Here is a 137623-nt window from a genome sequence, read left to right on the forward strand (position 1 = left end):
AGTTCTTTGCTTGATCTCTTACCACCCATCTCCCCCTTCCTCTGAGATTTGACAGTCTGTTCCATACTTTTCTATGTCTCTGAATCTATTTTGTTCATCAGTTTATTTTGTTCATTGGATTCCACATATGAGTGAGAAAGAGAGAAAGAAAAGGAGTAGAATTTTGACAGATGGAAAAGAAATATATGATTTTTGGTTGTTCACTAAGGTTTTAAACTGTAAGGAAAACCAGTTTATTTTAGTGTCATTAATTACTGTTACAGTATCACCACCCAATGGCTCTATTTACAGACCAGGATAATAACTTCCCTTTCAAAAAAGTCTGCTTACTTGATTGCCAACAATGTGCTTCGACATAGGTTTTGATTGACTTAAAATAGTGGTTTTCTTTTTTTTTCTTAGAGACTTTTGTTCAAATCAAACTCTATTTGAAACGGCAGAGCCCCTTCCCCAGCTTCTTCCTCATACCCCATCCCTCCCCACTTTAGCTCCCAGCACAATTTGAAAACCAGAAATATAAATAAAAACTCACTGCACAGCTAGCTGCTCAGGCACAAACACTCACATTGCCTTAGATGTAGATAGACACATTCCCCAGAGCTCATACCCTAATGCATATCTAAAAACAGCATGTGTTACAGAAGGTGGCACACAGGTGGTGGGTGTTACTTGTCTCAGTAAAAATGAGCTCTTCCTTGAATGTGCATCTTGCATTCTGAGTAGGAGTTCTTACTTGGCCCAGGGGACTGAATTTTGAGATAATTAGGGTCCTGGTGTTGTAGCCCTCCCAAGTTGATCAGCCAGGGTTGGCTGACATTCAACACAGGCAGCCCTTCCCTTTGAGGCTGTCCTATCAGAGCGAAGGTCCTAGTTAGTTCTGACAGTGCAATTATTGAAAGCTCCAGTAAACACGGAAAAGAATACAGCCACTGGCAGCCATTATAAGGAAGTATCAAAGCACGCTATCAGAAGTAGAGGGAATGGCAAAAAGGTTAAGCATGTTCTTGCCTACAAAGATACCTTGCTAAAGTAAATACTTGGGCTGCCTCCTAGGCCTTTGCAAGTGAGCAGAAGCCTGAGGAAATGCAAACCAGCCTCTTTGCTTGCCCAGAGCCCTACAGGGGTCCCTTGTGCCACTGTGGAAAACAGCGGGGCTGCGCCCATCCTCAGTGGCTCAGTGGTTGAGCATGGAACTATGAACCAGGAGGTCACAACTCGGATTCCCAGTCAGGGCATAGTATACCCGGGTTGCAGGCTTGATCCCAAATTAATCCTGCAGGAGGCAGCCAATCAATGACTCTCTCATCATTGATGTTCCTATCTCTCTCTCCCTCTCCTTTCCCCTCTGAAATCAACAAAGGTACATTAAAAAACAACAACAGTGGTCTGCAAGTAACAGTTCAGTCTTTCTTTCTCCTCTAAAAACATTTCACTTCACATTTACTGAGAATTTACTATGCATGTATGAATACCACAATAGTTACTACTTCTATCACATCCATTCTTAACAGCCCTTCTCCAAATTTGATGACCACAGTGGCCCTTTCATGGCTTCTTAGTCCATCTTTCTCTTCTCATTCCTGCTTCCTTTATTCTTTCTTTTCCTTAGTTTCATTTCCTTTTGCCATTTCTGGAAATTTCTCCATTAAATTGCTCTATGTTGCATCTATGACCTTTCCCCGAGGCATAAGAGAATTATGCCTCTGTCTTCTTCTTTTAAAAGTTTCTTTTAACCCTAGCTGGTTTGGCTCAGTGGATAGGGCGTCAGCCTGTGGACTGAAAGGTCCCAGGTTCAATTCCCATTAAGGGCACATACCTGAGTTGCGGGCTTGACCTCCAGTAGGGGGCATGCAGGAGGCAGACAATCAGTGATCCTCTCTCATCATTGATGTTTCTTTCTTCCTCGCCTTTCCTCTCTGAAGTCAATAAAAGTATTTTTTTAAATGTCTCATTTTCTGTAGAAGTGTCTACACAGGCAGGTATTTGCTTGCTCTCCACATCTTTTTATTTTCTTTTTTAGAAAGAAGTGTGCTGGCATTTCTCATTAATCAGCTGCAATTGTTCTGAAGAATTCACTCACTATATTTACAAGTTTGCAGCTGCAGCAAAACTTGCATGCTTTGGGATTTTTCAGATTGCTTCCCATACTTAATTATTGTGCAAGATATAAAGGCTGCACCTGGTTTTAGAGTTGTAAATATCTTAGTGAATGTGATTTTATAAACAAGGAGAAAATATATTTGGGCTTAATGGAGGTCCCTAGATGATATCATTACCTTCAATAAAATTGTCCTCAGTAGAGCAGTCATAATTTCTCTAGGGTTCAAAGACCCTATAAAGCTCTCTGTGCCAGGAAAGGGTTTTCTGTGCCACTCTACAGTGTCATCTTTATATATAAAAAGCCAGCGACTGGAACACCAAAACGACCTGAACAACCAGTCGCTATGATGCCCACTGTGGCCAGCGAACTGGCCCGATCGGGGAGTGGAGCCGGCCAACCTCTCCTGTGGCCCTTCCCCCAGTCAGCCCCACCCCTGATCGCCCCCCCTACCCCAATAGGGGGCGGGGCCTGCCGCCAACCTCCTGCAGCCCTTCCCCCTGGCCAGCCCTGCCCCTGATGGGCCCCCACCACCTGATTGGCCCGCAGCCCCTCCCCCCAGCTGGCCCCACCCATGATTGCCCCCCTTACCCAGTAGGGGGCGGAGCCAGCTGGCCAACCTCCTGCAGCCCCTCCCCCTGCCCGGCCCCACCTCAGATCAGCCCCCCCTACCCCAATCAGGGGCAGGGCTGGCCAGGCAACCACCTGTGGCCCCTCCCCCTGGCCAGCCCCACCCCCAATGGGCCCCCACCACCCCGATCAGCCTGCGGCCCCCTCCCCACAGCCAGCTCTGACCCTGACTGGCCCCATCCCATTTGGGGGGCTGGGCCGGCTGGCCCACTGCCCACAGCCCCTACCCATGGCCAGCCCCCCCCCATTTGGCCCCCCCACTCCAATCAGGGGTGAGGCTTACCAGCCAATCGCCCTCAGCCCCTTCCCCCAGCTGGCCCGGCCCTGATCAGGCCCGATCAGGATGGACCAGCCAGCCAACCTCCCGCCGTCTCCTACTCCCCCTGACAGGCCTGGCCCCAATCACCCAACTGGGGCCGGTTGTCCAGACCCCACCCATGCACAAATTCGTGCACTGGGCCTCCTGTATCACTATAATTGTTGTATTTTATTATTAGTTGTTGTTAATCTCTTACTGTGCTGCCTAACTTATAAATTCAACTTTATCATAGGTCTGTATGTATAGGAGAAAACATAGTATATATAGGATTCAGTACTATCTGCAGTTTCAGGCATCCACTGGGGGTCTTAGGACACATTTCCCATGGGTAAAGGGGGACTAATGTATTGAATTTAATCATTAAGGTTGGGAGGTAAAGGGATTAAAACTTGAATACATTTATAAGTGCATTTCCTTATTTATTCACTAAGAGATTTGAAATGTATGACTGAAAAAGACTTGCCCTTTATTTTAATATTATAAACAATGTTGCTGTTGCTGCAGAAATTTCTTCATATTTGTTCAATCTTGTTTCACTTACAAATGTTTGGTAGAGGTTAAATTTTGGAAGGGCCATATTTAGTTGAGGTAAAGGCCTTGACTGTTTCTTTAATAGTTTCACTGACTTTGTCCTTTGGAGACTTATCCAGCTGACAGTGACCATGAAAATGTTATAATAGCAGGGGCTGGGCAGGTCATTTTTCCTGTGGGAGGTCTATGGCAGTGAGGACAGCTATTTTTGTCACTAAATGTGTTAAAGTTACAATTAAGTAGGGAGTTGACGGGCTTACTTCGACCTTAGGTGATAGAATGACCAGTAATGATGATGAATCTACAACCTTCCACTACAGAAAATCATTCCTTAATAGGCATTTAATTCACCTTTGGTTGTATTATTACATTTTCTTGAGAAATTTTCTCCAGATTCTAGGACTATTACAAGACCATTTCTATCTCTTATGATAATACACTACAAGAAACTTGTATGAAACAAAGGTATTGTTAAGTATCCTTAGTGAAATTCTGAAATTAAAATTAATTATTCAAATGCCTTTGATCTAATTAGCTATGGATAACCTAAGATTAGGAGATCAAAAGAAAAATGTATATCTATCTGCTTTGGATATTTTCTACACATTTTCTTTGTTGTTGTTAATTCACACCTGAGAATATTTTTCCATTGATTTTTTAGACAGAGTGGAAGGGAGAGGAAGACAGAGAGAGAGAGAGAGAGAGAGAGAGAGAGAGAGAGAGAGAGAGGCATTGATGTGAGAAAGATACATCAATGAGTTGCCTCCCACACATACCCTGATCAGGCCAAGGACCTAACTTTCACTAGACTCGAACCCCAGACCCTTCAGTCCGTGGTTCAATACTCTAAACACTGAGCCAAACGGAATGAGGCTTTCCTTTACATTTTCACTCCTCTTCCTGCATGTCTCAGGTGACACAACTGCATTTGTACACTCCTTGGGTGACAGACCCAGACCTGGATACATACAGTGAGGAAGAGCCAAATGGACTGGAAGGAGCCATGGCAAATGAACAAAACTGTCCTTTCAGGGAAGATTCTTAGCATTATTATGGAGTCATTATGAAACACTTCTGAGAGGACTCTCAGCACTGAACAGTAAGAGTCTCAGCAGATTTTCTGAAGTCAGATTATCTGTGTTCAAATCCTGGCTCTATCATTTCTTCTCTGCAACTTTCAGCAAGTTATTTAACATCTCTGGCTCCTAGATGTTATTCTTTCATCATCAGTTAATGGGAAGGTTAATAATCCTGACCTCACAGGGTGTTTGGGCTGAATTCTGTACCCCAAAATTTATATTTTGCAATCTTAACCCCCAGTGCTTCAGAATCTCTCTGACTATTTGGAGATAGGGCCTTCAACGAGGTGATAATTTAAAACGCAGCTATTAGTGTGAGCCCTAATCCAATCTGACTGGTATCCTCATCAGTAAAGGAAATGTGGACACACTGAGGGACACCAGCGATGAGCACACAGAGGAAAGGCCATTTGAGGACATTACAAGAAGGCAATCGTCTGCAAGCCCAGGAGAGAGGCCTCAAAGACACCAACCCTGCTACCACCATGACCTTGACTGCTAGCCTCTAGAACTGTGAGTAAATAAATCTCTGTTGTTTAAGTCACCTTGTTATGATAGCTCTAGCAAACTAATATACAAGGTATATTGAGGTATCATGAGGACTAATAAAGGTTCATGAATTTCACTATTATTATTCGGTTTATAAGATTTATATTTTTACTTCTTGCTTCTATGTTCTCAATCTGTCATAAACATGAGGTAAAATTCTGCTAATTAAATCATTCTACTCCACCAATGCTCATGTGTTCTCTGCAAGCCATTTACCATCTCTGAGTTTCAGTTTCCATATCCTTAAAAGAAGGAGACAGCATTCTTTAATCTCTAAGAAAATCACGTTCATCTAAAATTAGTGATTTGAATGAATTCAGGTTTGAGGAAAGAAGCTGCTCTAAGGAGTATGATTTGGCTCCAGCAACAAGCAGTTAGGCCTCGGCTAGGAGAGGAACAGAAAGAGCGGTTGTCCCCCTGATGGGCCAGCTCAGGGAGGGGCCTCTGACACTCCCCTCAGAGCCTCCAGCTCCCCCGGGTCTAAGGAAGACAAATACAACATATTCTACTCAGCCAGAGAAAGAACAAAAACAATTTGGGGTTGAGCAGAGTGAATGACATTTCATTAGACAGTCCCCGAATGACACCAAATATCAAAAAGAAACCGTAGCCTAAATAAATAAACAAATAAAAAGACTTGAAAATTAATTTAGGAGTCATAGCTAGCATTTTAGGGACAGAAGGACATAGAATAAGAGACAAGAGAATGTGGAGAACAGATGACAAAAACAGAGCATGCCCTGACTGGTTTGGCTCAGTAGATAGAGCATCGGCCTGCAGACTGAAAGGTCCCAGGTTCGATTCCAGTCAAGGGCATGTACCTTGGTTGCGGGCACATCCCCACTGGGGGGTGTGTAGGAGGCAGCTGATCGATGTTTCTTTCTCATCGATGTTTCTAACTCTCTATCCCTCTCCCTTCCTCTCTGTAAAAAATCAATAAAATATATTTTTTTAAAAACAAAAAAAAAAAACAGAGCATTTAATAAATAGCCTTGATGTGCAGAGCACGGACTTAATATCCAATATACTTAACTCTGGCCACATATCTCGACTTCTTCCTGGAATAAAATGAATTATTGGAAAATGGGGCATAAAAAATGGCTCAAATGAAAGAAAGATATATGCATTTGGTTTACATTTCAGCACATTTTAAACTGCCTTTCACATAAATAAAAATAATTAGCACAGATACATATCACCCAAGTAATGAGGATTATTTGCTGATTATATGAGGATTAATTTTTTTATTCAAATTTAACCCTGGAAGAGCATCATGGGCCCTTTTAGAAGCTGCTATCTCCTCCTAGCTGTCTGTAAATATCATTCTAATTTTTCCTGTACAGTGAGTATGCATTTGGGAAATCTTGTTCCCCAAGCAAACTCTCAGAGGGGTCCACTTGCAAACTTCTGCTCCATCACTGTAGAGAAAAATATAACATTATCGCAAGGCCTAGCAGTCATTAGCTGGGGAATCAATTACTCCAGAGACATCTCATTCTCCTTCCCTCACTGCCCAGAGCACAATTGCTGCTAAACGGAAATGAAGCCAAGCTCCAGCTCTCTCCAGATGGGTTAGGATATTTTATCAATGGGGAAAATGAAAAGTAGGGATAAAAATGTGTGTAACTCATATAAAACGTATGCGTCACCTTTCCTAATTCGGGTAAAGAAAAAACATTCTAGAGTGCCATTTTTATGCTTCAACTCTTGCTAACTTACTAAGTAGGCTTTAAATGAAGAGGAAATCTCACAGAATTTCCTATCTGGTACATTTTCTTTTAGCAATTCTTTTTAATATGTTTTTATTGATTTCAGTAAGAGGAAGGGAGAGGAAGAGGGATAGAGAGATAGTAACATCAATGATGAAAGAGAATCACTGATCGGCTGCCTCCTGCACTCCCCACACTAGGAATCGAGCCCACAACCCAGGCATGTGACCTGACCAGGAATCGAACTGTGACCTCCTGGTTCCTAGGTCAATGCTCAACCACTGAGCCACACCGGCCAGGCACATTTTTCTTTAATATGAGCCTTTTGTGGAAACCTTAAAGGGGAGGGACTGATGTCTCCCCACTCTTATTTCAAAAACAAAAACACCTCCTAATGATTCTGGAGGCAGTGACACATTATGGAATAGAACAAAGATTCAACTGAGGAACAGAAGACGAGGGCTTTCATCCTGATTTGCTACCAATTGTCTGATTTTAGCCGAGTCACTTAAATTCCAAAAACATTCAGTTTCCTCAACTATCAAGTGACAAGTTAGTCTCTAGGAGCCCTTCTGACTCTAATATTCTCGATTCTCGAGCACCTGTATATTGCTCTCTAACTATATTTATCTCCCTCCAAGTTTCCCCTTGGAAACTGAATCAGGTGCCCCGTTAACCAGGTGCCCTGAGCTCTGCACCAGACAGTGCAAAGCACAGCATCTTCTCTACCTACAAGCAAATTGGAGCTTAAAGGCAGCTCTTGAATCCTTGGATCCAGAAATCCCAGTGGAGTTATCAATGCATTTAATGTGCACTCATGTATATCATCTGTGTGAAGTTCACTTTTAGGAAAGAATTGCAGGATAAATGTACAAAAATAAGGATAATTCTGAAAATGAGAACAGTAGGGCGATCTAGCCCTCCAACAAGTTATTAGTGGTACAAATAACTAACAGAACAGTACTGGGGTATGGGTGGACAGGGAGACTGACACAGAAGATTGAGTCCAGAAATAAATCCCTATAGAGATGAGCATTTAGCTAGAACAAGAGAGGCTCTGCATATTAGTATGGGTGTGTGGAGGGAGACAAGATGGACATCTCCATCAACAAGTAGCCATTGGGGGGGGGGAAATAATTCAGATCTCTAACTCTCCCTTGACAGCAAAATAAACTCCAGATGTCCAACAGATTTCAACTTTTTTTTTAAATGAAACCTTTATAAGAGGATTAGAAGGAATCTTGGGAGACCGTTTTATTATTGCAAAGTAGAAAAAGCCTTTGGAATAAAGACTCAAAATTTCAGAAGCCATTTAAAAAGTGGAGAAGGGGCCCTCACCAGTTTAGCTCAGTGGATAGAGCGTCGGCCTGAGGACTGAAGGGTCCCAGGTTTGATTCCAGTCAAGGGCATGTGCCTTGGTTGCAGGCATATCCCCTGTGGGGATGTGCAGGAGGCAGCTGATCGATGTTTCTCTCTCATCGATGTTTCTAACTCTCTAACCCTCTCCCTTCCTCTCTGTAAAAAATCAATAAAAAATATTTTAAAAAAATAAAAATAAGGGGAGAAGGGATTTGGCCACATTATTTTTTTCAAATGTCTATACTGAAAAAAAAAACCACCCTAAAGTTAAAAATATGTATTTCTAGGTCTACTACCCTTGAGTGAGACAAAAATCATCCTTGTTTTGTAATAGAACTGTGGCTCATGGAATTTAGCTCAAGAGGTAGATCTAGGACTCTGGTACCTCTGTGAGAAGGGGATGACAGTGGACCTCCTTCCGAGGTTGTTGTTGGGATAACATGCAATCATGCATGACACAGAGTGTTCATGGCTGTGTGAAGTAACTAGTAGGAGCTCAGTACCCACAGCTTGTCTTTGCTCCACCTGCCAATGTCGATACAGCACAAGGAGAGGTGCTTTGAGGGTGGAGAAAAGAAGAAATAACACTCGGCTAGGAAATCAAGAAAGGCTCCTGAGCACAAAGCATGGGACCGACAATGAGAGAAGGAAACCACAGGGCACAGGCCCACTGGAAAGCACATCACATCTGCAGACAGGTGCCACGGGGCCCAGTGGGAGCCACGGCGGGTTAGCTGTCAGGACAGCCCAGACCCAGCCATTCGTCCTGCATCGGCCTGTCTCCCTCTGTAAGGGGGAAGTCTTTGCCTTTGCAGTGTATATTTGGTTTCTAAATTGTGCAAATGTGTGGGCTCATCACAGTAAAATCTGTGCCAACCGAATGTGAGCTATGCAATTAGTCAGTTTTATGTAATTCCAGGATATTAGAGCTGAAATACTAAAAAATAATCACTACCATTTATTCAGCACCTATTCTCTGTCAGGCACTATACCTGGCATTTTATATCCATCTTCAATCAAATATTTATGGTGTATCCCTATGGCCCATTGGTATCACAAGCGCTGGGGATAGTCCCTGACTCTGTAGCTCTCAGAGCTCAGTGCGGTATGTGGACCAGTAAACAACTATAACACAATGTGATGGGTGCTGAGTTGGGGACATCCCTTGGGCTCAGAGAACACTTCCAACTGGAGGTGCTCCATGCTGAGGGCTGACAGAGGAAGAGCACCACGAGGAGGGCAATCAGGTGCCCTCAGCAGAGCAAGATTGCAGCTGAAAGGGAGCCCAGGAGACCTGAGAAGTCAAAGAGCCTTCAGCTGGCAGGAACAGCGAGTTCAGGGTGGGGAGGAGAGAATGAGGCTGGAGAGGGCATAAAGGCCTAGGGCGTCCAGGTTTCATCTCAAGAGCAGTGGGAAGCTACCAAAACAGTGTTTAGAAAAATATTCCAAGTTGTGTTTTTGAAAGATCACTCTGGCTGCAGAGTAAACAATGGGGTGTGTGTGGTGGGGGGCGGGGGGGGGAGTAGTCACGAGGTCTGGGAGAAATGAGTCACTGAGACTGGTTAGGATGGGGTTAGGAATGGGGTTTGTGAGGAAGCGGAAAGAGCCAAGGATAAAGCCCCCGCCTCTGGCTTGAGCAAGTAGGTGTATGTAAGGACAGGATACACCAGGTGGGCAAGATTCCGTGAATCCTTGCCGTTACATTACAAAGTAAAAATGTTATTCCCATCTTACCCGTGGAAAAAAACCCAAGGCTCCGAGAGGTTAAGCTAAAAGTTCAAGGTCACACAGCAGACAGAGTTAACATCCTCTCTGCTTCACCCTGCTGAAAATACCATTCCAGGCTCCCTGGCTCAACCTCTTCCTCTGATTGGGAGGTAAGAGGCATGGGGGGAGAGGGCGTGCATATCACTCATCCAACTTTGCACTAAGCTGCTGGAAAGCAGACCTCCCTGGAGCCTGAGTCTCCCAGCTCCCAGAAGTACCACAACATCCCTGAGATACCGTTTGTCACTGGTGCTTTCCCCTGAAACAGGAGAGATGGGGCAGCCGTGGGCAGCCTGGAGAGTCAAGGGCGTTCCCTGGAATGAGTCATCGTTACAGGTGCAGCATGAGGGATGTCAGGATTCCCCACCCACATCTCTCTAGGCTCCCTCATATTCGAACATCCAATCAGTCACTGAGATGTACTGAGTATCTCTACTAAATGCCTGGTGCTGATTCCAGTCTCCTGGACCACCAGGACACAGTCACTCCAGCCAGGTTTCCTCTGAACTTGCTTCTTTGCTGCATCACGCTAACAGCTAACCACAGGTCTGAGACCTAGTCTCCCCTGGGCTGTGAGGCAAATGACGTGTACCCTTCCACTTACCCTTGACCATGAGGAGGGGTACGATTTAAGAACTAGAAGCTTTGGAAATGGACAGACCATGCTCATTTCCTGGTTTTGCCACCCCTCACCCAGTGCCCTTAGTTTAGGCAAGTTCTTAAAATTAGGCAAGTTCCTAAAATGGAGTAATATTTTATATAATTTTTAAAATGTCTCATAGTGCTTTTCACATAGCAAACATTAACAAATGGGGGCTACTATAGTTATTAATCTACACTAAGTACATTTAAATACTCCAAATATTTACATCCCATCATTTTATATCATTACATGCATTACGACTTGTATTAATCAAGATGGAATTGACACCTTTGAACGGAAAAAGGCAGTCACAAAGCGCCTGAGAGAAGAGGTGTGCCCCTCCCTTCCCCTGGCCTTGGTGTGGTGGGTGGAGAGGCTGAGGTTTGTTGTGAGGAAGGTCTAGTTGTTCTCCAGGCTATGACCTTCCAGAAACCTCTTCTGCTTCTGTTCCCACCTCCCAGGACTCACGACCCAGTGTTCTTCCCAATTGCACCCCCCCAGCCAGTCACTCTGTGGGTAGATGCCTCCTCAGTCTTGCCTCTCCCTGGTAGAACTGAGTCCTGGGACTATAGAAACTCAGTTCTTGTCCTTTAGCTCTCTCTCTGCAGGAAAGGTTAAGCAGTGGGCTACACAGACAAGCTCAGTAGGCAATCCCATGAACTTGTCAAGTTTCTACACTCTTTAAGCCTCTGTTTACTGATCTGTAAAAGGGGCTCATAATGAACTCACAAGATGGTGCTGAGTACTAAACACAAAAAATCCTAAGGCTGTTCTCCAGACCTAATGTGTATTCCTTGAACGTTAACTAGTCTTATTAGCGTATCTAATCTCCTTTAGCAGGTTTGTGTTGCAGAAGAGCGGGAGGCAGTAAGGTTTTATTATGCATTTTTAAAAAGAAGAGAACTACTTAAAGCTGATATTCTTTTTCTACTAAATGAAGCCAAGGAACTTTCACTCCATATTCCTGGAACTTTCCACTTCTCGTAAAGCCTAACCAATGGAGCCTCCCCTTTGTGGGCTGTAGCAGTGCAGGGTACAAAAGCCATGCCAGGTCATCCAGCCCTCGCACATAATGTGGGCTTCATAAAGACTTCCTGAATAAGGAAACAAACCAATGCATACATTTAAAACAGTGAGACACAGAGAAATGAAACGATTCAGCCAAGATCAAGGACCTCTCCTGTAACAAGGCCAGGACTAAAATTCATGATCTACTATATTTAGTTTGATATTTCGCCCTGTCTCTAAGTAGCTCATCAATTCTTGGCTCCAAAACCTACAGTCAGAAGAAAATGGAAATGGGACAATGCATTTCCTTTAGCATCAATTACTTTGTTATCTCTAAGCACTATTTAGTTGTTTCCATAGCTCCTGGAGAACATTGACTTTTTGATCTGAAGTAGATCTTAATTCTCTCTGTCCTTTTTCTAAAACAAATGTAAGTAACCATTTCCTTGTTCTAGTATTTCTCTTACAATCAGAAATAAGCCCTTGAAAATCACTTAGGTGAACACATGCTGTCATTTATCTGTGTTTTGTTCAGCGGTTTGAGAACTCCTTATGAAGACAGTCTTTGTAATATTCATTTTTTATTTCTTTGAGCTCTAACTTATTGCCTCCTCTGCCTCTGATCATTTTCATAACTGTCTCCGGCCTCCTTCATCAGTTCTTTTGTATTTTGCAAGCATCCCATGTGTGTCCTCATCCCATGTGTGTCCCCGTCGCCGCCAGATGGGTTTCTACAGTTCCCTTATACCATTGTTTTAAATATTAGTTTTATTTCTATAGTCAGTCTTTCTAACTCCTTTTGTATGTTTAGACAGATGTGGTTTCGCTCTGTCGCCCTGAAATGATGAATGGGCCAGGATGAGTTGATATTTCCCTAACAAGACAACTTACTCTTTTTGTGGGATTAATTTGGAAATCCTTGAACCGCATCCATGAAACAATGAGCAAAATTGAATTAAGCAGTTCCACTGTTTTAGCAATTTTTCCCCCTCATTTATTCTCATCTTCAGAAAGTTAAAAATGAGGTATTTACCTGTTACTGAAACTAAATTATTTTCTTGATTATACCAGATTCTTCTTCATTGAATTATTTTGTTTTAAATCCTTGGGATCTCTCTGGAAATAAAAAGGTAGTGAGGTCCAAGCCTTGAAGCTGCAACTGCAAACATGATGAACCAGTGGCTTCCGCTCCCCTCGCCACCTGGGCTCTCTACCAGGACTGAATGCTGCAAGAACTGGGTGTGGCCCAGGTTCATGGAGTTGTGATGGAGGCCAACAGCCTCTCTGAGAGACCAACCCGAGAGGAGTGGATTTGTCAAGAGTGGTCCCTAGTTTTTTAAGATGAGGAAAAACAAAAGAACTAGCAACTTTGGTTTGGCACATATTGAGATTGAGAGCTTGTGGGAAAGCCGAGTGTGGGAAATTGGACATAGGTGTGAAGCTCGGGATAGAGATGTGGTGGACATTTAGAATGCCAATCAATTATGACATAGAGAATGATTGAAACCAAAGAAGAGATGGAGAGAGAGAGAGAGAGAGAGAGAGAGAGAGAGAGAGAGAGAGAAAGATAGAGAGAGAGAGAGAAAGAGAGAGAGACGGCCTATAAAAGCCCTCTGAGGACCATCAATATTTCTTTAAGGAATGTATGTTCCAATGGAAATAAAAAAGGAACAATATGAAAAGTAGAGGTAAAATCAGAAGAATGTGCTATCACAGAGAAAAAGAGAAGAAAATGAATCAAGAAAGAGAGCATTGCTAAACCATGACAAAAGGAAGACAAAGTAAGATAAGGACCAAAAAAGTATCCATTGGATTTTTATTAATGTATTTCACATGTCAAAAACCTCACCATTTTAAAGTTTACAATTCGGTGGTGTTTACTATATTCACAAGGTTGTGCAACCATCACCACACTCTAATTCCAAAACATTTTCATTGGGATGATCAGGCAACCCGGACCTGTTAGCATTCAGTTCCCGTTCCCCCGTCTCCTCAGTCCCTGGCATCTGCTTTCTATCTTGATGACTTGTCTTATTCTGGTTGTTTTGTATAAATAGAATCATACTCTATGTGGCCTTTTGTGTCAGGTTTTATCTACTGTATTTGGCATATTTTTAGGATTCATCCATGTAGCAATATATATCAGTACTTCACTTCTTTTTATGGCTGAATAATATTCCATTGTACACCAACTGACTATTAAAGCAAGGTTGTTCCCTTGCTCTCAAAAATATGTGAAAACACTTCGGAGGGGTGGAAAAGAGAGAAGTAAGGCAATGCCCTCCTCTTCCACGGACTCTATTTCAGCTAACTGTTGTGGGGAGCCCTGCCCTCTACTGCCTGTTAAAGTGGGGTCCACGAAGCCATGTTTATCGCCAGCCACATAAATAACAAAGATAGAAGACCATAAGAGGAATCGGAGACTTCAAGGGCATATATAATATGTAGACATATTGTTTATGTTTTTATATATTGTACATTATCCTGTGGACAGATTTGTTTGGTTGCTTCTAATTTGGAGTTATTATGAATAAAACTGCTACTACAATGCAGATATAAGTCTTTTCATGAACATATGTTCTCATTTCCCTTGATTAATACCTAGCAGTAGAATCGTTACATCATAGATAGTGGTACATTTAATTTTGAAAGAAATTGGCACAAGGTTTTCTAAAGTATTTGCATGAAGGCATCCTCCCACAGCAAAGTAAGATAGTTCTAGTTGTTCCACCTCTTTATTAACACAGAATGTGGCTTCTACCCACCCCACCCCACCCCACCAAACAAAGCCTGTTGAATTTTTTTTACTGGGACACAATGCATGCTTATTACAATATTATTGACTATATCCCCTATGCTGAACTATATATATCCTGTGACTATTTTTTAACTACAAATTTGTACTTCTTAATGTACAAATTTGCCTTCACCTTTTCACCCATCCTCCCAACCTCCCGACCTTCTGGCAACCATCAGTCTGTTCTCTGCATCTATGAGTCTGTTTCTGTTTTGTTTGTTTGTTCTTTAGATTCCTCATATAAGTGAAATCGTATGGTATTTGTCTTTCTCTGTCTGACTTATTTCACTTAACATAATACCCTCTGGGTCCATCCATGTTTGTTTGTTTTTGGTGTTGATTTGTATGAGTTCTTTATAAATTTTGGATATTAACCCCTTATGAGACGTATCATTGGTGAATATCTTCTTCCATTCAGTAGGTTGTCTTTTAGTTTTGCTGATGGTTCCCTTTGCTGTGCAAAAACTTTTTAATTTGATGTAGTCTCGGTTTTTTTCACTTTTTTTTCTTTTTTTTCTCTTGCCTCAGGAGACATATCAGAAAAAAAAGTATTGTCAAGAGAAATATCAAAAAGTGTACTGCCTATTCTTTCTTCTGAAAGTTTTATGGTTTCAAGTCCTACATTTAAGTTTTAATCCATTTTGAGTTTATTCTTGTATATGTTGTAGGGAGGTGGTCTAGTTTCATTTTTTGCATATATCTGTCTGATTTTTCCAACACCATTTATTAAAAAGACTAAGCACACCAACTGAAGAAATATTACAGTATTGTGGAAGGTCATGTTCTGTCTACTAATAGCATCAGGCTAGAAGATTCCCTGATGAGGGTAAAAGGAAAATAAATAAAGATGAGAGGTTTGTGAATTGTCTCTCTTCTGGGATGTGAGTACAATTGTCACTTAGTGATGAACTTGACTCCTCTGCTGCTGGGATGCTCCAAACAAAAAGTGATTATTGCATGTCACTTGGCACTAAGTTTAAAGCAGAAACATAAACCCTTCTGAATTTTTTATAACTTATGACCTTGGGGGAAAACATGGATCATAAGAAAAGCAGATTATTTTAAGATTTATTTTTAAAAGAACTGTGCCGGTCATGCCCTGGGTTCAGTGCAGACTTGGCTGTATTTCCCATGGATTTTCCGGAAGAAACCGGGGCAGGGTCTGGATGTTATGGTGGCCTGAGGCACTGCAATAGCTTCAACCTTCAAAGAAACTTCCAGTTTTGTTCAGAGTATTTCACTTAGTAAGTTGCCAAAGTAGAGAAGTTGAAATATACATTTTGGACAGACTTTATAGCAACAAAGAGAGTGTGTAGGATAATCCAGTAACTGAGATCATTTCACCAAAACATCTCGGTTCTTCTACCTTCTGCCCATTATTTTTAAGCAGAGGAAAGTAAAATGTCTACATGGAGGAAAGATGGACAATCCTAAGTTGTGGTCCTTATTTCATTGAGGACAGGCTCTGCTGAGCAAGGTTCTCTCCTCCTCCAGGTGTCACAGGGCATCGCGCTCTGCTACGATTACTGATGTGTAGCCAACATTTCCAATATAGCTTTGGTAGATTTATTATTTATTATATATCATACATTTACTTATTCACTTACAGCAAACACCTTCTGAGCAGGCACTCTGGGGATAGCTAAATGAGCAAAACACAGAGGGGCACACAGTCCAAGTGAGGCCCTAGGTTCACAGTCAGAAACACTTCAGTTCGCAGGGATGGGCAACTACAAAGATCTGTGGGTGCCCAGAGTCTGTGCAAACTAAAGGTGCCCCTCAGGGCTGTGAATGAGGCGTCATGAGGCAAAATGTCACCGAATGTTATTTGGGTTGGGTCTTGAACAACATCGGCAGTTCTTCAGGTTTACGGGAAAGGAGCGCCCGCCCATTCCCACCAGGAAAAGTCCTCCCATCTTTGTGTTCTTCTGTTTCTCCTGGGCAGATCTTTGTGTTCTTCTGCTTCTCCTGGGCAGATGGTGACAGGCTGTCCACATGCCTTGTCCGCTTAGTGCTCATTTCACCTCTTCTCAATGGCAACACCCTCTTGGAAAAGGGAGGGTGGTGATGACAACCACTGTGAGAGAGATGGCTGTGGCTCCTCACAGCCATGGGGATGCCTTTAGCGTCCAGCCTTTTGTGCAGAACCCTGTAACCTGAACAGAATGCAAGGGGCTAGCAACATTTCAGAGACCTCCCAGTAGGGCACAAACCAGGCAAAATAGCAACTCCTCCTCTTTGTATGTAACTTATGTGATTTAGGGAGACTTCCCAGGATGTTAGAACAGGGCATGTCTTCAGAAGTCTGCAAGTTTCTCTAATAAAACACAGACCCTGCCCCCATGAAGGTATCTTCTAGAAGAGCATATATATTCTTATTTTTCATGTACCCAAATGTTAGTTCACATAATTTGTTAAGATCCCCATCTTCTGGGTATTCGGGATAGCCGGCTCCTTGGGTCACTCAAACCCTTTTGGCTCACTGAGAATGTCTAGCTGATAGGATCTTTGGTCAGTTTTATTTATTTCTTTTTTAATGTATCTTTATTGATTTCAGAGAGGAAGGGAGAGGGAGATAGAAGCATGATTGATGAGAGAGAATCATTGATCGGCTGCCTCCTGCACACCCCACATTGGGATTGAGCCCACAACCTGGGCATATGCCCTGACTGGGAATTGAACCGTGATCTCCTGGTTCATAGGTCGATGCTCAACCACTGAGTCATGAATAGGACACAAAGCCCTGGGAGCTGTGGTGGCAGACAGGGAAGAGGGGATGGGTGGAGGGACAGAAATTAGCATTACTCAGTCCTCAGGGTCCTTGCACTTACGGTTCCCTCTGTCTGTGCTGCTCTTCCCTGCATCTCTTCAAAGCTGGCTCATTTTCACCCTTGGTTTCATCTTCAGGAAAGCCTTCCCTGACCACCAGCACTCCCACTGTGCCCCCAAATTAGTCCTTTTCCCTAACCCTGTTTCAACCATAGCATCATTTTATAATGATCTTGGTTTTTATAGGTTAAACTACTTTCAGTCTGTGTCTCCCATTAGATTATAAATTCCTAGGGGCAGAAAAATTGTCTTCTTCACTGCTAAACATGGAGTTTCTAGGAAAGTGTCTGGCACATAGTAGGGGTACAGTTGATGCTTGATACACAGTGCAACTCAATGAAACAGGCAGGAGCCTGGGGAGGAGGAACATCAGCCTCCCCCCGCCACCACCACCACCACCACCACGCATGGTGAAGCTGGCCTTGCAGGGGAGGAAAATTTCTATAAATGAATTTTTATTCCCAAAGTAACTCACAGCCTCTATGCTCTGATATCAAAATTACATAAATATTAACCAAGAAAAGTAACTGGAGGAAGAAGAGAAGCCTGTTCTTTATAACACTTCCCATCTCCGCAGGGTGGTTCCTGCTCTGTGGACATACCAGCTAACGTTTTATTTTCGTAGAACATTTGAAGATAACCTGAGTCTGCCAAGTACAATATAATATGAAGTTAATCTAAGGGAGGGAGGATTACTATACTTTTAAGAACCAGGATAATATAACATGAGCATGGCATTAAGGTACCTTCACAGAAGTTTTTTGGAGAGAACACCACGGGGACTAATGAAGGTTAAACTTGAATTCTGATACAAGCACAACTTTTGATACCCTGAAGCAAATACTAATCTGTTAATGCACACATTGCCGAAGGGAATGAAATGTGAGTTAAAGGGGCCTGGCTCTAGGAAAATGCAAGTTTCACCCTCCTCTTGGAAATAAGAGCTTCTAAAGAGTTTCCTCTGATCAGCCTCCTCTCTGGTGTGAGCACTCAGCTCCTTCTTAGATAAACGAGAGTAATATACATTCATCGGAGGATGTCTGTGTCTCTGGGCATCACCATTCCAGACAGCCTGCTTTGAAGTTGCCTTTTCTGAATGTTCGCTTGTGGATGAAATTTGGCATGTTTAGAGGAGGGGAAGCATTATAATATATTCAGCTGCTTCTTCAGCTTGGAAGTGATTAAGTGAACTGAAACTAATTCAGGGCTCCTATTTTACATTTTTGGCAAACGAGCAAATATGCAGATTCACCCCCAAACAGATGTGCCTGCCAGTTACCCCAGCAGAAATTCCAGAAGCTGAGGTTCATTGAGCTAGTGCTCCAATTAGTGAGAACAGCGTAACAAGTATATAATTATTCTGAAACCTGTTGAGCTTTCATCTGCTATCAATTTTAGTTCATTTACACCCAATTCAGGCTGAACTTGAAGTGAACTCTATTATTTTAAAAGGAGTTCTGAGATTGGCACAACTTTGGTGCCTCACGCGTGCTTCGAGGTTGTCGTCAGGAAATTGAAATGGCCACGATTTGTAATCAGATGGCCCCTCTGTAAATTTCCCAATGAAAAATGTGAGTCCCAACGAAGAGGTGGGAGGTAGCTTGATAAATACTTTGTATTGTCATTCAGCCCATTCGCACAGGTAACTGGTCCTTCACAGTGTGCTGGCCACTGTACTGGGGATGGAGGTGCTAAAGTGTGGTTTCTGTGGTGGTGAAACTCAGACTGATAGAGGAAGCAGAGTAATCCAGACATTACAGCACAGTGCCCCTAGGTGCGCAGTAGAGGGGAAAGGAACTGGATATTGCGAGAGCTCTGAAGATCCAGCAACCAGTTATACCTGGAGAGGCCCACGAATGCTTACCGGAGGAAGGGATATCTGATCAGAGTCTTGAGGGGTAAAAGAAATTCTCCAGGGGAAAGAATGCTGAGAAAGGGAGAACTCCAAGTCCAAGAGACACATGCAAGGACAAGGCCCGTGAGTGGGCAGGACAGGTTTCAGAGATAATGAGAATTCAATGGAAAAAAGATTAAAAACTTAGGAGAGAAAAAAAAGACTAGAACAACAGTCCCCAAACTTCTTGGTTTATTGCAACCTCTGTATCGCAGTAATTTTTTTCATGCACCTATGAGCCCAAAAGAAATAACCAAAAAGGAAACCAAACAAAACGTGTTTTTATTTCATTCTTAAATAACTTTAATTACTTATTTGGGGAATGTGTATGTCAGCTGGGTATCACACAACTTCTCAAACCTTTAAATCCGATTGAACAAGGCCACCCTCACTTCCTGTTCCACATTGATTTTCATGTAGTACTTGCTTTTTATCAGAGCTACTGCCAAAATCTCAGCTTCACAAAGATATTATTTTAACAGAATGTATCACTACCTTATGCTGAAACTGTAACCTGTCCTTAACTAGTACTACCTAGTTTTGAGTACCTTGAACTTGAATTATAAAATATTCCTGCAGCGCCCTCTGATTTTCTTACCATACCCAACAGCACCTCAGAGCTCAATTTAAAAATCACTGGGCTAGTGATTAGGTTGAAATCAAACCACAAATGACCTTAGGAAACATTTCTGAAATACAATTGTGATATGGCCATGACAATGAATAATCAACTGGCAATGCCTTTAACTAAATTTCTAAAGGTGATTTGAAAATATGTAGATGAGACAAGCAAACACTTTCTCTTCACATCCTGATGCATAATAAAGTCAATAGAGATTCTTTTTATTTTTTTATATAATTTTTTATTGATTTCAGAGAGGAAAGGAGAGGGAGAGAGAGATAGAAACATCAATGTTGCGGGAGACTCATTGATTGGCTATCTCCTGCACATCCCCTCACTGGGGATCGAGCCTGCAACCAGGGCATGTGCTCTGACCAGGAATCAAAGCGTAACCTCCTGGTTCATAGGTCAACGCTCAACCACTGAGCCATGCCAGTCGGGGTAGAGATTCTTTTATTTCTTACTCCCAAGCCTCAGTGGCTTCTGGACTAGCCAGAAAAATGTTAAGGTCCAGCATAATTGGATCTTGACTAGCCTAGCCATCAGCATTTGGTCAACTAAAATGAACTCTCAATAACATGCACTTAAAAAAATAGCCATCTTGCCCTAGCTGGTTTGACTCAGTGGACAGAGCATTGGCCTACAGACTAAAAGGTCCCAGGTTCAATTCTGGTCAAGGGCATGTACCTTGGTTGCAGGCTCCAGCCCCAGCCCCAGCCCCAGCCCCAAGGCTGCGTATGGGAGGCAACCAATTGTTGGGTCTCTCTCACATAGATTTTCTCTCTCTCTCTCTCTCTGTTTCTATCCTTCCCTTCCACTCTCTCTAAAAAAAAAATCAATGAAAAGAAAATATCCTCGGGTTAGGATTAACAAATTTATAACTTGTTCACTAGCAGCATTGTTCATGATAGCCAAAAAGTGAAAACAGCTCAAATGTCTAGCAACTGATGAGTGGATAAACAAAATATGACATAAAGGTACAGTGGGATATTATTTAGCAATTAAACGGAATTAAATACATTCTACCACATGGAAGAACCTTTAAAACATTTATGTTGAGTGAAAGAATCCAGACACAAAGGGCCACATGTTGTAGGATTCCATTCACATAAAAGGTCTGTAATAGACAAATTAGGTTAATCCATAGAGACAGAAATGATTATCAGGGGCTGAAAGGCAGAGGAATGGGAGTGACTGCTAGTGAGCATAAGGTTTCTTTTTAAGGTGATAAAGATATTCTGGCCTGCCTGTGGTTGCTCAGTGGTTGAGCATTTACCTATGAACCAGGAGGTCACAGTTCGATTCCCAGTCAGAGCACATAAGCAGGTTTCAGGCTCAATCCCCAGTGGGAGGCATGCAGGAGGCAGCCAATTGATGATTCTCTCTCATCATTGATGTTTCTATGTCTCTTTCCCTCTCCCTTCCTTTCTGAAATCAATAAAAAAAATACATTTTAAAAAAGATATTCTGGAATTATATAGTGGTAATAGTTGACTGACTCTGAGATATACTTTAAAAAACCTCTGATTGTATATTTCAAAGAGTCACTTTATGGCATGTGATTATATCTCTAGAGCAGTGTCTCATCTGCTGCACATTAGATCACTGGATCTTTCAAAATCCTGATTTCTGGGCCTCATTCTGGATGAATCAGGATTTTAAAAAGATTCCCAGGTGATTCTAATGTGCAGCCAAGGTTGAGACCCTTGTGCTCTAGAGGGAAAATCAGAGTGGCATCAGTTGCCCCCATTCTCCACTCCAACCTTCTCAAAGTCAAGGATTCACTCCTGTCTCTATAGGGCAGTGGTTCTCAACCTTCCTAATGCCGAGATCCTTTAATACAGTTCTTCATGTTGGGGTGACCCCCAACCATAAAATCATTTTCGTTGCAACTTCATAACTGTAATTTTGCTACTGTTATGAATCGTAATGTAAATATCTGATATGCAGGATATATTTTCATTGTTACAAATTGAACATAATTAAAGCATAGTGATTAATCACAAAAACAATATGTAATTATATATTCAATATGTGTTTTCCGATGGTCTTAGGCGACCCCTGTGGAAGGGCCGTTCGACCCCCAAAGGGGTCGCAACCCACAGGTTGAGAACCACTGCTATAGGGCCACAGTGAAGGTGTTGTTAATTGTTCCTCTTGGACAGGACAGCTACTGACCCCTAAATTTACAGGTGATTATATTCTGGCAGACAATAAGGGGCTATAGACAGGATTAAGGCCTTATCTGAATCAGCAACCCGTGTCCACCATCACACTGCTCCCCCTTCCTGCCACACCCCCTGCAGTTTCCCTGACTTTCTCTGTTGTGTGGGCAAGCTCACCTCACTTGAGCTCCATGCAGTAGGGAGTAACCAACACAACTGATTAAAATCTCTATTTTTTAGGCATGTGCCCCTGTCAGAATCCTGACTTCAATATTCTTCTATAGTCTGTACCCTGTTACCATGGAGGGAATGGTGAGACCTAGCAAGGGTAAATTTCACCGGGCCTGTTTCAAAATGTCAAAAGAAAGAGCTTGTTATTCAGCAGGACTGTTATAACAAGTGACACTAACCCATAACGCTAAAATCTTCACCTCGCACCTTTAGTCACAAATTACAACCTAATAACCCATAATGAGGACTCAAGGACCCTATTCCTCTTTCTTCCAATTACTTTTAATATTTCAGAAAAGTTCCTTGATATTTTTAGACCTTTATTGCACCATCTGGGAAGAAGAGATAACATTGTTTTTATTGGTTAGTATTCATAAAGCATTTTCATTTTTCACTGAAGAGTAACTATATTGAAAAAAGAAAAACTAAGTAATAACTACAAGGTCAACGTACATGAAACACCCAGGCCGTGGCATTACTTGTGCAGGATTCTGATCATGTATCATCCTCACTTCATCCCTTCCTCTAGCACACAGAGGAGATGCACCTTCCCACTGAATTATGGCAGGACCCTCCAAAGGGACTTGGGTACATTTGCACTAGGGGGCAAGGTGATCTCTTGAGGTGCATCAGGAAAATGCTAGAACATCATTTCTTGTGATACTTACCTTTATCTTATCCTTTGTTAATGTTTATATTTTATCCTTAAACTTATATTTCCATTCTATTTCTGCCATCAGATTTTATTCGAATTTAATGTATATTTTATGTTTGAAAGCTTTTTTATTGATTACCCTAAATGAATGAAAATTAAAATTTCAAGCTGGTTATTTCCTCAAATCAAAAAACCTACAATTTTTTAAAAACTGTGTAATTGAATTATCATTACAATTGTTAGTAGCACACCACTGAGAAAAATGAACAAATCCTATATAATAAAAGCCTAATATACTAAGTGCCCAGTCGTCTGGTCAGCCATTCAACCAACCAAAGTGTAATATGCTAATGATATGCTAAGGTTGCTCAACCGCTCGCTATGATGTGCACTGACCACCAGAGGGCAGATGCTCCGACCAGTAGGTTAGCTTGCTGCTAGGATCCAGCCGATCAGGACAGAGTGAGATGGTCTGGACATGCTTGAGTCCTCCCATGGTCCCTCCCTGGTTGGCCAACCTCCTGCGTCCCTCCCTGGCCCTGATCGTGCACTGGTGGTGTCCCTTGGCCTGGCTTGCACCCTCTCGCAATCCAGGCTGAGGGACCCCCCCAGTGCACCAATAAAAAACTAAAAGAGAAATTGGAAATGTTCCTCTTAAAAGATATTGCAGTTCTTTTTCTGATGAGTTTCTATATCTTTATTTTTTTCTAACATATTTTTATTGATTTCAGAGAGGAAGGAAGAGGGAGAGAGAGAGATAGAAACATCAATGATGAAAGAGACTCATTTATCAGCTGCCTCCTGCACACTCCTTACTGGGAATCGAGCCCACAACCAGGGCATGTGCCCTTGACTGGAATCGAACCTGGGACCTTCCAGTCTGCAGGACAATGCTCTATCCACTGAGCCAAACCAGCTAGGGCAGAGTTTCTATATCTTTAGATGACTATAACTTATTGATAAAATGACACAGGGCACACCATTAATTCTATCCTGATTTTTCTTTTTAATAGATGAAAATCTGAAAGCCTTACCTAAATAAGTAGATGGGAATAAAGGCATTTTAGTATAGCATCATCACTCAACTGCTGGATTCTCTCTGCATTACATTTACCAAAATAGAGCATGGTTATGAATTCTCAAAATTTATTTTTAAATGACAACTCAATCACATCCTCCTTCAATTTTTTTGTAAGCCATGAATTAGAAGCCACCCAGCTTAAAATGAGATAGCTACATAATCACTAGAGTTTATCACTTAGACCCATATCAGTATTTCAAATGATCCCTTTGCATGAAGGTTTTAACACACCTGAGCAATATACTACACTAAAATTTAGGATGAGGGAGAGATGCCACTTATCTGGGATGGTGGGAAAGAAGAGCAGAAAATCGCCTCCATAGGCAGATCAATTGGTCTGCAAGTTGAGGTTTACCTTTAAATTTAAACTCTCTATACTCACATAACATGAAATGCCTTCTGCACTCCCATACCTCCAACTCCCCCAACACTCTGGCTCATGTAGCCACTGGCTGGGGAGAAGAGAGAGGTGCTGAGCCACTACCTGACAACTGTTGGAGAGAGTGGCCCATGAACAATATCCGGTGGCAAGATAGCCAAAGGTCATTTAAGTACAGGTGTGTCTGGTGATCACCGTTAAGTGGTTTGGCATTCGGCCTGTAAATACTCCCTGTCTCCCCCAACTCTTCCTAAAATCTGCCACACACAGTGCATCCCAAGAGAGAACTTGTAGAAATCAGCTCCCCTTGGGTCAGCACAAAGCAGAGAGAAGAGACCAGCTGAAGAAGAGAGACAGGGAGAAGTTCAAGAACCACATGAAGGAGAAACTTCAAACCAAAATTGACTGTGGGAGCAAACGCCTCCAAGAATCTGCAGAGACCTTGGGGAAAACATTGTTTTTCACCCAGGGTGTAAAACAAGAGCTTGAATTAATCTGGTCTTTATCACAGAGAACAGGACACCTTCGGCTAAAAGCTTAGTTAGTCGGGGTAAATTAACACCTGGAACAAAGAGTGCAGAAGCCAACCAAAGTCCCATAGCCACTGGGATCTTACCAATGCCTGAACCAAGGGTTTGGTTATGAGACGTGTACCCAAAGCTTCTTACTCTGCACCTACCCTCTGATGACCTGGTGAAGTCATTGCCATCTCTATGGCTCAGTGTCCTTGACTGTAAGTGTACACCTTGCTCATTCATTCCTTGTGAAGATTAAGTAAGATCATGTCTGCAGCACATTGTTCACAATCGCTGCCAGCTATCATTACTATTGGTTCTGTTCTTGTATTCTCTGTTTAAAGAGTGTATGTCCAGATTTTCTTTATACACCTTCTAGAATTCACCACTCATTCATTCAGCAAATATTTATCAGGTGCCTTTTACATGCAGAGCACAAGGAAAAGAATTAACTTTATGTATTATTGCTTTATTTATTCGTTATTGAATTTATAAATTCACTCCTAAAGTATTTAAAGAATCTGAAGTGTATGTTGAATACTTTAAATGTTTTACCCCAAAAGCTAAAAAAATGATGGCAAAGGGAGAGTTGGTGTCATATAAGGAGATTAAAACAAGGAAAGGTAACATCTAGAAATATATGCCATAATTACATGCACAGTTAGTTATTAAAAGTGGACCACGCCGCCCTGACCAGTGTGGTTCAGTTGGTTGGCCATCCTCCCATGTACTGGGGGGTTGCTGCTGGTTGGATCCCAGTCAGGGGGCCTAGGCCCAGGTACGGCTGGATCCCCAGTAGGGGGCGTGAGGAGGCAGCCAATCGATGTTTTGCTCTTGGACGGATGTTTCTCTCTCTCTTCCTCTCCCTTCCTCTCTCTTTAAAAATAAATTTTAAAAAAATTTTTTTTAAAAAAGGGCCACGCATTTAATGCTGAATTGCCAAGTTACCAAAGCAAAGCCAAAAACATACTCAGTTACAGCATTTGCATTGCCCATATGGAACAATGTTTACTTCCTTGAGAGGCTACGGCTGTCAGTAGCAGCAAGCAGAACTAAGGAACAGTATCCCAGGTGACACTGAATGATGCACTATGAATTGAGTGACACAGTGGATGACATCTCAAGGAGTAATTCTACAATAGCTACAACAATATAGCATTTCTATTTTTTAATTTTATTTTTTATCACCTTTTACCTCCTCTATGCCCTCTTCCACCTTCACCCATCCCCTCCACCTCTGCAATCACCACACCATTGTCTATGTCCATGAGTTCTCTCTTTTTAAAAAAAGATATCTTTTATTGATTTTTTAAGAAAGAGAGGAAAAGAGAGAGAGAGAGAGAGAAACATCGATGTGAGAGCAAATATTGATCAGCTGCCTACTGCACGCCCCTTACTGGGGAGCAAGCCTGAAACCCGGGCATGTTCCCCGAATGGGAATCCAACCAGCGACCTCTTGGTGCACGGGCCGATGCCTAACCAACTGAGCCCCACCGGCCAGGACTCTTTCTTTTTCTTTTTTGCTCAATCCCTTCCGCCTTTCCCTCCCCCGCCCTCCTCCCCCAATCATAAAGCTGTGTGTGTCTATTTTTATAGCATTTCTATTTAAAGATTAAAATAAATGTTAAAGTCAAAATGTAACTGGAAACTTCTTCTGCAACACAATGGAGAATAAAAGGGGGGTCCGTCCTGGCCTAAGAGGGGAGTTAAGAATTCCTGTTGCTCCCGCTCCAGGCAGGGAGCATCCACAGTGAGAGTGGAGAGCAACCACACTGCTCCGTCCACCAGCATTGCAATGATGATGGAGAACAGATGGGGGCTGTACAACAGCTGTGACTCCTCAGAAAATTTGATGATTTCTCTGCACATCTGTTTCTTCCAAGGTCTCTGAAGGCTTCGCGCCAGAACACAATTTAGTAAAAATGACTCTGCGATCTGGCTTGGCCCCAGGTAGATCCACAATGTAGAGAGCATGGCATCTCAGTTCAGAGAGTAACACTGCTCATTTAATTGCAGGCTTCTTTGCCCCATTCCAGAGATTCCGATTTCAGAGTTGCACTGTAGGGCCAGGGCCTTGGCATTTTTAGGGAACTCCTCAGTGATTCCATGCTGATGGCCCGGGGGCCATATTTTGTGAAACACAAATCTAGGAAGGATGGATGAACTATACATCCTTCAGTGAAACCGAGCTCTACAGACAAGCAGGTTATGTTCAAGGTTATATTTGCTGACAAGAGCCAGAGTACATAGTCTTGCTGCAGGTTTTTAATAGATTTGAATCATCTCATAAAAGTCGAGAACAGCGGTTCTCAACCTGTGGGTCACGACTCTTTCACAGGGGTGGCCTAAGACCATCCTGCATATCAGATATTTACATTACGATTCATAACAGTAGCAACATTACAGTTATGAAGTAGCAACAAAAATAATTTTATGGTTGGGCCACAACATGAGGAACTGTATTTAAAGGGCCAGAAGGTTGAGAACCGCTGGACTAGAAGATGGATAAGGAGGAATATTTCTAAGTTAAAGTCAACATTCCTTCAAAGCAGAGTTCTGTGTGTACTTCAAAGCTGGGTCCCCAAAGTCCACACTGGAAGACACCATTGATAGCATTTTGGCCTGGAAAAAAATAAAAGGCACTTATAAATGCCTCACCTTTGCCTTAAATAATAAAAATCTCAATAATAAAACTTTCATGAAACAATTCATTTTAGGCAGTGTTCTGGTAAAACTTCCAGGCCACAATTCATTGGAAAATGTGCCCCTGAGTATATAAATGAGTTAATACAACTGCACATAACTGTTGACTATCAGCCAATTGAACATTGAAGGGCATTTCCCGTAAATGTTGCTCTAAAATATGTTAAAGTAGTTGGCTTTAAACCATTGTTTCTGACAGTATTCACAAAGCCCAAGCACTCCGGTGACTACTTCTACTGGTGACTATAAACCTGCATCTTTAGCAAACAGAGCCATAGGAGGTGATCCTAATTCGCCTAAAAGCAGTTTAAATCACGAATGCCCATTTTTTATGGGAGGTATGAAAGGAAAGCAAAATATATTCTTCTTTGAAAATATTTATACTTAGCTCATCTCTCAGCAGACTGTCTTTCCTGCTGCTTTTGAACCTCACAGTAGTATTGATTTACAAGTTTTGTGTACACATGAGAACTGGGATGTATACTCAGTTCATGTGACTTAATTCTGACAAGTGTTTAGCCAAAATTAAAGGCGACAAAGACTGTGAGCGATCTCACACCTCACCGACTTCTCCATAACAATTAACAGTGGAATGAACAAAGCCCACCTATTAGCCTGAGAAACACAACTGGCAATTTGTCAAGGAACAACTGCTATATTTAGATGGAATGCCTCACATGGGCCAGTAATTTAGGGGAAGAAAGAATTTTCCTGTTTAAATATGGGACAGACCAGTGTGTTCATAAGTCAAATCAGATGAAAGAAAAGGGCCAGAACATTGGGGTCCAGAACTCCCCCACTGCTCTAGTGACAATAGTTCTTATTTTATCTGTTTTCTTTGGCTGTTCTTCCAGGGAAGAGACCATCTAGGAAAAAAGTTTTCTTATCAAGAGTTTAAACATAACTTAGAAGAATTATCCTGTGTTCAAGCAGAGAGGACACTCCAACAGAGTTGGTATGAATATACAAATTAACCATCTATATATATAAAAGGCTAAGCGACTATCTGACCATCCGACCACTGCTATGATGTGCAGTGACCACCAGGAGGCAGATGCTCAATGCAGGAGCTGCTGAGCTGCAGTGACTTGGCAGCAGTGGTTCTCGGGCGATGCACTCTGGAACCATAGAGAAGGGAGCCCGATTCCAGGGTGCGTCACCCAAGAACCGCCCTGTCACCCAAGAACCGCCCTCTCGCAATCCAGGACCCCTCGGGGGATGTCAGAGAGCTGGTTTTGGCCCGATCCCCGCAGGCCAGGCCAAGGGACCCCACCTGCCAAAGGGACCCCGCTCACTCCGCAGACACCCTTCAAGCCCCAGCGCTGCCCCAGGTGCGGCTGGCCTGGGAAGGACCTCGGGAGGTTGGCTCCAGGGCATGTCTGGCCTGTCTCGCCCAGTCCTGCCCTGCCAGCCACCTTCTAATTAATTTCCTTTCAATGTGCACGAACCCATGCACCAGGGCACTAGTCCATTATAACAGACCATGAGGAATGTGGGTGGCTGGAAGTATTCTTCAGCTGTTTTAATTACTTTTAGTGTCTAAATATATTAACGAGGAAGCATTATCAGACCAAATAAAGGAGGTGTGTGCAAAAGTCCGGGGCACTTCATTCCCTGGGTTATAAAACTGCTCGGAACCCCTGCTGAGACGCCAGTTTCTCTTCCCACGGACCCTTTCAGCTGTGTGGACGTCTCTGCAAAAACACAGCCACTGGCAATAAAGAATGGAGCTCAGATTGTCTGAGTAAATCCCCTAAAATCTGGGAAAACAGAAAACAATAGCCAGAATCAACACCATGAGCATCCCCATTTGAAAGCTTCCTTTATTTAGACCCACCCCGTGGTTTCCTGGCCACTGGCAGAGAGGCAGGCAGAGCTGGACAGTGGTACAGTATGGCTTCTGGGACAGCCTTGTTGGTGTTTCCTGCCTCCCTCACCTCCCACCTAAAATTCTGGTGGCATGGAGGCTCCCTGTAATATGCTGCCAGTGTTTATTTTTTTCTTCATAAACTCATAAACCTAGGGGTCGGGTGAGGGATGCTCACTGGACAGTCCTCATGAGACTCCCCTGCCCTCTCTGCTACCCCAAGTCCATGGAGCCAAATTGGGAGCAGGGTGCTTCAAATTGCAAAAGGTATTGAAATGTGTCCCATGGTTTGGGGAAGGGGTGGGGTGGGGGAGATAAAAGGTATAAGTGTATTTATTTACTAAATCAACTCCTTTGCTTCCTCAGAGCCAGGTAAGCAGCACACCAGGAAACCATCACATCTTTGCCTGGCAGCTAAGCTCTAGCTTTGAACTCGGACAGGCTGAGTTCAAATTCCACCTGATCAACTAGTTGTGTGACCTTGGGCAAGTTACTCGTCTCTCTCTTTTTATTTATTTTTTATTTTTAGATATATTTTTATTGATTTCAGAGAGGAAGGGAGAGGGAGAGAGAGATAGAAGCATCACTGATGAGAGAGAATCATCGATCGGCTGCCTCCTGCGCACCCCACACTGGGGATCGAGCCCGCAACCTGGAACAGAACCATGACCTCCTGGTTCATAGGCAACACTCAACCACTGGTCACCCCGGCGGGACTCTCTTTATTTTCAATCATTTCTTTTTTTATTGAATTCATTGGAGTGACATTGGTGAATAAATCTCTTGATATCTACATTTTCACATCCAAGGAGCTGGAGCAAATATAACAGCCACCTCAGAGGGTGAGTGTGAAGGGCTCCATGACAGTAGGTGTCTTAATGCACTTAGCCAAGTGTCTGGCACACACATGGTCCTCTCATCTCAGATGGGACAAAGGAGACCTCCATGGCCTGCCCTGTGGAAAGCGGGGGCAGGGCACCCCGCCCTCTCTGCCATCTCTCTTTCATGCACTCATCCTACAAAAAACCTTGTGAAAATATTGGAGATGAATCTGCAGTAAGAGAAACCAAGAGGTGTGTGCCCAGCAGCTCCGCTGCATGAGAGCAGGTGCCTTGCCTTTCGTTCCAACAATGCCACCCAGTGTTTCGGTGTAGGAGATGCTGTTCGTCACTAGTCATGAGCCTGACTCTGTGCTAGTGCTTTGAGCGTGGCTTTTATTTGCTGTATTCTGATGCTTTGACATCTGGCATATTCCGGAATCTAGAAGGACTGCCCCTCCCAACTCACCTGCCAGTGCACTTTTCAAATGCAAACCAACCAATTTAGAGCCCTGTACCAGCTGCCTCCTTAGTCATGTTCTCACACTCTGAGCCATTCTCTGTGAGCCCTAATCACCCCAGGCCCAGATACCAGGCAACCAAGAACAGCCCCGAGGCCCCCGAGCACCCTGAAATTATCAACCCAGCCAGTCCTAGGCCTGTTTTCCCTGCATAACCTATTCCCCTCTTTGGAAACCATATTAAAGGCTCTTGTCCGCTGTTCCCTTCCTGCTCCCTCTGCCCCCTGGCTGAGCCCATTGCTTCCTGTGCTCCCCGCGTGGCCCTGCATGGCATGGAGTGCTCCCTCCTCATGGGAACTGTGAGTGACAAATTATCTTTTCAATGGTGACCATCTCCAGGTCTGTTGGCCTCACCATACCTAAGTAATAATAAAACCTGTATGAAGACAGCTGGGCACTGGGATTTTTTTTTAAAATATATTTTATTGAGTTTTTACAGAGAGGAAGGGACAGGGATAGAGAGTTAGAAACATCGATGAGAGAGAAACATCAATCAGCTGCCTCCTGCACACTCCCCACTGGGTATGTGCCTGCAACCAAGGTTCATGCCCTTGACAGGAATCGAACCCGGGACCCTTGAGTCCGTAGGCCGACGCTCTATCCACTGAGCCAAACCGGTCAGGGCAGGGCACTGGGAATTTAAATGAGAAAAAGACAGCTCCTCGGGACATTCCGTACCCAGCCAGCCCATCAGCTACCCTGAGCTGGTTCCCAGAGGGCACAACAGCATCGATAGACTGACTCTCAAGTGTACTGTGGGTCATCTGGGGATTCCCTACCTGGCAGAATATAAACCTGCCCCACTTCTTACAGTGGAGATGAGAGCTAGTTCACACTCACTGAGGCTCCTTGCCAGGTGCACATGCTCACTACACAGGCATCATGGTTGTGAGGAGACCCTGAGGCTGGCCTCCTGAGAGAGGCCAAAGGTCAGCAAAGACTCAGAAAATGCTAATCAATCACGCATGGCCTGGTGCTTTCTACTCGGACTTCATTTTTATCTAATACTAGAGGACCGATGCACAAAATTCGTGCAAGAGTAGGCCTTCCTGCCCTAGCCGGTTTGGCTCAGTGGATAGAGCGTTGGCCTGCGGACTGAAGGGTCCTGGGTTCGATTCCAGTCAAGGGCATGTACCTTGGTTGCTGGTACATCCCCAGTAGGGGGCGTGCAGGCGGCAGCTGATTGATGTTTCTCTCTCATTGATGTTTCTAACTCTCTATCCCTCTCCCTTCCTCTCTGTAAAAAATCAATAAAATATTTTTTTTTGAAAAAAAAAAAAGAGTAGGTCTTCTTTCCCCCAGCTGCCGGCACCGGCTTCCCTCTGGTACCCAGGACCCAGGCTTCCCTTCCAGCCCCGGCTTTATCCAGAAGGTCATCCGGAAGGACCTCCGTTCTAATTAGCATGTTATGCTTTTATTATTATAGATTTAAGCCTTTAATATGATGATTAATAAGTCTTCTGATTCAGAGAAATTGCAGAATGAGGAGAGAGTCAAAGAGAGACAGAGAGAGGAGGAGGAGGAAAAGGGAGAGAGTGAAGCAAGGAGGGAGGAAAGGTAAAGGAAAAAAGAAGGGAGGAAAGACAGCTAAAAGAATTATAAAAATGTAGGAAATAGTTTGATAGGGGAGAGAATTTTTAAGGCTTACTTTGGCACCTGACCGGTTTGGCTCGGTGGATAGAGCGTCGGCCTGCGGACTGAAGGGTCCCAGGTTCAATTCCGGTCAAGGGCAGGTACCTTGGTTGCGGGCACATCCCCAGTAGGGGGTGTGCAGGAGGCAGCCGATCGATGTTTCTCTCTCATCGATGTTTCTAACTCTCTGTCCCTCTCCCTTCCTCTCTGTAAAAAATCAATAAAAATATATTTACAAAAAAATAAATAAATAAATAAGGCTTACTTTGAAGAAAATTAATGTGTTAGTTTGGCAGGGCTGCCAGAACAAAATACCACACACTTGGTGGCTTAAACAACAGAAATGCATTTTCTCCCAACTCTAGAGGCTAGAAGTCCCAGATGAAGGTGTCGCAGCTTTGGTTTCTCCTGAGGCCTCCCTCTTTGTGCAGATAGCCTCGTTCTCGCTGCTGTGTCCTCAATGCTCTTCTCTCAGCGGGTGCGCATCCCTGGTGACTCTCCTACAGGAAGAGGAAATGTTCGTGTCCAGATCTCCTCTTCTTATAAGGCAGCAGTTACATTGGATTAAGGCCCACCTTAATGTCTCATTTTAACATAATCAACTCTTCAAAGACCCTACTCCAAATATGGTAACATTCTGATGTACTGGGGGTTAGAGCTTCAAGACATGAATTTTGAGGGGACACAATTTAGCCCATAGCAATTAGTAACTTTAACCACGAGGCAGGTCAGTATATTGACAGATGGCCTGGGTTCAGTTCCAGCTTCAGCCATTTACAAGTTGTGTGAACTTTTGGCAAATGTCTTACCTTCTCAGTGCCTCATTTTCCTCATCCGTAAAAATGGAGATAATAGTATCTACCTTATAGAGACTTTTATGAGGATAAAAAAGGCATGTAGAGCTCTGGCTGGTATGGGTCCATTGGTGATTGTCATCTGTGTACCAAAGCGCTGCCAGTTAGATTCCTGGTCAGGGCACATGCCTGGGTTTCAGGTTTGATCCCCAGTAGGGGGCATGCAGGAGACAGGTGATCGGTGTTTTGCTCTCACATTGATGTTCCTCCCTCTCTCTCCCTCTCCCTTCCGCTCTCTCTAAAAACCATTTTTTTAAAATATTTTAAAACAAAGGCATGTAAAGCAGAGACAGGCACTTGTTCAGATCAGAAAATGTTACTATCATTATAAGAATTATGTCAATGGAATTCACTCTGCACTCAGTGAGTCGAATCACTTACACTGTGCAGCTGAGTAAAAGCAACATTGTGAAATAAAAGAAAACTCCAAATAAGCTAAAATGTCAATTTATATCAGAAATACATTTATCTTATTTGGGATATACAGAAAGGTACAATTTTAAGTAATAAAAATCATTTTGTCTTGCATTCATTTAATAAATGTTGAACAACAGCCCAGCCAGCGTGGCTCAGTGGTTGAACATCAACCTATGAACCAGGAGGTCACGGTACAATTCCCGGTTCGGGTCCATGCCCAGGTTGTGGACTCGATCCCCAGTAGGGGGCATGCAGGAGGCAGCCAATCAATGATTCTCTCTCATCATTGATGTTTCTATCTCATTCTCTTTCTCTCTCCTCCTCTCTGAAATCAACAAAAATATATTTTTTAAAAATAAAATAAATGTTGAACAACATGTAAAGATTATCAACTTGGAGGAAGCAATGTTATTAGCCCTTAGCAGGGTCTCTGTCTCACCCCAGTAAATGTATGTGATTGTTTTTCCCAAAAGCCTTGGGGACATTCCCTAATCCAACCAAGCAAGGTGTTTGGCATAATATCAAGGAGGCTGGACTAGAATATATGTGTAACTAACAAGTTAAGTGTGCTGGGCATAATTATGAATGCACTGGAATCCAGAAGGCGGCAGTTAGCATGGAGCCTAGATAATGAGGCATTTGAGAAAGAGAATTTGCGGGCCTTTATCCGGCACCATCAAATGTGCAGACATTGCATCTGTGGACAGAAGTCTCCCTGTCACTAGAGAGCTCTGCCAAGACGTGCTCATCTGATCTCACTCCAGCCCGAAAAGTGGCTCCAGTGTTTCCGGGATTTATAAATCTTCAAAAAGATATTTAAATTCTCTGTGTTTTCAATTTCTTCAGCTGTCAAACAGAAATGATAATATCTTCTTTGCAAGGCCGTTGTGAAAATTAACAAAAATAGAAATCACTCAGCAATGGCAGGTCTTTTTACTGTTATTGTAATTATTATTCATCTCTCTCTGCCCTGTTTCCATATCAGGAAACAACTTGTGGATTATGAAGTTAGCTTGCAGAGACACAGACTCCATGACCATCAGACACAAATATTCTGGTCTCTGTTGCAAACTAGTAAATTAGCTTACTGGTGTACATGCTAGACTATTGTGGGTTTGGTTAGGTCAGTGAGTCTGATCAGTCTGAAACAGTAGTAAAACTAAAGCATATGTAAAATGGAGGATCCCACTCTAGAACGTCATCTTATGGTACCGCCATCACCCTAAGGCCGGCCACCAGATGCCCTGATGGTACTGCCCTATCCCGGTCCTCAACTTGCAACATATGAAGGCTGGAAAGTCAAGGGTTTGAGGTAAAGCCATTCATTTTCCATAAAACTCAAACTATTTGGTGAGACCAGGAAAGGGAAACTGTTATAATGCTTTTATTTTAAAATACTTTTAAGTGTAACATATAATTTGATTCTGATATCAACTTCATGGATGGAGAGAGGACAGTGAACCACTGTCTTGTTTATTAAAATAAAAACTAAAATTTTGAGAAGTTAAAAAGTCTTGCCCCAAAAGATACAGACTTCCAGTAATAAAATAAATTAAGTCGTGAGGATATAAAGTACAGACAGCATGGTGAATATAGTTAATAATACTGTATTGCAAAATAAAGTTGCTAAGAGAGATCTTAAAAGTTCTCATTACAAGGAAAAAATTTATAACTATGTGTGGTGATGGATGTTAACTAGACTTATCATGGTGATCAGTTTGCAACGTATACAAATATCGAATCATTGAACACCTGAAACTAATATAAAGTTATATTTTATTTATAACCTCAATATAAAATAAATAAATAAAAGTCTTGCCCCCAATTATGCAGTTGTTATCAGGTGGAGTCAGAATTTACACAAATCACTCCACTAGAACCTCCTGCAAAATAATTCAGGATTACATTCATACAAGACTTAGCCAACTTTTACTTCTTTAAAAGATATTTATCAGAAACTATTTCTTTTTTTTTTAAAAGCTTTTATTGATTTCAGAGAGAGGAAAAGAGAAGGGGAGAGAGATAGAAACATTAATGATGGGAGAGAGTCATTGATGGGCTGCTTCCTGCACGGCCCACACTGGGGATTGAGCCAGCAATGTGAGCATGTGCCCTGATTGTGAATCAACCATGACCTTCTGGTTCATAGGTCACCACTCAACCACTGAGCCACACTAGCTAGGCAGCCAACTTTTTTAATTCTCCCTTTTTAGAGGAAATCTTTCCCTTGCAATCATTTTTTAATAATGCAGTAAAACGTGTTAATGGCCGATGGGACGTTATAATGAAAAAAAGAGTAGGGAGGGCAACATATATTATGGTAATTTTTTATGTTTTATTTCATTTTCAAGTCTTATTGGCTTAAAGAATTTGAGAACTGGAATTGGGCAGAACTAGTAACTGAAAAATGAGGAGAAACATCGCAGAAAAGAGAGCCAGAGAATCAAGTTCTGTGTTATAAACATGGCCCAAGACTCTTCGACAACCTCTGAATCATACTTGCACAGCCAATCCAGGCGGGAGTGAAACAAGGAAGAAAGACTCTGTAATTGAGGTTCAACAAGTTAATGGCCAGCCAAAACAAAGTGTCAATGCTTTTTGTAGTAACATAGCAGAATGCACAATCTGTATAATATCTTACTCATAATATGCAGGACACATTCCAAAATTACTTGACATAAAAAAAGCAGAAAACCATTTAAACTTTAAAATACGTTGCATACTGAAAAGACCATCAGCAAATACTAACTCTGAGATGACCCAGAGGTTAGAATTTATAGATAAAGATTTTAAAGCAACTGTGATGACTGTGCTCTAGGACATAAAAAATAAAAATACAAGAAACTCATAATTAATGCAAAGAGAGAAAATTTAGGCAGAGCAATAGAAACCATAAAAAGAAAAAAGAACCAAATGGAAATTCTATGACTGAAAAGGATCATACTTGAAATTCTCTGGGTAAGTGTAAGAGCAGGTTAAGGTTTATTCTGACAAGAATAAAAATAAAAGATAAAATAGAAATTATTCAATATGAAAAAGAGAAAAAATAGTTTCAAAAGTCAACAGAACCTCAGGGAACTGTAAGATTCCTAGAAGAAAGCAGGAGTTAGCAAGTCATCAATACTAGTGTTCACACATAATTGTCTCGAGATGATCTATTAACCAAATGTCCTAAAGATGGAATTATCCCTTATTCATGTTAGAAGAAAACTCTGAATGACCGTATTCAATATAATGCACACAACCCCCACAACTTCCAGTAATACTAAGAAATCAGGTCATAACGGCAAGATAAGCTTGATAAAGCAGGCCCAGTGAAAGTAACATATATAATTTCTTGGAAATACATGAAGCTTCAAGAACTAAAAGCCCCCTGAAAGGCGTGGACTGGAAAGTCTCATTGATGTAGAAGAAACTCTTAATTATGAAAAGAGGCTCAGCCTTTTCATAGAGGCTCAGATTTAAAACTTTGGATGGCACAATAGAGAACCGCTTTCTTGACAACCAGGCTCTGCAACCTCGGCTGGTCTGAGGAGGTATTCTTTCCCTGTCGGGTCTTGTGAAACTGCAGCTCTAGAAAGACAATCCTAGAAAAATATAAGAAATCAATCAACCTACAGCTTTGGCTCATTTGTAATCAGTCCTGAAATCATTGCTGTGCTCTGCGCACGTCTTCTGCTTTATATATATATATTTTATTGATATTTTTACAGAGAGGGAGGGAGAGGGATAGAGAGCTAGAAACATCGATGAGAGAGAAACATCAGCTGCCTCCTGCACACCTCCCACTGGGGGTGTGCCCACAACCAAGGTACATGCCCTTGACCGGAATCAAACCTGGGACCCTTCAGTCCGCAGGCCAACGCTCTATCCACTGAGCCAAACCGGCTAGAGCACGTCTTCTGCTTTTTAAGGTGTTTGAACCATTAGATGAATGAGATTTGTGATTGTATTTAATGTTTAAAAGAGTTTGATTAAATAAGTTTGCAATTGATGCTTAAGCATTGGAGTCATTTAATTTGTTGAATGTGTAAGTTTTGATTTATTGATCTAAGTAGCATGTAAATACTTATAGGAATATTAATCATTTATGCTTAATGTTTGAAGGAATTTTAATCATTTAAATAAATTACAATATTAACAAAATGAACATTAAACAAAATAGTTGCTAGTGTTATTTACTGTTTGAGGTACTTTTATTCATGGAGAAGAAACCAGCCAACAATTTTTTATAAAGTTCTATAGCAATTGTGGACAAAACCTAGAAGGAAATTGATATTTTTTATGCTCATTTCCATAATATCACATTGTATATTTCTCAAATTCTAACTAAAGAGAGTTCTGACTTTAGTGTTCTAACTTCCATTTTCAAAAGATCTGATTTAATCTAGTTCTGACCAAAAAATAATATATTGTCTCAACAACTAGAGCTACAGAATCAGGAAAAAGATCATTTTTGCATTCCTGGCTGTGACTCATATCCCACAAGAAATATGCTTGATATTCTATCTTTTATTTTTTAATGTCCATATCTAAGCTCATCTGTCAGACTGGCAAGGGGCCCACACACAAAGTAATCACTAAGTTTTAGCGAAAATAGATACCAAAACAAGAGTCCAAAAAGACAAATCCTTCAAACTGGCTGCAAATGTTATTTCTCCCTGCACCAACCATTTTTTTTCACAATTCTTTTATATATATTTATCCATTTTAAGAATACTGTAATTAATTAATTGATGCCCTATCAGTATCCAAAAGTGACTGATAAGTGAGAAATTCTTTTAGCATTAGAAAATTATAAATATTAAGATGACTTATTTACATATATGAATTTACTAGGATCATTATTCCTTTTTATGGTCAAATTGCCCTCTGTAGATGCTTCCTGTGTTTTTTTGCAGATTGACAATGTTTTCAATTGTGGTAAAATATACAGAGCATGAAATGTACCCTTTTAGCCATTTTTAAGTGTACAGTTCAGAGGCATTTAGCACACTCATGTTGTTGTGCAAGCATCACCACCCTCTGTCTCCAGAACCCTTTTCAACTTCCCAAACGGAAACTCTACACCCATTAAACACGAACTCCCAACTCTCTACCCCCACCCCAACCCATGCCCAGCTCCTTGCAACCACCATTCTACTTTCTGTTGCTGAATTTGACACTCTGGTACCTCACATAAGTAAAATTATAGAGTATTTGTTTTTTTGGGTTTTTTTTGTGTTTTTTTTAAATATTTTATTGACTTTTTATAGAGAAGGAGGGAGAGGGATAGAGAGTTAGAAACATCGATGAGAGAGAAACATCGACCAGCTGCCTCCTGCACACCTCCTACTGGGGATGTGCCCGCAACCAAGGTACATGCCCTTGACCGGAATCGAACCTGGGATCCTTCAGTCCACAGGCCGATGCTCTATCCACTGAGCCAAACCGGTTTGGCTAGAGTATTTGTTTTTTGGGGACTGGGTTATTTTACTTGACATAATGTCTTCAAAGTTATGTTGCAGCATATATCAGAATTTCATTGCTTTTTGAGGACAAATAATGTTTCATTTGTAGTATACACCACATTTTTTTAATCCATTCATTCATCAATGGACACTTGGGTTGCTTCCACCTTTTAGTGGTTGTGAATGATGCTGCTATGAATATGAGTGTGCTGATATCTATAATATTGACTGTCAAAAAACACCACCAACTTTAAGTCCTTACATCCAATTCTTCTAAGTATAGATTCAGAAATGGGGTTGCTGAATCATACAGTAATTCTGTTTATTTTTCAAGGAACCATCATACTGTTTTCCATAGCAGCTGCACCATTTTACATTCACACTGAGGTGAGAGAGATAGAAAGGGATAAATAACTCTTCAAGATCCCTCCAAATTTCTCTCAATCTAACTTTAGATATTTGGGACTAAAAGGGAAACCAAAAATCAAAACAGCCAGTAACTTAACTGTATACACCCAAAAGCAAAGTGTTAAAAAATAATAATTATCAGCAGGATGTCATTGTAGCTTTATCAGATCCAGGTCACTTGTTTTGTGGGACTGAAGCCTAGTGGCTTTCATGGCTTAAATAAAATTTTCTCACTCAGAATTCAATCAGTGCTTCCCCTATCAAGGAATCAAAGTGATTAAACAACAATAAGTATCATTTTTGCCTACCAGTTTGGCAAAATGTTAAGATTACTAATAGCTGGCATTGGTAATGTGTGAAGCAGCATCCTCTCATGCTGAGATGGTAGTTGTACAAATAAGATACAAATATCTAGGGAGTAATCTGGCAATATGTAATCAAGTTTTTAATAGGCATGCCGTTTACCCAGCAATCTGACTTCTGTGAATTTATCCTAAGGAAATACCTGGAAAGGCATACAAAGTTACATGTACAAATATGTTCATTATGGTGTTATTCATAATAGTGAAAGAGTGGAAAGTGTATTTTTTCAATTTTCAGTAGAGAATTCATTAAATAAATTACAGCACAGCCACGCACTAGATTGCTGCTATACAGATTTAAAAATAATCATGAAGATCAATATTCATTATAAGGAAAAATATTCATATATCCATATGTTCCATTTAATAAAAGAGATTACAAGACAGCATTTTTTAATATATACATAAAAAAACATAGCAAGGCATCCATCGAAATGTTAATAAGATTTCTCTCTGGGTGGGGGCAATTTTCATTTTTACTTTACACCTTTTTATATTGTCTGGATTTATTTCTATTAATGTGTTATTTTTATTACAATAAAAAATAACGTTATGAAAAAAAGACCTATGTAAAACTTTAGACAATAATAAAATAAATAAGTAAATATAATCATAAAAATATAAAGTTATGTATATTTTGAGAAGCAGTCTAGGAAAGAAAATATATGAGTGAAAAATGATTTTTAACAACATAAAAAACCTTCCAGGACAAAGACACTGGTGGGCTTGGCTTGGGTTGGATGTACAAGCTGAACCAATGGGTCCTGGCCACTGGATGCCTCTACTGTCAATCAAGACTCCTCTCAAACATGGAGGCTTACTCATCATGAGCCAGGTAGCCACCCCAATTTTTGTCTATTGTGCAACTTCAGCAAGTTTATCAACACCCTGAAGGCAATTCTTAGACCTCTAGGTTTAGACAAGGAACTCTAATTTAGGATACACATTAAAAATACTTAGAAGTGCCCTGGTTGGTGTTGCTAAGTGGTTAGAGCGTCGGCATGCACACCGAAGGGTCATGGGTTCAATTCCCAGTCAAGGGCAGGCATCTGAGTTTCAGGTTCAATCCTGGCCCAGCTGGGGCATATGCTGGAGGCAACCAATATATGTGTCTCTCTCACATTGATGTTTCCCTCTCTCTTTCACCCCCTCTCTCCCTCCCTTCTACTCTCTATAAAAATCAATGGGAAAAAAAAACATCCTTGGATGAAGATTAACAAAAACAAAACAGAAAACACTCACAAGCTAAAAAAGAAAATCCTACTGCCACCAAAACCCCAACATTCTGATTTAATTAGTTGAGGGTAAGGCCCAGGAATAAGCACTTCAGGTGATTCTAATATGCAACCAGCACTGAGAAACAATGGTTAGGCCCAGAGTGAGAAATTTTTGCTCTGGAATTAGCCTCTCTATAATCTAGAACAAAGATTCTCAAACATGGGGGAGAAGTTAGAAATGCAAATTCCCTGGCATCGACCCAGATACTCTGATTTAGTAGGTTTGGGGTGGGGCCCAGGAATTTGAATTTCTAACAAGCACAATGCAGGTGATTCTGACTTTGGAGTGGAAAAAGCAGGCAGACCACCTTAACCAAGTGACTAAGTTGGCCTCACCAGTATTAGGAGGAAGGGACCTCGGTTGCTCCTGCTAGCTGCACCGAGAAAAATGAAGCAGCACTTCACTTTAGCAGAACTCCTGCCATAAATGCATTGCCTAAATTAATTACGAGGAAATATCAAGATAAAGCAAATCACATTTTACGAATGAAAAAGAAAATTCCAATTCAACAGGCTCTCAACAAAGGAAGATCCCTTTAACCGTAAGGTCGGACAGGTTCCGGTTTATCCAATTTACCATTTCATCATCTGTTTCTGTTTCTGCACATTTTCATTCAGCCGCCCTGAGCCTGTCAGTTTAGCTTCCCTGTGGTTGTGAGACAGTGGCCATGACTCCTGTTTTATGTTCCAGATACAACAATGGGCAAGGGAGACAAGGAGCTATTTCTTCTGCTATTTATCACTCTTCAGCAGTGAGGAGAGTGTTTTAACTAAAAGGCCCCATAGAGTTAGCCTCCAGGGTTTTGGGCCCAAACTGGGTCACACGCCAACTCCTAAACAAATCTCTGACAAGGAGAAGGGAATGTCCCAAACTATTCAGCAACTCTCTGGGTGCCATGTGGTCACCCAACCAAAATGTGACTCTTCAGCCAAAAAAGAAACAGGAATAGATGTTTCAAGATAGTCAGTGGACCTCCAAGGTCAAGGCCAGAAGGTTAGATGCAACTTGGAAGGTTAGATGATTCATTTAAGGGACACTGTAGGGGAACTAGGATCACCATGGGGGAAGTTTGGGGCATGAGATTATAAATTGTGCATCTGGAAGTCAGTAGACAGCAGCAGTTAAGACATGTGAATGATGCTATACGCACAAGAAAGGAGCCTGAAAATAAGCTTTTGTTTGGTTAAAATGGAAAGATAATGTCCTTGAAGTGGTAACAGGCATGGCAATGTGAAGTGCATAAAAAACCTTCTAACCCATCTTTTTCAGAAAAGCTAACAACATCCTCAATGGTAGTAAGTAGGAAAGGGAGATGAGAGAATACATGCTTAAATAATGTAGATGAGGGAAAATGAAGTTTTTCTGGGAGAAAATGGATGGAATGTATCTTTTATGTAGTATTACCTTTTTTTTTTTAAACACTCTCTGGATTCACATCATCCCTGTTAGTCTATTACAGTGCTTTGTCACCTTGAAGATCAAGAAACTTAGTCAATACCATGCTCACCTAATTTAAGGCCAATTATTCTTTTCAGTCCTAAACACACATGAAATACAATTGTTCATCTCCAAACGTTATTCTGCACAGATTTCATAAAATCTATTTAATTGTATCCTGGAACATTTAAAAGACACCTCTTTATAGCATTTCATAATGGCAGTATCAATCAATAAAAGTAAACAATTCCTGGATTCGATTTGCAGAGTGCTCGGTACGATAATTTTTACAGAAAATCTCTTCGTTTTGTCTACATTCCAGGCTGTGTGGTCCTGAGCATCAGTTTTTAGGGAAATCAAGTTCTTTTGATTTATCAATAAAGAAAAACATTTTAGAACTGATGCTGATTTTTTAGCTAGTAGAACATGTTGCTTGGGATTCAAATACGTTGGTGCATTTTTAAGCACAACCTTCTTGGGCTTCCTAGATGCTGGTGCCCACATTGGACTGTCTGTCCCTCTTCCAGCCAGTGAACAGTCACTTATATAATTTTTTATCTAGTGTGCACCCTCAACCACCTCATCTATTTAGCTCTCACACTCAGGGCCACCATCCACCTGCCTTAATCACCAGACCCGGGTGCTAAGCACTATGAATGTCCCCTATGCCCCAAAGACCCCAAAGCTATTCAAACCTGCTTACCCTGCCTTGTCTGTTCCTTCCCAAAGAAACCACAGTAAAAACAAACAAACAAAAAACTCTTGCCCAAATTTCCTCCCCTCTCTTCCCCCAAACCTTGACTGATCCTGGTGCTTCCCCTGGTAGCCCTGCCTGGTGTGGTGTCCTCTTCCCCTTGAGATCTGTGAGTTACAACCTATCTTTTCGATGGCAATTGTCTTCTGATCTCTTCTGGTTGGCCTCACCATACCTGAATAATAATAAAGCTACAAGCTAATAAAAGTTAACCTCATTGACATATATATAACACTTCATTCAAGACTGAGTTAAAATTCTTTACGAGTGTTCATGGAATGTTTAGCCAATATTGACCATATTCTGGACCATAAAGCAAATTTCAAATGATTGAGATCATTCAAGTATGTTCACTGACCATGGTGAAATTAAGCTTAGGAATCAACTAAAAAGAACAAAAAAGAGAAAATCCTTAAATGTTGGGAAAGTAAACACTATATATTTAACCTACCAAGCAATATATTTCTAAGTTATCCTAGTATCAGAGAAGAAAGCATATACAATTAAATATATTTTAATTGAATGATAAAAGAATGACATTAAAATATATGAGATGCACTTAGAAAGTAGCACTTAGTAAGACATTTATGACTTTTTATTGAGGTATAATTGGCAGGTGATATTTTATTAGTTTCAGGTATACAATATAATGATTTGATATTTGTATACAATTCAAAATGATTACCACAAAAAGTCTAGTTACTATTCATCATTATACAAAATTACAAATTTTTTATTGTGATAAGAACTTTATTTTTTGTGATAAGAACTTTTAAGATTTATTCTTAGCAACATTCAAATATAAATACATAAGGTAGAAAATAAAAAAGGCCAAAAAATCAACAATTTAGGTATCCAGTTCAAGAAGTTATAAAAACAATAAGTTAAACCTTAAAAAGTAGAAAAAAGGAAATAACATTTGAGCAGAAAATGTTGAAAAAGGTAAACATAAAAGAAGAAAATCAACAACAAAAAGAAGCCTGCAGGTGTTGGCAAACTACAGCTCTCCGGCCCAATCCAGCCAACACCTCTTTAAATGTGGGCCATGAACTAAAAATTGTTTTCACATTTTTAAATATTTGGAGGGGAAAAAATCAAAAGAAAAATTCTATTTTGTGACACATGAAATTCAAATTGTAGTGCCCATAAATATAGTTTTACCTGAACATAGCAATGCTCATATATTTACATGTCGCTTATGGCTGCTTTCAGAATACAATGGTAGAGTTGAGTAGCAGCAGCAGAGACTGTATAGCCTGCACAGCCTAAAGTATTTTCGATCTGGCTCTTTACAGAAAAAGTTTTCTGACCCCTGGCATATAACAATGCATGGGCATGTAATAGGTACTTAAAATATACCTGCTGATTAAAAACTTGTCAAATGAATGAACAAGCAACCAATCAATTTGAAAACTTTGAAACTTCATTGTATTAGTGAAGGCAGTCTGTAGTCTACAACATCAAAATTAGCTATTGTAAAAGGGCCACCCTTACACAAAAATCTTGATAAGCCTATTCTATAATACCAAGTCAAAAGAGAGAAACAGAAAGATTAGGGAGACAAAGAGATTTAGAGACACAAAAAGAGAGTGAAAAAGTACAAACTATCAATAGCAAGTGTGAAAAGGAGGAAAATCCTACACATCTTACAAGATATTATGAACAACTTCATGACAATAATTTGAAATTTTAGAGAAATGGAAAATTTTCTATAAAAACATAACATCAAAATTTACCAAGAAGAAATAGAAAATCTCACCAGGAAGAGAAACCATATCTCTTACAGTAAATAAATTTATAAGTAAAAACCTTTTCACAAAGAAAACTCTAAGACCAGATGGCCTAATTGGTAGGTTTTTCCATTTGCTTCAGAAATAACAACAATATAGAAATTCTTGCAGAGTCTAAAAAAGCTCATTTTTATAAGTTTTATGAGTCAGTACTTAATGAGCCCTTGATATGAACATCTGACTAAAACATTACAAGAAAGAAAAAAACTACAGAAAAATTTATATATACATTTGTTACTTTTGGATAAATGATATACTTTACAATTAAAATTTAAAAGACCTGAAGACAAAAACAGAAAAATAATTTCTGTTGATGTTAATCCTCACTGAGGACACTTTTTCATTGATTTTTAGAGAGAGTGTAAGGGAGGGGACAAAGAGAGAAACATCGATGTGAGAGAGACACATTGATTGGTTGTCTCCTGCACGTAACCCAACCAGGGCCAGAAATCAAACCTGCAACCTAGGTACGTGCCCTTGACCAGAATGGAACTCGGGACTCTTCAGTCTGCAAGCCTGAGCCAAACTGGCCAGGGCAGAAAAATAATTTCTTAAAAATAAAATACATAAATTTTCAAATTAAAATAATCCATCAAACACCTAGCTCAAAGAATAAAAAACTAAACAAGTATCAAAAATATTTCAGGAGATGGGTAAAATGACACTACCAAAGAGAACAACTGATGCATGTAAAGCACTCAGAACCAAAATGCCATCAACTATCTTATATGAGAAAAATAAGTACTAGAAGATAATATAATATGATTTAAAAATTCTGAGAATGATCTTCATTATCGAATTCCATGTCCAGGTAATTTACTAAACAAGTATGAAGCTGCTCGAAAGCTTAAGCATGTACCTCTCATGCAACCTTTCCCAGGAAACTACTAGAGGACCTGTCTCACCAAAAGTGGGCAAAAGCCAAGAAAAAGGAAGAATGGAATCCAGGAAGCAGGGATCCAAAGAAGAAAAGTAAAAGGAATTCCTAAGAATTCCGAAGAGACACAGCAGGGTTAGAGAAACTATGCCAGATTGCAACAGATGTACAGAAGGCTCCAGAGAGTTAACACAAGGATAAGAGTGGAGCAAATAAAAACTGGCTGATGTGCTCGACTATAAACGCTGTCCTGGCTGGTTTTACCGCTTTGTAGAAAATTTTGAAGAATTATTAGGACCCAAATAAAAGTAACCAAATGAAAAATTACCCGGGACAGGGGAATGGCGAAGTCTGTTCAGGAAAGGAAATGTAATCATAGTACACTAAATGGCTCAGCTGCAAGCATATTTGCATAGTTGTAATAACACTGAATACTAATTTAACCCCAAATGGTGATGAATCATTGGGAAGAATAGGGATAGAGAGGTATGGGGAATAGTGGATGTAAATGAGCTAAATGGCTAGCTTTCTTAGTAGGAAATCAGTAGATAAATCTGGAAGTAGTGGTATATAAGCATGTTATTTAGAGTTAAATGCCAGAAGCAGCTAGAATGAAAAGTTTGTCTGGAGTGGGCGGTATGGTGTGGGGAGGACAGAGGACTGCTACTTTTTATTATAAGCTTTATTCAGCACAGGTTCTACTTTGATTTTTATGAAAATTAGATTTAAAAAAGAATGAGTGTACTTTTACTTCCACAAGTTAATAGATACCCAATTTCAAAGGCAAAGAATTATGGAGTTTATACTAGTATATATACTAGAGGCCTGATGCACGAAATTTATGCAAGAGTAGGCCTTCCTTTCCCCAGCTGCTGGCACCAGCTTCCCTCTGGCACCCGGGACCCGGGCTTCCTTCACAGCCCTGGCTTCGTCCAGAAGGTCGTCTGGTCTAATTAGCATATTATGCTTTTATTATTATAGATATTGTTGAGAATCCTTTTTCTTCCCTTATTGAACAAGAAGCCAAAGACAGCTTTGTGATAGAGAACTTTTTTGAGGAGAGACAGAGTAACATGTAGCTTTTTGAAATGCTGAGATACGATAAGTAAATAGCTGCTGTCAGGTAAATTAAATGAAATGACCAAACAGAAAAATGTTTCACAAATACTGATTTATGATTTAAAACAGTACCACAAAGCCACCCATAATGCCAAATAACCCTACTACCACAAACCCAATGTGTAGAAGTCAACATGTGCAACATGGAAGAGATGTGTAAATTCACATCTATTCTCTTGGTTACATTCACATAAACAGGCAACATCTCTGAACATGAAAAATAATACAAACAACGGACACTTGCCACGTCCATTTACATAGTGTCAGAAGATCTACCCACGGATCAAGGATAGAAATTGATATACAGGACATTATTGAAACAACGGAAATTTGAATCCAGTCTTTGGATCAGATGATACTATTATATGAAAGATAAATTTCCTGATTTTGGCCATTGTTCTGTGGTGCTATTAATGAATGGCCTATAGTTTAGGAGCACGTTGTCTGCAATTTACTAATAGATGATTCAGAAGAAAAAGATTATAGAAATGTATGTGGAGAGAGATAAGACAAGGGAAATGAGAAGAGAATAAAACAAATGTGAGGTAACAATTGCTGAAACTGGGTGCAGAATATATGGGAGTAGTATGCAACTTTTCTGTAAACCTGAAATTGTTTCAAAATGAAATATTTTTAAAAAGAGTATGAAAGATTTCCCATAAAAGTGTGCCATGTTCATGCTTCTGGAGAGAGTCCTGGGTTTCATCAGATTCTAACTTGTAAACACTCCCTTCAAAAAGGGTCAAGAACACCCCTTTCCCATTATTATTTATATTTCTATATTTAGTCACATTCCCTCATTCTTCTAACTAGGGTATAAATTCAAATAGCCATGAAAAATCTTATATTAGTCTGAGTACCAGAGAACAAAGTAAGGTTTTAAATAAGCAATAAAACTTAACTAGTGTAAAAACAAACAAAAAGCGTTTGCTGCATTATCAATGAATGTTGTTCATTCTTGTTAAAACCCAATAGTTACCCAAAAACAGTATCTCATTCATTTTATGATCATTTATTCTGGAAATGTGTACCAATTTTAAACAAACACTGTTCACTGTTACAAGAAAAAAAACACTTCAAAGAATCATTAATTGATTTTTTTCACTGAAAATGAAATTAAAATATATTTTTACATTAAAAGTAAGGTTTATTCATTCTTGCTGAGATACATCAATTTGATTGTGGGTGAGAAATAAATCAGTTTAAAATAAGAAAATGTCACATATACAATTTCATAAGGAAATGAATTGCAATTCAACTTTATATTTTTATGTTGCTTAATTTTATATATATTACACATATCATACATACATACTTGTTATACAAAAATATACACAAAAATTCAAGTATATAGTTTAATATCTAAAAAAAGGGAAAGGGAGATATTGCATTGAATTTCTAGTACTATTTTGTTTAAATACTTTTATAATTCAGATTTCAAGGGAACAACAAATCAAAAGCCATTAATTTTTCAGAAAGCTTTGTGTTCACATAAATTCATCATTCAAGTATATTTTTATTGAAACAATAAACTATTTGACTGGTTGCAAAGTCAAATGAATAAGTCATATTAAGCAAAAGCAGAGCTTTCTCTAACTCTGCTTTCATCAGCCTAGCATCCTTCTGACATATAAAATGCAGAGCATCACAGTGACTTTTAACCTGCAAGCAATTTTAAGCTGGACACTATTAATGCCATATTATAGGGCTGACAATGTTATAGATTCTTATTAAAAACAATTAGAAATTTTACTTTTACTTTTTTATTCAATTTGAAAAACAGTACATCTTTTTCACTGTGGTTGGCAACTTGACATTATACCTGAAGGAATAATTTAAACATCCTATAACAAAATATATACATAAACTTCTGAAAGATCTTGGTTTTAATTCAATTATAATTTCAATTCTACAGTTATCAAGCAAATAAACGAATTTTTTATTAACCATAGCATTAACATGTTTTTTAAAAAGTAAATTATTTTTTTGTGTTTAATTTTTTTAAATGTTGACACTACTGCAGATGTCCCCCATTTTGCCCCCCTTTGCCCACTTTCCCCCCCCACCCCCCACCCCCCACTTTTCACCACACTATTGTCTGTGTCCTGGGGTATGCATAAATGTTCTTTAGCTAACATCTTCACCTTCTTCATCCAGTCATCCTCCCCTTCCCCTCTAGCATTGTTGAGGCACAAAAACATTATGTGACTTGCCCAAGGTCATGAAAGGAATGAAAGGCAGATAAAAGCATTATTTTTCTAGCTTAAGCATCTGCACTAACCTTAGGTTATACCATCTTGCAAAATTAGCTCAGTACAACAGATACAGAAATTAGATACATTATTTAGGAATGTTTGTTTAACCTAAATTGCTGTTAATAAACTTAATTCTAATAATCTATATGTTTATCATACATTATTAGGAATTTATAAGAAACAAGATCATTTTCTTAATTTTATGCATGTAATGAGTTATTGTTTAAATATGACACACTGAATAAAACAAAATGTATGTTACAATTTTAAACAAGTTCAACAAAAGATGCTTTTAACATGATTTTTACAAAAATACTAATTATGAAACCTACAAAATTTAAAAGACAGTACCATAGACACAAACATAATAATATAAATATATTAAATCGTCTTCTAGTGGCTGTTTTGACTTTTATGAAAACGTTCTAACAAAGCACTCATAATGTTTCCCGGTATTCTTTGGTGCTTATCAATCAAAGCTTGAACAGCATTCTTTGTCTATTAAGAAAACAAAAGAAAAGCCATTATTCTTTTAGTTCTCAATATAGATCATCTATTTTGTAAAGATTTTAATGTACTACTACTTTCAAGAAGTCCTCCCTAATTTAGCACCCATCTCTCTTCAGAATTAATGGTTTCCGTCTCAGTACAACCATAGTATATTTCTTATACTTATTATGTTTGAATTATACTATTGTCCAAATGGATATTTTCTACACAGCATTTCCCCAGCATTGAGCACAGCAATGCCTTGCACTCAACACTTTTTTAAATAACTAAGGGGAAAAAAATCAGAAAAAAAAGTAGCAAGAAATTTTCTAATAGCCAAATGAAGTTTCACTCCTTTCTATCCATTAATAAACTGTTGTACATTTTTTCTTTATTACCATACACACCAAAAAATTATATCAGGCACTGAAAAATGAAAAAGTGAGGAAAACTTTTGAATGAATGAGCTGATATACTTTGGTTCATTACCTAAATTTCTAGACAATTTAACAGGAATTTAAATTAAGTCATAACAATTGAAAAGTCAATTAGGATATAAGAAGAAATCTAAAACTATTTGTTTCCCATTCGTGACAAATTTCAACAATTTTCACTTTCAAATTAGTTATGGCTATCTAAAAAATTGTTTTATGCACACTCACACCTTTCAATGAGCCTTTATACAAATTCTGAAACTTCCTCTTTTCTTAACTATAACTAATACACCCTATCCCAAAGATGTATTTTAAAAATATGCCTCTCTAAACCAAAATTTTTCATAACTCAGTAAAATGAGAACTATTTCATACAATTATTATAAGGATGAAATGAAATTGAAACTATGTCTTCAGGTATTTGGAAGTGACTAACACAGATTATGTTCTGTGAAGTATATTTTAAATTTTTATACACTTATTCAAAAAATATTAGGTGCTTTGGAAGCTATAACATCAATGAAACAAGTCTCACATCTCAAGGAGCTCATACGTTAACAAGCATAATCAAATACCAAGTAATTAAAATGTAAGATCATTTGTGACATGTGTCATCTGAAATGCGAAGAAAAAGTATTTGTTTGGGTTTTTTTTAAATGTTTTTATTGATTTTAGAGAGAGAAGAAGGGAGATTGGCTGCCTACTGCATGCCCCCTACTGGGGATCGAGCACACAACCTGAGTGGGAACGGAACCCGCAACCTCTCAGTGCAAGGGATGACACCCAACCCACTGAGCCACACCGGCCAGGGCGAAGGAAAGTATTTGGAAGTTAAGACTTGTGAGCCCGTTTGGTGGGCAACAACCAGAAAAAGACGCACTAACGAGGTACTGTTTGGTCTGAGTTTCCAAGGACCAGTAACATTTCAATAACAGTGAAGGGAAAAGCATGAGGAAAAGGACCACAGGAAAGCATTTGCTGAAGGAATGACGAGTTAGTGGGTTTGGCTAGAATTCTGCAAGAGGGAAAGGTTCTAGAGATCAGTTGCACAACAATGTAAGTATATTTAACTCTACTGAACCATACACTTAAATTAAAAATGCTTAAGTTGATAAATTTTATGTTATGTATTTACCACAAATTTAAAAACTTAAAAAATCAAGCTATGTATACAATAGGTTGATATAAAAGTCATAACACATTCATCCCATTTTCTAGGTGATTCAATAATATGACATTTATTGCTTATGATATGTCATACTCTCTGAAAAGTATAATAGCAAGCTGAGTGGTCTTATCTCATCTTCCTTGATCTCTCTGCAGGAATGGGTGTGACTGATCTTTCCTGTTTTTTTAAAAAGCCACCTGCTGACTTCTCTCACACAAATGTACTTGTTCTACCTCTCTGCTACTTCTCTTTCAGCCAGCTTTGGTTGTTTTCCACGACCTGTTCCTTAAATGTTACATCATCCTCTACAGTCTGTCCTCAGTCCTCTTCTTTCTCTCTCTAAACTATTCTGTAAAGCTCAGTAATTATCTCAGTGCAAATGACTTCTAAATCTTCATCACCAATTCTGACTTCTTTCCCAAACCTCAGTAAAATAGTTACAAAAACCTACATATGTAAAAATATGCACAGATATCCGGCAAGTAACTACACAGAATTAGCTTTCAGGCCTGATGCATTCTATCTCTGTAAAATCCCTCAAATCTGTATCTTGCTCTACCTTCCAAGTAGGTAAGATCTTTATCTAACTCATTCATTCATCAAACTTTTATTGAGATCAATTAAATACCTACCACTGTACTAAGAACTAGAGACACAAAAATTCATAGCATAACCTCTGCTCTTAAAAAGGGCCCTTTAATTTTTATACATCTAAGTCATCACAATTGCTAGCATCATCACAAACCATTGGTGAGGAAGAGATTACATATCTGCTTGCTTTGGCCAAAAACAATTTAAGTGGAACTGATATGAACCACTTCCAAGCAGAGGCCTATTCCAATTGAAATGTTTTTAATAGACAAATCCTCTAGTCTGTATTTAAGGGCCTAAAAATGCAGCTCCTACTTGCTTTTCCAGTTTCATTGATCAAACTGTATCCACTAAGCTGGTGACCCCAAGTCTATTCCACAGCTGTTATTAAGTGCTCTTCAAGGAAAAACAGGGATAGGGTTTTGATAGAATGAGAGCTCAAAATGATCTTTGAAACAAAGCTAAATAGACCACTTATTGCAAGCCTTCTTAAAATCTCTAATATGTTAATGTGCTTTGCAAAATTCCTAGAAGGGAACTAGGCAGTCACTCCCCACCTGCTGTTCTAATCACATTGGACGTTGGACACTGTTGTACATGCAGTCAGCTTAGCTCCTACCACTGCCGCTTTGTTCATACTCTGCCTCCTGCCCCATGTCTGCATGTCTAGGACATGCCCACTTTCACGACCCACTTCAAATGCCCTCATTCTAGAAAGTTTTCCCATTTTTTTCCCTCACAAAGCAGTCTCTTTACCCTTTGAGCTTCATACTGGTATCACTGAAATTTAGCCTCCATATTGCTTCTAGGAATCTTTCTAAATGCAAACCTATTATAACACTCATCTGCCTTAAATAGCTCTCTGGCTTTCTGTGAACAAATCAATGATAAGCCATCATAGCCCAGAAGCTTCCTAAATTTCTAGCCTCATCTCCTACAATATTCCTTCTAGCTATACCAGACTACCTTCAACTCCCCAGAGAGTTCAGGCTATTTCATGTTGTCATCCTTTTATACATTCCATTTCCTCTACCTCATTACTCCTTGTCCAGTTAATCCCTTCATGTCTTTCCAAATAGAATTCAAGCATCATCTCCGTTGTCCTGATCTCATTCAGATACTTTTCCTTTGTGCTTCCATAATACCTTAGCACAGTACTTATCAACCAGGGTCGATTTTATGCCCCAGGCGACATATGGCAATGTCTATAGACCTTTTCTTAATTGTCACATTTTAGAATAGAAAGCTCTTTGTAGTGGGGGACTGTCCCGGGAAGTGCAGGATGGTCATCACCATCCTTGACCTCTACTCACTAGATGCCAGTAGCACCACCACTTCCCAAGTCTGGCCCGTTGTGACAATGAAAAATGTCTCCAGATTGGCAAATGCGCCCTGGGGAGGAAATCACCACTGATCTAGAGCAACTTGTAAAATAAATTAATGAATTAATTTTAATATAATAATTGAAAGTCAAAAAAATCTATACAAGGACTAAGAAAGAATAATTTACCTTTTCGGCTAATTCTTCTGCTGTTAACTTTGGATCATATGGAATGGGATCACCTAAGTAGGTACGAAACTTCACTGGAAAACCTCCATATATTGGAGCAAATGGATAGCGGAATTTTTCATAAAGCCACCTAAATAACCCTGTTTTAAAGTAAACAAAATCATTTTAATTGGTTACAAATTCTGAGCATGTAACTGCAAACTCTCAATTATGTAAGGTTTAGAGGAAAGTGGCAAATAGTATCATCTCTTGGCAATTAATATTTTTTTAAAGACGAGCTTTTCATCAGTTGTAACAAATGTGCAAGATGTTAATAGAAAAATCTGGATGAGGGGGTTTATTGGTACACTCTGTACTTTCTGTTCGATTTTTCTGTAAACTTAAAAATTCTCAAAAAAACAAGGTCTATTAATATTTTTAAATGAGCTTTTAAAAATATGAGGATTTTAAAGGCAAACCAAGTACTATTATTGCAAAATAAAGGGTAAAGACTGAACCCAAAACTAGAAGCTAAAAAGTCTAGAGACTCAAAATATGTGATTTAAATGAAAAAAGAAGAAAAAATGGAAGCATAAAATAAATTCACATAAACATGAGACTAAAAATGCATCAATAAACTAGGTAAAGACTAAAACATTATTGTAAATTAGGAAAAAATGTAACAAAGCAAAGAATTACTAATGGAAATGACCAATATAAAATTTAGCAAGATAAAAGTGGCAATAATGCAAAATAAACTGACAAAATTTAAGGTGAAGTTTAAAGATAAATAAATCCAAGAAAGTCAAGCGACATGTAATACATAATCATAAGTTGTACTGGAATTTGAAAACCCTGTTTATATATATAAAAAAAACAGAATACACCATAAGATGCAAAGTAATACTTAAAATAAAATCACTAGACACTAATGTTTGAGATATTCAACTATTAAAGTAAAAAACGTTAAAAAGTAGTAAGAAAGAATTTTAAAACCACTTTGCATTTAAAGAAGTAAAATTAGGGATAATTTCTGCTATGCAACTTAAATTCTGAAGAAATGATCTGAGAGAAAATTAGAAGAAATAATTCCACAACAAAAATTAAACATCTTATCAACCTGCCTTTCCACTTTAAATTTGGAAAGAAAAAAAAAAAGACCTATAAAATGTAATGGAATACCAACAATACGTCAATATTGGACATAAAAGAAACAACAGAAGTTTAAAGTTCTTCAGGAGGGGATTTGTATGTGGATATAAACACTAACAATATAGTGCTAGGGATTTAAAATAACAATCAACCAAATTTAATACATAAAACATAGGGTATAAAAACAAACTGAAATTTTCAAAATAAAAAGAAAACGAGACACTGCAGGAAAAAGCATATCTAATTATCACTCCTATAACTAGATTCAGAGCTTATTTTGCTACCAATAAGTTGAAGGTGGGCAAAAAGAAGTAAATGTATCGTGGTTCAAAATATTTTAAAAACAAACAAATTTAAAAAGTAACAGAAAAGTAACAACTGGTGTGGCTTAGTGATTGAGTGTCGACCCATGAACCAAGAGGTCACTGGTTCAATCCCCCGGTCAGGGCACATGCCTGGGTTGTGAGCTCGATCCCCAGTGGGGGAGGCAGCCAATAGATGACTCACATCGATGCTTCTATCTCTCTATCCCTCTCCCTTTCTCTCTCTCTAAAAATCAATAAAAACATATTTTTAAAAAAGTAACAGAAATAAACCAAGGCAAATTATATCTTCTTTGGTTGTTCATCTTACTTCAATGTTATTGTCTTTCATTTTTAAAGCTATAACTTCTTCAGGGGTGAGGTAAGAAGATAGTCTAAGTTATATGTAAATTTCTCCTAACCTTAACCAACATGTTTTAACAAAAGTAAATAGGTAATTTACTGGGTAATTTTAAAAAGTCAATGACAAATAAGCATCAGTATGTACATAAGACAAAAACCTAACATCTAAGAGCTGCCATTACTTAGAACTTTATCATTTAGTCTTTAAATAGAAAAACATCTAAATAGAAAAAAATCTAAATTTTGAAACTACATAGAGTTCAAAGCTCAAATATTTAAAATATTATATTATAAAAGTAAAAAACAAAAAATAAAATATTATGTTATAAATATTGTTATATTATGTCATTAGAAAAACCAAATGAACCAGAACTTACTTGTTCCTCCAAGTGATCTAAATCCTTCTCGAATATTTTGTGTAAACATAGGAATAATGGGCTAAAGAGAAAATTTGGATTAAAAAGTAAATATATTAATCTATTCAATGTCTCCATTGAGTAACTAATGAAAACTTTTGAGGACCTGCTTAAGATTATTAAAATAAGGTACTTTTAAAATAAAGGTTTACTTTTATCACTAGTGTGATTTATCAGACTAAACTTGGTCATTTGTAGAAATATAAATTAGAAACACTACCCTCTAGTGGTAATATATAATATTTAGTTTACCAACTTTCCTATTCATTCCACATAAATCCTTAATACTCAAAGATTATAATAATCATTAATTTAATTAAATAAAATAAATGTGGGAGATCAAATTGATTCCAGGTGGCTACTGAATAGTATGTTCGCTGAGGAAAGTTACAAGACAGAGATTACCTCTACCGGAAAATTTATATAAATTTAAATGACAGAAATTAGTAAAACACCATTTATTTTTTTTGAGCGTATTAAATATAAAAATGTTCAACATCAATGAAAAGTAAGTATAATACCACAAAAAAAGGAAAAGCATATATGTGAAAGAATTCTTCACATCATTAATTTTAGAGAACTTCTTACAAGTTCAAGGTTTTCATTTTTCTATGAATATCAATAATTAAGTATAATTTTTAAAATGAAGACCTTAACTAAATGTCATAAAACAATGGGTGAAGTAGCAAAGGAGCATATGAGAAGGGTATGCCACCTTAGAACTAAAGTAGATAAAAAATTGAACACTTTTAAACAAACACAAAATATAGCAAGTTAAAGGTTTTTAGAATAGATAAAACTAGGGGAAGGAGGGAGTGATACTTCACCTACAGTCTACCATCAGTATTTGCTTAATACAGAAACACCTGTCGTGGTGAGCAGGATTTGAGATATTTAAATAAGCTGACATTTAAAAAGCCATTCCTGCCGAAACCGGTTTGGCTCAGTGGATAGAGCGTCGGCCTGCGGACTGAAAGGTCCCAGGTTCGATTCCGGTCAAGGGCATGTACCTGGGTTGCGGGCACATCCCCAGTAGGAGATGTGCAGGAGGCAGCTGATCGATGTTTCTCTCTCATCGATGTTTCTAACTCTCTATCTCTCTCCCTTCCTCTCTGTAAAAAATCAATAAAATATATTTAAAAAACAAAAAACAAAAACCAAAAAAAAAAAAGCCATTCCTATTCAGCTTTGGAAAGTGGTGAAATATGGTGGACTGCAGGAAAGAGACTAGGTATAGCTTTCTTCATAGAACTTATTGCCTCACATATAACTAACTGATCTTTTATTTACTATATCTCTTCCCTCTCCCAGAACTCCTAATAGCACAGGCATTGTTTTGTTCATTCCTGTATCCCCAGCACCTAGAACATAAAGGTCAGATAAAGGCAGCAGGAATATTAAAAGTTAGGAAAGAGTGAAGTCAGGTAAAGAAAAGAAGTCAGGTGAAGGTTTTAAAATTCAATGGAGTTAATTCACAAAGCAAGCACATAAGACAAAGTACATTGATGCTTTTGTAAAAAATTCAGATTTCAATCTAGGAAACCATCACTAGTGTAAAATAAAATGATAGCTGAAATCTTGATGTTTTAAATAGCTATGACTCTAGAATTGGGAACTTAAAATGCCCAAGGAACAGAAAACTTTAAGCCCATATATTCACCACTGTGCCTTGTCTGCTGAATTCATGTCTACTGACTGACATGAACCCCAAAGTTTGTATTGAAGTATGCATTATTTAAACACACTTCAGGGGACACATCATCCTTTAAATACCTAACTCTCCAGAAGCTGAACATTTCCAGAACTTACTGGACAGAGAAAGCTTGCCTAGAAGGCTCAGTATTCCAAGCTATATTTTGGACACGCTGTTCCTAAATTTGCCTGCAAGCTAAAGCCTTTAAGCTACAGACATCACTTTATTACAACCTGATGTTGTAGTAGTTATTCATTCCTTTTCTTGTGCACACTTTATATACAACATAGTTGCAAAAGTAACCCAGCATAACATTCTGTTTACATGTATACATGTGTCTCTGTATGTATGTGTATGCATACATGTGCAAGAGAAAGAGAATGTGTATTTTGTTAAAACTATTCTTGAAGAATCAGTTTTACATTGTCTTGGAGTCCTAACTTTGCCACTAAAAAAGTGGGAACCACTGAACAAGTTACTTACCATGTCAAAGTCTGTTTTTTCATGTTAAAATGGGGCTAATTATTATCATATTTCAAAGATTTTTTAGTAGGTTGAAATAATACATATAAATAATTTTACTAGAACAAATGCTATTTTCTTTTATATGTTATTTGTCTTCCAACTAAAGTAAATGGGCTAATTTTTCCCAACTTATTTAGATATGAAGTTACCTAAAAATTCTTACCAAAGTCATAATTCTCAGGAATCCACAAAATAAGAGTGATTTATATTACATAAAAAAGCTGCAACTTTCAGATGAACCTTAAATATTTTCTAACCAGTATTTTGTGAGCTTGCATTGATGATCTAACTTTTTAACTTTAATTTCTGTTACTATGTCACAATTGAAATGTATTTAATTCTGCACCAACAGTCTTAAATCTTTGGTCACAGTTTATGATAAATCTGTGAAGCTATGAAGGGGTTTTCCAGAAGGGATACTTGAAACATTTACAATGATATGACTGAAAGGTTTTCCTCAGGTATGGGGAAGTGCCCTCTAATCTCAAGGTCAGAAGGCTCACGGTGAAATGCCATCAGTAATGGCAACAGCACCAGTTGCCTGCAGTCCAGAACTGTGTGCTCTGCTCTGCTTTGCCCTGCTGTGTGACCCGGTCCCTCCATCCCAGCGGTTCTCAACCTGTGGGTCGAGACCCCTTTGGGGGTCGAAAGACCCTTTCACAGGGGTCGCCTAAGACCATCGGAAAACACATATATAATTACATATTGTTTTTGTGATTAATCACCATGCTTTAATTATGTTCAATTTGTAACAATGAAATTGGGGGTCACCACAACATGAGGAACTGTATTAAAGGGTCGCGGCATTAGGAAGGTTGAGAACCACTGCTCCATCCCTTCATCTCTGTGCCTGAGTTTCCTCAGCTGCAACACTGGAATAATCACACGTGTCACTTACTTACTATAGAGGAGTGCCACCATAAAGCCTTTAAAAGCACTGCAAAAGGCTGGGGTGGTACAAGATTTATCAAACCTATAATGCTCTTTTGTAAATCAGCAACGTTAAAGATTTTTGTTTATTTATAAACTTGTAAAAGGCTGTTTATTAAATTTTCTCAAATTTCATATAAAATCCTTAACTAAATTATCTAGACTATCTTAATTAATTATTTAGAAACTCTTTCAAGGATTGGAATCCGAGTTCCTTTCGCTATATAATTTCTTTCTTTTGGGCCTTCTTCCAGGCAATGTCCTTTAAAACTGTAAACTTAAGGATGAGAAATTAGAATCCCATGATCAATGTCATTTTTACCTTAAACCTTAGAAGAAATAATTCTTTTAGAATATAAACTTAAAAATTAAACTGTTTGATTAGATTTTAGCTTGTATAATTGCTTAAAAATATACTATATATCCTTAAATTTTGTACAACTGTACATGTTTCTTTTGTATTCTATATTATTCATATGGTCTAAGGTTTTGTTTTCTACGTCAGTACTTAAGACTTTTTGGAAAATAAAATTGCTATAAATTAATTTTCTACATTACTAATACAATTAATATAAAATAAAATTCAAAAGGCTCCTTTCGAGTGTTGATTAACAATATTTTAAAAATCAATTTAACAAATACAAGTAGCCTACTAAGTGCCTGTCAGTGTACTAGGAACTCAGAATATAAAAAGATGGCCTTGTCCTCAGAGAGCTTATAATCTACTGTAGGACAACAGTATTTAAATTTGTACGTTGTGTATTATTAAACACTTGGGCAAGTACATTAACTGTTATACTGGGACCACATTATTAAAGTACTATACAGCAATAACTTATTTCTAGAAGTTATATATACATACGTACAAGAGAGAATAGAGCTCAATGCACTGTATTTATTACAATCCTGATATTAAAAAATATAGAGAAAATTTCCACTCTTTTTCAAATACTGGTCTTGGGCTAGAATTAATTATCCATTAGCTTTTTCTTTTTATTCAGTAGTCCTTATTTGCAAGATGAATAGGCAAGCTAAAGGTGTACACTGGTCTTGGATGTGGCAAAATGGGTACACAAAAAACTAAAATGTGAAGTACTGGCAGCTGTCTCTAGCTAATCGATTGGCCTAAAAAGAGCACACCTTGTCCAAGATACTACTACTTGTTTTTCTCATAGACAATCTAAAATTAAAACAAACAGAAAACAAAGAAGAAACCATTCCATGAGTAATAAATGTTTCATAGGACAAAGTATAATATGGAGACCAAAAGACTGAGAAATATTTCCCAAGGCAAAAGAAAAAAATAAAATGGTATTCACATTCTTCAGTCTATTAAGTAGAATAATTACAGCGAATCCCAGAACATCTAACTTTGACAAATTCATTTGTAAAGTCTTTTAAAAAGATCTAAATATCACCAACACCTATTTGTCATTTTTATTCATACTACTAGATAGCTGATCACATTTCTTGATAAAAAATGATTAGTCATTTATTATTTGTGTCCTTTTGTAATAAAAATTGATCACAGATAAAAGAATTGCAATAAAACCAACCAACAACCATCACTGACATGTGCCAACTCAATCGTACAAAAGGATTAAAATACATAGAAGTGGACTGATTATTACTTATGAAAATAAGTATAACTAAAGAAATAAAAGAATTTTACAATCTGATTAAAAGATGCTGGATTTTGAAATGTAAAATAAAATTTTGCTGAATATTTGCCAAATTTCCAGATTGAATTTTTCAGATAATTTCCCATCCACAGGAACATTTCTCTACTGTTACACTTTAAGAGTTATATACACGAACTTAAAGTACTGCAATGACAGTATCTAAATTCTTATATACTTTGGCTCACTATTTAAGCATCTATTATAAATACAACCTAGCTTTGCTTTAATAATTAGCTTTATACAACTCACCACTTCTGCATCAATTGCAACCTGAGCGAAGCCTTTACGATTACCCCATATGATGTTGTAGGTTTCATCACTAATTAGGGCTTCTCGAACTCCACCTGGTGAAATAGCTAACAAGTGACCACTCCTCAGAATTTCAACACATTTTTCTCTTGGTCCATGTAGAGCACAAAATACATCAAGTAATAAACTAAACCCTGTAAGAAACATTAGCATGAATATGTATCTTAAGTATTTCTTGTCCAATTCTTCAAGAGCAAATATCTTCACAACCTATAAAATGTGCTATCTATACTTAAATCAGTAAATTCTTTTTAACTTTTTAAAAATCAACAAGAACTCTCAAGGTTAACATAAGGTTACTATTGCTGATAAAATAATAGCTTCATCTTATACATCACCTACTATTGATGACCTCTTAGTGATCACCTTCTACTCTGGCTACTTTACATATTCAAATTTTTAATTAAAACTCACAAAAACCTTGGAAAACAGGGATTCTTATCCTTATTTTAAAGTTGGCTCAGAGTGTAAGTGGATTGCTCAACGTCACACACCAAGCAAGTGGCAGGGCAGGGATTCTGGTCCAGGTATATCCAGGTATATCTAACCCAAAGTTCCTTCCACTAGCATCTCATAGCTAAACACTGTCTACAGCATTTATTATATCAGCAGTCACAAATCTAACCTTCCATTAAACCTATAAGAAAGACTCACTCAAGAGCATGTGAATCTGACTATGCTTAGCCCTACCAAAATTGGCAAGCCATAATAAAATCTACTGAAATTAAAAGTAAGATGATGCTAATTCCAAGAAAATTTTATGTCAATAATAATAGCAAAATCATTAAGAGATTTTACTAAAGTGAGTGTTTGACTTAGGAACAGCTAATTGCAGGTCCTAATAGTATATAATTTAAAAAATTACAACTATTTTAGAAGAAAATATAATCCTGTCAAGTAATTAAATATTTTAAGCAAATCCTAAACTGAAACTTTAGAGTACTGATGATAGTATACATTATTCCTTAAAACTGGAAAATGAAATGAGTAGTAAAAACTATGCAGACTAATCAACCTTCTCATAGGTTTAAGGATCTAAAACAAGATTATAAATATTATTAAAATTGAAATAATTTTCATGTTACATTACATTAAAAGCCCACTGATTTAATTAGAGCAGTATCATAGTAAATGAATGAACAAGGGAGGTTTCCTGAATGATAAGATCACAAAGGGGGAAAGTACTTTAAAAGCCAAAGGCTAAATAAAAATATTCACTTTCTATTATGTATAAGAAGAAAAAAATGGAAGTACCCTAATGTTTCATAAGAGAAAACTAAGTAATTAAATATTTTAGTCATCCATTGAAACTATTCTTTACTTAAGCATAATACGTGAATATGTGAATTAAAAATGAAACAAGCCGAAACCAGTTTGGCTCAGTGGATAGAGCGTCGGCCTGTGGACTGAAAGGTCCCAGGTTCGATTCCGGTCAAGGGCATGTACCTGGGTTGCGGGCATATCCCCAGTAGGAGATGTGCAGGAGGCAGCTGATAGATGTTTCTCTCTCATTGATGTTTCTAACTCTCTATCTCTCTCCCTTCCTCTCTGTAAAAAAATCAATAAAATATATTTAAAAAAAAAATGAAACAAAATAAATTAAAAGGCTAACTGGTTATATTAGAGTAACAAGATTACTAGTATAATGATGTTTTTTCCTCTAATTTTCAAATTTTACTATAAAGTGATCATATTACTTTCTAAAGAAAAACCTTTGATAGTCTATTTAGTTTATACACAAAATACAAATGACTGCCCTAGCTTGTTTGGCTCAGTGGATAAAGCATCGACCTGCAGACTGAAGGGTCCCAGGTTCAATTCCGGTCAAAGGCACATGCCCGGGGTTGCGGGCTCAATCCCCTAGGAGGCATGCAGGAGGCAGCCAATCAATGATTCTCTCTCATTCACTGACGTTTCTATCTCTCTCTCCCTCTCCCTCCCTCTCTGAAATCAACAAAAATATATTTTTAAAAATACAAATGTCTTTTTAGTGACCTAAGGATACCCAAAACATTAACCATGTCTATGAAAGGCACTGAGTAGACTGTTATTTAATTCACTGTTTGGTGTTTGTCTGGTTGATAGGTCGCTTTTTTTTTTTTTTTTTTTTTTTTATTCCAGAGCACAAACTACAAACTTTCTGGCTTGTTTCTGGTAATTTAATAACAGACGAAAATAAGATTAAATCTCAATGAGTTTACAGAGATTTTTAAAAGAGAATTCTATTGTGCTTGAAAACATTTGGTTAATTAATCTTTTTTAAAGGGTACAAAGCCTTTATGAACAGATTAAAAAGAATGTGGTCCTCAATCTTAAGTTATAAGTCTACCAAGTATTAAGTCAAGAAATATGACAAAAAAAACATAATAGACTCTCTGTACCAAAATATACATTACCTGGCAAAAGTTATAATTTAATTTTTAAAAGTAAAAGTTCAGGATTTAACTTTGAAAAATAAGGTCTAACTACCTGATAATAAAGAAAGAGACCAAATAAGCTTTTAGCTATAATCAGGATAACTAGATGCTCCCAAATTGGAGTTCCAAATGTGTAAACTAAAAAGGCAAAAAGTTTTTCCAAATGATACCAGAAAGCTCAAAGATACAGACTATCCCATAATTTGACTGTGTTAATTAACATTATGTACAGTGAAAGTTTACCTGGAATTTTAAAGACAAAGTGATCAGCTACTACTCGGCAAGTTCTGCCTTTTTGGATAAAAATTTTAGCCATGAAGTAATAAAAATCTATGGGAATAGCTCCATGATAAAAAATTATAAGCGCTGGTCCTTCTGGTATTTTTTCCATTCCATGAACTTCATAACCTGTTAGAAAGACAAAATGCAAATACTTAAAATATGCTTATTATTAAGTATACATTAGGGGAAAAACAAAGCAAAACAGTGATCAGAAATTTGAACTTGATGTCAAGAAACCATCTCTCCAATAATACAAGTAAAATTAGAGAACAAGGGTTTCAGCAAGGGAAGCAAATGACAGGTTGTAAAGGGTAGTGGACGTGAGGAGAGGAATGAGACTCTTCTAATTTAATCTGTTCTCCTCCACCAGCTAAGTTAATCTGCCTACTGCCCTTCACACTGTTACCAAACACCAATACATTTTTTTATAGCAATCCTGTGTACTGTTGGTGGATTGTGAGGAATATTAAGGTAAGCTCCACCTATGTTTCAGAGGAAAATACTCTTGAGTATTTTATCATAGGAGTTGGGAACTGATACTCCAAGGAGCACGTGAAATGTGATCATGGCTCTAGTTATAAGATCTGCTTTTTCTTCCCATCTCACCAGTCAGGTCACAGGCTCAGCAGGTCCCAGCAAAAAGAAAAATGCCTACTGAACAAATGGGTCAATGAAGGCATCAAACGAGAAATAAAAAACAGTATCCTGAGACAATTGAAAATGAAAATGCAACATATTTGTCTTGGCCCATGTGGCTCCGTTGGTTGGAGCATCATCCAGTAAACTAAAAGGAGGCGGGTTCAATTTCCAGTCAGGGTACATACTGGTCAGGTTGTGGGTTTGATCCATGATAGGGGCATGTATGGAAGGCAACTGATCAATGTTTCATTCTCACAGCTATGTTTCTCTCTCTCCCTCTCCCTTATTCTCTCTCTCTCTCTCTAAAGAAAAAAAAAAAATCAATGAAAACATGTCCTCAGGAGAGGATTAAAAAAAAGAGAAATGCAACGTACTAAAACTTAATAAGATGCAGCAAAGGCAGTTCTAAGATGTTTTTGTTATTATTTTTCATGTAATAAAGGAACACCATTTTGGTTGATACTGCATCCAATTAAATAAAATTGCTTTGGAAGACTTTCTGGAAAGAAGGAAGGGAGGGAGGGAGGTAGGGAGGGAGGGAGGGAAAAAGCAAGCATCCAGAGGCCAAGAGCATTATTAAGCTCAAAGAAAAAGGAAAGGTAAAAAGGAAATTTCCTTGACTATAGCAGAAAAGGGAAGGAAGTTCCTACAGCCATACACTGCCCCACACAGAACAGCTCTCCCAAGGATTGCTGCTCACATGTCAGAGACAAAAGAAGAATCCAGAATATGGAAATCTGAAACTTTTAGTCTGTTTCTTTCCCTTAAGGTTTTATCCACTTGCTTTGCTAAGAAACAAGCATTCAAATAAAGATTTCAGTATAAATTTTAGTGCAGGAAATTCATTTTTATGGTAGTTTCTGAGGTCTTCACCAAACAGATTAAATTAAGAGTGGTGACTGTGATTCTAGTACTGAAAGCATGAACTACTTGATAGTAATTCAAGTGGATGCAAGATAATGATTAAGAATTTTAAAAAAAATTTAATTATAGTTGACATTTAATATATTAGTTTCAGGTCAAGAGAATGAAAGCTTGTAAAAATTAAATTTAGTGATATTTCAAGATTTCATGTTTTTGTTTTTTAACATTTCTTTCCAATTACCTAATACTAATTCAAGTTAATTCAATTTACTTTAAGCTTGACAGAACAATCACTAAAGTTATCTGAAGTTACCAAAAGCATCAACTGTCTCATCAGATACATTTTCTGAGAAATAAAGAATACTTCTTTGAGGGATTCTATACAAAATATTTTTGAGGTTCTTTCTTGCTTTCAGAATATTTTTAAAAAATAATTAAGAAATAATTGAACTACTTACATATACCAAATCATCTGGTTGAAAGCAGAAAAGTTTAGCTAATTAATTCAATTCTTGACAGAAACTATAGTTTACCATAGTGCCAATAAACATAAAGCCCAAATGTTGTTTAACTGTGTCACTCCTAAAGCACAAATGGATCATATCACTCCTGCCTCGGAAAGCATCAGTGGATTATCACTTTAGTCCAACAAGTGATAATTGCCCATCTAGTGATATTATTCAGATTCTTTCATGCATCATATGGACCGATGATGGCTCCCTGACTACTAGTATGCTTTCCCACCTTTGTGCTTCTGTTCATCTAAACAGAGCACTTCTGGTCCAATGTTTTCCTGTGTAGCAGAAGTAGAAATCTTAGAGTACTTTAACTCCTCCTCTCTGACTCTATTCACCTGGTCACCAACTTCAATGCAAAAACTCTCTTAAATGTACCATTTTCTTCCCAATGTTAGTTTCAAAGTGTGGCCCATCGTCTCCTGCCTATACTACACCAATCCTGAGGGGATCTGATGAGCAAGAGCTCAGAGAAAGCAATCACAAAGGCAATTATGGTCAATGTCCATCCAACCACTGTCCAGGGAGGAGGAGCCTCAATATGCAGATTTTGAGTAGTCTGGGCTCCATTAATAAGAACATACTATTCTGGGATGAATATGGCTCTTATTTGATGCCGTTAAATACAAATTTATTACCTCCCCTGCAGTGACCCAATGCTCACTAAGCACGCTCCTGAGTTTTTGGCTTTCCATGTAGCTTAGCCCACAGAGAGAGGATCTGACGGCTATACTGGAGCTCAAGTAGTCTCATCTCCATAGCAGTATTTATTAGGTAAAGGTGTTAACCTGCTACTGGCTTAGACATCAGCAGCATGAATTCAGATAAGAATAATCTCCTCCTGAGATAGATCCCTTCTAAATTTGTCCTAAAAAACCCCTACACGCTGCTCAGCCAGGTGGCTCAGTTGGCTGAGCATTGTCCCACCCACCAAAAAGTTTCAGGTTCGATTCCTGGTTGGGCACATAACTATTTGATACCTAGTCAGGGTTCATCAGGAGGCAACCAATTGTCACACATTCATATTCTCTCTCTCTCTCTCTCTCTCTCTCTCTCTCTCTCTCCCTGCACCTTCCCTCCCTCTTTTTCTCTAGAATCAATGAATCCTTGGGTGAAGATTAATAAAATAAATTATACACATTATGGTAAATTATGGTAAATTTTAGGTGACTATTATTTTATTTTTATTTTTTGACACATTTTTTACAATGAACATTTATATTAGTTAAAAATTCCTTTGAAGCTGAGACCGGTTTGGCTCAGTGGATAGAGCGTCGGCCTGCGGACTGAGGGGTCCCGGGTTCGATTCCAGTCAGGGGCATGTACCTGGGTTGCGGGCGCATCCCCAGTGGGAGATGTGCAGGAGGCGGCTGATCGATGTTTCTCTCTCATCGATGTTTCTAGCTCTCTATCTCTCTCCCTTCCTCTCTGTAAAAAATCAATAAAATATATTTTTTAAAAAAAATTCCTTTGAAGATTCTTTAAAAAGCATGATTAAAACTGACTTGACACCAATACAAAATCCAAATATGCATACAAACGCCTTTTATATGTGACACTAAAGAACAGGATAAAGAAAATCATTTTAAAAGTTTCATTTACCGCCCTAGCTGGTTTGGCTCAGTGGACAGAGTGTCAGCCTGTGGACTGAGGAGTCCCAGGTTTGATTCTGGTCAAGGGCACATGCCCAGATTGCGGGTTCATCCCCAGTAGGGGGCGTGCAGGAGGCAGCCAATCAATGATTCTCTCTCATCATTGATGTTTCTCTGTCTCTCTCCCTCTTCCTTCCTCTCTGAAAGCAATAAAATTTTTTTAAAGTATCATTTATCTAATAAAAATGTTATCATAATAAAACATTAAAACAGTAAGAACTATATATATATATACATTTTTTGGGGTCCCTGGGTGGGCTTGAAAGGTATATACATTTTAACCTCCTCTGAGTCATAAGTGCATGTTTTAAAATACCTCAATAATTAAATAAGACACCTCAAAATTAGATATTCTGCTACAAATAAGTTCAGCACTTGAAGTTATCCAAATTAAACCATCATGTCTCCTAAAATATAAATAAATTTCAACTATTCCTTACAAAGCATGTTATCCTGAGCTACGGGGGGAGGGAGTACAAGGGGGGGCGCGGGGGCATGTATATATGTGGGAGGGAGTATTGTAAATGACACCACTGAATTTTTGTATCACTGTTTTAAAGAGAATGAATAATAGCAGTCTACCTAGATGCAGTCTCTGCAGCACACACACATGGAATGCTGAAGTATTGCCTTGCCTCATGTTAAACAGCCATCAGAGAGTGTGAGAGTTGTACTGACTAACAAGAGCATTAGTATAAATGAGTAAATATTAGAAATTTAATTCATCAAAGACATATGGTTCCTGTTTGCAAACCTGCTGAATACCACTACTTCTGACCCTGAGTCCCCAATCTGGGACAAACTTACCACAGAGCACAGATCGTAAAAGCATACATCTTAGAGCTTGATATCTAAGGTTGCATTCTGGCTCTTCCTCCTAGCTTCCTAGGGTGCCTTGGGCAAATAACAAACTCTCTGCTTCCTCAAGGCAAAACTATAAAATGGAGGTAACAGAACCTATCTATTATGTTATCCTACATAATAAAAGGCTAATATGCAAATCAACCGAACCACGGACTGGTCACTATGACGTGCACTGACTACCAGGAGGTTGCAGGCCGGGCTGAGGGACTCCCCTCCCCGCACCCCTCAAGTGCATGAATTTCGTGTACCAGGCCTCTGGTAAGGTATAAAAGAATTAATGCATGTTAAGCATTTTACAGTATATGGCAGTGGTTCTCAACCTTCTGGCCCTTTAAATACAGTTCCTCATGTTGTGACCCAACCATAAAATTATTTTCGTTGCTACTTCATAACTGTAATGTTGCTACTGTTATGAATCATAATGTAAATATCTGATATGCAGGATGGTCTTTGGCGACCCCTGTGAAAGGGTTGTTCGACTGCCAAAGGGGTCACGATCCACAGGTTGAGAACCGCTGGATATGGCATAGTTACGTGCTCAAAAAAAATTTGTAAGATTGTATATAGTATTAAATTGACAACACATTAACCTAATAAGCATGTCACTGGTGATCTTTGGTAAGAGCAGCTTTATACTTACATATAATTTTAAGTGTCTATTTTTTTAATTAAAGTATAATTGACATATAATATATTAGCTTCAGGTGTACAAAACAGTGACCTGACATTTATATTCCTTAGAATGATCACCACCTCAGATGTCTATTTCAAAATCTGTGCTTCCTTCTATGACTTTCTGTGAAAACACTTTTGATGCTCAACAAGATGATATACAGGGCACATCTTTGTTACCAGCCTATTGAACTTCTGTATTTTTGTATAGTCCAAAACAAAAGAGACCAACAAATAAGGTAAAAACTGATAGAGAAAAACACCAAGTTCTTGAAAATAGGCCACTAGAGGGCAAGTTTCACGACAGCCAAATGAAGAACCACCAACCATTAAATGCACATTACATTTTCTGAAATAACAAAGAAAAAAATGAATATCCTGGAGATAAACGCACTGCTATCTCATTTATTGAGAAAGATATAATAACCTCTGAAATGAATCATACCTAAAAAGGTTAACTTTTGGTATACAAATTATATTTAGTATTCATTTTTAAAATATCTCTACACTGGGAAAGTCAAACCTATTTTAAACAATAGGAATTAAATGGAACTAAATACTAAATAATTAAAGTATTTTCAAAACAGTTTTCTATAATGTTTTAAAAAGTCTCTTACTCTTTTAGATGTCTTAAATATCAATTTTTCTATTTTAGCTTATAGTAATAGTCTAACTGCTGTGTAGTTCTTTAATGGACACTAATGTATTTGGGAAAAATCATTTTAAAACGTATACATGCACAATGCGTGCAAATAGATAAAAAATAGTAAATATCCCATTACATTTTTCAGTATCTTCTCCATCAGTGAAATGGAATGATATCGTTTCCATGCCACAAACACAAACAGCAACACATAGAAATCAATGCGATCTTGCTTACCATGCCAAACTGCTGCATGTCCATCCCACAGTGTTGCTACTGTCTTCCTTGCGCCATCCCATAAATTATGAGAATAGGCTTCTTTTAATACATTCTTCCTCTTATAAATGTGTAAGAAAACAATAGTAAGGTAGAGAAGAAAAATAGTAAAGTAAGGAAGTATTAAAAGTATTAGTGGTGTAAAAACCCATACGAGATAGTTTGCAAAATTCAAATAGTCCTCCAATTGTTCCACGCCAAACCATTCTTCAAATATGTGAATCAGACAACTCATATAGGGCATAGAGTCCTGTCCTGTACAGGTTTGATTTTTGTCTATCATTTTTCTTTAGGTGAAAATGACAAATTCAGTTTCTTTCTTCATTATCATGACAAGTCTTTAATTTTGCCACTAGAATGGAAAAATAATCCAATGTTACTCTTTTCATAGCTAAAAAGTTAAATATTTTAGTCTATATAAATACTATATAAAGTCATTTCTACCAAAAATGAGTAGATTGTTGCAGGTTTAAATGTGAAAATTATAAGATTTTATTTGTCCACTCAGAAAGTGTATCAGGTTTAGCTTTTGAAATAACTCACAAGTTATAACTGAGAGAGGGAAATAAGGCTGATGAATAAAACTTCAGATTGATCTTAATAATTTGACTTTTACCTTAAGTAGAGCATACTGAATGTATCTTACACCAGGTTATGTTGAGATAACTCTATTCTTCACAAAAGATAACATTAATATCTGATTCAATAAAAGTAACTCATGTCTTTAGGAAATTATGACATACATTTTTGGATATTATCTTTTATAAGCAGGTTTATAGAAAAGCTGTCTTTTCCTTTGGCATTATGTAATAGTAAAATTTTATCAGTATCATTTTTATCTTCTAAAAATTATCTTAAATCTTAAATGCCTGAAAATATAGCCATACAATTATTTTATGTTACTCTCTAAACCTGTCAGTTAACTTACCAGAAATCAGATAAATATCTTGTCCCAAGCTTCTATGTATGTATTCTGGAAAACAGCATATAAATGGGAAAAAATATGATTTTTAAAAAGATAATCATCAATACTAGAGTTAAATTTTCCATACAATAGCAAGAAACATGCAAAAACATGTGACAAATATGAATACAGCCCACACTAGTGTATCACAATTAAAAATTATACTCACTCAATTATGCTTTAGTGAGGACACCTCTATATACTGTCTACATGTTGTTTACTTCCCACCTGAGACTTTTTTGTGGTTTTTTTTTAATTCAGAACTCAGAGCTATGAAAAACTTTGCTTCTTCAGAAAAAAAGAGCATGAAGTTTAGATTTGTAACTGATCGTGTTGTTGTTGTTTTTTCAGTAAATTTGCCAGATAATAAGCTGGTCAAACATGATGTTCAATGATACATTTATATTAGCCCTGATGATCATGTTCTCCTATTTGTGAAAAATCTGGACCTACCATGGTAACAGAAGTAAACACAGCACACATTAAGACTGGGCTCATCCTGGCCAGGTAGCTCAGGTGATTAGAGAATCATCCCAATGCACCAAGGTTGTGGGTTCGATACCCGGTCAGGGCACATACAGGAAACAACTAGCTCTAGCTGGTTTTGCTCAGTGGATAGAGCATAGGCCTGCAAACTGAAGGGTTACAGGTTCAATTCCAGTCAAGGGCATGTACCTCAGTTGCATGATCAATGATCCGCGGCCCCATGGCATGTACGGGAGGCAACCAATCAATGTGTCTCTCTCACATGGGTGTTTTTCTCTCTCTCCCTCCCTTCCACTCTCTCTAAATATCAATGGAAAAATATCCTTAGGTGAGTTTTAACAAAACAAAACAAAACAAACAAAAAAAAGAAAGAAAAGTAACAACTAACGAATGCATAAATAAGCGAAACAACAAATCAATGTTTCTCTCTCAAAATAAGTAAAACATTTTAAAAAAATACAGTGGGCTTTATTTACATCAGATTCTAATAAATCTAAAGAGTTAAATCAATATAATCTACCAGTGTTTGATCATTTAGAATGTTAACATAAAAAAACATTTTTTTTAAAAATTAGAGTTTTCCCCATTAGGATGGCTATAATTTTTAAAAAATGGAAAAGAACAAGTGTTGGTGATGATGTGAAGAAATTAGAACTTTCACACATTGCTGGAGGGATGTACATGTTGCAACCACTGTGGAAATCGGTTTGACAGCTCCTCAAAAAGCTATTACCCCAGAGTTACCAAATGACCTAGCAATTCTACTCTTAGGTATATATCCAAGAGGACTGGAAACATATTCACATAAAAATCTGTATACGAATGTTGACAGCAGCATCATTCATAACAGCTAAAAAGTGGAAATAAACCAAGTGTCGTCCATCAACTGATGAACAGATAAAGAAAGTGTGCTATACCAGTAAGAGAATACTATTCAGGTATGAAAAAGTAATGAATTACTGGCTCATGCTACAATATGCATGAACCTTGATAACATTATAAAGAGTAAAAAACAGTCACACACTAAGGGCCACATTTTGTATGATTCCATTTATATAAAACTAGAGGCCTTGTGCACAAATTGGTGCACGGAGGGGCAGGGCGGGGGGGGGGGGGGGGGGGACGCGGGAGGTTGGCCGCCAGCCCTCGGCCTCCCTAGGAAAGGGACCGCATCCACCGCCACCCGAAGGCCCCAGCAGGGTCAGGAGAGGAGGGGACAGTCGCTGGCTGGGCATGGAAAGAACAGATGCCAGATACCGACGCCTCCCTCGGTGCCCCACCACTGCGTCGTTCCCCACCTCTCCCCCTCCTCCTTCCCTCACTGCTGCGCCACCACCATGGCGGGCGGCCGGCCCTGGGGAAGGGAGAGAATGGGAGCAAGACAAACCCTTGTGTCGAGGGCTGACTTTCAATAGATGGCAGTGAGGGAGCTGCTCTGCTACATACGAAACCCCGACCCAGAATCAAGTCTCTCTGAATGGTTTAGCACCAGAGGCCGTTGGAGGCCAGCCGGCCGGGGGGAGAGGCTGCGGGAGGTTGGCTGTGGGAGCGTACTGACCACCAGGGGGCAGCTCCTGCATTGAGCATCTGCCCCCTGGTGGTCAGTGCGCATCATAGCAACTGGTGGACCGGTCGTCGTGGTCGTTCGGTCATAACAATCGCTTAGGCTTTTGTATAGATACCTAAAACAGGCTAATCCACAGAGACAGAAAGATTAGTGGTTGGTTGCCAGGTGCTGGGGGAGGGAGCAATGAGAACTGACTGCTAATGGAAACAGAGGTGTCTTCTGGAGATAATGAAAATGTTCCGATAGTAGTGATGTTTGTACAACCTTGTAAATTTACTAAAAACCACTGAGGTGTATACATTTTATAATGATGAATGTTATGGTGAATTATACCTCAATAGAAAAATAACTTTTAAATATCCTATATAATAAAAGGCTAATATGCAAATTGTCCCCTCGGGAGTTCGACCACCCGCTATGACGTGTGCTGACCACCAGGGAGCGGCACAGAATGAAGGAAGGCCCTGGCCAGCAGCTGGCAGCCAGGGAAAGGAAGACCCCAGCCAGCAACCGGAAGGCCCCGATCAGCCCTAATCACCGGCCAGGCCTGGGGAACCTACCCGTGTACAAATTTCGTGCACCGGGCCTCTAGTTATTAATAAATTAAAATTTGTGATAGCCTCTCAAATATGTTAGAAGCTTTTCTAATGCCTAAAAATCAATCATGTTGATGCTCTAAAATACAATTAATACAATTGCTCCTAAAAATCTAGTCTCATTTCTGATTTTTAATAGGATTGCAAAATCATATAATTTTAAAGCCTCTCCCAACCCAAATTGTTAATCGAACTACACCTCTTATCCTCAATCACATTCTGATTTATTATACATATTAACGCACACAGTAAAAGAAAGAAGGACAGTGTATAGGCAGACATCCAGTGAGAGTTTACAGGGAAACCTGCATGAGGTACAGCAGTGCTTTAACAGTGCCCCAGGGCTGGGTGCAAGAACCTCCACAAAGGGTTGTCCTTGATTCCAATTTAAACCCCTCCAGAACAGAAAACTCAAAAGGTGTCCCATTCCTTCTTCAAAACCACCCATTGAAGTACTAAAAAGATCTTCCTTATACGTCCCTCACTGTAACTTTTCCCTACTGGACCTAGTTCTGTACTGTAGAACCTCTTCCATTAGACAACCTCTTAAGTTTCAGGACAGCTATCGTGAGCTGTGAAATCCCTTTTCTAGTCAGAATCCTTAATTCTTTCAACCATATTTCAGATGTTCGTTTCGTAGCCTTTCACCCCTCAGGCTACTTCCTGATAGTGAGAGGAGCATGTAACCCACCTGTGCCAGAGAGAAAAATATACAGCAGGGCAAGAAGAATATGGAGATCTATAGTAGGCAAGACGACGGTACGAAGGGCAGAGGGGCACTATGTTACATGGGTAGGCTGGGAAGGCCTCTATAAAAGCACATTTAAGCAGAAACCTCAGGAAGTGAGGAAACAAACCATGTGGGTATTAGAAAGAGAATTCCTGACGAAATGAACGGTAAGTAGAAAGGATGTACACTTGGTGTGGTCTGCTGAGCAGCAAGGTAGGCTAAAGAAGCATGATAGGGAGAGCAGTCAGAAATGGGCAGAGAGAACTTGTAGAACTTTATCTAAGGGAGATGAAGAAGACATCAGAGGAGGGAGATTGCCTGATGGGTTTTAAATGACTGCTGAGTTAAGAATATACTATACAGGGAGCAAATAGGAAGTTATTGCAATAACTGAGATGAGTGATGAAAGTGGCTTAGACAGTGTGGCAGAGTGAAGGTCATACAAGATAATCCAGTTCTGGATATATTTTGAAGATACAGTCAAGAGGATTTGCTGATGAATGGATATAGAATATGAGTGAGAAACAGAGGCCTGGAAGGACAACACAGTTTTGGGGCAACATGGCTTTGTGTCCTGGGAGGCTCTGCTACCCCCTGTGTGACATAGACAAGTTACTTAATATCCCTGCCTCAGTTTCTCCATTTGTAAAATGGGGGTTAATAACAGTACCTACTTAATAAGACTGTTATGAAGACTGTATATTAAAAAGCTGAGAAGAGTGCCTTCCAATATATAAGCACTAAATAAATATTGCTGTCATCATCAGCTTACTTGTGAAAGATGGGATTGCAGAAAGAACAGGTTTGGGGGTGGGATGAAGATCCGGAATTCAGTTTTGAACATGTTAAGATTCTTCTGGACATCCGAGCGAAGAGTGAAGACATTACATAGGCAGCTGGATATACGCAGAGTGCAGCAGGGAGATAGGGACTCCAGAACTATATCTAGGAATTGGCAACATATAGACAGTATTGAAAACCATGAAACTAAATATCCCTCTAGGGAGTAAATATAAAATAAAAAAGAATTTCCATGACTGAGCCATGAGGCACTCAACACTTTAGAATTTGGCAAGACAAGGAGGAACCAGCATCCTATCCGCCTTCCAGGAGTGGCATCTTGAATGTCAAAGGCAGTGTTTCAAGAAGAAAGGAGTACTCGGCTGTTCCCAATGATGCGGAGAAGTCTAAGAATAACGGATCAATGGAGTTTACAACAAAGAGGCACTGGGAAGTCCCGATAAGAAATGTTTTTGATACAGTGGGGATGAAAGTTACCTGGAATAAGTTCAAGAAAAAATGGGAGTGAATAAATTGGGAAGACAGCAAATACGGTCCAACTCTTCAGAAGAATACTGTTACAGGAAGGGACAGAGAAACAAGTGGACATCCTAGAGAGTAATACGGATCAAGTCTGTTGTTTCAAGATGAAAGAAAGTACAGCAGTTTTTAACGCCAATATGGCAATGCATCAGTGAGAGAGTGAGGAGTGGATGATGCCCCTGACTAAACAGTCAGGTGTTGTATGTTTTAAAAATGCCTGCAGCGCACCGGTTGCACGGAGCTGTGCTGAAGGAATACCAGTGCCACCTGGGCATCAGTAGCACAGACCAAGCCCCCACATGCTTCCCCGGGGAAGCTGCCTGGGCCGTGCCAACCAATGCCCCACGCCACACACCGACCGCTGTGGGCACCTGTGGCGACGGTGCTCCGTTTTTTTAACATCCTGATTATGCGAACGTGCATTTTTTTCATGGTCATCAGCAGCATGAGCGCGGAGACTTGGTTTACAGGCTGCAAACCCGAGGGGGACCCAGACAAGTGCCCGGCGCGTACAAAGCATGTACCCACTCACACTATTAACACCACACGTGTGAGGTCTGATTTCGTCCTTTCATGTATGTTCTCACGAGTCCAAAAGGAAGCAGGCACTACTCATCGGATGATCACAATAAGGATCCAAAAAAAGGTGATGTCGCTTCCCGGGTCACACACCTCGTAAAAGGGGCATCAGCCAGGACGCCAAGCCTGACACTGTCGAAGAACACTGTCGAAGGCGAGCACTCCCAACCACTCCCTACCCCCGCGCCCTCGCCACTCCACTCTGATCACCGCGAGCGCCGACGCACAGTAGGGCCGATTCCGATCCCAGAATCGGAGCAGTCGCGGGGCAAGCGCAGAGGCCTCCAGTAGGCTGCAGACGCCTCGCCCCATCGCTACGAAGCGGAGCACGCGGAGCTGGGGGGGTTTGGGCGCTGGGGGAGCTGGGGGGAGCTGGGGGAGCTGGGGGAGCTGGGGGAGCTGGGGGGAGCTGGGGGGAGCTGGGGGAGCTGGGGGAGCTGGGGGAGCTGGGGGAGCTGCGGAGCGGGTGCATGAGTTGTCGTGCCCGCACGGGGCCTCCCCTCCCGGCCACTCCAGTGCCGGAGCCGAGCGCCAGGCCGGCGGAAAGCAAACCCGCCCGCGCGCCCCAGACGCGGACTCGGGGGGGCGCCGGAGAGGCCAGATGCGCGGCCTCGCCTCCTCGCAGCTCCGCGATACAGACGGACGGCCCCCGGGCGCCGGGCCGGGAGGAGCCCGGGGAGACCCAGGCGGGGATCGACGCACCTCGGAGGGAAGGCGGGGGAGGGGACTCGACCTCACCCTCGAACAGTCGCGACAGCTCTTCGGTGGCTCAGTGGCTGCAGGCTGCGAAGAAGTGCGAGCGGCGGATCTCCGGCGAGCAACCCTGCGAGGAAAAAGCTAAAAAGTAGCTCCCACCCCGGCAGCGTTGAGTGTGACCCCGCCCCTCGGCCCGCCCCTTCCGGCGGCCTCCCGAGCCACTTCCGGCGGCGGCTTCCTACCTTGCTCCGCAGCTCCCAGGTCGGTCCCAGCCCCTCGCCCCGTCGGCGCGCCGGGAGGCCTCCTTCCGGTCTGCAGGACCTGCCGAGGCCCGGGCGCCGGGCCCCCCCGTGTACCGCAGGGCTGCCTCCTCCGAGCGGTACAATGTGCTGCGAGAAGTGGAGCCACGTGGCCGAAATGTTTCTCTTTATTGAAGACCTGGAGGAGGATTATAAGATCCTTTGCCTCTGCTCCCGGGCATTTGTAGAGTAAGTACAAACTTCGCTCTCCCTTTGCACGATTATTGCCCAGAAATGGAGGTGATGCAGACCAGTTGCAATGGGTCCCTGGAACCACGGCCAGAGAGAGTATTGGACTCTTGGGCAAGCTGATGTTTTAGAAAAAGGGGAGCCCTGCCTGGTGTGCTCGGCGGTGGAACATGACCCATGAACCAGGTGGTCTCGGTTCCGTTCGGTCAGGTCACATGCCCCGGTTGTGGGCTCGATCGCCAGTAGCGGGCGTGCAGAAGGCAGCCCATCCATCATGATTCTCATCATTGATGTTTCTCTCTCTCTCCTTTCCTCTCTCTGAAGTCAATAAAAACATGAAAAAAAAAAGAAAAGGGGGGGAAAAATCCTCAGACTTTAGAGTGGTGGTCTCTGCCATTAAGTATATGAGTAAATCTGTGTGGGCTGTAATGAAAAAATGTGGTAGTTGATATATGTCATTTTATATTTATAAACTGAGGGGACATTTTAAAATTGGGGGAAAGTGAAATGTAAAATGAAATCCCGTTAGTGGATATGACATCACAAGGTAAAGGTTTAAAGATAAGTAACGCCGAACCGGTTTGGCTCAGTGGATAGAGCGTCGGCCTGCGGACTCAAGGGTCCCAGGTTCGATTCCGGTCAAGGGCATGTACCTTGGTTGCAGGCACATCCCCACTTGGGGGGTGTGCAGGAGGCAGCTGGTCGATCTCTCTCATCGATGTTTCTCTCTATTCCTCTCCCTTCTTCTCTGTAAAAAATCAATAAAATATATTTTTAAAAAAATAAAAAAATAATAATAATAAAGATAAGTAACTTATTTTGGATAACATCTTTTTTAAAACCTTAAGATTTATTAAAGCACCAATTCACATAAACATAAACTGTGATGTAAAAGGTTTAACTACAATTACATTCGTTTTTGAGCTGTCTTCTATTTTGGGAAAATATTTGTTTTGGGTAAAAACTGCTGTACCTGTAAGATAGCTAGTGGGGGGAGGGGGAAATGCCTAAAGAATTGGATTCTGGAGATGGTTTTCTTTATATTAGACTAGAGGCCGGGTGCACAAAATTCGTGCACCCAGGAGATCCCTCAGCTCGGCTTGTGCCCTCTCACATTCCCGGAGCCCTCAGGGGATGTCCAGCTGATGGTTTAGGCTCACCCTCCACAAGGAATGGGCCTAAGCCGTCAGTCGGACACCCTTAAACGCTGCGCAGAGGTGGGAGAGGCTCCCACCACTGCCGCTGTGCTCACCAGCCATGAGATGAGCCCAGCTTCTGGCTGAGCGTGTGAGTTCATATCTAAAACAGGTATATTTACCATAATCATCTCACAGGCTTACTGCTAGATTCAACTTGTGGAAGTGAATTTTATGTGAGAGACTTTTAATAGAGTTTAATGTAGTAGAGTTTTAGTTTGAAGTTATTCTTACTATTCATCATGTGTTTTTGTGAAGTAATCTGCAAATTCAAAAAGAAATGGAAAACTATGTTAAATTTAATGTGAAAAGTATTTCTGTTTTTGTAGTTATGTGTGCATATATTCATTCAATGAATGATTGTTGTGCTCCTTTGTATTAGGTACTAGTAGGCACTGGGGTACAAGACACAGCCCTTCCTTAACACATTTTGACTTTACTTACTGGCAAAGGAGATCAATATTAAGACAACTGTTACATAATCCTTTGGTTAGTTAAAGTTATAAGTGCTTTGAAGATCACCCTGGGTAATCAGCAGCACCTGGGGGATGGTTCAAAGGAGGGGAACCGCATAATCATTTTTCAGGCTACAAGTTCTGGGTGACTTGGATAAAGATTGGTGGCAGTGGAAATGGAGAGAAACTGTTGAGATTAAGCAGTTGGAATGGATGTGAGGGAATAAAGGAAAGAAATAGGATGAGAAAGAATAGGTCAAGGGTAACTCCCTTGCTGAAATGATGGCATGGTAGAAAGTTGCTTGTGCTATAAAAAAGCAGGCTTTGATTATTTATTCTTTAAGTGATGAATTTTGAAATAATTTTAAACTTACAAAAATAATTCAAAGAACTTCCATATTTCCACCACCCAGATTCACCAATTCTTCATAACACACACACACACCATCATTAGTGTTTTTCTGGACCATTTGAGAACATGCTGCAGATGTGACTATCACTACTAAATACTTCATTGTGTATTTCCCCAAAACAAGTATATCCTACACAACTACTGTAGTCATTGAGACTAAATTGTTTTATCTTGATTTATGTTTCAGTTTGCTAAAATATTTAAACAAGTACTTCATTTTATGTTAGTCTGCAAAACAACCTTTGCTCGGACCATGAATATCTTGTCTACTAGGCAATGAATATTTTGGCCTATTTGCAGATGGACTGTGGTTTGCATGTAGATTTTATATATGTGTCAGATAAATCTTTCCATATTTATGCTTCCCTTTTACAGCAAATTTAGAGAGCATTTCATTGTTTGTGCATCATAAGGAGGATTGGGTTCTTCCCCCAATATCCTGAATACCACTTATTTTAATAATTAGTTATGCCCTGGCCGGTGGGCTAAGTGGTTAGAGCATCGACCCACACTCCACAGGGCCTTGGATTTGATTCCCAGTCAAGGGCACATACCTGGGTTGCATGTTCGGTCCCTGGCCCTGCGGGAGGCAACTAATCAATGTGTCTCTCTCACCTGGTTATCTCTTTTTTTCTCATCCTCTTCTCACCCTCTCTCCCTCCCTTCCACTCTCTCTAAAAATCAATGGAAAAAATATCTTCAGGTGAGGATTAACAAAAATAGTAATTAGTAGTTATAAATGCTTGCCACAATACTAAATGTTTTACAGATACTGCCAATCCTTATAACAACCCCATGAGATAGGCATTATTATTTCTGTATTACATATTAGGAAAATATATTAGCATATTATTTTTCTATCTTTAACCTTTGTATTAATTAACCTATGTTGCTTTGAATTTATTTCTTCTCTAAATTTATAATTTAATTTTTTTCAATACTGACTTTGATTTGCTTCACAGAGATCGAAAATTGTGCAATTTGGGATTAAAAGGCTACTATGTTAAAGGCAACGGCAACAGTGCAGGTAATAATAAACTATATCATCCTTTTTTGCTAAAATTAACCATAACACTATATTCATTATAATTCGTTATAAATACTGTATTAATTTCTTAGCATAACATATCATGTGGCAAAAATATTCTGTAATCATAGTCATTTTTTTTTATAGCATGGTTCTAGAATCCCTATCAAAGCAGAAATTTTCTGTTCTTATAGCAAACTCCTATATGGAGTTGAGGTAGCCTCTTTTGCCCCATGTAGCATTCCTTCCTGAGTTGTCGCCATTAGATAAAAGCAACTTGAAATTTGAGGCTTTGAAAAGTAGAGAACATTAGTTTCTAATGCAGAATTTTATTGTTTTAAAACAGTGATGACGAACCTATGACACAAGTGTCAGAGGTGACACGCGAAATCATTTTTTTGGTTGATTTTTCTTTGTTAAATGGCATTTAAATATATAAAATAAATATCAAAAATATAAGTCTTTGTTTTACTATGGTTGCAAATATCAAAAAATTTCTATATGTGACACGGACCAGAGTTAAGTTAGGGTTTTTCAAAACGCTGACACGCCGAGCTCAAAAGGTTCGCCATCACTGTTTTAAAAGCTAAACTGAGGCATATCAAAAATTCTCCAGATTTTATTTGAGCGTATGTTCATTCAAATTGAGCAGCACCTAACCAAAGGTAGTTAGGAGCACTCTGAAGATGAAGTAGAAGCGTATTTACAGAGGAGATGCAGAAACAAAACAATCCAGTTGTGATTGAAGTACCCGTGTGGGGCCTGAACACATAACCTCTAACCTCTCTTATTAGCAGCTCCTAAAATAACTTAACAAATCATCCTTTTAAACCCACTGATCTAGTGGAGTAATACTGCAGAGAAGGAATATCAAAATGTAAAAATTTGCCTCATGGTTACTCTACTGTGTTCCTTCTTATAGCCTCAGTGCTTTGCACAATGCCCGGCACAAAGGAGATGCTCAAGAAGTATAAGTTGAATGGGCAGCTAGATGGATAGTGGTAGGCAGAGCCAGACTAGAAATTGTCCCTTTATTCTTAGTTGGCCGTTTTTTACTAGTCCATATTGCCATCAATTCCCTTTTTTCCCCCTTAAAAATTGTAACAATTATACACCTTTGGGCAAGGCATGTAATAACTCTGGGTCTCAGGTTTTCTTCATTAAAATGATGATCAAACCTGCATCTAAATTTTTTCTAAAGTTAACAAATGCTATCTATAGGAGACCAAGCTACAGAAGAGGAGGAAAGTTGTAATTTCCATGGCAATAAAGAATCATGTGATAACAAAGGCATAGACCTAGATGAAAGTGAACTTGATTCTGAGACTGAACTCATGAAAAGTATGGGACTGCCACTTCAATTTGGTGGGATGTCTGCACATAAGAATTTTGAGGTAAGTATTCACTTACTTTTATTTATTAGTTTTCTCTGTAAAATCACGTGGGATTTTTTTTAATCCCAAATCTAATGCATTTATTAATTAGAGCACTCCGTCTCTTTTTTAATGTACATATTTATAAATTAACCAAACTAAGTTGTGATGTGTCCCCCATGTGATTTTCTTCTCTTGGGATCTTGTGTAGTAAGATTCACTTGTTTGTGTAACTAAAAGCCCAGGGTGAAGGTAGTGGGGAGCGGGGCAGAGGAGCACAAAGATTGAGGCTATTTTGTTTAACTTAATGTCAAAATAGATTTGGGTTCTACTTTCTCTTTTAGTTTATGAAGTGGATTTTGTATTCAAGTTATTTATCTTACGCAGGTGTCTATGAATACTAGAAATAAAATTAAAATAAAAAAGAAAAAGAAAAAACATCAAAAGAAGTACTTAGATGAGATGATAAAAGAATCTTGGAGACAAGAATATGAAGAAGATGACATTTTGGCCTCAGATGATCCATCTTCAGTTGAACAGTGTGAGAACACCAGAACACGTAAACTAAAACCCAAAAAAGACACTGAAACTGAAAGCCTTTCTACTGAAAGTACATTATCTCCAAAGCTAGAAATTACAGAAAAATGGGAAAAGTACTGGAATGAATACGGTGGAGAACTACTATGGCAAAGCTGGCAAGAAAAACATTCAGATCAAACACTGTGTTCTGAACCTTGGAACGTTCCTGATACCAAGGAAGAATGGGAGCAACATTATAGTCAACTTTATTGGTATTATTTGGAACAATTTAAGTATTGGGAAGCTCAGGGTTGGACTTTTGATGACTCACAAAGCTGTGGTGCAAGTATGTGTGGGCCTAAAACAGAAGTTGACAACGAGAAAGATGAAAATTGCATGAAAGCAGACTTACTTTCTTTAACATCTTCGTCAATAGGTTGTAAAAGCTCTAATTCAAGTGAAAAAGATCATAATGAACTACTTGATGGAATTAGTAATATAAGTCTGAATTCAGGGAAACCAGAAGAGAGCCAGTTAGAGTCATCTGTAAGTTCTGACGGACATCAGTGGCTAAATGAAGTTAACAGCAGAAGAGAATGCCCTTCTGGCCAAAGTGAGTCATGTAATGGAGGAGCCAAGGAAAGCAACTTGTCAGGAAACAGCGCAAATCAACCAGCTCAGGGTAAGACTGACCAAGATTTACTAGTATCCTACTAAGTAACATTTAACTAAATGAACCTATTAAGAAAAAGAATACTAATCCTTTATGGTAGAGTTAAGTAGTGCAAACTACATTTTATAGTGTACAGAAATTATTCAGTCCATCTTATTTTTATATCACAAGTTTATTACCCTTTTATATAAATAAAAAAGAATATTTTCACAAAGTACTCAAAAGTACCATTCCTTTCTCTTATACCTAGGTGGCCAGTGAATTAAAACTTGGAAATCCCTTTCTAATTAAATTAGAACTCTAATTTAGAGTGAACTTGGAATGTCCAAGTTTCTCTAGAACAGCGGTTCTCAACCTATGGGTTGCGACCCCTTTGGGGGTCGAACAACCCTTTCACAGGGGTCACCTAAGACCAGCGGAAAACACATATATAATTACATATTGTTTTTGTGATTAATCACTATGCTTTAATTATGTTCAATTTGTAACAATGAAATTGGGGGTCACCACAACATGAGGAACTGTGTTAAAGGGTCGCAGCATTGGAAAGGTTGAGAACCACTGCTCTAGAACAAATGAGTTTATAAGAGGCATGTTAAAGAGTGGTGGAGAGCACATGTTTGACAGTAGGCCAATCTGAGTGAGAGTCATATCTGGAATTCAGCTGGGACAATGAAGTCTTGCTATGAAGAGAATTTAAACGGGGCATGATGTTCATTTATACCTAGAAGGGTTGATTTCAGGACTTTCATAAAATACTCAGGATAAGAAACTTGGTTGACTCCTGCCCAAGTGATTATTAAAAAAAAAAAAAAAATTCATCATCATGCAACCTGGTGCTACTGTAAGGACTAAAGAAAGCCAGTAAGAGGAGTGTGTTAGAATAAGGTGGATTAGAGTGCTCTTGCTAGGGAGAAGGGTACTACCAATTGATAGCACCAGGAAAATGGAAATTCTTATAACTTTTGGGTTATCTTGGCATCCTTGATGTTTGGTACTAAGAAAGTATGGTTCATAGGGATTTCCTTCTCATACTTACTCCTATATGACCTGCTTTGTTCATCCCAGGTCACTGATCTTCATCTAGTTGAGAGTTACTAAAGAACCCTATCTATTTTTTTACTTCTTTTCTCTGTACTCTTGAAATGGAGCTTAACTTTAGTGCAATATTCTCATTCCTTTCGATTTTGCTGTTGTTATCCTTTTTATGTGATTATCTTTTTTTTTTAAATATATTTTATTGATTTTTTACAGAGAGGAAGGGAGAGCGATAGAGAGTTAGAAACATCGATGAGAGAGAAACACCGATCAGCTGCCTCCTGCACATCTCCCACTGGAGATGTGCCCGCAACCCAGGCACACGCCCCTGACCGGAACCGAACCCGGGGCCCTTCAGTCCAGGCCGACGCTCTATCCACTGAGCCAAACCGGTTTCGGCTTATGTGATTATCTTATATTAATCTTTGATATTCTTCAAACCTCACAGATTCTGCCTTCTCTTGCCTGTTTGCTAAACTGTGTGTATAAATTGACCATTTCTATTGCCTGTTCCCTATGTATATAATTCTCCATGTCTGTAATTAGCTCCAGTGTAACTGCCATCAGGATCAAATTAAGAATTCTAGATTTTAATTTGTTTTAGATACTCACTTGAGATCAAAACATAAGGTAAACAGGGTGAGGCAAAAGTAGGCTTATAGTCATTCATATGGAAAATAATACAATAATTAATAAATAATAATAAAAGGATAAACTGTTTTGTGTACTCACAATTGTAAACCTACTTTTGCCCTACCCTGCATATTGCATTTTTTTTAATATATTTTATTAATTTTTTACAGAGAGGAAGGGAGAGAGATAGAGAGTTTGAAACATCGATGAGAGAGAAACATCGACCAGCTGCCTCCTGCACACTCCCTACTGGGGATGTGCCCGCAACCCAGGTACATGCCCTTGACCGGAATCGAACCCGGGACCTTTCAGTCCGCAGACCGACGCTCTATCCACTGAGCCAAACCGGTTTCAGCATATTGCATTTTTTTATAAGTATGTTTTCTACTGTTTGTGGTTGGGTGTTCTCCTGAAATAGTCTGTCCCCACATATTCAAAGCTTCCCACTGTCTACATTGCAGACACCTCTCCACTTCTATTCTCACCCACATACTTTGTTCCAGTCTGAAGAAATAAAGAACAAGGACAGACATGTACCTCAGTTGGAGCCACAACAAGTTATACTCTTTTTAAGTGGTGGTGTTTATCTTTGTTACTTCCATTATTACTTTAAGAGCTATGTTAGAGACAATTAAATGTATTTACTTCTTAAGAAAGAGAACCTTTTAATCAATGTGATCATGACATCTTTAGAGTCATTTAGATTAAAATTTCATCAAAATGCAATAGCTAATAGCTATGACAAAGGTAACTTTGTGGAATAATTTGTGTAGAGTTAGATAGCTATCAGGAAAAAGTAGTTTTTGTTCACTTTCTAAGTAGCTAAGTCATGGAAACTTTTGAACATTAATAGACATAGCTCCAATTTTTTTTTTATGTTGAGATCCTGCGTGTAGATACACAGAATCGGTAGATGTGGTCTGACACTTTGTCTTATGTACATGTACAGTTCATTGCAGGAAATATTTTGATTGCCTTTGTACATGGCAGGAGAGTTGTCAAACCAAGGGGAGACATCCACAGTAATAATCTGCCTCTTTAGATTCACAGAAGTCTTCAGAAGCAAACACAATCCAAGAAAGACCACCTCCCAACAAGACTGATGGAGATGAGAGTGAAGAAGATCCACCTGAACGCCAGCCAAGCAAACTCAAGAGGAGGCAAGTTGCACGTTACCTTTCTTTCTGGAATGTGTTAGTGTAAGCCACTCTTTCCTCTAGTGAGTAGTTACCGAGTGCTTGTGACATTTCCGCACTGTGAGGAGAAGAGACAAGACCCTGGGCTTTGGAGCATGGTCAGATCCCAACTCTGCCTCTTCAATTCCGCCACAATTTCTTACCTATAAAGTGGAACTGATGCCTCTTCCGTGAGATCATTGGGAAGATTGGAACTAGCATGTAATATACTAAGATATTAGTAGCTATCAATGAATGGTAGCTATTAACTAGTAATATATAAGTAGGTACAGTCTATCTTTCTAAGGAAGTTCTAATTTTTTTTTTCCCAAGAGTCTGGGAATAATTACAGGATTTTATTGCTAAAATGCTCCTCAGATACATCAAATCTAGTGCTCTCATTCTATCGGTAGGAATACTAAGACAAAACAAAGATAAATACTTTGCCCAGAGTTAAGTAGCGGTAATGGCAGCTTCAAAACTAGAGCCCAGTCCATCTCCTTTGAAGACAGGACTGTTTGTAGTGTATCATTGATACATGTAATTAAACAAGTAGAGAATAATGTCAGGTAAAATGTGGTCAAATGCTAATGCTGTGAAACAACAGGAAAAGGATGGACATTACAGAATTTGGATGTTAGCTGGGCACATTTCATTTCTATGACAGCATATGAAGTGCTCCGCATAAGACTTTTGTGTTCCATATAGTTTCTAGAAAAACAGTAAGCACGCTTTAGAGGCCCAGCAACTAGTACATAAAAGCATACCTCTCTTTGTTCCTTCTACATGGTAAACGTTGCATGTGAATTCCTCCATTAGTTCTTGCTAGTTCCTGAAGGCATACTGTGTGTACTTACATTCCTGGAACCTAACAGGTCCTCCATAAATGTTCAGTGAGCATCATTTCATTTGTAAGAATAATCTCTCACCATTTCTGTTTACTCATTACTGTTGCCCAGGTAGTAGGGAGTATTAGAATTATCTCCCATAAATGGATGATCCTGAGTTACTTAATACCACTTGTATCACAACCTGATTCTTCTGAACAATATTTTTTTTCTTTTGTAATGTTTTGGTTGGGTTGATATTTTTCAAATGTTTCCTTGTTTGTTTTTCAGAAAAACCTCTGGAGAAAACTCTAGGAGATTAGTTTAAGGCTGCAGCTTTTAACTGGTATTTTTTCAAAGGAAAATGGAGAGATACCTTGTTCAGGAATAGAGATAATTACTTGACAGGGTTTAAGTTTTGAGTGCTTATTACTGTGTTCCAAATACTGCTTGGTACTTTTCCTCATTTGGAAAATCCTGATGAAAATACTGTTTTTCCTGTTCTCCTGGGTTTGTGAATTATGGTCAATTGTTGTAAAGGGAAAGTTTGCATAGGTTGACTGTATGTACTTTTGATATTTGCCTGAATGTGTGGGCTCTGGAGATAATGGCTTATCACCTTTTGTTTATCTGTTTAGCCATGAGCTGGACATCGATGAAAACCCAGATTCAGACTTTGATGACAATGGTGCCCTTCTAGGATTCAACCATGGCTCCGGACAAAAGTAATTATACATAAATGCTGTTGTCCTTAAATCTTAACCACTTGGGCTAACTTAAAGCTCTCTGATATTCAGATAGCTAATGAGTATGTAGCTTATATCATTTGAGATATATCATTTGCAGTTAAAACACTAGTCTCTCTTGTTTGTAAGAATTATAGTTATCACCATACCTTTGATGTAGTCACATGTATTAACTCAGTTGTACTTCAAAGCAATCCAGTGTTGTTACTCCAATTTATACTAGTAAATAAAGCAACTGCAGCTTGCAGGTTTGACTCAGTCACGATCACATCATTTCTTGGAGAGAATGGGTTCAAGTCCAGCTCATGAGATTCTAAGCGTGGCTCTCTTCCCCTAGTGTCTCACATAACTCTGTGTACATCTGAAGTGTGTGGCAAACATGCCATGAAAAGTTCCAATCTGGAGTAACCATTTTTCTTTTTTACTGTGAAAGTAGTAAAACTCAAACAAAACAGAAGTAACAAGTAAGAGTGAAAATCTTTTCTTCAAATCATTCCCCAGAGATAATAGTTGGCATATATCCTTCCTAATTTTTCATGTATGATTTTATGACTATGTACATATACACACATTACTCCTTTTTATAAAACAAAAAATCATTCTATACATAGTCTACAGCTTGCTCTTTTCCCCTAAACAATGTACCATCAACAGCCTGCCTTATCAGTACATTTACTTAGTCCCTTCAGTGGGGCCTGGTGTTTAATTGATTTATAGCCAGGTTGCTTCCTAAGACCTACTTTATGCCTTTGAAGTACCCCCAGCTTGTTGCATGTACTAATAGTTCATTCCTTCCTATTGCTAAGTAGTATGCCATTTATGGCTGTACCATAGTTTGTTGAACCATTATCTATTGAAAGGCATTTGGATTATGTGTGGTATTTTGTTATTACAAATAAAGCTGCTTTGAACTTTTGTGTACAGAAAGTATTAGTGTTCTCTGGGATTAAATGCCCAAGCATTAAATATAAGGAAATTGAAGGGTTTATTGCCTATGACATGAAGACTGAACTGAGTAATTAAAGCACACTAAAGACCTACCATCTTGCTATTTCTTTATTACATTATACTGTGTAGGTTCTGCTTTCTGCTCTATAACTGTTGATATTTCCAACTTCGGTGTTTCACATTTACTTGAGAATTAACATACAAAGCTAGAATTTAAACTGCATTTTAAACTTTATTTCTTAATTAGGAAAATGAAATTACAGTAGTGGCTGCTAATAGAAAAATAGTGAAAGTTGTTAGTTTTATTTTCTTTTCATATAAAGAAACAAACTGATAGAACTTAAGATTTCAGTCAACTTGTTTTGATTTGGTCCCAGATATGGTGGAATTTCACATTTCAGTCATAGACGGGTCAGATATCTACAGAAGAATGTAAAGTATAAGTCAAAGTTCTTGGACATGAGAAGACAAATAAATTTGAAAAATAAACACATTTTCTTTACTGAAGACACAGAAAAAAAATGTTTTAAGAAAAGCAAAACTTTGAGTAAGGTATGTATAAATTTTGTTTTTATTTACAGATAGAATTTCATTTTGTGAGCTTGGCTCCTTAAAGTTTTTGTTTTCAAATGTGAACCCTGTTTCTACCAGATATAAGGGCACCTGAGATTCTTTCCTACTTGCTTTCTAAAGACATGTATAGTGTGAAACAAATTTGGAAAAGATTAAGTTGGGGGCAGTATGAAAAGGGAATGTTTTGAAAGCTACAAAGTAGTAGAGAGAGTCTGGGAAGATAAATAGATAAAATTGCCTTGTATATGTAGTAACAGACAATGGAAATTGCTCATCTGTCTAGGCCAGGGGTGGGCAAACTTTTTGACTCGAAGGCCACAATGGGTTCTTAAACTGGACCGGAGGGCCGGAACAAAAGCATGGATGGAGTGTTTGTGTGAACTAATATAAATTCAAAGTAAACATCATTACATAAAGGGGTACGGTCTTTTTTTTTTTTTTTTTTTTTAGTTTTATTCATTTCAAACGGGCCGGATCCGGCCCGCGGGCCGTAGTTTGCCCACGGCTGGTCTAGGCTAAGTAGGATCCCAGAAGTCCAGTGTCTGATAGAACTTTTATAGTAATCCTTAATTTTGAGGTCACCTAAAGGTGATTGATTAAACTTCGCGCTAACAAGTTCATCCTAATGACGTGAGACTAAAGGCTAATTTGGTGATTCACATTGTTAACTAGAATAGTCATATCCCCTGTCTTGGACTTTGCTGTACTTGTCGTCCAACTACCTGGAAAACAAAAGTAATTAAAATTGCCTTTGCTTGGTTTTGATGAGTGATTCTTACCCATTATAGAAAAAGAAAAAAAAGAAACATCTCCAGCAGTTTTTTTAAGTCAACAGAAATCTCAGACCCCATATACTTGTTTTTCCTCTGTTGTATAATTACCCTTCTTAATTTCTGTATTCTTCTAAAACATACTACAATTTTATAGCTGTTTTTATTATTAATGTATTTCAGATTGTTTGGCTGCTGGTGATACTTTAATATTTTAGTAACCCTAGTTATGCTGGAACAGATTTCCAGTATTGGTTCAATTGATCCTATAGGAATTTTTATAATGTATTAGATGTGATAGCCCCCATATATTCATCTGTACATGAAGAGCAGAAACATAGCTGCTAAGTATTCCTGGGGGGAAGGGGAGGTCCAGAATGTGGCTGTTGTGTCCTTAGATATCTGATTGATGTATAGGCACAGTCCTCTCAAAGGAAGATTCTGGGTTGTTGTCTATGCCCATCTTCTGTCTACCACTCTTGTTCTAATTTCCTAACTTTTAGGAAAGTCATGAAGATCTGTTATGGAGGATGTTTTTGTTATAGAAGATAGCAATAAAGTATATAGCCTTGTTAACATTTCATAGAAGAAACTTAATTTATAGGAATCATCTTACTGACTCTACTGCTTCAGTAAAAGGCAGTTCGCATCCTTTGCAAGATAGCACTGCCTTTATTCTTAGAGACACAAAATCTTTTTAGAGTTCATCTTTGTGCTGAGTACCATTTAACATAGATAATAGCCTGGGTCTTGCAGAAAAACTAAAATTAGTGACTCCACAATAGGTGGGTACATTTGTAATGGTAACATCACATAGTACAGTTATGTTGTTAGAAGCCTTTATGGAAAGCTATTGTAAAAGTTCAACTTTATCCTCTTAATGTTAATTGATTATAGAAAGATCATAGTCTTGTGTGTGATCTGATATTTTCTTCTTTTAAAGAAGTCTTTAATAACGTCATGGTATGTCCAGACAAGAAAGTGCAATTAGCTTGGAATTACTTGCTCATATTAGCTTTGTGATACAGTGTACTCGTCAGAGCTAAGAATTGTGATGCAGCTTGTCAATCAGGTCGCAAATGGTAAAGCAGGTAGAAATATTCTGTGTAATTGGAATTTGTTCATGCCCGTAACATCTTACAATTTCAGGTAGAAAAATTTCTAAAATGGGTTAACGAACCAATGGATGAGGAAGCATCTCAGGAGTCAGTTTCTCACGACGATGTGCAAGACGCTTGCACAAGCAGTGATTCAGAAGATCAGGGAGTGTCTGTTACCAAAGAGGAGGAGCCACTGGAGATGAGCAATCCAGAGCCTGCAGAGGGTCATGCCATACCTTCAGCTGGTGAACCTGAGACAGAAAAAAATGAAGGGGACAGCACCGGAGCAGCTGTCACAGATAAGGAGGATTGTGTTGCTCAGGATATACCAGATTCTCTTCAGGTGGAAACTGAAGGTAAGAGTATATGTGCTTCAACCTGCTGGTGGATTTAGATAAATACATTTTATAAATGTTTTTCCCTAGTTTTCACTTATGAGTCGTCTATACCTAAGGATTCTCTGCTATTTACTTTTAAGTTGAGAGAAGGCATGTTAAGTAAATGTGCTAATGGCTATGATTTGGCACCCGAGTTCATTTCTCTCTTGACTGAACAGGCATGGTAAAATCAAAGGTAAAGCATATGGCAAAACTGTTTGAATACCTCTGTCTATGCCATTCAGATTGGTTTCTGCCACTATCCTCTGTCCCATGCCCTATAGGTGGCCAGATCGTTTTTATTTTGTTATTTTTGTAGCGGTTGTATATAGCGGTAAATTTTTTTTGGATGTTGCGTTGACATAAAGCGTTTACAGTAGTTCGCTATAATGAGTGGAGAACAGAGTAGCATTTTTACTTTATACTCTTGTACTATTTAAATTTATTTTAAGCAAATGTTCTTTTATAATTTAAAAGATAATTGTATTCGGTGGAACATTGGGGCTTTATCAGGTAAAAATTTTTATTTGAAACTAGAAGCCTGATGCACGAAATTCATACAAGGGGCTTGGCCCTTGCATCCCTGGCTTCATCCGAAAGGTAGTCCAGAAGGACATCCAGAAGGTCGTTCGGCTGTCCAGTCCAATTAGCATATTAAGCTTTTATTATTATAGATAATACTCAGTTTATAGATGAGTTATTTCAGACTTGCCTAATGAAACAGTTACATTTATTGTGATGATTTCTTTCTTAGGAATGAAGCTAGTGACCCCTTGTTTTCATTTTCCTTAATTTTGTATTAAGGAAAATAGCTAATTTGAATCTTGCTTGGGGGGGGGGGGGGAATAATGGATCTATGATAACTTTGTCACATACTTCCTTGACTTTCTAAACAGCATATACTTAAGGTAGTTGAATTTTTTTATTTAGCAACTTTTTCATTGTACAATTTTTTTAATGTACAACTGGTGTTCATGTAGCAGGTGCAGATTTCTGAAATGCTTTCACATGCCTTATTCTCATTTAATCTGTAAAGTACCCAATGAAGTAGGTGGAATTAGCTCCATTCTGTAAATGTGGAAACTAAAAATAAAGTCCAGAGAAATTAAGAAATTTGTTTGAGGTCACACAGCCTTAAGTGGCATAACAAGGACTCAGTACCAAGTTGTCTGATTCCTAAATCCCATTTTCCCACGCTACCCTAATTCCCTATTGCCACTCGCCACAATGTTGGTAGTTTTCACCTGGGATGATACCACCATCTCCGGGGCATTTGGAAGATGGTGGTTGTCAAATGACCTGGGGAGTTTTGGCATTTAGTACTTTGGATTATTTAATGTTGCACAATAAGGTTTGTTCACTCAAAATGTCAGTGTTCCCTCTCTTGAGAAGCTTGCTGCACTTTGCTGTTGATGAGACCATTAGCTACTTGCAATGGTCAGATGACTATAGTAAGACATAGTCCTATCTTTGAGGATCACTTAAATATGATAGAGCTTTATTTGTCAACATCACTTTTTGTCATTATATTTAGCTATGAAAACACTTCTAATTTCAGAACTGAAACCAAATAAGCAAACTAAAAAATTGTTTAAGAAAGAATCAGTCTCTGAACGAGGTACTTTTCTACTAAATGGAGATGGTGACCCCTGTTTCAATTTCTCAGAGGCGCTATGACTTCTAGGTCATGGGTGGGTTCAAAGGATGGATCTAGCTGAGAGTTGGAGTTAATCAGTCCTTGGGAAATTTTATTTTAAAAAGGGAAAGGAAATGTTTGGATTTCTATAATTTACCAGGGAAGCAGAGTCTTACCCAACAGAAGTAATAGCTTATATACCTGTAATAGTATAATATCTCCTAACAGTTCTGTAAAGCAAATAGGTATAGTACTACTCAGTCATTTATTCCTTTTGAGAAATTAAAAGCTGGCGCTTTGAGAGCCTGCATTAGTTATCCAAGCTTGGGGAGCCAGTAAGTAGCAAACTAGAGGCTATAGTCTGACGTCAGTGCTCTTTCCATTGTACCTCCTGCTTCTCCAAGTGTGTGATTGCACACATGTTCTGGAGCTCAGTCCCAAATTATTTGACGTGGCTGCACTTTTAGATAAATTCACCTGTGTTTCCTTTTTTCATAGTACGCATCTCTATTCTTTATATTCTTTTATTGTAGCTGAAATTAAAAAGAAGAAGAAGAAGAAAAACAAGAACAGGAAGGTAATCAGTCTGCCTCCTGAAATAGCTGCTGTTCCTGAGCTGGCAAAATACTGGGCCCAGAGGTATCGGCTCTTCTCCCGTTTTGATGATGGAATTAAATTGGACAAAGGTAAAGTATATATAATTTTGAACTTTAATTTGAAATAATTTTGAACTTACGGAGAAGTTGCAGGAGTAGCAGGAAATTTCTATATCCCTTTTCCCCAGACTCAGATGTTTCTTAACATTTTGCCACATTTGCATTATCATTTCGTGTGTGTGTGTGTTTCTGATCCAGTTGCCCCTATTCCTTAATCCTTGAATGTGTATTTTCTAAGAAAAAAAGGATATTTTTATGTAACGGGTAAAATTATAAATTTAACATGGTTACAGTATTGTAATCTACAGTCCATAGTCCAGTTTTAGCCATTATTCTAACTAATGTCCTTTATAGCATTTTTTTTCCTTACAACATAGAATCGTATATAGCAGTTAGTTTCATGTTTCTTTGGTTGTCTTTAATCTGGAATAGTTGCTCAGCCTCTTTTTATCTTTCAGGAATTTGATGTTTTCCAAAGAGTAACAGCCAGTTAATGTCCACAATGTCTCTTAATTTGGGTATATGTGTGTTTTTAAAACTTTGGACTCAGGTTTAATCTGCATTTAGGAATTGATAGATTATTAAACAGAACATCTGATGAAGAAATACCTAGTGCAGAAACATGTAATGTAATGAATTAACACTGGAAACTTTGAATTCTTTTTCAAGTTTTCCTGCCCTTACTTTGAACAGCTTACTTAACTCAATTCTGAAAATTGATGTTTATTTTCAAATTGGAACTACTTAAATTAGGTGTCAACTGTCAAAATCAGGAATTCTGGATCACTGGTGGAATTTCAGGGGTCTGTGAACCTCTTGTAATTATTTACAAAAAAATTACATATTTAAAAGAATGCAGAGGAGTTTGTTAGGAGAAATATGACTAGATAAAAGCTTTTAATTCTGTAAAAGTAGTTAATATTTTTATTATTCCAGCAATGAGGAGCCATTTAAAGTTTTGGTAAAGGAAAGAAACAGGAAAATTGGTGCATCATTTTGTTCAGAGAAATATTTTCCTTAAAATTGTGGATTTCTCCTATTGGGAAAGAAAGAGGGCATTATCCTCTTCCCCCTGGAGTGGTCACGGGACACGGGACCTCATTTCTGAAAATAATGAGGGTTCTGCTATTCCTACAGGTTTGCGGCCTTTTGCTGTCAGCTCCTTGCTTTTCCTGGCCCTTTAGAAATGTTTGAATTTTTCCAAAGTGTCCAGTACAAGTCTGGTTCATTGGTTCCCCATTAGGGAATGAAGTCATAGGGAAACTCTGTGGAATTTGGGTAGTTGGCTAATTAGAATGGCTGACTTTACATTTTCCATAGCAGATAGTCAGTAGTTAATACTTCAGGCATAAAAATAGGAACTGCATTCAGTTATTGGTGATCTATTGCAGAAGAATCAGGCCAGAATTAAAATAGTTGCTTTCTTTGGGAATGGGAATGCTACTGTTCCTTTTTATAACAAGCTTTGTAGAACTTTTCTTTCAAACTAGGTTATTTATAGTTTTTTGAAAGAGAAACAAAGGTGGGGCTTTAAAGTATATATTATATAGTAATGATTGTTATGTTTATGCTTGGCTTGGCTTCTTGAAATTGAACATCTTAGCAGAAATACTCTTTCTTCGCAGAGGGCTGGTTCTCAGTTACACCTGAGAAGATTGCTGAACACATTGCTGGCCGGGTCAGTCAGTCCTTCGAGTGCGACATTGTAGTGGATGCATTTTGTGGAGTCGGAGGAAATACCATTCAGTTTGCCTTAACTGGAAAGAGAGGTAATTAGCCATCAATGGAAGAAAAGTAAATTATATTCAGCTTATTCAGTAAATGTTTCATTTTCCTTCAGTTTGTCTTTGCTGACATTTAATATATAAATCATTTAATGCCAAATATTTAAAATAATAATAGCTAGCATATATTAAGCATACCCTTTGTATCATACAGATGTAAGTGCTTAGTGTGTATTTATTTAGTCAACAATCTTGTGAAGTGCATCTTTTACTTTCTGCCTTTCACAGATAAACAGAAATAAAGAGATGAAGTTTGGTAGAGCCAAGATTATAACAATATATAAAAATATTAATATGGGGAGACTATTCTGTAAAAGAAAAGAAGAGTAGACAGGGAATCCCAGCTTTGTCATTCACTACTGTTCTGGACATCATTTAACCTTAATTTAAAGGCGACGTGAACTTGAGATATCCTCTGTGATAGCCTTTCAGCTTTAACATTCTGTGACACTAAACATCTTTTAAATATTAGATCATCCTCAGAATAGCTTGACTTTGAAATCACGAAAAAGAAACCCTCCACTACTATATGTCTGCCAGGAATTGTGTCGAGTAGGTAATACGTGTGCAGTTTCTCAAAGAAGAGGGGCTTCAGGAAATTGAACAGTCTGCCCACATGGACATAGCTGAGTCGTGAAGCCAGGACTTTAAAGTGCAGAATAATGTGACATTTTAGGGGCATAAGTCATACTCTGAATATGCTTTTCCGCTCCCCCAATGTCTTTATATTCTACGGATAGCTTCCATTTTAGTAAATTTCAGTTGAGTCTCATTAACTTACATAAAGTTTTTAATGTTAACTAGGAAAGCATATGATTCTGAAAAGGATAATATAAAAGCTTGGAAATGATGACGTGAAACTCAGCATTGATTTTTAAGACGAGTGCTGATGAACTGTGGCCCTTACGCAATCACTGCTGTGCTCCAGAGCATGACATTTGATGACTTTACATGGTCTCCTCAGAGAAAGCTGTTTTCATATTTACTAGAATAGCTATTATTTTCTTGTTTTCCCTGAATTCACTATCTACCCTTATTACCCCTATCTTCACTCAGGTAGTTGCTATCTATGCATATACCCAACTGAATGCTTCATTTCCTAGTTAATGTACAAACACAACAGGAAAGCACAATACCACCTCTTTCCAGTAACGAGTAAAGACAAATAACTGTTCATGGAGTCTACATTCTAAACTTAGAGAATTCTCAAAGTTTTGTATTTTGCTGTTTTTTGAAGATTTCTTTTTCCCTTTCCAGTAGTTCCATAGTAGTGCTGCCCAAAAGAATTTTCTGTGACGATGGAAATGTTCTATGTCTGCACGGTCCATTGTGGTGGCCACCAGCCACAAGTAGCTACTGAGCATTTGAAACGTGGCGTTGTGACTGAGGATCTAAATTCTTAATATTATTTAATTTTAATAATTGAAAGGTAAAGCCACATGTGGCTGGTGGCTACCTTTATTCAACAGTGCAGTTCTATTTAGTATCATCCAACATTTGTCAGCATTTCAGTTATGTGAGCAAAGTGAATGCTTGCATTCTGTTAGGCCTGAAAATAAAGTCTGCCTTCAAAGGAAGTCATAAAAACATGGGTATTAATTGAATATACTTGATGTTGAAAGTCATTTTTTCTGTTGAATTTTTGGTGTTGTCAGCATATCTTTCCATCTGTCTCTACTATCAGTGTAGCGGATTGAGCAGCTGAAAAGGACGTTTTTATCTTTTTCCTTATAAATATGAATGTTAGTTTATATAGAACAGGAAAAAATAGCATATAAATGCATGATTTTGCAAGATATAATTTGTGCTTGTATTCATTGTTCAAGTGCATTATTTCTCAAAAGTATTAACCAATTTTGAAACCACCATGTTCTGGAAAACAGCTTTGTTTCCTTCACGACCATGGTGTACGCATCAGGGTTCCACTTAGCCCTTCCAGGTACAAAATAGTGCCACTGGTGCACGCGCATGTGCACTTACTGCAAGATGTAAGTGAGCTAAATTTAACTTATGTTTGCATTGCTAATTATGAAATTGCAGTAAATTAAGTGAAATCCGATTTGATGAAAACATAAGGTTGTCTTTTCCTTAAAATGTCCCATTAAACATCATCAGCAGACTTTTTTACCTTTCTTAAGTTGACAAAAGAGGTTTGTCAACATTTGTTTTATTTTGCTTTTCTGTAGAAGCTATCAAATTCGGTGGTTGCCTCATTTTGAGGAAATTGGTCTTTTATGAAATTTTAGCATTTATAGGCTTTATATACTGTTGGGGACCTTTCCAAGTGTTTGCTACTAAGCCTGTACCTCGCACAGAACACAATGCTGACCACCTATTTGGCTCTCAGTAGATACTTAGTGGCAACTATCTAGTATATGAGGCCAAATCTCGCTTAGTCTGTAAAAAAATATTCTTATACGTTAAATAAATACACTGATCTGAAGATGAAGTATTCTACTAATGCTAACTACTAATCAATATCATTTGACTCATCTTTCCTGATCCCATTTTTAGTGATTGCCATTGATATTGATCCTGTTAAGATTGATCTTGCTCGAAATAATACAGAAGTGTATGGGATAGCAGACAAAGTCGAGTTCATCTGCGGAGATTTCCTGCTGCTGGCTCCTCAGTTAAAGGCCGACGTTGTGTTCCTCAGCCCCCCTTGGGGAGGGCCAGACTACGCGACTGCAGAGACCTTTGACATTAGGACAATGATGTCTCCTGATGGATATCCTTTGAAAGTCCTAAGAGTTTACTCAAACAGTGGTTGTGGAGGGGAGGGTGTGTGTGTGGGTGTGGGTGTGTGTGTGTGTGTGTGTGTGTGTGTGTGCTTGAGAGAGAAATTTGTGAGAGGAAAGAAGCTAATAGCATTTGATAGTTTCTAGCTTGTTTTACATAAAAAGCAGGTGTGTAAAAGTTAACTGGTGATGAATCTCCAAAAGTTATAGCAAATGTGAAGTATATTCCTTCGGTTGCCCTCCACTTTTACTATTACAAAACAAGAACTAGAGAGCATTGATTGTTTGGAATTATTGTCTGGAAATTGGGAATTTCCTGGAGACCTGTCCCTAAAGTCTGGGTGACTATCCCTTAGCTATTCTTCCACTCACACTTTTGCTAATTCTCTGTGTGTCTTCACATTTTCCTGTTACCCTTCCAAGGTACTGAAGCAAGCTCTTATTTCATAAAGAATAGTGTTTATATTTTTTTGTCCCTTTATCTCTGTTCCCCAGAGGAATCGTCCCTTTGACTCTAACAGGACACATGCTCCAAAATTGCTAATTAAAGTTTAGAATGTAGACTACATGAACAGTTATTTGTCTTTACTCGTTACTGGAAGGAGGTGGTATGGTGCTTTCCTGTTCTGTTTGTACATTAACTAGGAAAGGACAGGAAGAGAAAGAGTGTTGTGTATTTTCTGACTTTGTTGCCTACCACTAGGATAAATGAAAAATAGGTTTAACTTCTGCCTGGCCGGGAGTGGCTCAGTTGGTTGGAATGTCCCCTACACCAAAAAAATAATAATAATAATAAAGGTTGCAGGTTCGATTCCTGGTAAGGGCATATTCCTAGGATGAAGTTTTGATCTCCCATCATAGTGTGTACAGGAGGCAACCCATGTTTCTCTTCCCCCACCCCTTTCTCTCTTAAAAAAAAAAAAATCAGTAGTATCCTTGGGTGGGGGTTAAAAATAGGCCCTGGCCCATGTTCAGTTGGTTGGAGTGTCATCCCGGACACTTAAAGCTGGTGGGTTCAATTCCTGGTCAGTGTACTTACCCAGGTTGTGGGTTCAATCCCTGGTCAGAACGCATGCAGGAAGCAACTGATCGATGTTATCTATGTTTTTCTTTCTCTCCTTCCCCCTCTCCCTAAAATCAATTTTAAAAAATTGGTTTAACTTCTAACCTCTGACCTATCAGGAACAGTGTGCTGCTGAGTTACAAAATCAGCTACTTAATTCTCTTAGGCTTCATTAGAGGATTAAATGTATGCCTACATATTAAAATACATTTGGGTTATAAGTGGAGAACTTAATCTCCGATCAGAAATTAACTGCTGTTTTTGTCACTTTTCCTTAACTGTTGTCCACCTTTGAAATTTTCAGACTTTCTCAGAAGATAACTAATAACATTGTTTATTTTCTTCCAAGAAATGCTGATATTGACCAGGTAAGCCAATACTGAAAAACTTCCATGAGCCTTTAGCATAACTGTTACAAAAGAATGGATAAAAAAAAGATCCAGGGAATTGCTTTAATTGAGAATGTTTTTATAAGAAGTCCCTGACTTTTTTCCCATTACTAGAAAACTGGGAGTGTTTGCCAGTTAAGTCCATACCTATTTCATTCTCTCCTTCTCCATCGTTCCTGGCATACATGCGCAGAAACAGCATGCTGGGCTTTTAATGATATGTCCTGAAAGAATGACTAAATGTGTTGTGTTCATATGTGCACACCTAAATTAGCCATGATCTGTCTCTACTGAACCCTACCTTGAGAATAGAAGTTTCAGGTGTTCCTAAAAATAGTCACCTAAATAGAAATATAGACAGATACAACCTTTATTTGGCCAGGATCCATTTCAACTATTGTTTTGGAGGATAGGACGCTTGACTAACATTAAAATGTCTTTACCATAAGCATTTATTTTAATCGCATGTTTTTTCCCTAGTAGAATTGGATCTAGTATAACTGCCTCATAAAGATCTGATATCTTTATTTCATGCTTTTGTTGAATTTTTAATACATTTACTACATACTGCCTTGTGCTATTCATCTGTTAAGTCTTTTGTCTTTCATATTTTAAATTTTACTACAATGTTGCTAGGTGTGGGTTTGTTCTTTCTCTCCTGTTTGATACTCTGAGAACTGACCCTATCAATCTGAGCTTTTTCATCTTATTCTAGAGAAATTATCTCTTTAGTTGTTCAACTATATTCTCCTTACCATCTTGTTTCCTTTTTCTGGGACATCAGCTGTATTTTCTAGTGTTCTGTCTCCTTTTTCTTTCTGAGAGATTACCTCAGTCTGGTCTTCCAGCTAGCTAGTTCATTCTTCAGATATATACAGTCTAGCATCCATCGAATCATGTTCTTTATCCTTAAGTATTTCTGAACCTTTGCTTTCATTTGCATTCTAATATTATTATTTAAAAGTTTAAATTCTCAATCTATTTTATCCTTTCTGCATACAGCTTGATAGAATTTATAATCCAGTTTGTTTTCCTTCCATGAAATACTTGTGACCCTCAGATATCTTCTGGGTATTGGCAATTCTCGAGTAATGCAAAAGGATAAAGGACAGGCCAGAATCCAGTGAGGGTCATACTTGCTGCACTTTAGAATCACCAGGGACACTTGTAAAAAAAAAAAAAACTGACTATGCAAAATCCCCACCTCAGAAATTGATCTAATCGTGTTTAAAGCTCCCTTCGTCCATTGTAATGTATAGCCTGTGTCAGCCCAGTGATAACTTCAAGGGATGCAGGTGGGAAAGCTCTGGGATTGCTGACCCAAGCACCACAGACTGCGCTCACTTATCACAAAACACTCTCAAGACATAGCTTCCCACAGACACCCTTTCGGAGCAGCTGGACAAAAGCAGCATTTAAAGATGGTACTCTTTAATCTTAGAGTGTAATTCATCAGCTCTAGGGATTCAGAGAAAGAGGCGTGAGAAGGCAGCTGCCAGGGTTAGTTCCCACCTGTTTCAGCTTCTCACAACAGAACGTCTGTTTAGACTGCCCTAACTTTACTCCTGAACATGGACCAGAGTTCACAGTCTCTGCAAGTGAGGCAGCATACACTGTTTAGACAAGGCAAAGGTAATGGGTAGGGAGGAGCCAGAGCAGAAGGTCAAGTTTCTTGTTTGCCTTCTTCCTGTTTTATCTTCCCAGAGCCATGACCCTCAGTCCTCTAGATACACATATTCACGCCATCCCAGGTCTCCATAACTATTTTTTGTTTGGTGGTTTCCCCCTATTGTCTCCAGAGACACCTTATAGGAGTCAACAGTCATGCTAGTTCAGCATCTTCCTAGATTAAAGATAGGTGCGAAAATAGTAATAATAAATAATGCAGCCTTCTCATAAGAAAGGTAGAGCTTAAATAGTCTGGCTTTCTGGTGGATGGTGTCAGGAAAGGCCCTGGATGACACAGCATGTAAACTGGACTTTAAAGTTAAAGATCAGATTGTAGGAGTTGAGGAGAAGGTGGCAAGACTGTCAATGACATGGAAGTGGGAATATGTGGGTGATGTTTAGGTCATGGGCTAGAAAAAGAGAGTAAGAGTCAGGCAGACCGGAGTTTAGTCTCAGCCTTGTACTCACTGGCTTTCCGGTGATAGTTTTGAGGAATAAATGCAATCAGTGAGTAAAGCATTTAACAAGTACCTCTAACTCATAAATCCTCAGTAAAGTCTTGTGTCTGTTACTTAGAAGATCCTATTATAAAATTGCGCAAAGAATGTAAATGTTACTAAGGTTTTGAATAGGACCAACATGAAAAATGATATGTTTTCTCTAAAGGGAAGAATAGATAGCTTTAATATTTCTGAAATGATAGAATTTAATTTATAAGCATACATCTCAGAATATAGATTTTTCTCTTCCTCTTATCAGAAATCAGATATACTTGCTTATACTGCACATGTTCTCATGTTAATTTGCTATATTTTCCCATCTTTGGTTTATCTGCTTAGTCTTTGGAACACTGATTCTCAGCTCTCTGCAAATTAGAATTACCTAAGTGGGGTTTTTTTAGTAGTAATGATAAAATTTACCATAAGTCATTTACAATTCAGTGTCATTAAATACATTCACATTGTTGTGCAACCATTACCATCATCTCAGAACTTCACCTCATCTTCCCAAACTGAAACTATGTCCTTTGAACACTAAATCCCCAGTAGCCCCCACCAACCTGCCCCTAACAACCACCATTCTATTTTCTGTTTCTATAAAATTTTGACTACTCTAGGTAACTTGTATAAGTGGAATCATAAATATTTGTCCTTTTGTGTCTAGCTTATTTCACTTAGCATAATTGCCTAAAGGTTCATTCTTATTACAGCCTGTACTAGAATTTCCTTCCTTTTCAAGACTGAGTAACATTCCATTGTTTGTAGATACTGCATTTTGTCTATTCATTCATCAATGGGCATTTTGGGTTCTTTCCACCTTTTTACTGTTGCTAATAATGCTGCTGTGAACATGGGTATACAAATACCTAATCTAGTCTCTGCTTTCATTTCTTTTGGGCATATACTTAGGAGAGGAATTGCTAGATTGTAAGGTAATTCTGTGTTAAGTTTTTTGAGGAATCACCATACCGTTCTCCACAGCAACTGAACCACTGCACCAGCGATTCAAAAAGGACCCAACTTCTCCACGTTCTTGCTAATACTTGTTATTTTCTGGTGGTGATTGTCTGCTAATGGCCATCCTAATGCACATGAAATGTTATCTCGTTGTGGTTTTGACTTGCATTTCCCTAGTGACTAATGATGTTGACCATCTTTTCATGTGCGTGTATTCTGGATATTAATCCCTTATATACGTGCTTTGCCAGTATTTTCTCCTATTCCATGGGTTGTCTTTTTATTCTCTTGATAGTGTTCTTTGTCTCACAAAAATTTTTGATTTTGAGGAAGTTCTGTTTTATCTGTGTATTGCCTGTGCTTTTGATGTCATATCCAAGAAATCCTTGTCAAATTCATTGTTGTTTTCTTCTAAGAGTTTTACAGTTTTAGCTAAGTAGCTTTTTAAAACTACTGATAACCTGATCCACTGGGAAAGATTCTCTCTAATTTATTTTCTGGGATGAGGCCCAAGCATACATTCTTTAGAACTCCCCAAGTGATTGTAATGTGCTCCCAGAGTTGAGATTCTCTGGGTTAAGAGAAGAGTAAATAAAAGTTAACAAGCCAGAACTCTTACTCTGTGGATTAGAAGATGAAATTAGATCTTGCAGCCTGTCATCTGTTTATGAGCCAGTGTGGGTAAACATTAGGCCTCTCAAATACTATATGCTGCACCAGTTACAGGAAAAAGCACTGTTCCTTGCTTCATGCACTTTTATAACAAATTTGATATTAAGCCTAATAATACCTGCTAATCGTATCTGTGACTCAGAACTGCATTCTAGATTTTCAGAGAAGGTTGAACCCATTGATTCCATAATTCTTATTTTTCTCATGTAAATATTATGCTCTATAACTGGTCTCAGAAGAGGCTATATGATCTTTATATTAAATATTAGATGGGCTGATTTGGATACTTGAATGACAGTAGGAAATTTACTGTTTCTTGTAAAAGTTACAGTAAGTAAACTTTTTTCTAAATTAACACTAACTCAAGAAGTTAACTTTTTCTCTTTAACTAGTGTTTTTCATTTTCTTCCAAAATCCTGCCAGAATTATGGTTGGTAGTTCGTTCACCTTTCCTACCTCTAGAGGGAGTAATGACACTAGAGAATAATAAAAGTAAAAAAGGCAACCTGAGAGTTATATTGTTTGGTACTGAATTTGGATCAAATTACAATGGGAAGTTAACTTTTCTTTTTTTAAAAATGAAGAAAATTTATATGTATTTTTTAAATAAGAGAAGAAACATTACTACAAGATTGAGAGAGAGCAGAGATACAGAAAAGTCAACTTTTTGTTAAGGAACATTTAGAATATCACAACAACCTAAATTTAAAAGTGGGCCAGGTATCAAAGTTTATGTGTCTGCTGTTTAAAATTCAGGGTGCATTTTCTCCATAGAAATGTCTATCAAGACCATTAATTTCCCATGCAGGGAGATTTGTACCCTGGATAATATGTAGGGAGGTTATACTGAGTGTGGATGCTATAAATATAATTTGTCAATCTCTCCATATAGGAGAAGAGTCTAATTCTTTTCTGTATCTAGTAAAATATTTTTCTAGATCCCCTATTACCTTTATCTCTTATTCCCTTTATCTGAGCGTTATTCCAGGACGTGTATCTCTTGTTATCTAAACTTTCCCTATCAAACTCCAGCACTGAATGATTTAGAAATCATTTTGTAATCGGTTCTTTGGATGGAAGTTATATCTACCTGAAAACACTGTAGAAGTTTGGCAACTAATTAGATTCAATTCAGAGAGCCCAATCTCGCTTTCTTTCATTAACTCACTGTTTAAAGGAATGAATGGGAGAAGGAATCGTACACTTAGGCTATATCTTAACTCATAGAGAAATTATTGTGAAATAATTATACTTTAGATATACTAGTCAAAATGCCTTTTATTAGTTAAAGACAGATTTATTATTGCCCTTATGAAAAACCAGACTGACATAGAGATGCTAAAATGGAAAATAAAACAATTATTCCTAGCCCTGACTCGGTTGGAGCATCATACTGTGCACCAAAAGTTTGCGGGTTCAAGCCCATACCGGAGGCAATCAATCGATAATATTCTCATTTTCTCTCTCTCTCTCTCTCTCTCTCTCTCTCTCTCTCTCTCTCTCTCTCCCCCCTCCTCCTCCTCCTTCTCCTCCTCCCCCCCGTCCTCCTCCTCCTCCTCTTTCCCTCCTTCCCTCCCTCCCTCCCAAAAAAACATACCCTCAGTGAGGATTAAAATAATTTTAAAAATGTATTCCTAACAGTTGTCATTCTGAGACTAGTTGACTATTTTTAATTTCTAGTTTTACTTTATTACATTTTTTATTAGCAAATAGTGGAATGCACTCGTGCTTTTTATCATTATAAGAGGTACTGTGTTTGACTTCTGTTGTTTTTTATTTCTGTTAATAAAACAGCCATCTCTTGTTGCCCTTTACTGACGGGGTTGATGTTGACATGGTTTCTGCATTGATGGAACAACTTTTTTCTTTTAAGAATACCATAGAACGACCTGTTGTTTCTTCTCTATTTCTATATCTGTGCTGCTTTTCTACGAGGAAGTTGAAATGCTTTGAAATACATCCTCATTGGGAATGCACAATAAATATTTCCTCTTTATATGTTATGTGTGATACCGCTGAGATTAGACCTTTCAGCCTCCCAGCCAACTAGACCAGTGATGGCGAACCTATGACACGCATGTCAGAGGTGACACGCGAACTCATTTTTTTGGCTGATTTTTCTTTGTTAAATGGCATTTAAATATATAAAATAAATATCAAAAATATGTCTTTGTTTTACTATGGTTGCAAATATCAAAAAATTTCTATATGTGACACGGCACCAGAGTTAAGTTAGGGTTTTTCAAAATGCTGACACGCCGAGCTCAAAAGGTTTGCCATCACTGAACTAGACCAACAGCACATCTCTTTGAGAAATACATTACAGTTTTACCGATTCCGGAGTTCATTACTGGAAGGCAGGTCTCTTGTTGCTGTGGTTGTACTTGTCCCTGGGCATCTTTATTGAAAACTCCGTGTTCTGTTCAGTGACTCCAGGGCTTCTCATGCATTCTTTCCCTTCTTCCTCACTGCTACCTCGATAAACTCATGTCTGGTGATGTAATGATGGGTTAGAAGATAATATATTTGCTAGTTAATAGACCCAGGTTGGATGAAAAAATGGGCAAATACAAAACGTTATCTGTATAGGAACTTAGACAAAGCATTGCTAGTTTGAAGCCCCCTGTTGATGTTAACTCTGTAGAGGTGGAGAAGAGTGGTGCTTTTAGCTTCCTAATAAAGGGGTTGGTCACTGTATTCTAGTAGGCCTCAAAAAGAGCAGTCTATTTTACCCAATCAAAAGGAGGGGGAGTAAAACCACAGACACACACACACACACACACACACACGAGCAAAAGGTTAAAGAGGTGGTCCAAGGTGGGAGAAAAGCAAGAGAGACCAGTTAGAGAAGGAAAAGGTAGTAGCAGAGTCTAGAACTTGTGGGAATATATCTGTCTTGCTCTCTGATGGATTATTCTTAGTATCATGTAGCAGGCTCTCAGTAAATATTGTTTCATGAATGAGAGGGTAAGATGCCAAAGATAAGGTGAACAGGACAAAAGTGTTCAGGAAAGTGACTTACTCTTTAAATTTCTGTCTTAATAAACCTGGTATTTGGGGAGGGTGTGTTTATTTTCTCTTCCTCTGAGTTCTTTAGCTTCTGTCATTGGAGAGATTGGGTCAAATGCAATAACATACCATGCGATCTTTCCCATAACGTCAAAGTGTCTGAAGCAACAGGTATTTCTGCCAATAAATAGTGCATTAATACCTGGAAAGTACGAGTGAACATTTGAGATGCCTCATTATTTGAAGGACTCGAATAAAAAGCCAAGTCATCTTACTATTTGATGAAACATATGAATGAAGGATTTATTTTGAAATCATGTTTGTGTATATGTGACTTTCTTCTGTTCTTCTTTTTTTTTTAGGTGGCATCCTTAGCTGGGCCTGGAGGGCAAGTGGAAATAGAACAAAACTTTCTTAATAATAAACTGAAGACAATCACTGCTTATTTTGGGAACCTGATTCGAAAACCAGTCTCTGAATCATAACTGAGATGGTACAAGGACAGAAAGATCATGTAGCAGTCAGAACATTATTCAGAGACAATTGAAATTTCTTTCTCTATTCACTGATCTATTAAACCCATAATCTTATATCACCATATAAAATGGAAAGTTACAGAAGATTAATGAAGTACTTAGAGATCTTTAAGTAATATTAACTACTAGTGTGTGTATTATTCATTAGGATAGTAAGTGTCTGATAGGGAAAAGGTAGGCTTTCTCTTGTACTTACTAGTAATATCAGTCAGCATGTATGTGTGTATATATGTGCCTATGTCTGTTTTTTAAAAATATTTTATATATTTTGGTTAAAATATATATATAGTGTGTGTGTGTGTGTGTGTGTGTGTGTAAAAATCAATTGTGTTATGTTTAATAAAGAGGAGATACAAAGAAAACAATGAATGAGATAGAGTATCCACCCATTTAATAACCCCTGTTGAAATAAATAATGTTATACCTTTAGGGATAGAAACAAACAGTACAGAATGGTACAAAATGAAAAGTAAAAATCTTCCACCCCTTCCACTACCCTTCCTTCATCTACTTAAAGATAACAGTATTTTAAATTCCTTTAGAGGACAGAAAGGAATTGCAATAGACTCTGATACACCTTTCCACCATTGATGCACTGTTCCATAGGGCCCCACCACCACCACCTTTTTTTTTCTTACTGTATTTTTTAGTAGTATATCCTGGAGACCTGTCATGTCAGTACATACATAGAGCTCTACCTCGTTTCTTTTAGTGGCCATCTAGTATTTCATCTCCCGGATATACTGTAATTTAACCAGTTTCTTATTGATGAAAACTTGGGCTGTTTTGAGGTTTTTTGCAATTATCAGCTATTCTGTGCTGCGATTTGAGTGCATGTTTTCTTCCATTTCCCCAGCTCTGGACATCATCAAGCACTTTCTTTAATTTTTGCCACCATCTGTGTGAGAAAAATGGTATCTTACTCTTTGTGAGTGTTTCCTTAATTATGAATGAGATTCGATAATATTTTCATACATTTGGTCTTTTAAAAATAGTTTTCCCCTTTTAAACTGACTGCTATCTTTTATTAATTTTTTTTGGATTGTTTTTATTTCTTATTCATATGTATGAATTCTTTGTAAATTAAAGACCCCTTTGTTTTTATTTTGTGATTTTTTTTTATTTTTTACCATACATAAAGTTTTCAATTTTATCAGTCTTTTTTCTTTGCTGCATTTGGGTGGTTTATGTCCTTTAGAAAGATCTTATCCACTCCCAGAATATAAATACATTTATCCCAGTCTTTTTTCCAGAATTTTCTTGTTTTCATGTCTTTGCTCCACTTAGAATTTGCTTTTATTTTGTAAAGTTGGTGTTTTTAAAATTTCTATTACAAAAAGAATGTGAAATATATTTTGTAATAAGCTTTATATTTTTTTTCTATTAAAATGGCAAAGAAAGGAGAAAGAATATGTGTTCCTTCGTTATTCATTTAAAAATTGTGTTCGTTCATTTTTACAAGTAGGTGAAGAAACAGGACTTTCTGGCTATTGGGGATCTGAGACCTTTATCTATATCAGTGGTTCTCAACCTTCCTAATGCGACCCTTTAATGCAGTTCCTCATGTTGTGATGACCCCCAATTTCATTGTTACAAATTGAACATAATTAAAGCATAGTGATTCATCACAAAAACAATATGTAATTATATATGTGTCTTCCAAGGGTCTAAGGGGCCCCCTAAAAAAGGGTGTTTCGCCCCCCAGGGGGGCCGGGCCCCCCGGGTGAAAACCCGCTGTTCTATATATATATAAAACCCTAAGCACCCTTTTGGGGGGAATGCCCAATCCACCCGGTCCCTAGGGGGCCCCCGCCAAGCCAACCCTTTAGGGGCGCCCGGGCGCCATTGTTTGGGGCCAGGGGTTCCCATTTCCAGGAGGGACGGGGGGGTCCCCCCCCCCCCCCCCCCCCCCCCCACACACACACACACACACACACACACACACACACGATTTTCGATTTTCGTGCACTTGGCCTCTAGTCTTTTAACCCTTTGTGGTCCAATTTTATTTTTGGAATTCAAACAGTCTGGTCCAAATTGGAAGTCCTTCTTCTCTTGATTGCAGTAGTTCCCGGGTGGAAGTTGCCAATTAGCTCAATCACCAACTCAGCTCGACGTTGGACCTGCTATTAGTGCCTGGTCTGTCGAGTCAGCCTCGATGTTGGACTGCAAAAGGTTAATAATGTGAGCATGTTAAGCATTAAACAAAATGTGGTGTGGGCTAGGATGGAACTGGAGGAATTGGAATAAATTGGGGTAATTCCCAGTAAGTACAGGAAAAAATAACTATTTAGTCAAAAACCCCTTTGTTGGAGAAAAAAGAAGCAATACTAATTTTAGTCTCTTGAAATTTTACAATGTAGGCCTGGTTACTCTGCAATACAGTAGCAATTGCACTGGTCATTAAAGATTAAATTACTTTTTTCAACATCAAAATCTGTCAATGTTCTCAGTTTTTATTTTTCATCAGGTAGCATTAGTGTATATATCATAAACATGTCACCATTTTTTAAATAATGTAGGCATTGATCATGAACAGCTCTACCTGTGGTCTCTAGAACTCGAATGTGACCTTACTTAGCCACTTGTTTTTGTCAGTTAACCTTTTTGCAGACACTTTTTCTGCAACACGTTTTCCTACTTGTATGTTGTTAATATTTAAATTAGTCTTCCTGAACATACATGACCCTATATGAGAACAGAAAGCCTGACCAAGATTTAAATATTTCTGCCCACTAATCACACATAGATGTAACTGATTTATAGACCTGTTTATAGATTACTAGTGCTCAAAAAAACTTTATTATGCAACCCTGCATTTAAATAAAATCTTACCAAGAAGCAAAATAGATAAAAAGTGAAGCCCCTAGAGCTACTTAGGATAAAACAAGAAGCTAGCAGTCCTTGTTCTAGTCCAACTCTTGTTAAATTTTTTAAAGCCATTTTTATAAAATGAATATGTATTTTAACAATTTAAATGCAAAGTGAACAAATTCAAGAGTTTGCAGATCAAGAAAACTGAAGTCCTAGAAAACTAATTTGTCCAAGTTTAAAGAGCTATTACTAGTAAGTGTAGCTGAGGTTGGAACCCAAGTACTCTGTGTACAGAATTACTGTGCTCTTCTGCAAATGAGATTTAACAAACGGGATCTTCTGTGCCTTAGATCTGCAAGGATAGAGATGAGTCTATAAATAGAGCAGTGGTTCTCAACCTTCTGGCCCTTTAAATACAGTTCCTCATGTTGTGACCCAACCATAAAATTATTTTTGTTGCTACTTCATAACTAATGTTGCTACTGTTATGCATTGTAATGTAAATATCTGATATGCAGGATGGTCTTAGGCGACCCCTGTGAAAGGGTCGTTTGACCGCCAAAGGGGTCACGACCCACAGGTTGAGAACCGCTGAAATAGAGCCTCCTTTGCTGTGCCTTAGTTTGTCCATCTGGAAAACATACTAATAACATATACACACATAGGGTGATCATGAGAATTATATGAACTAATGTTTGTAAAGTGCTCTGTGTATCTGGCATGTGGTAAAGTCTAGCCAGTATTGTTTAATATTATTCTTAAGGAAAAATGAGAGATCAAAGAAGGTTTTCATGATAAAAAACAAACTGGATAAAGAAAGAATGTGTCTCAACATGATAAGGGCCATTTATGACAAGCCCACAGCTAACATCAAATTCAACAGTGAAAAGCTGAAATCTTTTCCTCTGTGTTCAGGAACAAGACAAGGATGCCCACTCTAACCATTTGTATTCAACATAGTACTGGAAGTCCTAGCCAGAACAATTAGGCAAGAGAATTAAAAGGCATTCAAATCAGAAAGGAAGAAGTGAAACTATATTTGCAGGTGTCATAATATATATAGAAAATCCTAAAGGCTCCACAAAAAAACTGTTAAAACTCATAAACATTCAGTGAAGTTGCAGGATACAATTTCAATACATAAATATCAGTTGCCTTTCTATACAATAATAAACTATCAGAAAGAAAAATCAAGATAATAAGCTCATTTACAATTGCATCAAAAAGACTAAAATACTTGGGACTAATTTATTTTTAATTTATTGTTAAAAATATTACCTATGTCCCATTTTTTTCCCATTGACCCCCTCCACCCTGCCCCTGTGCATCCCCAGGCCTTCACCACACTATTGTCCATGTTCATGGATCTAAATTTTTTTAAAATATGTTTTTATTAATTTTAGAGAGAGGGGAAGGGAAAGGGAGAGAGAAACAAAAATGAGTGATCTGCTGCCTCCTGCACGCCCCCTGTTGGGGATCAAGCCTGCATCCTGGACATGTTCCCTGGACCAGGAATCCAACCTGCAACCTCTCAGTGCTGGGATGATGCTCAACCAACTGAACCACACTGGCCAGGGCCCTGGGTCTAAATTTAACCAAAGAGGTGAAAGACCTATACACTGGAAACTAGAAGACATTGGTGAAATAAATTGAAGACACAAATAAATGGAAAGATATTTCATGCTCAAGTGTCCATACTACACAAAGCAATATACAGATTCAATGCAAACCCTATCACAATTCCAATGGCATTCTTCAGAGAAATAAGGCAAGCAATTCTAAAATTTGTATGGAACCACAAAAGACCCTAAATAGGCAAAGCAATCCTGAGAAAGAAAATCAGTTGAAGTGTTACTGACTTTAAAGACTTTAAAGTATTACAAGGCTATAGTAATCAAAACTATACTATTGGTATAAAAACAGAGACTTATAAAAGTGGAAAAATAAAACCACACAGATACGGTCAATTAATTTATGGCAAAGAAGTCAACAATATATAATGGGAAAGGATTGTCTCTTCAATAAATGCTGGTGGTAAAACTGAACAGCTGGACCACTATCTTACACCATATCAAAAAATAATCAACTCAAAATAGATTAAAGACCTAGACATAATGCCTGAAATCATAAAATTCCTGGAAGAAAACATAGGAGGCTCGCTCCTTGGCCTCATTCTTGACCTCATTTTTTTTTTTACACCAAAAGCAAAAATAAACAAGCGGGACTACATCAAACTGAAAAGTTACTGTACAGCAAAGAAAACCATCAACAAAATGAAAAGGCAACCTACAGAATGGGAGAAAATATTTACAAAACACTTATATGATAAGGAGTTAATATCCAAAGTCTATAAAGGACCTTCTTAAGAATTTTGTGAATTTTCTTCTTTTTGTAAATGGATAAAGTTAGAGGCGTGAATATTAGAGTTATCATGTCTTCTTGTTCCTAACCCTAAGACCTTCATCTTCTTGATCATATTGTTTTCATCATAAAGAATTGTCCATATTGGGGTTGCGGTCATAAGATGGTAACATGATCCAGTTCGGGCAAGTCATTCAGTATCTCTGACACTCTGCTCATTAAAATGAAAATAATTTCTGGCTTCACAAAATAATTGGGAGGATAAATTAGCAGACAGTTAGTGCAGTGGTTAGAGGTCTCAGAATCATTCATACCTGTGTTTATAACCCAGTGTCTCTCTGAACCTCCTTTAACTGTAAAATGGGGCTGAGCAGACCTCAAAGGATTGTTGTGGGGTTTAAAGTACTTAGCACTGCTCCAGACACTGCACTGCCTCAAAACAGAAGAGCCATCATGACGGTGTTGATGATAAGATGCTGTACGTGTTGCGGAAGTCCTAAGAAAATACAGGTTATTATTTCTGTTACTTCCTAACCAAGTCTTAAAAACAGGATTTAAAATCCACTTAAACAAGTAGGGTTCCATCAACGGTAATTATGGCCTCACTCCATGACACACTCATGAGAGAGCTCCCCGACCTGGAAGTCTGCTGGTTTCCACTCAGTGGGAGAGTTCCCAGGTGCAGTCACCATGTCGTGTCCTGAAGTATAAATGTGAAGAGATTCATCAGTACATGCTACTGCCTTTTTAGTTTCACTACCGGAAAAGCCTGCTTGGATGGAAAGATTTTATTAGCTATGCTTTCTGCCTTTGAGGCTGGTTAGCACTGTAAGCAGGTGTTTTTTTCATTCAAAACATGTGGGCCCTTGATGAAAGCCATCATGCAATAAGTATCCAGTGCAACGGGGAGTGGAGGGGGACACAATGCTAGACTTATCTGGCCATAACCAGTCTCTAGAAATCATTAAAAAAGAAACTTTCACTCCCTGTCTGGTATACCTCATCTTACTTCTGTGAACCAATCATCCTTCAGTTTCCTATACTAACCAAAGGAGGGTGGTGAATATTTGAAATTTCACAGTTCTGCTGGGTCAAGGGTCAGCAAACTGTGGCCCATGAGCCCAATCTGGCCCACCTCCTTTTGTGTACGACCTGTCAGATAAGAATGGTTTGTACATTTAAGAAGAAAGGTATTTTATTTTCTGACACATGAAAATGAAATAAAATTCACATTCCCATGTCTATAGATAAAGTTTTATTGGAACACAGCACATTCATTTACACATTGTTATGGCTGTTTTTGAGCTACAAGGGCAGAGCTTCACTATTAGTTGGGAAGTTCCCATTCCATTCAGTTTAACAGAATTAAATTTAAAAATAATATGGCAAATTCTGATTTTCCAGTAGAGCTATATGTCAAAAATTAATTTTGGAATTTAATCTGTAAATATTTAGGAAGTAACCCAAACAAATGGGGGAAAGCCATGACAAAAATATTGTATTTAATCTTTATTCTGTGAACCAAGTATGCACTCCTTATCCCATAATTATCTTTGAAATATTTATTCAAAAAGAAAAGAAAGAATTGTAGTAGAATAGGCATTAAGCTGAAATTGATACTGTAGAAAATGAAATTATAGAGTCTTCAGCTAAATTATTCAAGATGTTAGCAGAAGGTATTGAAATAATTCCCTTAATTCTCTGTTTTACTTTTGTGGCAAGGCAACTGAGATAACTGACTAGATTGAAGCCTACCTAGAATGTCAAAGGCTTTTCTTTATAAGACTCTGGATGCTTACTGAACTCCAGGCTCCCGGGCTGCATTAGCCTTTAATTTTGCTGCTCCTTCCTTCTGCCTGTGTCCCCTTCCAGCGGAACCAGTCATTGGGGTGTGTGTGTGTGTGTGTGTGTGTGTGTGTGTGTAAGAGCCACACCAGCTCAGTAGCAGTGTGTGTGTGTGTGTGTGTGTGTGTGTGTGTGTAAGAGCCACACCAGCTCAGTAGCAGTGTGTGTGTGTGTGTGTCTGTGTGTGTGTGTGTGTATGTGTGTGTGTGTAAGAGCCACACCAGCTCAGTAGCAGTGTGTGTGTGTGTGTGTGTGTGTGAGAGCCACACCAGCTCAGTAGCAGTGTGTGTGTGTGTGTGTGTGTGTGTGTGTGTGTGGAGAAAGAGTGTGTGTAAGAGCCAAACCGGCTCAGTCGCTGAGTATCATCCTGATGACTTAGCACCAGAAGCAAGCCAGGAATGTTATCAGAGGCCCAGAGAGCCAAAAACTTTGCTTGTACTACAAAACCTCAAGCTTTAAAAGTAAGAATTCAAATGCAAAGTTAAAACTCATATTGTAGATGTTCATTGCAGTGCTCTTTTGAGTAAAGAGCTGTAAACAGCCTGGGTCTCCAAAACAGTGGATTTTTAAATAGATTGTGGTACATACATGTAGAGAAATACTATTTAGAACTATGTGGGACTATTGTAAAAATACTATGTAAAACCCAGTAGAGAAGTCCGGTACAGCCAGTGGGGCAATCTGGTAGAACTGGATGTATTGATATATTGACCCACTCAAGTTTCCAGTTTAGGAACCACCTCCTCTGTAAAGAGGTTCTACACCACCAAGCTTCTTGTGATCTCTCCTGCCCGCAGTTCTGCATTTATTATCCAACTCAGCTGTTACCATGGTCCACTTACAATCAAAGTCTCCAGAGCCTGTGGAGCTTCCCTATTCCAAAGTAATAAGGAAAGAAGAGAAGAGAAAGATTAAGAAAGTTAAATTGCAACAAACTTAATTACTGTTTTTCACAAGCAAAGTCATTTATTCAAATGATTATTTGAACTTTTTCATTTCATTTGAATATTTAATACAAGACCCTGTAGACATGAAAATGAACCAGGAGTTGTTGAACTTATCTAACTAGAAGATAGCTAAATAGCACTCATCTGCAAGCAGCCTATCACCAAAAGAACAAGAGGTGGATTTGCATATTTGGGTCTGTCTGAGCCTTCTTGAAGAAGTCCCTTTGTGGCTCATCAAGGACTCTCCCCTGGCAGTATCTGGACCCCTAGTCTAAAGCATTTATTTAGCAAATGTTATGGTCTGAATTGTGTCCCCCAAAATTCATATGTTGAAGTATTAGTCCCAAAGACCTGAGAATGTGGCTGTACTTGGGGAGAGGGTCTTTAAAGATGTAATTAAGTTAAAATGAGGTCCTTAGGGTGGGCCTCAATCCAAAAGGACTAGTGTGCTTATAAGAAACTATTGAGCCCGAATGGCGTGGCTTAGCGGTTGGGCATTGACCTATGAACCAGGGGGTCACAGTTCGATTCCTGGTCAGAGCACATGCCCAGACTGTGGGCTTGATCCCCATTGAGGGGCATGCGGGAGGCAGCCAATCAATGATTCTCTCTCATCATTGATGTTTCTGTCTCTCTCTCCCTCTCTCTTCCTCTCTGAAATCAATAAAAATATTTTCTTCTTAAAAAAGAAACTATTAGAACACAGATTCACCCTGAGGCAAGAGCATGTGAAGACACAGGGGAAAGAAGGCCATCTACTAGCCAAGGAGAGAAGACTCAGAAGAAAACTGCTGACATCTTATAACCCCCAGAACTGTGAGAAAATTAATGTCTGTTGTTTTAAAGCCCCTCAGTCAGTGGTACCCTGTTATGTCAGCCCTTAGCAAACTAGTACAGTAATTAATCTTTCATTAGGAAGAGAGATCTCTTCCATTGCTCTTTTATAATTTGACACGAGTACCATTTAAAAACCTCTAATGTGTTTGTGTGTTTCTTCCCAACTAGAAAGTAAGATTCTTGAGGGAATTTCAACCCCAACCTATTCAGCTCAGTGTCCTTGTAGAACTTTTATTGACCTACTCGAATAACAAAATGTGTGACTTGATTTTGTGAAAAAGAAGAAGTGAGAAAAGAGAGGGAGAAAGTTGGTTTGGGTAGTGATTCTTTTAGTTCATAGTAAATCAACACATGAACGAGTGCTTTAAGGCTTGACAGAGTGATTTTCTTGGACCTCCTCTCATTTACTCTTACCACAGTCCAGGAGAGCAGTGCCACCATTGGTTACACTTTACAGATAAGGAAACTGAGCTCAGAGCCACCCCACAACGTGGTGGAGGGGCCAGAAGCAGGGGAGGAGTTCTAGGGCGTAGGCTGGGAGAACTGAGGAACCCCTCAACTGGGTGACCACGCTCACCAAACTCACCCACACCTCCCTGCAAACCAAACGGAGGCGGGCCTCTAAGCCTTGCCTTTCTCATCTGAGCTCTTTGTATGATTCAGAGCGTTGGGCTAGCGAGGAGAGGGGTCCCTGCCACTAAAAAGAAAAGTGTGTGTGTGTGTGTGTGTGTGTGTGTGTGTGTGTGTGTGCCGGTAAGGAAATCAAGCTCTGGTGCTGATACTGTGCGCTTACTGCAAGTTCTCAAAGGTTTCTCAGGGCAGTTTTTTCTTGTTCCATTTGCGGTTTTCCGGCCACGGTCAGGGTGGCTGTGCACTTAGTCGCATTGCTGAACGCTCTCACTTCTCCATTCCCTGGGCTTCCTCCTGGGTGACCAGCTGGGTGACAGCTGGCCGGGTCTCTGTAGGCCCGAGGAAGCCCTATAGCAGAGGGGGTGTAGTTACACCACTTCTGCTCCATCTACATGGTCTGCCCAGCCTTTTTTTGAGGCTGCAAACCCTTTTTCCCATCGTCACGAACCCAGTAAGCAGGTTGGTAATAGCTGCTCAACACGTAGAGCAAGGAAGGATTTATATTCTGATGGAACAGATATTTTTCTCCAACAAATTAGCTAACTAATTGGGAAAATGAATTAAAATTAGATCTCTGATGCTTAGTGGTTGAGCACTGACCTATGAACCAGGTCAGATTCGATTCCAGGTCAGGGCACATGTCCAGGTTGCAGGCTCCATACCCAGTGAGGGGGGTGCAGGAGGCAGCCAATCGATGATTCTCTCTCATCACTGATGTTTCTATCTCTCCTTCCCTCTCTCTTCCTCTCTGAAATCAATAAAAATATATTTTTAAATATTAGCTCTCTGTCACAGGTCCTGGAATAAGACCTCAGGAGCCCCCCACGGCACTGCAAAGACCTACCGCCAACCCCTCCCTGCTCATGGGTGACACAAAATTAAAGCAGCTCTGAATAATACAGGCAGTGCAAGGACCAAGAACGCTCTGACTTCGGTGAGGGTAACTTCGATGCTTTTTAAAGAATATCAAGTTCATTACCTCTCTTCCAGTTTTGTTTGGTTTTGTTTTCTTCCTAATTTGGATGAAGCCATTTAATCATTAAATTACCTTTTAGATTTCAAGCTTCAGTCCCTAGGATCTAATATGCACCTTGCAAGTTTCTTAAAAACAAAAATCCAAATCTGTTCTTCAACCTCCAGCGGAAAGCTTCCCTTCTCTTTCATAATCAGTGCTCTGCCTGTGTTTCCCTAAGCTAGTCACTTCTCGAAAATATGTTGCACACCTATCTAGGTGTACCCGTCATGCGAGCAACTCACTGGCCTGAACTTACCGGGCACATTTAACCCTATCACTTGTTGGGACCTTATTTTGACGAAGAGCTGGCTTCCCTCCAGGTAGAGTTAGCAGGTGTCTTTGTGTCCCTCGTGCCTAACCCAGTATCTCCAACAAAGGCGGCCCCATGAAAGGATGCTGAAATGAATGCTGTCCTCTGAGTGAGATGTCTGTGTGAACTGTGGCTGGTGGGGCTGGAGGGTTATTTAAAAAAAAAAAAAAAGATACCTTATCCTTTTCCACTCAGCATCTGTCTCTAGGTCTGCCTGAGTAGATGCAGAATATTCTGCAGACAGACAAGTGGGTGGTATTCTGTATAGTTCGAGTAAACTCTCTCTCTGAACATATATCTGAAATGTGCAGAAACGTGCTGCAGGAAGGGGTGCCTGCAGGGTCTGCAGTGTTCATCTCAGGTCCTCGGGCTGAGCCCAGAGGAATCCAGGGCAGGGCTGGAGAGACAATGAGGGGGACGGTAGTGGCCCCAACTGCCGCTCAGATGCTCTTCTCCCGAGAAGCCTCCGATGGCGCCGAGGGAGCGGGTGGAGGCCAGCGACGATAAAGACCATCTGAATGCCTTTTGTGCGGCCACCCCCTGGGCCCAGAGATCTCCCTGACGCCTGTTTTCAGGCTCAGGCCCTGGAACAATTTCAAAGGGAAACCCCAGGACGGTGTCGCGGTCTCCCTCCAAGCTCCCCGTTGTGACTCGCTGAACAAGGCTCCGCTGTGCCCTGTGAACGTGAACTCAGGACCGAGTTCTGCTGGGCCCAGAGAGGAGGAAACTCCATACCCCCAGGGCGCTCCCCCAGGCCAAGGGCGGGACAGTGCGCATCTGATCTTTTCTGGCTTCGGAAACCACGCTCATAGCGCACACTCACGTCTGCGGGTCCCAGCTCAGTTTCACCCCAGCAGCTGCGGGCTCTTTGCGGCATTGGAGGGTCTCAGCCAGCTGCCACGGCTCTAAATTGCTGGTTTGCTAAGCAGCACTCGGATCCCAGCCTCTGGTCCGCTCCCCAGGACACCTGAAATGACTGTCTGCGCAGTTTAAGACGTGTGTTGTTGTTTTTTTTTTTTGCAAATGCCGGGTCTGCCATGAAGTTTGGACAAAAAGGATTTTCTTTCTCAACAGGATTACATTTTGTCATTGTTTTTTACATTAGCTTACCTATGATACTATTTTTGATTACTGGAAGAGTGTAGTTATTGCCTTTATTACGGGCAATGATAATCCTGAGTGTTTTAATTCCCAGGCCACGTGGGATCTACTCCTGCTGAATGGCTGGTGAAAGTCGTGGTGGTTGCTCTGACCTGCACTGGCCTGCAAGTCGGATTCTTCTGTTGTGATGATTGATCTGCGCTTTCCTTTTCTCTCCAAAGGTTTGCAATGCCCTCTGCACCACGCGGAGGGCAGCCCAGGCATGTGGCTTCTGTAGGCTTTGAGTTACAAACAACACCTGATGTTGCTGTGTCTTTATCTTCCATCTCTTATCATTTATTTGATTCCTTCTATCCTCATCTGTTTGCAGGCCCCATTAGAAGGGCACTGGTTCTGCTGCTCTCCTGGCCACGTCCGCAGAAAATGCTGGAAGGAAGAGCTGTGAGTGGGCAGGACCCCCCGGGCAGGCTCCTTCTTGTGCCTCTGTCTGTGATTTCCTCGTCACCCAGAGTCCACAGTGCCAGGCCACTGAAACAGAGGGTCCTTGGGACTTTCATTAAATTTAGCGTTAAACCCTAGCTCTAGAAATCACCTTTCTCCCTCCCTCTCTTTCTCCACCCCTCATAAGACCCAGCTCCCCACCCCTCACCCCCAATAAGCAGCAGCCCCACTATGAGGCAGTAGAAAACAGTAACTCAGCCAGGCAATGGTGACACTGTCTAAAACTCTGTCCGAACCTCTGTCAGGCTAAAGATAGCATCTGGCCTAAGTTATGTTTCAGTTCTGGAGCCCCAGGGTAGAACAACTCCTTGGCTACTCTACCGTGAGGCTGGACAGAGGAATGCCAGAACAGACCTCAGAGCTGGCCTCAGACCTGTAGAAATGATTCATCATCCTTATCAACCAGCTTCCAGCACAAACACAAACCCCTGAACCCACAGTGTCTTGTGATTTTGCCCTGCATTATCTGTGACTTACGCGATATATCGGAGAGTTGGGTTTTCAGCTTTAGCTCCCCATCTCTGATTGGCCAATTTAATATTTTTTCTTTCTAGCAAACTCCTGCTCATGCATTTCTTTGGTCGGGTGCCTGCAGGAGGTGGACTCAAGGAAAAATACTGGGGTTCCATGAACACCACTTTTCTTTGCATTATTCTAAGGACTCCCATAAGGGATCCAAACAAATGAAGACCCTGGGATTCTACTTAGCTTAACACAGAAGCCTGGCATTTATAAAACAAAGGGAAGGGCTACTGAAGAAGCAGCTACTCAGAGAATGACTATCCAAACACAAGTTGCTGACAGAGCTAATGATATTCCTCTGCTTCCAGGTGTGCCTGGGTCCCAGGGCGTGGTCCCCATGTCTTGGGCACAGAGACAGGTTGGCTTGCTGTCTGTTTTTAGTCACCAGAGGGCTAGAGCCTTCCCCAGAAAGTGTTGTAAAAAATAGTTCCTCTTATTAATAGTATCGAGCAGACACACCCCAGAGACAAGGATTACAACACGCAGCAAGTAACGATGTCCTTTTCCAAAGGCTTGAAGAAAGTGACGCTTTTCAGATCCTTTCAAACTTTTATCCCAGGTGTGAAGTTTTGTTTGAAATGCTTGAAAGGCCAGAGTTGTCTGGGTGAACATAATCGGTGCCTCACTAGGTCAGACAGGTGGGACATCTGACCTCTGCCGGCACTGTCCCATGCCACTCAGGGCTTTGCCGGTCACCTCCGCTTGTCTTCCATGTGCCCCTCAGAACAGGTTACTCACACTTCATGTGTCATGTAAAACAGGAACGAGAGATGTGTAAGCCAGACAATACAGCAAGCTCCTGCCTGCTGAAACAAAATAGCTTCATTTTAAGATTCCTCTGATCATCAACATTTGGGGTAATTTCTCCCTTTCTCCTTCTCTCCCCTCCTTTTATTCCTGTTTGCTAGTGCTCCTGCACCTGCATAGTACACCTATTGAATAACTCAGCTTTGGTGCCTCCAAGAGTCACGTTCAAAGAATCACATTCCTCAAAACTCTTTAACTTCCTGAATATCTTATCTCATTACGGTTCTATCTTCCATGAATGTATCTACAGTGAGAAAATAATCTCTTCCTACTCCTCACCTCACATATGAGGAACTTATTTGTGTATTTTCCAGTTTTCTTTGTGTAATTAATTTCTAGTTTCATATCATTGTGGTCCGAAAAGATGCTTGACATGATTTTTTCAGTCCTCTTAAATTTATTATGTGTTTTGTGACCTAACATATGATTTATCTTGGAAAATATTCAATGTGCACTTGAGAAGAATGTGTATTCTGTTGGTTTGGATGGAATGTGCTGTACATATCTAAGCTCATCTGGTCTAATCTGTCATTTATTTAAGGCCGATGTTTCACTGTTGGTTTTCTGTCTGGGTTACCTATCCATTGATGCAAGTTGGGTATTGAAGTCCCCTACTGCCACTGTATTGCTGTCTATTTCTCCCTTTAGGTCTGTTAATATTTGCTTTATATATCCAGGTTCTTCTGTGTTGGACGGATAAATATTTACAAATGTTATATCTTCTTATTGGATTAACCCTTTTATCACTATGCAATTCTTTGTCTCTTATTACAGTCTTTGTTTTAAAGTCTATTTTGTCTGACTTAAAACAAATTTTTCCTTGGGGAGAAACTTTGAAACTATGTTAAATACCCTATTTCTCATCTAACTTTCAATTTATAAATCAGCATAAACTCATGGTTTCTATATTATTCAATAGGTTATAATCTGTTACTGATCATTCATTTTAATTTGTTTCTCTTATTTATTTTATACTGAAATTGACCCAGATTTGGCAAATGGGAGTCCCTTAAAAGTGGTGTTAGTGCCTTTTGCCAGGTGCCATCATTTTTTTGAGTACTTTCTTGCTTTCTGTTCCAACAACATGTTCCAACCTCATCTTGCACTTTCCTTGTTCTAGCCTTGGAACTGAATATTTCTCCAAGAAATCCTGTATTTCTTTTAAAGAGGAGAATGGTAGTTAGAAGTCAAGATCCAAGCACTCTGTACATTCATTTTTATTGGGATAGTGCTTCTCCCAGACCATCTTCGTGAGCAGAATGAGGGAAGAGAAGGATTGTACTTGCACACTCTTACACAGTACATTTATATTTATTTTTCTCTATATATTTTTCTCCCTAACATGTGATTCTGTCCTTGGAGATTGAGATGATAGGGGAGATGCTGCCATTAAGTTTGGGGTCATGAAGGTGTGGTTCTTTCCTGGTTTATGTTTGTTGGTTGCTTGGCTGGTGTATTAGTCTGCTAGAGCTATCATAACTAAATACCCCAGACAGGGTGACTTAAACACCAGAAATTTATTTTCCCACAGTTGTGGAGGCCAGAAGTCTGAGATCAAGGAGTCAGCAGGGTTGGTTTCTCTTGAGACCTCTCTCCTTGAAGTACATGGGCTTTCTTCTCCCATGTCGACACACGATCTTCCCTTGGTCTGTGTGTTATGGCCTAACCTCCTCTTCTTGTAAGGACACCAGTCATATCAGAACAGCGCCCACCCATATGACCTCATTTTAACTTAAATACTTCTTTAAAGGTCCTATCTCCAAATACAGTCACATTCTCAAATACTCAAGGTTAGAGCTTCAACTTATGAGTTGGGGTGGGGGGAGGTACAACTCAGCACGTAACCGTTGATTTACCAGAAATATGAGCATGCAATTTCCAAAGGTCTAGATGTCATAATTCAAGGCATGTCAAAACAAATAATAATAAAGATTCTTGAAAGAAACAAGCCAGCTCATAATTCCCTCCCTTTAGTGGGGAATGTAGTGGGGAAACCCAGTCTAAATTGTGCAATGGGCCAAGTCTGCCTTCAGTTCATGACCTCCTTCTATTCTAGGCCATTCCCATAAGTCTGTCAAGATTTGTTCTCCACAATATTTGTAATGCAATTATATTAAATTTATCATTTTACTTTTCTTATTTAATGTTCTGAAAACATCTTTCTAGAATTTATTAATTTATTAAAAATTCATTATTTAAGATTGATCCTCAAGGTAAGCAAAAACAATATTGAGAGGCTTCTAGTTCTCAAAATTTTTCTTTTTCTTTCACAGTATTTTCATTTTTAAATGTCTCAACAAGACCATAAGAGAAAAAAATTTCTTCTTCATTTATTTCCATCTCACTTTTTTCCACATTAGTATTTATTAGGCTGAAACTTAGCAGCAACATCAAAAGCAACCAGAATGTTAAATTTAGAGAAAAAGTAATTTTATCTTACAGAGGATTTTAAAGCTGATTTCATGATTAACCAGATACTTTGTTCCTTTTCTCCCGAGTCTCTCTTTTCTCATTCATGTAGCACAATGTTTGAAAAAGACCAGACCAAAGAATATTCTCTCCCACTTCGGTTTCGGTTTTCTAATAAAGCAGCTTTTGGCTACTGGATGTTATTTATATAAAGTCACTGAAGAGGTTTATTGTCTTGAGAAGACACCACGCTCACTTGCATTTTACTTTATTATTTTCATTTTAGAAATAAAGCCATATTTGCCGATGACGATTAAAAAAACACCAGGGTAATTTATGTTTGTCCTCAGGGATCTTCACAGTGTTTTGGTTGAATAAACTCCAGGAGTGGCTGTGGACAGTGTAGGGACTCAGGCTTCCAGCTGGGCCGTTTGGGACAAGGCTCTCAATCTCGTGGAGATCCAGCTTCCTCTGCCATAAAAATGAGGGCAATAGCACACAGCAAATATTCAACAATAGCTCAGTGTTGAATAATGTGAACATTTTAAAAGATGTGCACAAACTCTTTAGCGCATTGCCTAAAGCAGCGGTTCTCAACCTGTGGGTCGCGACGGGATCTAATGACCCTTTCACAGGGGTCGCCTAAGACCATCGGAAAACATATATATAATTACATATTGTTTTTGTGATTAATCACTATGCTTTAATTATGTTCAATTTGTAACAATGAAATTGAGGGTCACCACAACATGAGGAACTGTATTAAAGGGTCGCGGCATCAGGAAGGTTGAGAACCACTGGCCTTAAGGATGCAAAACCTTCTGCAACAATGCTAATTAGCCCAAGAGAAGAATCAAGAAAAAAGGCTGGAGGAAAAGAGAAATGGCAAGTTTTATTATTCTTATTTATAGATTTATTAGGTGAAAGATTACGTAATTGGTGTAAGAGCTTAAGTTAAAAATGAGAAGAACTGCAACCCATTTCCTTTGGACAAGCTATCCCATATCTTTATAATTATACGGTAGATGACATAGACCATCACACTTTCCTTTATTTCATTTTGGGCACTGGACTGACATCGCAACTTTATGCCCAGCCCCTCACCCTGGAGATGCATTTATGATTCCTCCTGAATCTGAAAGTCAGTCATCCCGCTCTTGCCATCACAGTTAAGGAACAGTTTGGGGGACATGCTCACCTGGGACGGCCAACGTGTACCCTCCCGCGTGAATAAAAATGCACTGTATTTTCTCCTCGGGATCGTCCTCTTTACCTCCATCAGCTCCCTGAATCTGTAATGTTGCAAGTTTTACTCCATGCAGACTGCGGCATTCACACTGTGAGTCTGGATGAGACACAGTAGAAAGAGTTTGAAAAGTGGGAAACAGAACAGTTCCCTTTTCTCTCCCGATTTGATGCATTCTTTGCATTTCGCATATATTTTTTTCTACCTCTTCTCCTTCTCCTTTCATATTCTGCATTGAGAATTTCCGGCGAGCTCAATCCTTTATGTGTACTATCTCATTTAATCCTCAAACCAGTCCTACAAAGTCTTGCGCTTTCCATTTTAAAAATCAGAAACCTTGCCGAACCGGTTTGGCTCGGTGGATAGAGCGTCAGCTTGAGGACTGAAGGGTCCCGGGTTCGGTTCCGGTCAAGGGCATGTGCCTGGGTTGCGGGCGCATCCCCAGTGGGAGATGTGCAGGAGGCAGCTGATCGATGTTTCTCTATCATCGATGTTTCTGGCTCTCTATCTCTCTCCCTTCCTCTCTGTAAAAAATCAATAAAATATATTTTTTTAAAAAATAAAATAAAAACCAGAAACCAAATTTAGTGAGTTCAATAACTTCGTCAATCTTGAGCTCTGGCTGAGGGATAACTGAGCCCTTGTCCCTGCCAGATGTGACCACTTAGACACTTATTAGTCTCCACACCTTACACTTCCCCACCCAACCATCAAATTCCAACTCCTCAATCAAAGCCTAGCACCAGGCAGGAATCCCCTGGAGCCTCTTCATGCCATTCCCCCTCCGTGCCCCTGCTAACAATGGTCAGCATCTCTCCACTGGTGATTAAATGAAGTCGCAATTGATTTACCTGAGTATTCAAGACCACACCATGTCTTCAACCCTGTCTTCTTTATTTTCTGAGCTTCCTTAACTTCTCATGGCTGACCCACTTTTCAAAATTTTCCCCCAACATTATAAACACACTCTCTCTGTTTCTGTTTCTCTCTCACATACACTCTCTCCACACACATACCCCTACACACATATCTCTGCACACATAGACCATGTTTGCATGCACACAAACCTACCTATAAACATTCATTTAACACACATAAACACATCACTGCATAACCACACATGCATAACCACACAAAAACATCCTTACATACAGCACACCCCTATTTACATATCCTTACCCACACACTCCCCGGAGCATAAATGCACATTCTACACAAGCAAATGTCTTTACAAATACTCAGATCCTGCGGGCGCGCGCGCACACACACACACACACACACACACACACATTTGTGTACATACATAGGCCTATACATAGACACACCCCCTACACACATACAATTTCCATTCCTATACACACATACCTGCACATGCACACACACACCTTACACACACATGCACAACCAGGCCAGTATCTGAATATGAATGAAAACTGAAAGAAACTAGGGCTTCATTTTATCATTTAACAATTCCAAAGATGGAACTGAGGGAAATTTTCTTTCTTTGTTAAATATGTATCTTTAAATAACGTGCGTTGGCAATAAATGTATACTGAGAAGGGAAAGATCCTTTCAGACAATGTGATTGAGAAGTTTTGTGCAGAGGAAACACTTTAGGCAACTGAAATAAGACAGCACGAGTAATTGCAATTTAAGAAAGAGGAGGAAGAAGACAGCTTTGTGTCTTTGTTTTGTGTCTTTGCTTTGCTTCTTACAGGCTTATGGACTTGAAAGCTTCAACACAATGAGAAAGCTGCCATCCCTTTTTATTGACACTGCTATTCTTTTCTTTATTAATATTCGATTACCCATAATTTTTTGCAACATATCAGTTTTCCATGGCTCAAGGCTAAAGACGTTTTTTAACTGAGCAAGTGTATCCTAGCTATGCAACAACAATGACAAAACAGAGACTCAATCAAGAGATATCTTCCTCATACCTTTATTATCGACAACTTAAGAAGGGGGAACTATGGGAGTTTTGAGAAATCAGATATCAGGCTTGACTTGCTGCTGCTTATATGATCTGGCTTCCATCATCTACATGGCTACGCTAAATTTCTTTCACTTCAAAAAGAATTATAAGAGGATACCATTATACCAGGAACAAATACAGCTTGTTATCCTCAAATCTATGTGTTTAATATTTATGAGGAGTTAAGTACCATGCACAATAAAACCATTTCCGATGTGTCAAGTGTTATAGTGAGTCATGGGTCTGTCTTACCCGATAAATGTAACAGGACATCCTGTAGTTGCTGTGCAGTTTTTCCAATGCTTCTAATTTTTTCTTTCTTCTTTTTCTTCTTCTTTTTTTTTTTTGGTTCTGCATGAGGTGCAAAGGCAATTGAATTTTAACCAAATGTTAAAACATGCTATAATTATAGTTGCATTCATGTATAAAAAGAGACTACTGGAGAAGTGCTGTATGTAATAACATCCCTGCAGAATAGATTTCTATTTTAGAGCACACTTCCCCTTTCTATTGATTTTTATTCATCCCTACTCTCCTCTTCCCCTCATTCTCACTTTTGCTGGTGCTTGGTTTTGATTATTATTTTTTGCTTTTACTGGAAAATAAGGAACCTCTCTGAGAGGATAAAGAACATGCAATTTTGCTTTGGTGACATGCTATTTCACACTGAGTTTCCATATCTACTTTGAAATGATTTCATATTTCTTCCCAATAGAATGGTGAAAGAATCATCAAATCAAGCAGACAGCAGCTACTGGGCCACCATTAAAATTTTGAGAATTCACAAATTATAACAAAATTCAGTGAATATGTATAAAAAGAATGAACAATTAAATTAATACATTATTATTGAGGTTTTACTTAAAGAATATAATTCATGGTTTCTTTAGCCAATAATGATGACAATGACCCTTCATCAACATTAACAAATTAAGTTGTATCTGGTTTTCACAAATGTCCTCAAATTTCTTAAGCATTGTATTTCTTACCAGGAAGTTATAATCCAACTCAAGTTAAAATGGAACTCAAGTTATTATCCAAAGCAGGGGTGGGCAACCTTTTTGTGAGTGCGTGCCAAAACCAGCAAAATCTCTGACTCAAAATTCTTCTGCATGCCAACCCTAATTTTTTGAGAACATGTTATGCCTACTTGATATCTCTTAAGGTGTATGTATGTGAAGAACCTTGAAGAAATAATAAAATTCATTCGAGCGACAAAATCACAGTATATGATGATGAAAAATACATTTATTTTTTAATGTGTACATGTACACTGATAGTCCGACAGAAAACTTTATGACTCCGTTTGATATTATCAGTGGCACTTTTGCTGCTGCATCACTAATGACAGAGATTTTACATCAGGTTTATATTTCGTGACCTTCAGAGATATGCAGGAGCTACTACTTTTCATCCGTCAGGCTACTCCTATTACGAGACTTAACAAAATTCATCACTGACAACAAAGATTCACAAGCGTATGTGGATGAAACCAAAACACTGGTCGGATCTAGGAAGGCAGGGAGAGTTAAGGCAGAGGCATAGAAATTGCTCTTCCCCTCTCTCGTCAATCCATGTCTATGGTCTTTAAGATAACTTGTTATGTAAAATTATTTATTTATCTAAGATGCACCTACACTGAATTTATCTGCAAAATAAAAATGTCGATATTAAGAAAAGAATTGTAAATGGAAGATTATAAGAGAGGGTTTCACGTGCCAGCAAAAGTTACTGGTGTGCCATGTTTGGCACGCGTGCCAGGGGTTGCCCACCCCTGATCCAAAGGCTAAACATGTTGTTAGTTGAACTAGATCAAACATGTAATTGTAGATATTAATATATTTATACAAAAGTAATGCATGGTTATGATAATTCTTCTTTCTCACCATTTACTGCCTTGATGGTATTGGGCAAGTTACTTCAGCCTCTGTGAGCTTACTGTCTTCATCTGCAACTTGCAGGCTAACAATACCAACAGCAAATCATTGTTGAGAGAAGTAAATAAAACAGCCTACAGCAAGTGTCCTGCTTAGCACATAATTAAAAGGGAAGGAAATGTGGGAGGGGAAGTGGAATGCCCACAAGTGCTGGAGTCAAAAAACCTGTGTTTCATCCTGGAACCAACAATTTGCTAGTTTAATATCAGAGAAGAACTTTCTCTTTTCTGCCCCTCAATTTTCTTACAGTGAGAGGAACCCAAAGTAAGCGTGTGGAACCCCCAGTGCACTCTCCCGCTCTTGCCTGGCTCTCTGAATCTTTAGCTGTGACATTAAAGTGAAAAATAGAAGCAAAACTTGACAGAATTTATTGGAGAGAGAAAATAGTGTTATTACCATATATAGATTACTTCATCTATATGTGAAGAATATATAAGAAATCTTATGGAAGTCTACAAGAATGGCAGTCCTCCCCAAGATAGATCATAGTCTTATACATATGTAGCACATATTAAAAATAGGGGATGTCTATAAAGAAAGTTTTGTGTGGCAAATGTGGTACAATCATGTGTACAAAGGGTCAATAATAGTTATAGCTTTGATTTCCTTTTTATCATCAACCCCATAGCTAGCTTATTAACCAACTCAACATCATTCATGTTTCTTCATCAGTGCAATGCAAGGCGTGCAAGATATATACATTCATGGAAAAGCTGGAAACAGAGTCTAGGTTTCAGAAAGCCCACCACATGTTTGAATGTCCCTACCTCTTGACAGCGCTCTGCCAATGACAGTCTTGGCTTAAAACCTGGAGCTGGGCAAGTCCAGCCTAAATCCTGCAGCTGCATCCAACAGAGCCTTCTTATTCCTGTTTCCAGATTTATTTACACACGTGTCATAACACAGGCCATCATACACATACATACAATTATTGCCTCTTACCTTCATTTAAGAAATTGTCCTAAATTTTGATTTTTTTTTTCTCTCAATTTGTCTGTAGCCTAAGGTATGTGATTACTATAGTTTCATTAGTTCTTAATTATTTCCTGAGTCCATTTCTTCAGGGCACCTTTCTCTTAGGGTTAAACCAGTAACTGCCAAAGGAATACGTGAAAATTGACAAAGGATCTCTCGGGATTATTTGTATTTTGCCAGGAAGGGGCCTCACTCAGCCATGCACACTAGCCGTGTTCTAAGCTTTTAGGTCCAGATCACAAAACGTTCACACGTAAAGGAACTTCAAAAGGTTTAATGTTGGGTTCTAGAGACTGTAAGGTTTTCCTTCTTTCCATTTAACAGGTGCATCTAGTTGGACTGGTTTATAAACGTTCAGAATAGTTGGTGAAGGGTTAAGCTCCTCAGTACCAGCAATCTTCTTATTAATTCCTTTTGTATGCAGACGCCCTCAAACGATTGTCCTTACTGAAATGAAAAGCGGCTTCTGATTGGCCTAAACAAAAATGTTGCTTTATACTGCTCAGTTAATCGTTCCAGGTCACAACGGATTATTTTCCTACACAAAACGCCCTAAACTGGGAATGAAAGTCCTCAGAGTGAGTCCTACTGGCAGAAGCATAGAATCTGAAACCTGGAAGTTACTACAGATACCAATGCAGGTCAACCTCTAAGTTTAGTAAAAATGAGGAAATCCGGTGTCATAGCTAATAAATGGTGAAGCCAGGGCTGAAACGGAGATCTTATCATTCCTATATAATGTTCTTTCTATCAAAGAAAGGTTATTTTTATTGCCCCCCCAAAAGGTTATTTTTCAGAGAATTTAGGCTTTATTCATACGTAAAAGCATAAAGTTATTTTGTTTATAAAATCATTTTTTTACAAATATGTTTTTATTGATTTTTAGAAAGAGAGGGAAGGAGAGGAAGAGAGAGATAGAAACATGGATGAGAGAGAAACATTGATTAGCTGCCTCCTGCTCACCACCCCCCACCCCCACCCCACCAAGGATCAAGCCTGCAATCTGGGCATGTGCCCTGACTGGGAATCAAACCAGCAACCTCCTGGTGCATAGGTCGAGCCTCAACCACTGAGCCACACTGGCCAGGCTAAAATAAACTTTTAATGCACTGAAAAACTTATTTATCTAACAAACATTTATTGAGCGGTTTCATGCCTGGCACTGTGCTAGGCACAGAAATATCAAGGTAACACTGTCCTCAACTTAAAGAAGCTCAGGGCCCCCCTGGACCCGCCAGTGGCACACTGACGGGATGTGGGCATATATCAGCTACATTTGAGGTAGAGGATGGACAGCTGAGGTGACTCATGATCAAACAATGGCACAGAGACCAAACCAATGGGATGCACCCTGGTTCTGCCTCAGAAGATCTGAGGTGAATCCCAGCGCTCCCCACTCACTTGTCAACGTGACTTTGAGCAAGACTCTTAATTTCTCTGTCACACTTTTCTCATTTGTAGAATGCGGGCCAGAGAAGCCATGTCAGTGTGGTTTTCAGGGCGAAATGACATCGTATGTATAATGTACTTTGAACAATACCTAGCACTCAATACATGTTAGTTACCTTCTCCACTGTTGAAAAGCTGGGGTGTCGATCACACCTACCCTTTCTACCTCTTGTGAGGGCCGACTTCTTGTAAGATTGAATGAAATCATGCATTCTAAAATATTTTTTAAATATTGTAATTATATTTCTTTTACCACTATATTATCATAGCTACCATCTTTCTTTCCATCTGTATGGCCCCAATCACCTTACAAAAAACACAAAGACCAGAGAAGGTAAGAGGTGGGATATATAGTTACCGTGTAACAGTATATAAATGGTTGCTAGGGCTGCTGTAATCAAGTACCACAAACTGGAGGCCTAAAGAACAGAAATTTGCCTCAGTTCCTAAGACCAGAAGTGCAAGATCCAAGGGTGGGCAGGGTTGGTTCCTTCTGAGGCTGTGAGGAAACATCCGTGCCTGCCTCTCTCCTAGCTCCTGGTGGTTTCCTGGCAATATTGGGCATTCCTTGGATTGCAGATGCAGCACTCTGATCTCTGCCTGTATCTTCATATAGCGTTCTCCCTGTGTGCAAACAAATCTATTTGTGTTCAAATTTGCCTTTTTTTTTAAAGTAAGGACGGAGTCATATTAAATTGTGGCTCACCCTGAATGACCTCCTAACTGGATCATCTACAAAGATCCTGTTTCCAAGTAGGGTCTCAGATACTAGAGATGAGGACTTCTGGATATTTTGGGAGGACACAATTCAGCCCATAACAATGACTAGTAGTAGATTTTCCCCATGAGCCAAAGCAAAATGTTGCCTCTCGGGGTTCCTACACAGTCATAGTAGCATCTGCCTATGTCTTCACCCCTCAGCTGTTACCATTCTCACTCTTCGTTTGGCAGACTCCCTCTGCTCACTCAGTAATTTGCTGCTTATGTGCACTGTGCTTGATGTGATGCTTAGAATAAAAACAACAACAAAAGCAAAATGAAAGAAACAGACTTGGATCCTCCTTTCAGGAGTTCACTATCCAGCGCAGGCACTCTATGTAGATAAATAACAATATTAGAATACAGATACAAAGTATGATCAGTAAGAACTAGAGGCAACTTTCCATAGGATTTCAAGGAGCAAGAGATGCCATGTATCCAAAGAAGGCTATTTTGATGAGGTGGCATTTGAACTATATTGAACAGGCACTTGAAGGATGGGTAAGAATTGGCCACATGAAGACAGCAGGAAAGGGGGCCCCGTGAAAACAAAGACATAAAGTTATCTGTAGGTGTGTCCGAAGATACATAAAAATATCCTCAATGTTCTGTGTACTCAAAGTATTAATTGGGCTTCTGTTCCTTCTTCCACTTCTTTCCCCACCTCACGCCATCACTACTTTATGCATAGATTAGGAAAACTGGGTCATTTTACAGCCTTTACAGAACTTGTGTGAGCTAGACGTGACTCTCTTTATAGATAAGCAAACAGGGTCAAATTGAGTGTAGTTTACCCAGGAATCCAGAAGAGCCTCTTCTGAAAGCCTTGGGTCACGTAAATGAGCAACTCAGGTTCAACATTATATTAAGTCAGTCAAAACTCCCCTGCTGGGTAGTAAGGTAAATACATACATATAGTCTTAAATTCTAACGTTACTAATATGAATTTTTCTTCTTGTAATTGTGAATCCTACCCCCCGTCAGATCTGAGGAATCCCTAAGTAAGAACCAAATATTACATTTCATAGGACAGTTGTATTGTTAGGATAGCAGTAGTCTTAGAGCTTAACAATAACTTATCTAAATAAACAGGACTTCCGAGGAAGAGACGCACATAAACTATTTAGATCCACAGAAAGACCCACCCAGAATGGAGAAAACCATACACCCACCCTGGAATGACCTCTACATTTAGAGGACGGTGGAGATTTTACTGAGTGACCTGAGGAATACTCTGCACTTTCTGGACTTTTCTGGAGGTGGAAATAAGAATGGTAAATGACTACAATGAAGCCATTGAGGTCTACCCTAACACCTTGCCTGGGCATAAGCTATCGCCAGCTTGCTGTTTTGACATACTCTGTGAAGACAAGCCATAGAGTTCATATTAAATCACAGCAACGCCTCTTCACACATAATCTATAGATTCCTACTTCTCATCTTATAGCAACGGTGGCCATACATGTGCAAGAAATGTTATCAGGCCCTAACTGGTTTGGTTCAATGGATAGAGCGTCGGCCTGTAGACTGAAAGGTCCCAGGTTCAATTCTGGTCAAGGGCATGTACCTTGGTTGCGGGCACATCCCTAGTAGAAGGTGTGCAGGAGGCAGCTGATCAATGTTTCTCTCCCATCAATGTTTCTAACTCTCTATCCCTCTCCCTTCCTCTCTGTAAAAAAACCCAATAAAATATGTTTTTTAAAAAAGAAAAGAAATGTTATCAGGCTGACTCTATAGACAACTGGAAGAATTCAGTTGATGTTTCCTACCAGGGCAAAGCATAGAAGTAGCCTTTGAGACTAAAGTCATTCAAAGGCAGTTCAGACAAAAATAGCATCCAAGATGGTCATAAAACTAAATACATATCTACATACATACATACATACATAACAATGATACAACATTGGTCAATGCTGATAAACATAGCAGTGTTATTTACAATAGTCAAGATCTAGAAACAGCCCAAGTGCCCATCAGTAGAGGAGCGGATAAAAAAAGCTATGGTACATTTACATAACGGAATACTGCACAGCTCTAAAAAAGGAGCTCTTACCTTTTGCAACAGCATGGATGGACCTGGAGAGCATTATGCTAAGCAAAATAAGCCAGTCAGAGAAAGACAAATACCATATGATCTCACTTACATGTGGAATCTAATGAACAAAATAATCTGATGAACAAAATAGAACCAGAGGCATGGAAGCATGCAACAGATTGACAGAGGTTAGAGAGGAGGGGGTTGGGAGCGACTGGATGGAAGAGGGGGAAGGGACCAGCCAAAGAATATATATATACACAACTCATGGACACAGACAACAGTGTGGTGACGGCCAGAGGGGTGGGGAATGGGTGGAGATGGGTCAAGGGGGAACATCTGTAATAGTGTCAACAATTAAAAAAAAAAAGAATGTTACCAGAATATGAAGTCATTGTCAACTTTACATAAACATCCTCATCTGGCTATGTCTTCAACCCCCCTCCCCAACCCCCCAGCTGCTACCAAAGTGCTTTTTTGGAAGTGGATTCAGCGTGCCTCCTGCTTCTGGCCCACAGGAACTACTCAGTGAACAGAAACATGGGCTGACTGAGAGAGAGGTGATGGCATTAGCCAGACCTCAAAGGGCCCCTGACAGTTCATCGTGAAAGGTTATGACAGACAATTCTGTCAGCATAGACTGACATAAAACTCTGGGAAAGAGGCCGGGTTTGTTTACATGCTGTGTAGTAAGCAGTGTAGACATCCAATATGCATCACTTTCATGTGCGCGGTTTTAAATGTTTTGCTGTCACATCTATCACAGTGGCCACAGCTCCCGGAGCCTCAGATACCCACTAGCACCATGCAGCAGCGGAGGGTTCCATTAACATGAGCAGTGGTGTTTTCTCTTTGGTAGCTGGTCCCAAGTGCCTCTCTCAGCAAGCTCATCACCCAGGTGCATGGGTTAGGACACACACACCTTAGTCCCTTCCTGTGCTATGCGGAGCCTCTAAGATTGGGTTCAACTCAAAGTCTGCCAACCAATTTGACCATGAGTACTTTCCCATGCACTGGGAATAAAACCCACAACTTAGGTATGTGCCCTGACTGGGAATTGAACCCGTAACCTTTTAGTGTACGGAATGACACTCCAACCAGCTGAGCCACCCAACCAGGGCTACATGCAACACTCTTAACCATGGAGGTCCTGGATGGTCCTGGGTGAGGTTGCTGTTGTTAAGACAGCTGGTTTCAGGCGGGGGGATGGCAGAGCCCACTGTGAGAGTAGCAGTGGACCACCAGCATGTACAGTAGAGAAGAGAACGGACGGAGTGGGGACAGCCCTGTCTCTGAGAAGGGGAAGAACCTCTACTGAGGTCAGCCTCCAGGCCCTGAGCTGGAGGAAGCAGGTGAGCCTGGCTGGAGGCCTGCACTCACAGCTCTGGAACTGGAACCCAGTCCCCTGGGCCAGCCCTCCTCCCAGACCCTCATGCTCCCCAGGTACCTCCCCAGGTGGCCTTTGCTTTCTGGAAGGTGAGGAGGAGGGGAGCTTAAAAGAGAATGGAGTAGCCCTAACCAGTTTGGCTCAGTGGAAACACTGCAGCTGAACATTCACTGGCCACGCTCGTCTGTGTGCCTGGCTCCGCTCACTTGAGCAGGACACCTCCCCAGTAGGGGGTGTGCAGGAGGCAGCTGATGGATGTTTCTAACTCTCTATCCCTCTCCCTTCCTCTCTGTAAAAAGTTATACAGGCACCTTTGAAGATCAATGCCTGCAGGAGGCATTTCTGGACTCCGGAGCAGCGGGCTAAGCTTGCCCCAGGGCCAGGGTGTGGGGTGTGCAGGTTTCTTTCTGCAGCCCTTTCCTGTCCAGCACCTGCTTCCTGAGTGCACTGACTTACGTCCCCAAAGGCCACCTCCCTTCATGACGTCAGGCACCCCATGACCACTTGCTCCTCGTTCAAACTGCCAGTCTTAATGCACTTCACTTTAGTAACACTCCTGCCCAAAATGCCTAGCTTGAGTCTAAGTGTGAGGAAATATCACATAAGCCGCAATTGAGGGAATTCTACAAAAAAAACTGGTCCGTACTTTTAAAAAAATGAAATGTCAGTACTTTGAAGCACAAAAAAAGACTGAGGAACTGTCCTAAATGAAGGGGAGACAAAGGAGCTAATACTGGAAGGTGGAGCATTGCCTTGTTCAACCTCAGCTGGGGATGTGAGCGTGGAGAAACTCAAATTTTCATCACTGTGCTCATGTCCATGAATGGCTGTGAAAGTGATGTTAAGTATTGATTGTGGGGTTACAAATACATTTTAGTAAGTGAATATTGATGCCATTTCTACTCCTTGCTCCTTCTGTCCTCGTTGGCCACATCCCTCACCTTCTGCAAAGCCTGCTTACCCTGTGAATGAGTCTTTGTTGATTTGCAACATGCCTCTAATCATTCCATTCTGTGTTCAATTCTCAATAGGAGACAACTGTTGGAGACAACTCAGTCCATCAACCAATGAACCAATCCATCAATACTAATGAAGTATTTTAAAGCACCTAACATAATTTTTTTCCAAATATTTTCATTGATTTCAGAGATGAAGTGAGAGAGGGAGAGATAGAAACATCAATGATGAGAGAGAATCATTGATCGGTTGCCTCCTGTACGCCTCCCACTAGGGATCAAGCTCACAACCCAGGCATGTGCCCTGACCCGGAATCGAACCATGACCTCCTGGTTCATAGGTCGATGCTCAACCACTGAGCCACGCTGGCCCGGCCACCTAACAGAATTTTTGAGAGATACAATGGGAAAGAGCACTGCCTTCCAAAGAGGGGTTTGCTACCTACTTACTTGAGAGAAAGTTAACATGCGAAACAAAGGCAGGCAATACTAGAAAGTACCCAAGTCTAGTTTACAATGGCTGTTGCCCACTTTAAGCCTCTAGATAAATAATGATCAACTAGGATGCTAGGGAGTGAGGAGTCAGAAGTGGTGGAGCTGAGGTCAAGCCAGTTCTGCCTGATGATACTTTGCTCCTTACTTCAAGAGACATTTTTCCAAAAAATAAAACACAGGATATTCCAGATGGGTTACATTTTGTGTCCCATTCTTTATTGCTACACGCCTTTAGCCAGGAGCCATTAGTGATAGTAGATAATAGTAGATGATTTAGGGCCCATATCTTTGAGAGGTCATCATGAAGAAAAATCCAGGAAATGGGCCCTCAGGCAGTGAATGACTCCATGGGATCGTGACAGATTTCACTCACAGGTTTGCAAACCTTTCTACTCTCTTAACACATGACTGATGTATGGATTGTGTTACAAGGTGGCTGATCTGGCTGCTGAATTGTGACTGTAGCCTTCTTAGGTGGGGCCAGCTTCTTAAGGGCATTCCTAATAAAAGGTCTGAAGTGCTTAGCCCTGAGTCTGGTACCCAATAGGCCCCAAAAAAGTGTTTGCTGTTATTAACACACAGACCAAGTTTTCCACAGGGCGCTGTTTATGTCCTTGTAAGCTCTACAGTGTGGTGCAATGCTGGGATCCGGAGAGCAGAATCTGGCTTACAAGTGGACATCCACGGTGACTGAGACTAACATTACATCTTGGATTTGTAAGTGGCATTTACTGACTTGGAAGATGAGCTTGGAGACGCAGTCATCCTTTGGCACAGCTGGCATGTGCTGTAACACAATGTTTACATGTGGGATACAAAGACAGTAGAAACGAAAGAATAACAGTGACCATTACTGTATGCCAGGCACAGTGCGAGTCCTTTACAGAAGGCATTTCATCCTCCAGGGACCCTGCGAGGTAGGCATCCTTTCCTCCATTTTCCCAGGGGGAAGCTGAAGTTTTGAGGAAACAATTGCCAGGCCATTTACCTCCACAGCCCCTTCCCCTCTGCACCCCTCTCCCCCATCAATACCCTGAACATCCCCTTAAGTGTACACTCTTAAGGAGCTTGTTCTGTACTAATTAAGAATTCAATGAGCTTAGCTTCAACTTGGCACATCTCACTGTCTCTACAGAACTCCAAGGGATCAGGGTGCGCCCCCTCTGCTTCCAGGGGCACCCCACTTCCTAACACCTTGGAGAACAGGTTGGAAGAGAAGGAAAGGAAACTCAAGAGGTTCGCGGACGCCAAGACTCCAGAGGGTCTCCCTGGAAAATCCTTTCGTCTCTACCGGGAGGCGGCTTCACTTCCCCAAGCTGCACCCTGGGACACCAGGTTTCTTTGCATGCAAAGCTCTGCGCGACGGCCACACCAAGGATCCAAACCTTGGGCAGAGGCCAAACGGTCACTTCCCCGCCCCCCGGTGCAGTATGCAAATCCGAGCACCAGGAAGTGGCTGGGACCTCCCGGCCGAGCCCAGGACAGTCAGTTCCTCTCCCGCCGCGCCGGGCCGCCCGCCGCTCGCTCCTGCCGTGGCGCCTCCGGCCCGACGCGCTGCAGCCTCCAGCCCGTGCGGTAGGTAGGGCGTCGCGCACCTCGGGGTCTAGCCCGCAGCCCTTCGCAGTGAGACGCCTTCGCTTTCCCGGCCCGCAGCCCCTT

The 137623-nt window shown here is 39.4% G+C and overlaps 2 protein-coding genes across 8 annotated transcripts; one reads left to right on the forward strand and one right to left on the reverse strand.

Annotated features, from left to right (window-relative positions):
• Positions 1–48382: 48382 nt before the first annotated feature.
• On the reverse strand, positions 48383–76890 carry TMEM68 (transmembrane protein 68). Of its 6 annotated transcripts, none has more exons than XM_014452705.2 (8): positions 76753–76890; positions 70698–70742; positions 69731–69830; positions 63606–63770; positions 60886–61079; positions 55768–55828; positions 53595–53734; positions 48383–49900 (listed from the first exon to the last, which is right to left on the reverse strand). In XM_014452705.2, exons 4-8 carry the CDS (start codon positions 63751–63753, stop codon positions 49796–49798), a joined length of 648 nt encoding a protein of 215 aa, XP_014308191.1. In that variant the 5' UTR covers positions 63754–63770; positions 69731–69830; positions 70698–70742; positions 76753–76890; the 3' UTR covers positions 48383–49795. The 6 variants fall into 6 exon arrangements, with proteins under 6 accessions (XP_014308191.1, XP_023606744.1, XP_014308186.1 ...); XM_023750976.1 differs by having other exon boundaries at positions 60886–60992; positions 69731–70121; XM_014452700.2 differs by having other exon boundaries at positions 69731–70121.
• Positions 76891–76965: 75 nt separating this feature from the next.
• On the forward strand, positions 76966–107804 carry TGS1 (trimethylguanosine synthase 1). 2 transcript variants are annotated; one of them, XM_006085282.3, is made up of 13 exons: positions 76966–77198; positions 80224–80288; positions 81510–81682; positions 82049–82862; positions 85567–85684; positions 87165–87251; positions 88598–88772; positions 90713–91019; positions 93210–93362; positions 94958–95101; positions 97631–97847; positions 99210–99288; positions 106478–107804. In XM_006085282.3, the coding sequence occupies exons 1-13, from the start codon at positions 77095–77097 to the stop codon at positions 106598–106600; spliced, it is 2559 nt and encodes an 852-aa protein (XP_006085344.1). In that variant the 5' UTR covers positions 76966–77094; the 3' UTR covers positions 106601–107804. The 2 variants fall into 2 exon arrangements, with proteins under 2 accessions (XP_006085344.1, XP_023606742.1); XM_023750974.1 differs by having other exon boundaries at positions 77130–77198; positions 81490–81682.
• Positions 107805–137623: the final 29819 nt, after the last annotated feature.

Source organism: Myotis lucifugus, unplaced genomic scaffold (assembly GCF_000147115.1).
Source record: "Myotis lucifugus unplaced genomic scaffold, Myoluc2.0 scaffold_17, whole genome shotgun sequence".
Lineage (NCBI taxonomy): Eukaryota > Metazoa > Chordata > Mammalia > Chiroptera > Vespertilionidae > Myotis > Myotis lucifugus.

Bases quoted from the DNA above. Each gene is read 5' to 3' on its own strand.
- TMEM68 (XM_014452700.2), bottom strand. From the start codon at position 70,052: ATGATAGACAAAAATCAAACCTGTACAGGACAGGACTCTATGCCCTAT. The intron at 53,735-55,767 runs GTAAGTTCTGGT...ACTTTAAAACAG, and splicing joins TAGATCACTTGGAGGAACAA to GGTTATTTAGGTGGCTTTAT. The intron at 49,901-53,594 runs GTAAATTATTCT...TTTTCTTAATAG, and splicing joins CAGAAGAATTAGCCGAAAAG to ACAAAGAATGCTGTTCAAGC.
- TGS1 (XM_006085282.3), top strand. From the start codon at position 77,095: ATGTGCTGCGAGAAGTGGAGCCACGTGGCCGAAATGTTTCTCTTTATT. The intron at 91,020-93,209 runs GTAAGAGTATAT...CTTTTATTGTAG, and splicing joins TCTTCAGGTGGAAACTGAAG to CTGAAATTAAAAAGAAGAAG. The intron at 93,363-94,957 runs GTAAAGTATATA...CTTTCTTCGCAG, and splicing joins TGGAATTAAATTGGACAAAG to AGGGCTGGTTCTCAGTTACA.